Below are 144,179 nucleotides of genomic sequence, written 5' to 3'. Positions count from 1 at the left end.
ATGAACCAAATAGCATTTTGAGAGCATCCTTGTGGTCACCTTGTGACACATAGACCATAAAGACCTTGAGAGGAGGGTATCTATGAGGCTACGGCTGTAGACCAGGTGAATAACATTTACCATGGTCCTGCTGGAGGTGGTGAGCAGGCCCCCACTCTGGAGAGAATTCAAAGGCAGAGCTGATGGACTCAGAGAGGGGCAAATCAAGGAAAACATATCAAGTGTTCAGCCTAAGAAAGAATTATTTACTGAGCAGTGAACACAAGAACATTCCATGTACAGAAACAATGTCATAAAATCATCTAAAAGAAATCACTTTCCACAAATAAGTGTAAGTTCCTCAATGTGGTTCAAACATTTAAAATTTTATTGGTTAGGGACTTTAAGAGCAAAGTGGGAAATAAATACAAAGTATGAGTCTTGGACTATCAATGAACTGGGAAGATTAGTTAGTATTTGAAAGACAAAATTCCTTGTCCAGTGTGGTGGCAACATCTAAGCTGGAGTTGGCAATCTTAAATTGAATTTCAAGTTCTGCCACTTGATAGCAGTTGAACATGAGCAAGTCACTTTGTCACACTGTGGCTCAAATTCTCCTTCTGCAGATGGGTCAGGATTATTCTAGGGCTTTAAGTTACATCATTAGGTTGTTTATTTGAGATCTCTCTGATTTTTTAATGTAAACACATACAGCTATAAACTTTGCTCTTAGGACATCAAAGCTTTGCCCCAGAGGCTGGTGGATTACGCGTTCATTTCCATGTGTTTGTAATTGGTTTTCAATTTCCTTCCTGAATTTTTTCAATGACCTACAGTTCATTCAAAGGTAAATCATTCACTCTCTACTTGTATAATGCCTATAGTCACTCTTCGTATTGATTTCGATTTTTATTTCAGTGTGGTCTATAACAGGATGCAAGCAATTACCTCAATATTCTCAGAGTTGCTGAAGGTTTCTATGGTGTGATTAGTTTTGGAAAATGTTGCCCATATTGCTGAAAAGAATGCATATTCTCCATCTGTGGCATGGAATATTGTGCATCTATATAATCCAGTTTATTTATATCATAGATAATAAATATTTTAGGTGATATTAACTTGGGTATCTGTATAGATATATCTATATCTTTATAGGTATAGCAATTTGGTATTGATGTTGCCCACTATTATTGAGACAAGATTTGTGTGGCCCTTTACATCATTTAGTGTTTGCTTTTACAAAGGGAGAAGCTCTGAAATTAGGAATGCAAATGCTTATAATTATTATATCATATTATGGATGGTTCCCTTCATTGTGATGCAGTAGCACTCTTTGTGTCTTCTGATTAGAATTGGTGTGAAAGCTACTTTACCTGATAAAAGTTTAGCTACTTCTGTTTGCAGCTTCTATTTGCTTGGAAGTTTGATTTCCATTTTTTGATAATCAGCTTTTGGATGTGTGTTCTTTGTAGACAACAAACAGTTCGTTCTTGTTATCACTCAAATGCAGATCCTAACTTTTAAATTTGTTTTGTACAAATAAGATTACTGTGGGATTGCAGGTAGGCTGTGAATAAAATAGACCATGAGAGAGAAACAAGAGGTCTTGGTAAATGACCTGGAAGTGGGAAGGAGACTGAAGCTCATGAGAGAGGTCCAGAGAGAGGTCGTAGGAGGGCACCAGGGAGAGAGAGGTGATGGGGAAGAAGAGAGCAGGGAAGCAAGTTCATTTGGAAAATGAGGTCTTGGTAAATGACCTGGAAGTGGGAAGGAGACTGAAGCTCATGAGAGAGGTCCAGAGAGAGGTCGTAGGAGGGCACCAGGGAGAGAGAGGTGATGGGGAAGAAGAGAGGAGGGAAGCAAGTTCATTTGGAAAATGTCATTACATGAGTTCATTCCTTGTAAGCTATAAAAACAAGAGCCACTTTATAGGTCTCTCCTTGGTGCTCTGATTAAGTAATATTAACTGCATAGAGAAGTTGGAGAGTTTCTAGACTATACTTAGATTCTCTCAGTGTCATATAGATGTGCCTTTATAAAAAAACAAAAAGAAGATCTAGCTGGCTAAATGGAAGAATTAATCCTCAATAGGAAGGCAAGCCTATTGCTGATTTTTAATTTGTATTTACTCTTTGGTAATTTTATAACAAATATAACATTTTAAGATCATATCTCACATCTACTCCTTATTTTCTTCCTTGTGGACCAACCCCCACATCCAGTTCCTAAATTTCTTTCTTGTTTAACTATGTATTGATTCTTCATGAATTTTACATTGTGCACTCCAACCCCACTTATCTCTCTGTCCAACCCCCCCACCCCAAATTCACCTCTGCCCTTGCAACCTCTTCCCAAAAGAAAACAAACAAAAAATAACACTAAAATAAAAACAAAAACAGGAGAAAAACATCTCCATGGAAGCTGCAGTGTGTCCCACAGTGTCCCCTTTTGTCTACACATCTTTACTTGCAAATGCTCACCGCACTGAGTGGCTAGAGGCCTCTGACTGCTGCTATACCATCAATGCCGGGTCCTCACCTGGGCTCCTCCCAGATCCTCAGTTATCCTATGTTTTCTCTGTGTCATGGAGATCCTGCAGCTTTGGTTATAGAGGGCCTGCACCTCCCTGTACTCCTGCAGATAGGGTAGGTGGTACGGGGACAACTGAATCTGAATCTGAATCTGAACCTGGGTGGTGGCTGTGTTGTTCACCCAGCCAGCTCTCCATTGCACGCACCTCCAGTGCCAGCTTGCCTGCTTTACACAGCTGAAAGGTGGAGCCAGCTCTCCTGCTTGTGACAGTCAGCAAGAGGTAGGACTAGCTCTCCCTTCCTCAGGCTGTCAGAGTCAGCTCTCCAGCACCATGACACCATGACACCAGAGCCAGCAGTTCAGCACCCACACCACCAGGGCCAGCTCTGACACACTGCTTAGGCAAGGTGCAGGGCCCAGTCTCCTGAGGGCTATAGTCAGTGAGAGACAAGGCCAGTTCTCTCACACCATCTTCTTGAGGGATGGGGGCAACTTTTCCCACATTGCCCACACAAGCTAAATTTATCAATCCCCCCTCTTTTTTCTTGTCTTTATAACCCACTGCTTCCCCTTGGTGGTGTCCATGTTATGCATGGGGATGAGGTAGCATCATGTAGAGCAAGGATAAAGTACCATAGGACACACTCGTGAAGAAAATGCACCGTCCTTTCTCCAGTGTCTATCTCCCTCCATCAACTGCAATATCTCCTCAGCTAGGAGAGAGGCTATATCAGCTGCTTCCCACTCCATGCTGAAGTGTTGACTGGCTTGGTCCTGTGAAAGCCTTGTGCCAGCACCCACTGCTGCTGTGAATGTATGATTTCAAATTCTGCTTTTACCGTCTTTCTGCCCCTCCTTTCCCCACTGTTAATGGGTATTGGGACTACAGGATAATAGATGTCCCATTTAGGATCAAGCATGTCATAATCGCTTTCTCGACAGTTGTTATCCTTTGTATTAGCTGCCATCTGCTAATGAGCGATAAGAGTTGCATTTGCCTATGGGTGCAAGGATAGGTATTTAGAAGGCAACATGATACCATGTTGCTTTAGCATAGCTGTTCTCAGCCTTCCTAAGGCCGTGTGCCCTTAATATAGTTCCGCATGTTGTGGTGGCCCCCCACCCACCCCGCAGCCATAAAATTCTTTTTGTTGCTACTACATAACTATAATTTTTGATACTACTATGAGTCATAATGTAAATATCTGTGTTTTCTGATGGTATTAGGTGACCCCTGTGAATGGGTCATTTGACTCCAAAGGGGTCCTGACCCACAGGTTGAGAACTGCTGCTTTAGCAAAATTAGAAATAGTAGGGTCCATGACTTCCTTTTTTTTTAAATTCATCTTACATGGCGATCAATACCTCCTTTCTCTGGTTCCCCTCCCAGAGTCTCTCCACTCATCCTCCCCTCCCTTTCTCCTCTGAGAGGGTGGAAGTCCCCCTTGGTATTCCTCTACCCTGGCACACCAGGTCTGTGCAGGACCAGGTGCTTCCTCTCCCACTGGGGTCAAACAAGGCAGTCCAGATAGAACAATGTACTCCACAGACAGGGCAACAGCTTTAGGGACAAGCCCTGCTCTACTTACTTGGGACCAGCATGAAGACCGAGCTACACATCTACTACATATGTGCAGAGTGGCGTAGGCCCAGTTTGTATATGTTCTTAGGTTCAGTCTCTGGGAGCCCCCAAGGGTCCAGGTTAGTTGACTCTATTAGTCTTTCTGTGGAGTTCCTATCCCTTTTGGAGACCTCGACCCTTCCCCTAACTCTTCCATAAGAGTCTCAAAGCTCCATCTACTGTCTGGCTGTGGGTCTCTGCATCTGTCTGAGTCAGCTGTTGGGTGGAACCTATCAGAGGACAGCATGCTTCTGTCTGCAAGCATTACAGTATTATTAACAGTGTCAGGGATTGGTGTGTGTCCATGAGATGAGTCTCAAGTTGGGCCAGTTATTGCTTGGCCATTCCCTCAGTCTCTGCTCCACCTCCTGTCCCTTCATTTCTTATAGACAGCATAAATTTGAAAGTTTTTTGGGGGTGGTTTGATGTCCCTATTGCTCCACTGTGATTCCTGCCTGACTACAGGAGGTGGTCTCTTCAGGTTACATATCCCCAATGCTGTGGGTCTCACTAAGGTCACTGCCACTGATTCCTGGGAGTCTCCCCTATCCCATGTCTCTGACAGGTTCTCAAGATGCCCCCCACATAGGGGCATTCAGATTTTCATTAATTCTTATGGCCATTTGCCATCTCCCTGTCCCTCCCCACACCTGATCCTGAACACCCTCATGCCCTTCTCCATCCCCTCTCCCATTCAGATCTCTCCCTCCATCTGCCTTCTATGATTCTCCCTTCTAAGTGAGATTCAAGCATATTCCCTTGTGCCTTCCTTCTTGTTTAAGTTCTTTGAGTTTGCACAGTGTAGCGTGGATATCTGTATTTTATAGCTAATATCTACTTATAAGTGAGTATATACCATGCATGTCCTTTGGAGACTGGGTTACCCCACTGAGGAAGATATTCTCAAGTTCCATCCATTTACCTGCAAACTTTATGGTGTCTTTGTTTTCAGAAGCTGAAGAGTCTTCCATTGTGTATATGTAACACATTTTCTTTCTCCATTCTTCAGTTGAGGGGCATCTAGGTTGTTTCCAGTCTCTGGTGTTAAGAATAAAGTTCTATGAGCAGAAAGCAAGTGTTCCTATGGTATGGTGGAACATCTTTTGGGTATATGCAGGAGTGGTATAGATGGGTCTTAAGGTAGAGCTATTTCTAAGAAACCTCCAAATTGATTTCCAAAGTGGTTGTCCAAGTTTGCTCTCCCACCAGCAATAGAGGAGTGTTTCCCCTTGCTCCACATCCTCACCAGCTGTCACTTGTGGTTTTGATCTTAGCCATTCTGATGGGTATAATATAGAATCTCAGAGTCCTTTTAATTTAGATTTCCCTGATGATTAAGTGTGCTTCTCAGCCATTCCAGATGCCTCTGTTGAAAATGCCCTGTTTAGTTCTGTGCTTCATTTTTCATTGGGTTATTTGGGTTGTTGGTGTCTAACTTCTTGAGTTCTTTATACAGTGTGGACATGAGCTCTGTCAGATGTAAATTTGCTGAAGGTCTATTCTTCTGTACCAATGAGTTCAAGGCTATTCCCCACTTTCTGCTCTATTAGATTGAGTGTATCTGGTTTTACAATGAGGTCTTACATACATGTGGATTTAGTTTTGTGCAGGGTAATAAATATGAATCTATTTGCACTATTCTACATGCAGACATCCAGTTAGATTATTTGTTGAAGATACTTTTTTCCCATTGTGTGGTTTTTTGCCTTCTCTGTCAAAAACCAAGTGTCCATAAATTGGTGGGTTTATTTCTGGGTCTTCAATTCTATTCCACTGATCAATCTGCTTGTTCCTATACCAATACAGTTTTAATCACTATTGCTCTGTAGTACAGCTTGAGGTCAAGGATGGTGATGCATCCAGAAGTTCTTTTATTGTCCAGAACTGTTTGAGCTGTCCTGCGTTTTTTGGTTTTCCATATGAAGTTGAGAATTCCTAATTAACTGTGTAAATAACTGTGTTGGAATTTTGATGGCAACTGCATTGAATCTGTAAACTGCTTACCAAGTAAGATGGCAGTTTTCACTATTTTAATCCTACTGATCCATGAGATCTTTCCATCTTCTGATATCTTCCTCAATTTCTTTCTTCAGCGATTTGAAGTTCTTGTCATATAGGTCTTTCACTTATTTGGTTAGAGTTATACCAAGATATTTTACATTATTCTGGGCTATTGTAAAGGGTGTTGTTTCCCTAATTACTTTTTTGGCTTGGTTTATCATAGAGGAGGGATACTGATATGTTTTTTAGTTCATGTTGCACACAGCCACTTTGTTGAAAGTGTTTGTCAGCTGTAGGAGTAGACTGGTAGAATGTTGGGGGTCACTTGTGTATACTATCATATCAACCATCAATAGTGCTACTTTGACTTCTTCCTTTCCAATTTGTATCACCTTGATCTGATTTCATTGTCTTATTGTTTAAGCTAGAATTTCAAGCACTATATTAAGTGGGCAGCCTTGTCTGATTTTAGTGGACTTGTTTTAATTTTCTTGCCATTTATTTGATGTTAGTTATTGGCTTGCTCTAAATTGCTTTTATTGTGTTTAGAATGTGCCGTGTATCCATTATCTAAGACTTCTAGCATGAAAGGGTGTTGGATTTTATCAAAGGCTTTTGCAGCATCTAATGAAATGATTGCATGTTGTTGTTGTTGTTGTTTCCTTTCAGTTTGTTTGATGTGGATTACATTGAACCATCCCTGCACCTTGAGATGAAGTCTACTTGATCACTGTGGATGGAGTTTTCCTGTGTGCTTGGATTCAGTTTGCATGTATTGTACTGAGTATTTTTGCATCGAGAATCATAAGAGAAATTAGTCTGAAATCCTCTTTCTGTATTGAGTCTTTGTGTATTTTAGGTATCAGGGTGACTGTAGCTTCATAGCATGAGTTTGGCAGCATTCTTTTTGTTTCTATTTTGTGGAATAGTTTGAGGAGTATTTGGATTAGGTCTTCTTCAGAAGTTTGGTAGAATTCTGCACTAAAACCATCTGGTCCTCGGTTGTTTTGTTGTTGTTGTTGTTGTTGTTGTTGTTGTTGGGAGACTTTTAATGGATGCTTCTATTTCCTTAAGGGTTATAAGGCTGCTTACATAGTTTTCTAGTTTGATTTAACTTTGGTAAGTGAAATCTGTCTAGAAAATCATCCATTTCATTAAGATTTTCTAATTTTGTTGAATACAGGTGTTGAAGTAAGACCTAATGACTTTTTGGATTTCCTCCTTGTCTGTTGCTATGTCTCCTCTTTCTTTGTTTATTTGGACGCTGTCCCTGTCTTTTGGTTAATTTGGCTAAGGGTTTGTCAATCTTGTTGATTTTCTCAAAGAACCCACTCTTGGTTTCCTTGATTAATTTTTTTATTTTCTTTGTTTTTAATTGATTGTTTTCAGCCCTGGTTTTTATTATTTCCTGCCATCTTCTCCTCTTAGGTATGTTTGCTTCTTCTAGAGCTTTCAGGTATGCTTTTAAATTGCTCGTATGAGAACTTTCTAATTTCTTTATGTAGTCACTTAGTGCTATGAACTTAACACTCTTAACACTGCTTTCATCGTGTCACATAAATTTGGGTATGTTGTGCCTTCATTTTCATTTAATTCTAGAAAGTCTTTAGTTTCTTTATTTTTTTTCCTGGACCACAAATTATAGAGTGCAGAGTTGTTCAATTTCCATGAATGTATATACTTTCTGGTGTTCTGCTATTTAACCCATGGTGGTCCAATAAGATAAAGGTGTTATTTCAATCGTCTTGTGTTTATTCAGGCTTGCTTTGTGACAGACTATATGGTAAATTTTGAAGAAGAATCCATGAGGTACTGAGAAGAATATATACATGGAAAAATAGGTACATGCTATTCTCTAGCATTTGGGTGAGATATTCTGTAGATGTCTCTTAGGTCCATTTGATACATAATGCCCATTAGTTTTATTACTTCTCTGTTTAGTTTTTGTCTGGATAACATGTCAGGTGGTGAGAGTAGGGTGTTGAAATCTCCCACAATTAATGTGTGGGGTTCAATATGTGATTTAAGCTTCAGCAATGTTTCTTTGACAAATGTGGTTATATTTGTGTGTGAGGCATAGATGTTCAGAATTAAGATATCATCTTGGTATATTTTTTCTTTCGATGAGTATGAAGTGTCCTTCCCTGCTTTTGGTTGAAAGTCTATTTTGTTAGATATTAGAATATCTACTCCAGCCTGCTTCTCTTGGATCTGTTTGCTTGGAAACGTTTTCTACTCCCTTACTGTGAGATAATGTCGATTTTATTGCTGAGGTGTGTTGCTTGTATGCAGCAAAATGATGGATCCTGGTTTTGCATCCATTCTGCTTAATTTGTGTCTTTTTATTGGGGAATGGGTTTCATTGGTATTGAGAGATATTAATTACCAGTGATTGTTAATTCCTGATATTTTGATGTTGGTAGTATAAGTGGGGGGGGTTCCTTGTTTTTGCTGGTATGAAGGTATAGAATTACTTATTTCCTGTGTTTTCTAGGGTGCAGTTGTCCTCACTGGGATAGAGTTTTCCTTGTACTATTTTCTGTAGGGCTGGATTTGTGGATAGATATTGTTTTAAATTTGGATTTGTCTTGAAATATTTTGTTTTTTCCATCTAAGGTGACTGAGAGTTTTGCTGGCTATACTAGTTTAGGTTGGTATCTGTGGTTTATTAAAGGTTGCAAGATATCTATCTGTGTGACCTTCCTAGTTTTTAGAGTCTCTGTTAAGAAGAAAGGTATAATTCTAATATATCCACCTCTCTATGTTTCCTGGCCTTTCCCCTTGCTGCTCTTGATATTCTTCCTTTAGTATGTATAAAGAGGATTTTCTTTTCTGGTCCAGTCTAATTTGTATTCTATATGTTTCTTGTATGTTTACAGGCATCTCTTTCTTTAGGTTGGCAAAGTGTTCTATGATTTTGTTGAGAGTATTTCCTGGTCCTTGGAGCTGGGACTCTTCACTTTCTTCTATTCCTACTATTCTTAGGTTAGGTTCTTTTATGGTATCCTAGATTTCCTGGGTGTTTTCTGTCCAGAATTTTTTAGATTTAAACTTTTCGTTGGCTGATGTATCAGTTTCTTCTATACATTATATTCTCTTGTATTCTCTTGGTGATGTTTGCATCTGTTGTTCTTTTTTTTCTTCCCTATGTTTTCTATTGCCAGGATCCCCTCAGTTTGTTTTCTTTGTTGCTTCTATTTTTATTTTCAGGTATTGAAAAGTTTTATTCTTTTCCTTCTCCTCTTTAATTTTATTTTCCTGCATTTCTTAAAGGGATTTATTCATTTCCTCTTTAAATGTCCCTATCATTTTTATAAGGTTAGATTTAAGGTCATTTTCTTCTGACTCAGATGTGTTTGTATATTCACCTGCTTACTGTAGTATTTTGGCTGTGCTCTGAAGGTATCATATTACCCTGTTTTTTATTGATTGTGTTCTTTCAGGGGCTTTTAGACATCTGGGTGGCTTTAGTACCTGATGTTCTTGTTGTAGTAGATATTTGGAAGGGCCCTAATCTCAATGATCCTTGTATGTGTCAGGCCTCTGATGGCTATCTTTGGGCTGTATGGTTCCAGATCATCAGGTCTGATGAAGATGGGTAAAGAGCTGGTGGGACAATGGAGTTCTGCTGGGGATAGCAGGCTACTCAGGACATCTGTGGGTACTACAGCAGAAGGGAAGGGAAGATGGGTATAGGAAGGGAATTTAACCTGTATAGTTCCTGTGACTTCTTTTGAATTGGATTTAACTTAAATACATACAAAAATACATACAAAGGCACAGATGTTTAGATTTTTTTCTCATGAATATACTATTTGGGCTGATTAGAAGGCAACAAAAGGCTAACCTGGCTGAAAACTACTCTGTGGCTTTGAAAATTCATGACCATTGCTCTAGCTTCGCCTAATCTTTGCCCTGACACTTTCTTCCTTGTACCACACTATTTTATTTAACCCACATTTGGCTCACCACTTGTACAACATCTGATCCTGAGATTGACTGAAGCCCTGTATAAGAAGCCGTATCTTATACCTTTGCCTGCAACTTATGATGTCAGCACCAAACCTAATGCCAGCTGAATTGAAATGTATGATTTCCGTAAGAGCCTGTGTTGACAGCTGCTTTCCTCATGGTCTCCCTTCTTGGTTCCAAGAATCCATAAAATCTTATAACCACACAAACCAAAATTATACAGGAGACATTCAGTCGGACTTGGCACAAAGATTTTGTGAGTGAAACTGAGCTTCTTTTTTTTTCCCCCAGAACTTTCTAAGTCTACCCCCTGGGCATGGTCTCAGCTATATTCTGGTTGGGCTACTGGGTACCATCTGTCTCCAGTTTCCTCTCACAGACCGTGCTCAGCCAGGTGGGGTGGTTGGTCTACCTCACTTGTTCCAGGGAACAGTGAAGCTCCTGTTTTCACTTAACAACGTGTGTGACATCACTGAAGCAAACTTGATCTCCTCTGGGTTCCAAAGATTTCTAGTATTTCTGTTATTTTCAAGGCTTCTTACGGAGCTTTGCCAAGACAAGGAGGTATCTAACAGACAACCTTCACTTAACATCTGCTGCCTGGACCTCCAGTCCTGGAGACAACTTTGCAGTCTAAGTTGAAACAGCATTTCCTTTTATTTTTGCAGTATAACCAATTCTGACTCTCCTCTGTAGCACTGTCCTTAAATATCATTTAATGCTTGTTAGGTTAGGTTAAAATTGCAAACACTTAATTATAAAAATCATTAACATGACCTCCCAGGACATGAGAAAAGAATATAGGGATTTCTAACAACCAAACTTTCAGAGACATTTTTATTTCCAGACAAAACCAAAGTTCTAGAACATGGGCTACGCGCTCTCTATGCCTGTCCTTTATCTGCTGCTCTAAGCTACATCATCTCTCTCTATCCCAGCTACACATCTGTGTCCTCTGTGTTGGGCCAGGTCTCTACCTATAGGACCCATTCCTTTCTGTGCCTGTGGAACATTGTTTCTGCTTTAGGCTTCCAGGAACGCATTATGCCTTCTGCGCATCCACCTGGGGACTCATGTGCTTTCTCATTCAATGATCCTCTGCATGTTCACTACTGAAATTTTAAGCAGCATGATTCTAAATAGTATCTCATTTTGATGGACTCATCCATGCACAAGATGCACAAGTGAGCACTGCCAATCTAAAAAAAAAAACAAATTATAAGCAAGGCTCTTAATGCCCTCTAAAATGTATTTATATCAACCATTATAAGTGTACATTATTAACATATTTTCTATAAAGTAGTTATAATGGTTACAATGTATTATATATGATATGTGTTATAGTACAAAATATGTTACTTATTACTTGTAGTCATGGACTACACAGTAGCATCCTGAACATCTCTCAAAACACATTCCTGCCATTAAGTGACATATAAATGCATTGTCGTATGTGCACTCTGCTACACACCTATGTTGTAACATTTTTAATATCTTGAAAAAAGCATGCCAAAACTTATTTGATACATTCTTCTTGATTAAAACATGGCTTGATTTTCATGTTACTGTCTTGTAAACCAGAGTATACCCCAGATACTTTTTCCTAATATGAACATGCTTTTTAAATAGGGGCTGCTTTTGGTGAATGACAGCCCCTAAGTCAGTAGTTCCAGGTTTCTGAATCTCTCTTGACAAAGATATAGTCTTTGGAAGCTTGAAGGAAAGAGTGAAGCTTTGCAAAAACGACAAGGGAAGGTTTCAGTGCCTTTGTTTTCTGCTTTATTCACACACAGTTGTTAATTAGACCTTTTGATTTCTGAAGGAGACCAGGTGCTGGTGAGCCCCACCCTTTCCATCAAAACAAGACACTTGATTGCCATGGGGGTACACACCTGGAGTCCAAACACCCAGGATGCCAAAGTGTGAGGACTCAAACAAGTAACAGGTCGGCCAGAGATATAGAAAGTGACCTTGTATGAAAACCAAAAATATTGTTTTGGGGGCCTCTTGTACGTCTCTCACCTACAACTTGAAATGCGGTTTCTAATGCAGGTCACTGGAAAGGGAGTAGTAGATAGTATATGGCTTTGGATGGTAACATTATCATTCCAGGTGACATAATGTATGTATGTATGTATGTATGTATGCATGTATTATATCATAAATATCTCTATGTATATATAGTGCAATTTTAAGCAAGCATAAATATTATATTTTATTCTAAGTAAACATATAATAATATGATTCTCTATGGCTTTTTCCAACCTTTAGAGTGTTACTTATCTTTCTTCCTCCATCCCATAACTTATTATACATAAATAAAACAATGGTCTTGCAAATTAAATGAGAAGCATATCATCTCTTCTATGTCTAGTGGATGTTGCAGGGTATTACTAATTACAAAGGTAATTACGAAAGAGATGGCTGGGGAGATGGCTCAGCAGTTAAAGTGCTTCTCAGGAAAGCGGGAAGACCCACAGAGCCTGTGTAAATGCCGAAGGGCATGGCAGCTTGGCTGTAATTTCAACCTCCAAGGTGAAGATAAAGGAGTCCCTAGTTCAAGGTGGCTTAGCTGGCTAACTAGCTGTATTGATGAGCTATGGATTTGACTGAGAGATCCTGCTTAAAAAACAAGTAAAAAATAGTGCAGGATGATGAAGAAATGATTCCTAACCTCAACATTATGACATATTATAGATAGATAGATAGATAGATAGATAGATAGATAGATAGATAGATAGATATAGATATATATACACGTATACATACATACATATATACACATATATTACATGCATAAACATAAAAAAAGATTTTAAAACAACAACTAAGGATAAAGAACTAAGAACCAGGTACAACTCTAGAATTCACCAAGATACCTAGACCTCCTTGGATTCTGTCTTGAAGAACCCAAAGAACTAAAGGAACAGCCAAGAAGAGATGTTTCCTTAGTAACCACCCAATAAACACATACACCCCAGTTATTCTGCAGCACCATTTAAAGGCTTCTCCCCTGACTGTCTGATCCATGTGATTTTTGTGGGGTTGTCTCTTCAGCCCTCTGACACGTTTGACAGAAGGGACAGCAAGCAGGTACATGCCCGCTCAGAGGCACTCTAGCCCTTCTGCCTCCACCAATAAATCACAGAGCCTTTGAGAAGGCAGCCACCTCTGGGCTGAACACAGCAAGTGTTGAACTGTGAGTAATAATTTATACCACAGAGTAATTTCAGACTGAAAGTGAAAAAGATTTCTCGACCCTCCCGCTGCTGAAAGGGGACGTAAGTCATATAATTTTATGCCAGCAACACATGTATCATATGAAGAGGGAAATATTCTTTCAGTGACCTGAATGTTATGTGTTGTCATTAAAATATGTTTAGCCAAGGCTGTGGCTCAATTTGAAGCCCATTTGAGGGTATGTGTCATACTTGGTCTCAGGCAGGACCTGAAGCCAATTTAGAGAGTGTGTGTTATGGGAAGTCTTCATGTTGGAGGTGTGAAATTTACAGTCAATAGAAAGTAATTTTCTGATTGGAACTTAGCCCAAATATTGCAGTGGACCTAGTGAGAATGCCCTGGGACCTGTAATGTTCATCAGTGATGGATTCTGGGGTTTAAATTCTCTCGCTTGCTCTCGAACTAGAGCAAGGGCAGACAGGCAATAGAGCTAGACAAAAACCATAAAGAAGTTGTGAAAATTAAGGAGCCTCATCCTGGCCTTGTCTAGGACCCCTCCCCAGAGTTACCAATAACCCTTAGCTCATCAGACCATCAACAAGGTTTTCAAAAATGGCTTTCCTCCTTGAACCTGTGTTCTAATTACAGCCCTGCACTTGGAGACCTTCCAATTCCATCCACTCCCGGGTCTGGAGGCATGCTAAACTTTCCTCCGTGGATGCTTGCTGGAGACCCAGACACCAGCGGAGAGTCATAACAATTTCTATAACGTTCAGATTTATGGTTTGGAAAGTTGAGAGATTCTTTTGGAATCTTGGAGTGCTGCCTCACTGTGTCTGCTTGATCCGTTTTACCACTTTGTGACCCCCAGAAGCGTTACATTCCAGAACGATCAAACACATGCCTGTAGCTAAACTACACATTGACTCTTGGATCTTTAGGGCAACTTATGGGAATTCAAGAGAAAGAGAATTTAGACACTAATTTTTTTTTCAAAACGCCTGGCTGCTTATAATATCGAGACCCAGTAAGGACCATCAACCTAACCATGATCCTTCATGTAGACACAATTCACCAGAGGTTTCAACTGCAGATTTCAATCCAGTCATCTTCGTGGGCCCTAAGTGTGTATATTTGTACAGTTTCTAGATGGGACTGAAGGTAATTACAAGCAACTGGGTCATGTTTTATGTATCAAGTCTCTCACCCATTATTTCAAACCCAATAGGGCATCTTCTGTGAACACTTGCCTTATGTTTCCAGGCAGAATCAAGCCCCCTGCTGCTTCTGTGTTCTCACACTCTGGCTATGGTCTTATCCAGTCCTTTAATTATTCATTGGCTTGCCTGCCTTTCTCCACACACAGAAACACATGCCATACATTGCAAGCACTTTAGGGACAGAGGCTACAGAACCTTCATTCATTCAAGAAAAGGAAACAGAGAGGTGATTTAAGAATTTGACTGTTCTTATTCACTTCTGTCTATTCTTCAGCAAGGTATATATTTGGTAACAGCAAAATTCCTTACGGTAGTTCTATGAATTTTACTGATTCTATGTGTTTATCATCTAAATGAGACTGAAAGCATTTTTTAACTAAGAAATTGTTCAGTTACCTACCAATGAACAAATCACAAACTTTCACATATTAAAAATAAATAATTAAGTAAACAAACAGTATTGTTTTGTATAATTAAAGGTCCTGAAGTTGGCATCAGGTCAATAACAATGTTGCTATGGAGTCCTTTCCCTGGTGAGAGCACAGATTTTACTTTAGTGGCAATAATTGTGCTTCCGTATCCTCCCATTACATAGTGACAGTCATAAGACCTTTGCTGTCTCCAGGTTTTCAAAAGTGAATCTATACTGATAAGTGCCTCTTAATGAAGGTTATCATGTTATCTACGTGAATTTTAAAAAGGCAGCCCCTTCACAATAGTGCCAGAATAAAGCCTCTCTCCCTCTCCCTCTCCCTCTCCCTCCCTCTCCCTCTCTCTCTCCCTCCCCCTCTCCCTCTCCCTCTCCCTCTCCCTCCCCTCCCCCTCCCCCTCCCCCTCTCCCTCTCCCTCTCCCTCTCCCTCTCCCTCTCCCTCTCCTTCTCCCTCTCTGTCTCTCTCTGTCTTCCTCCCCCTCTGATAACTCTGTCTTTAAAAAAAAGTCAGATTCAACTGCTATCTACTTTTATTTGTTTATTTTTCTGAAGCAGGGGCTCATTTAGTTCTGGCTGGCTTTGAACTTGCTAAGCAGCAAACCCTGATCTTGAACTCCTGATCCTCCTAATTTTACCTTTCATATGATGGGGCATCAAATCCTGCCATTTATTTTAATAATTTTATAAAGGTCGAGCTTCTGGGAGAAATTTTCCACATTAAAAAAAAAAAAACATTTTTTTTCTCAAATCCTGCCAGAATTCTAAAATTCCAACAGGAGTCTCTAAAATTCCTTTGTGTATTAAAGTATGAATCTTACCCAAGGAGATTAGTGTAGATCTTAATGGATACCTACTTGTGGTTTCATTTGAGTTTGTTAATTTCACATGGGTACATGGAATTTTGAAGGAAGGAAACTACAACATATTCTTTTAGATTCAAATGGAGTGTCCTGCAATTCTACCTATCCCTTGAAAAGAAAAAGAAAGTCAAGAAGAGGAAAAGGCCTTCCAGGAAAAGTATGATTCTCTCTGGAGGAAGCTGGGGGCCACCGGGAGGCTCTCTTAGCCAAGCTGAGCAGCCCTGGAGGAAGCAGTAATTGGACTTGCCCTTTCTTGGACTGAGGTTTTCTTGCTGGAAATCTACTTGTCCCATGATGATCAGAGAGCAAGGCAGCACATTCTGGTATTACGAAGCCATGAGACCCAGAGCTTACACTCATTGTGGAGAGAAGTGACTTAGTGTTTTCCACCTTACTCTGCTGAAGTACCTTTTCTCCTGGCGTTTCACTCATTTTTTTAACTTACTGTGGGTCTCCCCTACTTTACCATCAAGAAAATCTCCATGGGGAAAAAAAAGAAATGTCACCTGAGCTTTACACAGAGAGAAGTGTGTGTGTGTGTGTGTGTGTGTGTGTGTGTGTGTGTGTATTCTTGCTGAATCACCTGTCCTGAAGAGGAACTGGTAGCACACTCTTTCAGAAGCTTTACTTTTAATCCACCATTAATTCCTGTTTGGAACCTGACTTAATCTCACTATGATTCTCCACACACACAACTTAACCAACACTGTGTCTCATTTGGTTTTGCTCCTGTAGTGAGACGCTACCAGGATGAAACAGAAGCAAGATATCTGCAGTGATTTCTGTAGACTTTCCCTCTGCTGACAACTCACAACTCTGATTAGTGATAGAACCCCAAGACCAGAGAGACAGGAGTTCTCCCTCTGCCAGATTAAACGTTCTCTCTCTCTCTCTCTGACTGTGTGTGTGTGTCCGTGTCTGTGTGTCTGTCTCTGTGTGCGTGTCTGTTTGTCTGTGTGTGTGTGTCTGTGTCTCAGGAAGTAGTGGTGGGCACACTAGTACCTTACTTTGGAGTATCAGTAGATTTCTTTCTTTCATCTAGGTTGAGAACAAATGGCAAAAAGAAAGAATGGTATCATGATCCCTCCTCCTGAGTAACAAAGCAGGATTCTTCTTTTCTTAGGAAGTAGAGATAGTCAACTCTGGCCCCAAGCGTCTACAAACGAAAGCACTGGCAAAGGTGGGTTGGGTCCCAACTACAGCCCCTTAGACTTAAATGTGCTGTTTTAACCATGCCACATTTGACTATACTTGTTTCATTTGATGACAAAGACATTTGATTTCGCAAACCCTGATATTCTGTGCCCACCTTTAATCCTGGTACTCAGGAGGTGGAAGCAGGCAGATCTCTGAGTTTGAGACCTACAAAGAGTCTAAAACAAACAAACATACTAAGTTTCTGGGTTAATATCCACTTATCAGTGAGTACATTTCATTTGAGTTCTTTTGTGATTGGATTACTTCACTCAGGATGATGCCCTCCAGGTCCAACCATTTGCCTAGGAATTTCATGAATTCATTCTTTTTAATAGCTGAGTAGTACTCCATTGTGTAAATGTACCACATTTTTTGTATCCATTCCTCTGTTAAAGGACATCTGGGTTCTTTCCAGCTTCTGGCTATTATAAATAAGGCTGCTATGAACATAGTGGAGCATGTGTCCTTCTTACCGGTTGGGACATCTTCTGGATATATGCCCAGGAGAGGTATTGCGGAATCCTCCGGTAGTACTATGTCCAATTCAGAGACAAAGTTTGGAGCTGTGACAAAAGGATGGTCCATCTAGAGACTGCCATATCCAGGGATCCATCCCATAATTAGCCTCCAAGCGATGACACCATTGCATACACTAGAAGCCTTTGTTGCAAGGACGGTGATATAGCTGTCCCTTGTGAGACTAGGCCGGGGCCTAGCAAACACAGAAGTGGATGCTCACAGTCAACTATTGGATGGATCACAGGGCCCCCAATGGAGGAGCTAGAGAAAGTATCCAAGGAGCTAAAGAGATCTGCAACCCTATAGGTGGAACAACATTATGAACTAACCAGTACCCCAGAGCTCTTGACTCTAGCTGCATATGTATCAAAAGATGACCTAGTCGGCCATCACTGGAAAGAGAGGCCCATTGGTCAGGCAAACGTTATATGCCCCAGTACAGGGGAATGCCAGGGCCAAAAAAATGGGAATGGGTGGGTAGGGGAGTGTGTGTAGGGGGGAACTTTTGGGATAGCATTGGAAATGTAATTGAAGAAAATACGTAATAAGAAAAAATAAAGTATACAATATATCATAACAGATTTTTAAAAATAAAACAAACAAACAAACAAACAAACAATAACAACTAAACAATGTAGAGAGGAATGATCCAAGGTAAGTGATGGAGTTCTGCTCCTAGAGACATCCAGGGCTCAGTTTCTTTTTTTCTTATTCTAAATATGTCCTAGATCAGCAACATCAGCATCAGCAGGGACCATGTCAGAAACATAGAACAAAGTCCCCAGCAGAATTCTGACTCAGAACTCATATCCCAAAGCTGCATGGCTATCTGTGTAGTCCTGATTTTAGATAGTTAAGATTTGCATAATTAGCATTGGCCTTTGTTGGGCTAGAGAACTGGCTTGGTGATTAATAGCACTTCTGGCTCTTTGAGAGGATGGGGGGTTCAATTTTCAGCACCAAAGGGCAACTCACAACCATCTGCAACTCCAGTTACAGGGGATCCAATTTCATTTTCTGGCCTTTACAAACACACATGTGAAACACAGACATACATGCAGGAATAATATCCACAGGCATAAAATAAAAAATCAGTAAATCTAAAAAGGAAACAACTAAATTGGCCCTTTGGCGTAACACCTAAGGAAATGGAAAAGGAGAGAGGAAATGAAGAGTAGGTAATTCAATTTTTGCTATTGTATAGTAATTTTTATCAATTTCAAATAAGCATAGAAAATAATGGGCTTCAGACAGGTGCATTATTGTGCTCTGCTCATATCTGCTCCATCTCTGTCCTTGGTCTTTCTAACCATATTCACTAGTCTGGTTCCTACCCTAAAATAGTATACCTTCTGCTTTTAAGCCATTATGTTTAAAAATCTAAGTTCCATCTATAAGTAGGAGCAGGCTCTATGGTCTTTCTGTCTCCTCTCTCCACTATCCTATGTTCCTCATTTCCTACTGCATTCTTTCCTTTTCTTTCTGCTTACACAGAGACAGACAGACACAAATGCACACACACACACACACACACACACACACACACACACACACACACACACACACCGACCCCTGAATATATTATTCTAGAATCCAGGGATGTGAGAATAACTGATTTTTGTCTTTCCGAGTCTGGATCAGCAATTTCCTTTTAAAAATATGTGTGGAGCTGGGCATGTTGGCACACGCCGTTAATCCCAGCACTCGGGAGGCAGAGGCAGGCGGATTTCTGAGTTCAAGGCCAGCCTCATCTACAAAGTGAGTTCCAGGACAGCCAGGGCTACACAGAGAAACCCTGTCTCGAAAAACAAACAAACAAACAAACAAACAAACAAACCAAAAACCAAACAACAGCAAACGTGAGTGGGATGCAGCACACATGACTTCCTGTCACCCCAATCACAGTTAGCTATGAGAGAGCCCAAACTATAGTTTACCCGGTTCCAGAAAGGCCACCCAGTCTGAAGTTTGGATGGGCACATACAAAGCTGCAGTTCTATTAGTGGGAACTGGAGAGGCCAAAAATATAGAGGAAACTCCAGTCTTAGATCACAAGGCAGTACTTGTTTTGGTGCAATTATTATGATGATAAAGGATGGAATAATATTGCCTGCCATAGAGGATTAGGAAACTTCCCTGCACTAGGAAAACTAGCAGAATGTTGGCCTGCATACCGCTGAGACATTTGGGTACAGACTAATGAAAAAATGTGGCCAATTTTCCCTTTTAATAACAGTAAGCAGAGAATAATCACTGTAAAAAGTATTTTCATTGTAATTAAGCTCTTTCTCTTTTGACAAAATATAAAATTCACAACACCTGATGAAATTCAAATTAGTGTGGTTTCCCTTCAGGTAGAAGAAAGGTTTAAAATCTGGAATCACTAGATCACATTCCCGAGTCTCTAACAAAATTCAAAGAATAGAAGGAAAAAGGGCACAGGGAAGTCATCATGATGGTTAAAAAAAATAATAAGTAGCTATCGCAAGCTTCCCTCTTGACAAGTCTGCCCGTCTGAACTTCTGAGTGGTTTAACAGAAAAAAAGATTTCTTCCTGCTTATGTGATACTGTACATGGGTCAAAGAGTCTTTTATCACTTATACCAGGCCCCACTAAGACAGCAGAATCTAACACTGTCCTAGCAAGTAAAGTACAGGACAAAGGAAGCAATGGTGCCTACCTCGGTCTGGAACGTCTATACCAATCTGTACGTATAGATTTGGAACTACACAAAATAAGGGTACTCAAGTAAATCACTGTCTGTCATATTACATGTAACACACGCTACTTCACATCGCTATTTTATTTTAAAGCTCCGTTGCAGAAAGCATAAAGTCCCCATTGCACAGGGGACATCTAGAGGTTAATTCTCAGCAGTAGGCATTCCTCTAACTATTTGCGATTCCACCTACACTTCCAAATCAAACCCCTAGCTTAAAGTCCTGGGAAATATTCAGAAATCTCATCTGAAAAGTACATGGGTGGTTTCTGGAAACTTTCATTTTTTCTGGCATCTCTGCGAGGTCACTTGTCATAAAAGTAGTTCAGCTCAGAGGCAAAGGTCGGGCGGGGAGTGCGGACCCAGGATCTCTTCTCATTAGCTGGGGTGGCTGGCTTCACTTCTGTGAGCCTGCTCCCTGACCTATTAAATGAGGCATGAGGTCAGATGACCCCCTCGCCACACTTAAACTTCAGCAAGTTTTCCTAATAGAAGGCAGATGTGCTCCCCATTCCCAGAGGAATCTCAGATTCAGTTTGTATGTCTACCTTTTAGAATATAGAACGGCGTGATTCAAAAAGACAAACATGTTTTTCCTTGTTTAGTTTGAGAGTTCTAAAGATATTAAGGAAAAGGGAAAAATAGGCCATTTGAGAACCTTCACCCAGACAGATCCATGCACTGTTTGCTTCCTGAACAACTACTATGTACTTTAAAAAAAGATTATGAACAACCCACAAGTTGGAAATGAACAGCCAACGATTACAACTTGAAAAGGCTACTGACGCCATTAAACAGACAGACAGCAGGCACCTTATCACAAACAGCTGTGCCTCGTACCGTAGAGCAGACGTGTTCCTGGGAAGCCAGATTTAAAGAAAAACTTAAAATGCATCCAATTGTCATTTTCTCATTCATTCCCATGTAGGTACTAAGGTCACTTATAAATATATATATATATATATATATATATATATATATATATATATATATATATATATATTTTGGCTTGAGTACTACTGTCCAGAAATAACTTCTTGTTCTGATTTTTGTTCCGATATCTCATTCAGCAGGAGCTCGGCAACTAGATATTGCTAACACTCTGTTAGCCACAAGAGCTTTGTTTCATGAGTCCTTGATGGAAGACAAGGGTAAGCCAGACATCCTAGCCCTGGGCACTGTCTCTTTATTCATTGTCATGGGCTATTTTTTTCTATAACGTTCTTGTTTTTCCTTGACTGTATAGGGTTATTTGGGATGGGTTGAGGAAATTTTTTGTCATTTTCTAATTTTGAAACTTACTTTTATTGCATGTATTTATTAATTTATCAAGTGATTGATTAGCATGCATGTTAACAAACATGAACATGTTAAATCAGGTCCTCACATTTGAGAGCAAGCATAATTATTTACTGAGATATATCTCTGGCCCTTTTTTTTCTAATTATATATTACAGCTTTCTAAGAATTACTCACAGATATATATATGTGTGTATGAACATATGTGTATTGTAATGGACATATGAATATATATATATGTGTGTGTGCACGCATGTATATATATATATATATATATATATATATATATTATATATATACAGGCGCAAACACACAATGTATATAAGTAACTACACACATGCTTTGTGCATTCCTTGCCTAGTAAACTCAATTAGAGACACTTGAAATGTCTTCAGGGTAATGGAATCATTTGCTCAAATGATAGCTATCTTTACTACTTCTGTAGCCAAGACCTGGATCTGTCAGTATAAGCATTTGTATTTTCAACACCAAGTTCCAGGCACGTAACTTTGAGGAGCTAACTGGTTTTGCTGTTGTTGCTTTTTCATAATGAGAATATAACCCAGGGCTTGCAAGCAACTGCTCTGCTGACACTGAACTGCGTCCCCAGCCATCATTTTAGTCTTGATTTTCAGAGAATCTCATCAAATTACCAAACTGACTTTTGACTCACCCTGCAAGCACATCCTGGCCTTGAACTCAAAAGTCCTGTCCTCAACCTCCCAGGTAGCTGGAATTATAGGCCTGTATCATGAAGCAGATCTTGCCTATCCTGAAGAGACATTTTATCCTGTGTTCATACTTGACTATAACTCAGATGAGTTTTTCCCATGCTGCTCCACTGTAAGAATGACTCTGGGGGATTGAGATGGTCTATGTAACTCCATCTGCCCAAGGAAAGAAATTTAGGATAGGGTATGTCTTATTTAGCTCTTCTTTGGCTCTTATAAATACTTCAAGTAAAGAAATGGAAAAGAACCTAGACTTGTTTTGACTATATTTCAGAGGGTTCTGTGTATGGTTGCTTAGCTCTGTTGTTTTGGGCCTGTGGCATACCAAAAAAATATCAGGAAGAACGCAGTGTAAGGAGGTTAGTCAGTTCATTTCATGGTGGCCCAGAAACAATGGAGAAATAAAGTAGACAACTCAATATTATCTCTGAAGGCATACACTCAATGACTTTACTTCTTTCTTCCAAGGTCCATATCCTAAAGGTTTCACTACCCTCCAATAGCCTTAGGACCAAGCCTTTAGCTCATGGGCCTTGTGGAATATTTAAATCTAAACTATAAATGGAGGATACGGACAATGATCTGGTGCCACTGGCTTGGGGGAAAATGACAGTAGCATCCAGTCTAGTCCTGGGTACCAATCAAAGGCCAGCAAGCATCCATTGAGTTTTCAGAGCCTTCTTAGCCTCCTCCTTTACCTCTCTATTCAACCCTTCAATGTCTTTGTTGAGGGGCAGGGAGAAAATATGGGTGTGTTACTTTGGGAGGTGTTTTTGCTTATCAAACCATTTGAAGGATATTTAAGAGTTTACACTTGTCTAGAAATGATACATTTATCTCATTACCAGCCCTAGATCTACAGTAATTCCTTTGATTTTTTTTTCCCATCCTTAATTGCTAAGTGATCCTAGAGTCTTAAAGCTTACAGTGGGATTGGCAGAAAATGCTGAAGTTGTGTTACTGCTCTCCATCCGAGACAAGCCGTACTGCCCGGAGGATACCTCTCATAACGTTATTTTTTTTTTTACTCCATCTCATAAAGCCTGTTCTGTATAAATATATTTTAATTAATTAATAAACAAGATGTAATGAATTCTGGCAGGGTGACATTTGAGCACAAAGCAAAGGGCTTAAACAGATCCTGACATGTGTTTGCCAGGAAAAACATCTGCACAAGTATGCATTAAGCACACTCACACTCACTTTCACACACACACTCACATTTATTCTTTGGAGATATTATATAATTTGGAACTGCAGAATGTTTACTTGAAATCTGAGGGGCACCAGTTGAGAAATGCAGGACACGAGGTATGTGTTTGGAGCAGTTGGCGAGTGATCAACAGGAATGCCTGAGTATTTGAAAACTCAGCAACACTAGAATTCCACTAGCTGAGCATGCGATTCTACTGTTTCTTACCCTAATGCTTGGGCATAGGGACTTCCTTCATGGGTTGGGATACTCAATACCTGTCAGTATTATCTTCTTTGAATCTGCCTTTCCTAAAGGATATTTCCATAGGTTTTGAAAACTTTGGATGTCCCTAGAGTAGTAGCTTTTGTCCTCGGAATTTCTAATTTCTGTCAAATTTCTAATACCTTACATATATTTGAAATCACCCTTACTGTACAAAGCTTATGTATGTATATGTAATTATGATGAAGTCTTAGTCAGGGTTTCTATTCCTGCACAAATATCATGACCAAGAAGCAAGTTGGAGAGGAACGGGTTTATTCAGCTCACACTTCCACACTGCTGTTCATCACCAAGGAAATCAGGACTGGAACTCAAGCTGGTCAGAAAGCAGGAGGCCATGGAGGGATGTTGTTTACTGGCTTACTTCTTCTGGCTTGCTCAGCCTGGTCTCTTATAGAACCCAAGACTACTAGCCAAGAGATGGTCCCACCCACAAGGGGCCTTTCCCCCTTGATCACTAATTGAGAAAATGCCTTACAGTTGGATCTCGTGGAGACATTTCCCCAACTGAAGCTCCTTTCTCTATGATAACTCCAGCCTGTGTCAAGTTGACACCCAAAACCAGTCAGTACAGATGGTATGTATAATTCCAAATACTTATATGGAATATATATTACACACATATATAATATACATGAATATGTATATCTATGTCTGTGCTCTGTATGTATGTGTTAGATTCTAGCCTGCTAACTTTGCCAAAGTCACCACTTTAGAAAGATATGCTAAGGGTGTAAAATATTTTCTTTTTTTTTTGAGATTTTCTATCTTATATTTACATTACATGTTGTTCAAATGCAATGGGCATCCTTCCTTCATGAAGAATACCCTATATTGATGACAATATTTGTGACAATACTACATAGTCATAGCACAAAGTCTTCAAAAACAATGAAAAAGAAAAAGGCCACTTTTCTCCCTACTGATAGTATTTTTTATTAATTATTTTATTTATTTACATTTCAAATGTTGGCCCCCTTCCCAGCCTCCCTCTGTAAATCCACATTCCCTCCCCCTCCATTTTCCTTCTAAGAGGGTGCTCCCCCACCCACCCACCTACCCCTCTAGCATCCCCCTTCACTGAAGCAGCAAGTGTCCACAGGACCAGGCGCCTCCCCTCTTGTTGATGTCCAGATAAGGCAATTCTTTCCTACATAAGTAGCATGAGTCACGGACCCTCTCATGTATATTCTTTGTTGGTGGTTTAGTCTCTGAAGCTCTGAGGGGTCGGGTAATTGTTGCAATCTCTTTCAGCCCCTTCAGTCCTTCCCATAAATCTTCCTTTGGGGTCCCCAGATTCAGTCCAATGGTTGGGTGTGAGTATCTGTACATCTTAGGTGCTAGCAGAGCCTCTCAGAGTACAGCTATACCAGGCTTCTGTCTGCAAGTACTTCTTGGCATCAACAATAGTGTTGGGGTTTGGTGTCTGCAGATGGGATGGATCCCCAGGTGTGGCAGTCTCTAGGTGGCCTTTCCTTCAGTCTTTGCTCAAATTTTTGTCCCTGCATTTCATTTAGACAGGAACAATTCTAGTTTAAAGATTTTGATATGGGTGGATGGCACCTTCCCTCAACTGGGGACCATGTCTATCTACTAGAGGTAGTTTCTTCAGGTTCTATCTCTCCTCTGTTGGGTATTTCAGCTAATGTCATTCCCACTGGGTCCTGGGAGATTCTTGCATCCCTGGCATCAGGTACTTTCTACTGGTTCCCCTGTGTGCTTCCTCCCAACCCCCCAAAACACACACTACATATTCCAAGTCATTCTCCTGGCCTTCTGGAATTCTCTCCTATCTCTTCCCATACCTGATCCTGCCCCTCCTTTTTCCTCCCACTTCTCTCCCCAACCCAGGTTCTGTACTCCCTCTGCCTCCCTTGATTATTTTGTTCCCCCTTTTAAGTAGGATTGAAGCATCTACACTTTGGCCTTCCTTTTTGTTTAGCTTCATATGGTCTGTGAGTTATATCATGGGTATTCTGAGCTTTTGAGTTAATATCCACTTTTCAGTGAGTACATATCATGTATTCCTTTTAGGTCTGAGTTACCTCATTCAGGATGATATTTTCTAGTCCCATCCATTTGCATGCAAAATTTCTAAAGTCATCATTTTAAAAACTGAATAGTATTCCATTGTGTAAATGTACCACATTTGTACCACATTTTCTATATCCATTCTTCCATTGAGGAACAGCTAAGTTGTTTCCAGCCTCTGGCTATTATAAATAAGGCTGCTATAAACATAGTGTCTTTGTTATATGTTAGAGCATATTTTGAGTATATCCCCAATAGTGGTATAGCTGGGTCTTCAGGTAGGACTATTTCCAATTTTCTGCGGAACTGCCAAACTGATTTCCAGAGTGGTTGTACTAACTTGCAATCCCACCAGCAAGGGAAGAGTGTTCCTCTTTCTCCACATCCTCACCCAGCATCTGCTGTCACCTGAGTTTTTGATCTTAGCCATTCTGATTGGTATAAGGTAGAATCCCAGTCATTTTGATTTGCATTTCCCTGATGACTAAGGATGTTAAACTTTTCTTTTGGTGCTTCTCAGCCATTCAAGATTCCTCAGTTGAGAATTCTCTGTTTAGTTCTCAACCCTATTTTTAATTGAGTTGTTTGGTTTTCTGGACTCTAATTTCTTCAATTCTTTGTACATTTTGGATATTAGACCTCTAAGGAATGTAGGGTTGGTAAAAAAAATCTTTTCCCAATCTGTAGGTTGAGGTTTTGTTCCATTGACAGTGTCCTTTGCCTTATAGGAGCTTTTCAGTTTCCTGAGGTCCCATTTGTCAATTATTGATATTAGAGCTTGAGCTACTGGTTTTCTGTTCAGGAAATTTTCATCTCTTTCTTTAGGTTAGCAAAGTTTTTTCTATGATTTTGTTAAAGTTTTTTTTTAATTGTTTTGGGGTTTTTTGTTTTTGTTTTGTTTTGTTTTTTGTTGGTGGTAGTATGTTTTTTGTTTTGTTTTGTTTGTTGGTTTGTTGTTTGTTTCTTTGGTTGGTTGCTTTTTACCCTTGAATTGGGAATGTTCACTCTCTTCTTTTCCTTTTATTGTTAGATTTGTTCTTTCCATTGTGTCCTGTATTTTCTGGATGTTTTGGGTTAGGAGGATTTTGCACTTTGCTTTGCTGATGTGTCAACATCTTCTGTGGTATCTTCTACACCTGAAATTCTCTCTTCCATATCTTGTACTTTGTTGGTAGTGCTTATATCTGGTCTCTTTCCTAGGTTTTCCATCTCCAGGCTTGCCTCCCTTTGTTTCTATTTCATTATTAGATCCTGAATGGTTTTATTCAGTTTTGTTTTTGTTTTTTGTTTGTTTGTTTGTTTGTTTTTTACCTGTTTGATTGTGTTTTCCTGTATTTCTTATAGGGATTTATGTGTTTCCTCTTTAAGGGCTTCTACCTGCTTACCCTTGTTCTCTTGTATTCTTTAAGGGAGTTTTCTAATGTCCTCTTTACTGTCCTCTATCACCTTCATGAAATGGGATTTTAGGGCAGAATCTTGCTTTTCAAGTGTGTTGGGGTATCCAGGGCTTGCTCTGGTGGGAGAACTAGGTTCTGATGACCCCAAGTGGCATTGGTTTCCGATGCTTATGTTCTTGCACTTGCCTCTCTCTATCTGGTTATCTCTGGAGTTAATTGGCCTTGCTGTCTCTTACTGGAGCCTGTCCCTCCTATGAGCCTGGGTATAATGGACTTCCTCAAGTCAGACTGTCTTTGGGTATGGGAGGTGGTCTGGAACACTGAATCTGCAACAGGACAAGTTATGGGACCAAAAGGAAAATATGTCTCCAGCAGGGTGGATGGGTCCCACACTGATAGTATTTTTATATCATTTTCCAATTCTTTCCTTAAATATTGGAGACAGAAATTTATTATCATTACCATCACAGAAATTTTTCAGAGCACACAGTACATGCTTTATAAGATTATCTCGTGTGTCTTCGGAGGCATGTAGATCTTTGTGAGTTTATAGCTAGCTTTGTCTGCATAGAGAATTCCAGCCCCAGCTAGGGCTACATAGTGAGACCCTGCTTCAAAACACTCCAACCAAAAGACCACAGAAGAAAATGTTGCTCTGTTTCTGTTGTATGACATGAAAGATCTCCCACACAACCTCCAACTACCATGATGTCTCCCTAAGAACGTATGTTGAAATAAGCATGAACTGAAGCCTCTGAAAACACGAGCCAAGATAATTATCTTTCTTCCTTAAAACACTAGGTAATTTTAAAGTTATCTTTTGATCCCCCATGGTCTTCATCCAGATGAATCCAGAAGGACTTGATCACTTTGACAGTTGTGGCAGGGCAGATGTAAACAGTTCTTCTTGGAAAAACTTGTGTTCCCATTGGCTAAGACAATGTTAGTGTTGCAAAGCTATGTTGCAGCCAGTAAGGTCATTTTCTCCACTGCACTGTGTGCTTGGACAGGATCAAGCCCTATCCACAAATACCTACTTCTATACAGTTATAAAGGTGCTGTACCCTCTCAAAATAATACAAACAGCTGGGACTACATGTTCAAACACAGGAGCCTGTGAGGAACATTCCACATCTGAACCATAACAATGTCAACAATTGTGGGACCGCAAAAGACAGTCTGTGTTCTTACTCCAGAGACTCAGTAGAAAATCCTACAAAGGGACAGAACAGTGAGCAACACCCCCAGACACAAACACCTGACACCATGAGCCCTCTACTACATAGGCCATCAAGACTCCACCATCACAGGTACCTGGCAATAGCCAGGTATGCTCCCCACAGTTACCCTACAACAGCAAGGTAGCTCACTCCACTATAAAAGGGGCTGCTTGACCCCTCCTCTCTTACTTCTCTTGCTTTCTCTCTAGCCCCCTCTAGCCCTCTTGCTCCCTCTCTCCCTCCCTTCTACCCTCCCTCCCTTCTACCCTCTCTCCACATGGCCATGGATACATCTCTATCTTTTTTGTCTTTCTCTCTGTGTTTTCTACAATAAAGCTCTAAAACCATAGACTGCCTCCTTTCATCTAGACTCATCATGTTGGAGAGATGGTATAGGCCTTCCCCTAAAGAGCCACATCTAACTTCCTGCAGGAAGGCCTCTCAGTGTCTCTAGCTGACAGGCCGGACCAACGACTCACGCCTGATTGGGAACCACCCAGTACCTTCTCCTGCTGCCCCTTTTCCCTTTGGCCAGAGGCAGACCAAGCTGCTCCTGGGGGGGGGGGGCACCTGGTCTCAGAGTTTCCATGGTGTCCAGCAACATCCAGCAATGCCCAAGAGCTAGAATCTGTTGTCCCTGGCTTCCGTGAAGCCCAAGAACCCCAGATTGCTCCCTCTCCACTCCCACAGATTGGGATTCCATGGCTTCCCACAGCCAAATGCCCATTCGACATGGAGAGCTCACAACAGTCCCCTGTGTCCACCCACCCATGGCCCCAGAGCTCTGGCAGAACTCAGGTCATCTCTCCCACCCCCTTTATTTTCCCACACCCAGTGCCCTACAAATAATACCTGCTAAATTCAGTGTTAGCTATTATTTAACCTGATTTATTTGGATAGTGGCAATGGTTTTCCACTTCCCTTGGCTCTATAACACAATCATAGGTATATTGATAAATTGCTAAAGTGGGAATATCATCTAAGAACTTTTATTGGATTCTATATATAACTCAAATTCTCCTGTTAGGAAGTACTATAATTAATGTCCCTTTAAACTAAACTTAGGCCACTAGGTTGACTAGCAGAAAGAGCTAACATCACTCATTTTCCTGATTATAAGTCTTAATTGATTGTTAATTCAAACTGAAGCAATTGCAGTTTTCTAACTTATTTCAAGGGTTGTTAGTGGCCTTTGGTATGTGTCTTAGTTAGGGTTTTACTGCTGTGAACAGACACCATGACCACGGCAAGTCTTATTAAAAAATAACATTTAATTGGGGCTGGCTTACAGGTTCAGAGGTTCAGTCCATTACCATCAAGGTGGGAGCATGGCAGCATCCAGGCAGGCATGGTGCAGGAGGAGCTGAGAGTTCTATGTCTTCATCCAAAGACTGCTAGTGGAAGACTGACTTCCAGGCAACTAGGGTGAGGATCTTATGCCCACACCCACAATGACACACCTACTCCAACCAGGTCACACCTATTCTAACAAGGCTACACCTCCAAATGGTGCCACTTCCTGGTCCAAGAATATACAAACCATCACAGTATGGTCTATGGAAATTGTTCTGTAGACAATCACCTGCATTTACACTTTTCTAACATATTAAAAGTAAACGTTTCAAGAAAGCCAACATGTGTAACTCATAGGATTGTTAAACCAAAGAAGGTCTGATGGATTAGTTTTCACTATAATTATTTAATTAAAGATAGAGCCAGGCATGGTGGTACACACCTTTAATCCCAGCACTCGGGAGGCAGAGGCAGGCAGATATCTGAGTTCGAAGCCAGCCTGGTCTACAAAGTGAGTTTCAGGACAGCCAGGGCTACACAGAGAAACCTTGTCTCAAAAAACCAAAAAAAAAAAAAAAAAAAAAAAAAAGATAGAAAAAGGAGACTAAAATTGGGAGGATATTTGTGTTTGTGTCACTTCATATGATCCAAGAACTTCAGTTCCAACTGAATTACCACAAATATGATGCTTGTCATTTTGAACCATTTGGAAAAGTGAAAAGAAAGTATAGATGCTTTCATTTATAACAGACTTTACATATGACTATAAACAACCAGTTGATGAGTCACTGATCTCCCAGGCTGTTCAAGTTACCTTGCCTTGGTACATTTTAGAGCCTTCTAAATTATTTTTTTAAAATGTTCGTCATGTGTAAGACCCATGATTAGGAGTCCTACTGAATTCCATTTGTGACTTGATCATGCTCCCATCAGTTTAATACCATCAGCTTTGAACTGACCCAGGGGACTTCCAATAACATTTTTATCTAAAAAGAAAAAAATCTAGATCTAAAATAAACTGTACTTTGTATGTTCACTGTTTGTTTCGAATAAGACTGAGTAATGTTATAATGATAAATAAAAATTATGTATAACATAAATGATCATAGAAACATAGCATTAAAATCTTTATTTTAAACAGGCAGGCATGGTGACTCACACCTTTAATTCTGACACTCAGATGACAGAGTCAGAGAGATTTCAGAGTCTGAAGTCAGCTTGATCTACAGAGTTAGTTGCAGGACAACCAGGACTAAATAGAGAAATCCTGTCTCAAAAAAAAACAAAACAAAACAAAACAAAAAACAATCCAATATACATGCACACACACACACACACACACACACACACACACACACACACACACACACAATTCTTTGGAATAACTTCAGTAATTTTCATCATTTATATAAAGAATACTTCTGAATTCCAGTATGTATATACCAGACACAAACATTTTGGAAGCCAGATTATTTCATTGTGGAATAAATCTATGATCATTTTTTACTCTGCTATAGCACAAACCAAGATAATGCCTCTGCTCACTTCTTCATGCTTGTGTAACAGTCCAGAAAGATCATGACCTTGCAAAGTATCATTAGGCCCAGCTTTCAGGTCTGTTAAACTGCAAGCTACAGTTCTCTGCGGCCTCTCCAGGGTCATGCTGCTGTGGGTTTTAAGGGACATTAAGCCAGGACAGTTGGGAATGCCATCTTTGCTAGTCAAGCTGGAAGAAAGGTCAGTTTTTGGCCACCTGTCTATTCCCATATCCCCTTGTCCACATCACAGACTGTGACACCAGCTGCTGAAGCCAGTCTCAACTCACTGCTAAGGAATGCTCCCATGTCTTCTGAGCTGGTATGATTCCCAGTGGATATATATAATCAAGCTCCAGCAGCTACTAGGACCAGCACTGGTATTACAAGGGGACTTTTTGATCTGTGATTACTTCTGTTGACCTTTGGCATGACAACTGGTGATGTAAAGGTTTATACTCTTGAAGGAGGGGGATGAACAAGATGAAAAACCTAGTTAATTCCAGTCTTAGCTTCTTTGAGATTTCTGGTATTTATTGTCTACCTCTTGAGTGATTAATGATACAGAGTCTGGTTCTTCTTTACCCAGAGGGTTTTTGTCAGCGTTGGTAGAGTTTGACATTTTACACTTTAAGTAAGCATACCCCTAGGCAAGGAGACACCAAGAGACAGATCTCCTGATTAAAAGAAGATGTAACCAAAAAGGCAAGTCAACAAAGATGCCACTGCCAAGGAAACACCAATACAATAAAAAGAGGAGAAAAATGAGACAGAATGAAAAAAACGCAGGTGAGAAGGGCAATGACCAAGAAAGATGACCATAGAGAGTTGAATGGCAAAGCACAGGGTCTCTTATAGGACAATGTGAAGAGAGGATGGCAAGGACCCCTGCTCAGCCATAAGCATGCAGTGCAGCTCATCCAACCCATCACTGCTAACTATGGAATCAGATCAGCACCTGCATCCTCTGAAAGTGAGTGTGCGTGGATGTGGAAGGAGGGTGGGTGGAAAGTGTCAATCCTGCTTCTGAAGCTGTGGTTTCAAAAGAAAGATGACCGACATGACAGATTCAGTGTCAGTTTGTCATTTTTAATTTTGAGACAATGAATAAGTAAACAAAGGCAAGTGCTGTGTTCTTTCCATGGCACCAAGAGCAACCCAGTTCATCATCGTGGGGAAGTCGAGGCAGTGGAAACTTGAAGCAGATGCTACAGTTTCATCAAGTCAGGAAGAAGAGAGCAATGGATGCAATGGATGCTTGTGCTAAGCCTTCTTTCTTTTCATGCAGTCCAGAACCTAATCCCAAGGAATGATCCCGCCGGGTATCAGAAAAGTAACTTCGTACATACTGAAATCAAAGAAGTGGTCTTTTAACAGCAATAAGCCAGGAAGAAATAATCTTCATAGAGCATCATTATGTAAGACAAAATACAATGCCAAGCCCAAACTCAGCTTCTTTCTTTGAGAGAAGTTTATTTTCAAACATGGTACTACTGTCCATGGTTCACACTAGAAGATGAACAACATACAGATTTTTGTCTCTGCTTATCTTTGTTTCCATTTAAATACAGTTCGAATCTATCAGTATGTGTAGAGCAGAGATTGTCAGGCTTCTTGATTAGAGGCTCCAGAGGGAGAAGATAACAAGCTTGTACCCAGGACCTCTTACTGCCCAGACCAAAGCAGCAAGTCCTCAGCACAAGCAAAACTAACTGCTTTATTTTACAAATTTTTGCACACTGGTATCCTGGTCACATACTAAACAGACAACTACCACATGATGTTAGTTCTTTCTTTTTCATTTAATAGTGCAGTGTAGATTTCCCTCCTAGTGGCTCCATCTTCTTGGAGGGATTTGAGATGTCACTTGGGTCATGGACATGTGGCAGAGACAAAAGAAAGAAAACACTGAGACCCATATAGAAGTTATGACTCATGCATGGAAGTGGTACTTAACACCTGTATCCAACTGTCCAGTATGGAGTCCTACCATCCAACCTCACTGCACAGGTGTCAGGGAACCAAGGTGCATTGCAGAACAAAAGAAAGCCAGGGTTCATGTCCACTCTTCTATTTACAATATACACATATGCAGATCTCAATATGAAACTGAAGTAAGTCCTTAGTTTATTTTCCCTGGGTCAAAAGGGAAGTGTTAATGTTCCACAAAGATAAAATGTTCCATGTGTGTTCGTGTGGGCTCTTCCTTCTCCCTGTCAAAGTCTTCAGGAGGATAACAATACCAGAGTTCAAGTGCAACAAGTGTGAGCTGGGGAAGCGATTCTTCCTTCATATATTTTGTTTGCTCCTCTATAAAAACAGCAATAACCAAGGAAAACATAGCCCTATGTCTCTAAGAGGTAAACATGGTTCAGCTGATAGCAAAGAAAATCTCCAGAGCTGCCTGCCACTAAACCAAAAACTTCTTGGTTGCAATGACAGTCCATAAGCTAGCTCTCTCATCCTCCTTCAAGGAAATAAATATACAACAAGTACTTCTGAAGTTAAGTTTTCCTTTGTATATTAATCTGGTTCTTTTTAGGTTGTTGAATACTTATTCTTAGTAATAGTTTATATCAAAAGAAATAACAAATTTTTTATTAATGAGTTCTCTTTCTCTCTCTCTCTCTCTCTCTCTCTCTCTCTCTCTCTCTCACACACACACACACACACACACACACACACAAACACAAACACACACACTACATAGTCAAGGTTGGATTCAAATTCATGATGATCTTCCTTCCACTTTCCCCACGTGGGAATCACAGGCATGCACCAACATACCTGGCCCTCACAAGTCTTTACAATTGGAATTCAGTTGGTGTTGAACTGAATGCGAAGGTTCTGATGAGAATTTGCGTTTTAAAGTATATACATTGACTGCTATGTGAAACTATAATATTGTATGTGTGCATACATGTGCATATCTTTGCATACACAAACACACACACTTCATAGTGCTGTCTTTTCAGAATGTGAATGAGCAGTGACAGTCTAATGACAATCACCACATCTGGTACCAATATCTGGGTTTCATAACACCAGAATCAGAAAAAAAAGGAGGAAGAAGAAAGGAAGGAAGAAGGAGAAAGTAAGAAAGACAGAGAGAAACAGTCTGAGATCACTTATACAATAGAACACCAAAAATTAATATCAAATAATGAAGATCAAAATGGAAAACATAGAACACATCTACAGGGACTACAAACTAGTAGGTGTGTGTTTCATGAGGAAAAGAACATTCACATAAAGTCGGAGAATTTTCTCACAATAAACATACCAAATACAAACATACTCACTTTATGGCAGAAAACATGTCATCCTGCTCTGAATGTGGTGAGAACTGCTCCACAGGCTACAGTTCTAGGCTGAATAAAACTGGAAGAAAAGAAAAACAATCTGAGCAACAATATTTATCTTTTTCTCTTTTATGACCATGGGAATAATGTGACCATCTATTTCACCCTCTGACACAAGGCCTTCCTCACCGTTTTGGACTGTATGTCCTAAAACTATAAGGTAAAATGTATCTTTGTTGGCTTTGTTGGGTATTTCATCAATGGTGTAAGTGATGCAGATAATTGGTACCAAAACTGGGGTTGTTGGTGAGCTTGTGGATTTGTAGTACTCTAAAATTGGCTTGTCAGAAGAAAGCATAAGTGTTTGGGCCTGTAGGTTTTCACTAGAACACTGTTCCCAGAATTTTATGAACTATGCTGTTGGGTATTTAGAAGAAAGAAGAAGAAAGGAAGGAAGGAAGGAAGGAAGGAAGAAAGGAAGGAAGGAAGGAAGGAAGGAAGGAAGGAAGGAAGGAAGGAAGGAAGGAAGGAAGGAAGGAAGGAAGGAAGGAAGGAAAAGGGAAAAAAACAGAAAGACACAAAGAATGACAGAAAGAACAAAACAAAAAAGAAACAAACGAGACAAAGAAAGAGACAAAGCAAGCAAGCAGACAGTAGAAGCAGAACCATAATGTTTCACAGAACAACAACTGTCTTTGGAAACTAGGCTACTGACCATTCACGTTGCATTCTGGCAAAGAACCTGCCTACAATTTCCCTGTGTCCTGAAAACTTGACTGAGGCTGACTTCAAAAGTTGTTGACTGACTTATTTGGCAACTAAAATTTTCAAGGCAGCATAGTAGCCAGGCCATGGAACATTTATTGCTCACTTCATTTACTGAGGTTTACAATGAGTATTCAAAGCAGGAATGTATGGAAAATGCATGGTTTGGTCAAGAAAGAGGCAAGGCAAGTTTATAGTTACAGACAAAGAAGATACAACGGAAGTAACTGGAAGAGGTTAGCACAAACCTTGCACTTTGTGCTGAAGAAATAGGAGAGGTACTTTTATAACAAGATGCCATGCATTAAAGGCTCCAGCTTGCAAAATGTAAATATAGTTGAAAAGGGAAATGTTGAACTGAGGGAAAAAAAAATATTTCCTGATTAAAAACAAAATGAAGCAAACAAAACCTTCCTAGCAAAGTATGTCCTCAGGTTCTGCCATCATGCATATGAGGCCACCACAGCTGTGATCACCACATCTTACGCTGGGAGAACTTGGCAGCAGCATCTGTCTGATGCTTATTTGACAAGTGTGCATGGTGCAAGAATTGTGAAGTTCCAGAGGACCGGATCATCATCATAGGAAGCTGCGGAGGCCAGGCAATGGGAGGCAGGACCAGATCCTCTGCATAGAGACTCTGAGGGTATTGCATGGAACTGTGAAGGGTATGCCTATACGAAGACCTCAGGACACAGATAAGTCAGGACGTGGCGTCTGAGTTGGCCATGTGTCTTTGAGTCACAGAAGTGGAAGGTCAAACATGCTATGAACAAGGGATGGGCTTATGATGGTTAATTTTCACTGTTGACTTGATGGGATTGAAAAACCAACCAGAAGACTGGAAATATCTGTGAGGTTGATTCTAGACAATTTTAATTGAGGATGGAAGAACCATCCTGAATGTGAGAACACTACTCCATGCACTAAATTGCTGGCATGAACGGAAAGGAAATAAAAGGAGAAATCAAGCCAAGCGCGCCAGCGATCGTCTCGTCCCGGCTCCCTGATGGCAGACACAGTGTGACCAGCAGCCCCACACTGTTCTGCCTCTTCTGCTATGATGGGCTGCATCCATTCAAACTCTAAACTACAGACAAATCCTTCCTTTAGTTGGTTTTGTAAAATTTTTCTTATAGTGAGAAAAGTATTTAATACATGAACTTTCACACTGTTTTTTTTTTAAATATCTACAGATATATAGAGAGAACAAGTTATTACCAGTCTCTAGTACTTTTCATACTGGAAATGCCCAAGCTCTTAGCTATGAAGCAGAAGGTTCACTGTACAGCGGGCTGGTTTGTTAGGACAAAGAAGCCAATGTCATTAACATTGGCTGTAACTTCAAGTATTGTTTCCAAAATCTCTCTGAAGAAAAATCAGATTTGCTGTAGTACCTCCACTCACCCTGCCTGGATCACTTGTGGACCCCTCAGGGCCCAGATCTAAAACACCCCGCTTGGAATGCTTGTTGCTCTCCCTTTCAGCCTCTATGGACTGTCTACCTGCATGGGCATGCCTTAACAGAGACGGTGTGCATTTCACCAGACTCTCTCGAGGTGACTTGGATACCTCAGGAACAACATGCAATAAATAAAGGCTTGTTAACATTTATGGTATGCTGTTGAGAGTTATTTAATCTCCTGTCTGAATTCTTCCTGGGGGAAATCTCCCTACCCATTGCTCTCTGCTTCAGGACCTCCTTGCTAAAAACAAACCTCCATTCCTTGGTGACATCATAATGCTAATCATTTGGGAATTTAAAATTTGAAGCCATATCCAGAGATACAGATTCAACTGTTTCTGGTTCTTTTGTTTGTCTCCAGTCCTTAATTTTTGGCTTATAATGTACAACCTACTGAAATTACTGCAGACTGGAACACATTTAAGAATATAAACATGAAGTGAGCTTTTTGTTTTGTGCTGAGATTCTCCTCAATGGAGTTGCACAGAGATCAGCCTAGCGGACAGGATCCTGTAAAATGAAGCTCTTCTCCATGGGTTGAATGCCTCTGGCCATGTCTGTTTTTCCCGATGTTGCTGACCAAGGTATTTTTCTCCACTTTATAGAGTCTAAGTATCACACACTTAATAGCAGTTAGTGGTGTCAATGCTCTTTGGTACAGTAAATCTCTAGTGTAAGATAATCTTGTTAATGATCAGCATAAAGTAGGGAGAGGTCATTTTTTTAAAAAACGTTGTCATAAAGCCTGCGTTTACTGTGATAGAGTTGGAAGAAGGAAATCGCATTAACCTTTGTATTGTGTTGATGGAATTATATCCCCTCCTGAGTATAGAGGGTGGCAGTGCTGTGTGCAAGCATGCTGTCAGCCCTAGCAACACAGAAAATGGCCTGACGAGAGCTAAGCTCAATCCCAATCCTGTTATTTATTTAGGACTTCAACCTTGAGCAAGTATTAGCCTCTTGAAGTCCCAGATTTTTCTTCTGTTTGTTCCCTTTTATCTAAAGGTACGTGTGCATTCAGGTGAGTTTTACTCATTTTTTACAATTACCCATTATTACTTTTATACAAAGAAAAACAAGCATTTCTAAGGGCACAGGGGAGATCCTGGGTTTTTGTTGTTTTTACTTTTTCTTTCCTTTTTTTTTTTTTGAAAAGGTGCCTTTACAAAAAAAAGGCAGCATTCCTTTGTGCTCTTTTATATAAAGAAAATGGCACTTTTGTATGGGGGATGCTGGTTCTGACAACATTCTCATTCTATTTTGAGTCACAGAACTGGTAAAGTTAAAGTAAGAAAAAAAAAGATTTGAAATTGTTTCTTAAATCTGAGTCAATGTCGTTATCATGCCACACAGAGCAGAGAGGCTGTCCCTGGAATTATTCAAGTCAGTGTGTGTTGCAAGGATAAGGGAAAGGGAGTGGGCCTGTATATGGCGTGGTGGGGGTGTGGAATGGCTCTTTTGCAACTTGTAGGCTAATTCAAGATGACACTGAATAACGACAAAGAAGCTTTTCCAGGGCATATGAAGAGATGTACAGGAAGTGGCAGCTTATATCCCCTTCAAGGTACACAGCACAACCATCAGGCAATGCCATTTGGCTGTCACCTCGGAAACAAAAGTGGCTGCCCTGGTCACTTTAGCTCATTTTTAGGTCATAAAATATGGGAAAAGTGTGTGTGTGTGTGTGTGTGTGTGTGTGTGTGTGTGTGTGTGTGTGTGTGTGGTGTCTGTGATATATGTGCGGGTGATATGTATGTATACTCATGCATGTGTATGTGCATGCATGTATGTGTATGTGAGTGATATACCTGTAAGGTGTCTGTGATGTGCATGTGATATATATGGTGTGAGTGTATGTGTGTGTGTGTATGTATGATAAAACCACGCATGTGGAAGTGGGAGGAAAATCTTCAGAGTACTCATATGCCACCTTATATGAGAGAGGGTCTCTTCGTTGTTTGCTGCCACGTGCACAAGGCTATCTGGCCCATGAGACGTGGAGATTCTCTTGTCTCTAACTTCTATCTTGCTGTAAATGCATTGGTACTTCTGACCCAGGCCAACACACTGTATTTTACAAGGTATCTGAGGTGTCTATCTCAGGTCCTCATGCATACATGGCAAGCATTTTACCCAGTGAGCTATCTCGGGGCCTAGAAGTTCTTAATTCAAGTCCTCAGGCCAATCTCTAGTCTATAGCCAGAAGACTTTGTTCGTGTTGCAAAACAGATTAATACAAAGTTAGAGTTCAAAAACTTTAAAAGGTTATAATGTCTGCGGGAGGAAAATGTAGAAAGGAGAAACGAGGTCAATTAGCTGAAACCCCACGACTTAAGTGGCAGGCCTATAAATTGTCTCAAAGGTGACCATGTGTTGGAAATGACTCCGTGGTATAGGTTAATTCTTTCTCTTTGTAATTAAGGAGAATGGTGACAGTAGTGCTGGCTCCTAGGTCACATTCCCTATGATCAGAATTAATTAACACTCTGAATTAATTAATGTGGGGGCCATCGTAACCATCTTGAACTCATCTTTCAAGGCTTGTTCCGGGATCTTCTGCTTCTGCTGAGGCAGCTCTGATGATTTCAGACCTCGAATGATAACATTCTCCTTTCTTGAAGTTCTTATCCTCTGAAACATACGATTTAGCATTTATTCTAACCTGCCTCTTATTATTTCTTCTCTCTTCAATTAGAGCATAAATTCTTGGAGGGCATGAATTCTATTTTACACTTCTTTTATTATCCTACCAGAGCCCCAGGCACAATTCTTGAAATAGTGCTAAATAAATACTTGTTGATTAATGAATGCTTCTTGAAGGGCCTTTCAGGCAAGCATTCACACTGGCCTTCCCCTTTGGGTGAGGACATTTCCCACCTCAGGAAAATGTGCCCTGGTCCTCTAGCTCTTCTCCCTTCCTTTTCCATTCTTCTTTGAATCTGTAAGAAGCAAACCTAGCCCAGAAGAAGGGGGAGATCATTCCGAAATGTCGCAACCTTTAAGCGTGGCACTTTCTTTCCCCAAGGGAAATGTTATCTCTGATTGTGTACATAATGTTACACAATCATCTCAACTCTAGAAAACATGTAATTATGTACATAATTGTCACCCAGAAGATCCCTTGGTTATCTACTCAAACCCGGCTTCCTTACCCATGGCAGAGATCCATAACTCTGCTTTAAGACTGAAACTCAGAAGGGCATAAGTGAGTGTGTGCAACAGCAATAATTCCTCAAAGCATGTGTGTGTGTGTGTGTGTGTGTGTGTGTGTGTGTGTGTGTGTGTGTGTCTATCTATGCATGCGCATGTGCACATGGTGGCTGTAGGACATTTTCAATGTTGTTCCTTGAGTAGTATCATACATTTTTCTTCTTTTTCCAGCAGATCTCCTCATTGACCTGGCACTCACCAAGTAGACCAGGCTAGCCAGTCAGTTGCAAGGAGCCTCCTGTTTCTGTTTTCCCAACATCAAGACTATAAGTGCATGCCACGATAGCCAGTGCTTTTCTTATGGAAGTTTAGAGATCAAACTCGGGTCATCTTTCTTGCCTTCCATGCTTTAAGTAGAATCTGAAAAATTCTACCTGTGTGGTAACCTTATGGTTCTATTCATTGATTACTCCACTGATCATGAAATAGGCATTTCACAGTGAATATGAAGATGTAGAGAGCACAAAAGTTGTCCAAATGAGGGATGCAAGAGTTTGTAGATTAAAAGCATGAGCATCGGTCCACATGGCTTCCCATTGTTCTGGCAGGAAGACTCTCCAGCAGTAGAATGATTGTCAAACATGGAGCTGCTACAGTGACAGGGGACCTTCCTTCAGAACATAAGTTGAATTCACTTTATATAGACACTGACAAGCTGAACTTCAAACAGAGACAAGCTCACAAGGCTCACAGGATTAAATAGCTGACGGGAAAGAGACAAATATGATCAGTTCTGCTGTTGCTATGAGAGGTTGCTTTAGGGACAAGGGTAGTTCTCTGGTAATCTTTCTACGAAATGAACTGGGTGGAAATTGATCATTTGGTGGACCTTATGGAAATTGGCCTCAGATCATTCTCTCCATAGAATACTTTGAGATGTATGTTGCCCTTTTAGGAGTTTTAAAATGGAAAAGAAAGTAACAAGCTGGAGGATCAGAAAGATCTCACACACGTTTTCAGAGCTTCCTGTACTGAGATTTCTCACATAGGTAACATCAAATGAATTAGTGTCTGGGGCATCCTTAACTCCATCCGAATAATTAGGCTACCAGTCACCTGGCAGGTGAGAAGACTAGAGTCAGATGTTGGTAGGTACACAAAATCAAAACTGCCCCTTTGTGGTATCTTCCAGACACAGAAACTAGAAGTAAGATAGGGTCTCCATATCGGCAAAGACAAAAGATACCCCCATCCATCTATGCAAAATTTCCCGCTACTTAACACAATAGCCCTTCCAGATGTTTAAGAAGAGACACCAGAGCTTTACAACAATTATCTTTGGTGCTGATTTCCACCATGACATCCATAAGATGGCTACAGATATCGTCCATGCCCAGTGTGATTAATCAAAATAGCCAAGAAATCTCTCAAGCCAGCACAGGAGCATGAGAGTAGTCCACCTAAGTTCTGGCTAGAACATCCAAAACAAGATGGCATCCAGGAGACAGTTATATCACACACAACTAGAGAATGGAGACACAGAGACTCTGGTAACTACAGGGTTATCACCAAGACAGGGGGCGGGGGGGGGACCCTGAAAACCAGTCCTTTCACATGTCCTTGGGGCTCTCTGTCAGCAAGAGGAACACTAGTTCCATTTCAGATGAAGGTAAACACAGTGCTGACGAAGTTGGGTGAATTCAGGGTGGCGTTGATTGATGACATTGCAGTGTATAGCCAGACATGGGAAGACCACGCTGAGCATGTAAAACAAGAATTGGGGTAGCTTTTACAAACAAGCTTGACAGTGTGGCCATGACATGTCAGCCTGGCATGCTGAGGTGACATATTTAGGACACAGACAGGAGAAGCGGGCAGCCAACACTCTGCTATGGTGGCCTTCTCTGTTTCTCAATAGACCATTTCATGAGGAAATGTTAGACAAAGATTACTGAACGTTGCTAACCAATTGCTCCAGATCAGTCATTGTTCTGTTTACAGATCACTTTACTGAGCCATGAAGACCACCCAGGATGGTGACAGGGCAGAAACAATTGGGTAGCTTGCCCCTAATTTTAAATTTTAAAAGGTGTTCCTCTGAAGAGTTACAGAATTGAAACAAAAATAGTTCATAAGTTTGTTATCCTCCATCCAGATGTTCATAATTGCTAATTACTTACGGTCTGTATTTCAGTCTCCAATAAGGAGAGGTAGAGGTTACATTTAAAACAAGTATTTTGGCCACCTTGGAGTACTACGGGGCAGATCTACTTTCTCTTATGTCTTTCTGATCAAAGACTGAGTGGGTTTTTTTTCCTTGAAAAGTCAAACTTAAGAGCCAGAATGGGGTCAGCAAGCCAGCAGCCCAGAAATCATCTCCAGTTCAAATGAAATTAGCCAATTTCATAAAGATTTCTCTGGCATAGTTTGAACTGCAAGTCCCGCTCTCCTGGGGGAAGGAGTAACCTCACATCTTATTATTCTTTCTTACCCTGAAGGTGTCTCTTGTCATCTATTATCATATAAACGCAGCACTGCTACTTACCCTTCATATGGACAGTGCATTGCCCCCACCACACTACTCTGTCTTTGAAGGCAAAGCTAGGCTCATCTCGTTCTAGGGTCCTGTGACAGTTTGCAGCCCAGTGTAAATAAATGAGGGTTTGCTCACTTGCTGAGCCACAGGCAGATGTGTTCAGTTCTTCCATTAAGCATGTATCTTTCTGTGTATTTTGTCTCTGTGGCCCAATTAGAATTACAGGCTGCTGTGACGGCCAGCAACTCTGCCATATGAAAAGCATGATAAGGGGCTGATTAAGCCACTTCCCGGGCTTGAAGGAAAAGTACACATGAGTTTAAATTTAAGTTCTGCTTCTTCCTAGTCACGTGGCCTAAGTGTCTCCGAATTATACTCATCTATAAAACTATATACACTTGTATCGTATATACAAACTGTGATCTTACAGAACAGTGAGGATACTCAATAAATATTGTCAATTGGGGGTGGGGGAGTTGGCTCAGTGGATGGCTCAGTACATTTGCCATACAAATGTGAAGACCAGAATCCAAATACCTAGCTCACGTGACAATGCCAGCTATCAGTGGTGGCCACTTGAATTTCTAACCCAGGACGGAGAGACAAAGAATCCACAGAATAAGCACGCTGGTAAGATAAGACTGGCCATATGAGCTGCCTCTGGGCTCAAGTGAGAAACCTTGTCTTAATATATATTTCCTTAATATAGAAGGAAAGCAAATAAGCATCAACCTCTGGCCTCCATAGACTCAAGTGCAGTTATACCTATGAAGTCTATCTACACATACATACATAGATTCACACAAACTAACATGCACACACACTCCTACTCATACATACACATGGCTGTGCAAAAACTGGTGTATATTTAGTCCACCTAGCAATAAGAGGCTGTTAGTATTGTGTGGGTTTGTGTGATATTTTTAATCTTGTACTCTTTGTTCTACTGTCATTCACGTTAGTGGACACCAGGATATCATTCTCTTGGATCATCATCCATGTGAATATGTGTATAGCTTTGCAAGAGGACTTGGTAGGACTCCATTCTTCCCTTGTGAGAAAGGCAAATGAGATCGGTTACATAAACCAGCAGGAAGCAAAGGTAGTGTAAACAGGATACAAGTGGTGATTTGTGAATGGTTATGACACCTTGCCTCAGGCAAATCCTCCAAGCCGAATTTGCAGGCTTTTTGCTCAATGGGAAAAATATACCACAGGTGACAAGTCAACTGACTAAAAGTCAGCCATCTCAGAAGAGGATCTCATGGCATGTGCCATGTAAAGAAATAAAAACGGAGTCAGAAAACTTAATTTTTACTTTGTTCAATGTGCTTAGATCATAATCTAGAGGTTTACCTTTAATAATTCCAGTTTGTGGGCCATGATACCTCCCTAAAATTATTCTTTATCAAATTCATGAAATATTCATAATTACAAGCACAAGACACATGCATCTGCTAGGAGATAAACCGGTATCTACTCTGAACGCTGGTGGGAATCAATTCCTATGACATGAAAGTTTTAAAGGCTCAAGTCTGGGCAGAATGCATGGTTTGTCACTTGTCGAACATTCTCAATTGTTACTGGGCATCAAAGCCATAAGTGTCTGACCCTTTGATGGATTCCAAGCTGTAGATGAACTGCGTAGTCTAGACAGTGCATCTCCTGGTCTGTTGAAATGCTTGCCTAGCTTCCCTACAGAGATGCTCAGCAATGGAGCTACCATCTATATAAGGCGAGTTCTGGGGGTGGATATAAGAATCTGAGCCTTAATTCCCTACACTGGACCTGCTAATCAATCTTTGGAATATTAACACACCTCCATCCACATCTTAGCTTTTTCTGTGAAACAAGCAGATGTAAAGGATGTTTTCTAAAGTCCCATGGGCTCTGAAACTCTATGGCCTGACATACCTTCATCTCCAGCCCATATTAGTGATATTCTCTCTCTCTCTCTCTCTCTCTCATACATACCTGCATGTAAACACAGAGGTCTGTACTAATACAATCTTTTTAAGTATTTCTTGGATAAATTAACATGTGATCCTACCAAAACAGGTACTATACAGTGGTACTGCTAGAATCTAAAATCTTTACTACTTCTCTTCATTATCTACAAATGAGATTTAGGAGTCCCTGTGGGTTATTTTGAAAGATATGTATCAAAGTATCACAAAGTCCTTTAACAGGTGTCGTTACATATTAGTGCTGTGGTATTTTCTCATTAATACCACAAATAAAAGTTCTTAAAAATATCATATGCCTTTGGAGATGAGGCAAGGTTGAGAAACTGACACCTGCTTTCTGAGAAATGTGGTCTTTTTACACCACACAAGGGTTTTCATAAATCCTCAGCTACAACTCTGTAATTTGTTTTATGCCATCAACTCCCACATCATTCGCGAATTATTATGAAACCCAAGCAGCCACACTGTAAATTTTAAGACACGGACTTTGAGATCCACAGCTTTCCAGTCACTGTGGCATCAAGTATTTTGAGAAAACAGCTTGAACTTGGAAGAAATGGAAGGGGGTGTAAAGTTTCTTTTTTTTTCTCCATAAAAAAAGGGAAAGGGTATAAAAGATATATTCACAGAAACTCTATATAAGAAGACAGATGTAAAGCCGGAAAGAAGTGTTGTGCCTTAATCTTTTAACTCCTCTCCTAAGTGTTAAATTTGAAAATCCATAAAGTTTTATAAGATATTCTCAGATTTTTCACTTACCAAGAATTCAAGAAAGCTTTAAGATCTTTTCTTTCAAAATATTCTGGGTAGTAGCACCTTTCTGAGACACCTGTGCTGGAGCACATTCAGGCTGAAGCATCTTGTCTGGTGCCCACATCACCGAAAGACTGGAGCAGTCTGCAGCAGGCATGACAACAAGCACCTGAGGACAAGCCCATCCTTGGGGAAACTGTCATGAGGACCAGTAATCTAAACATGACAGTCACATCAAGGGTCACCCTGTGTCTTAGGGTTTCCATCACTGTGAAGAGTCATCATGACCAAGCTGAGAGTTCTACATCTTCATCCACAGGAAGCAAGGAGCAGACTGATTCTTCTGCACTGGGAGAAGCCACACTTCCTAATAGTACCACTCCCTGTGGGCCAAGCATATTCAGACCACCACATCCTATTACTGCTGGATTTGATTTTTCTTCCTCCCTTCCTTTCTTTCTTTCTTCCTCCCTTTCTCTCTCTCTCTCTCTCTCTCTCTCTCTCTCTCTCTCTCTCTCTCTCTCTCTTTCTTCCCTCTCTCTCTTCCTTCCTTCCTTCCTTCCTTCCTTCCTTCCTTCCTTCCTTCCTTCCTTCCTTCCTTGTCTTATTTTAACCTGGAGTATTTATAACAAGCTCTAAAAAAAATAAAATGAAATACAAAATATTTTATTATTCTTTTGAGACAGAAAAAATTATGATAATGGCAGTTGTTTTGTCTGTTCAAAATGCTAAAACTCTCATGCAGTGTTTGAAACATCTGCACAATTTTCTCAGTCTACAAACCTACTCAGCTGACAATTGCTGTCTGACTAATTGAAGCTCAGGATTATCTTCCTGAGAAATTTCCCTGTCCTCAGACATCTGAGACAGGTGTAATTATGCTCTCTGTATGCTCCATGTTCAAATAGGAATATCATTTATCTCAAGTTACCTGCTTGAGAATTGCAAGTTCTCAAGAGCTGTAAAGGTCTCCATGTCTGACCAACCAGCTGCCAACAGCAGCTGAGTAAGTACTGGATGACTTAGTGACTTAGTCAGCTTTTCAGTGCTCTCCCTCTCTCTCTCTCTCCCTCCTTCCCTCCCTCCCTCTCTCTCTCTCTCCTCTGTATAAATAACTGAGGACATGAAAATACTTGGACCTACAACAGTCGAATATTGTTCAAAGAAAATAAAGCATAACTGGAAATCCTTTGTGTGTTTAAGAAGGTAGTTTTACTAAGGCAGATATAGTACTCTCAGTGATTTGCAGATTCAACACCATCCATATTAAAATTCTTCTGGCCATGAGACAGTTTATCCCAGATAAGGAAGCATATGAATTTGGAATATCGTGAGTGTAAGGCCACCAGAGACTTATGAGCAAAACTGTCTCAAAACAACTGAACAAACCAGTCAAGGTCAGTGACAGCCCCCACCCAGTAGTAGGGTGCATGCCCAGCATGGATTCGGCTCTCAATTGAATTTTCCAAGTCATGAAGAACGAGTTCTAAATATTGTTCTTGCAGACACGAACAAGCCAACGCTAAAATGTTCATGGAATTAAGGAGTAGTCTGGAGGGACAAAACAATTTTGAAAAAGGAAATTTGAAGTTTGCAAGTTCACATTTTCCATTGCAGAACATACTACAAAGCAGCGGCATATAAGGTAGCCTTGTGTTATCATCAGAATAGATAGTTAGAGAGTTCCACGTAAGATGTAGGCTATCAATCATCCAGACTTTAGACAAAGGCAAAACGCATGTCTAATTAAAGGAGATGACTCCTTTTCAAAAGCCCAACTGGATGGTCACATGTAAAATTTAATTCAAAATTAGTCAGTGACTCACTGGAGAGTTAAAAATCATAACACTGTTAAGCAACAACAATAAAGGAACAGGTAAATTCTGCTTGGTTTGGATTTGTCAGTGAACAGTGAAAGAAGACAACAAAGGAAACAGCACCCACACACACACACACACACACACACACACACACACACACACACACACACACACGGCCATGTGAAGCATCGGAACAAACTGGTGAGCACCAAAGGACACCAGCAATGAAAGTGAGAATACAGCCCACAAAACGGAAAATTATATTGGCAAATAATATATCTGAGATGAGCTCACTATTTAGACTGTGTAAGAAAGAAACTCATACAAGTGAACACAAGCAAAGACAAAAAGAATTTTAAAATAATTGTGAACATGAGTAGGTGTTTTTCCTAAGAAGAAATACAAATTGCCAATAACACACACACACACACACACACACACACACACACAGTGGTTAAGGTCCTTAGACCTCTGAGACAGCTGCAGTCAGATATGTTGTATTCTCCATAGAGAATATTTGCATAATCAACATTCTTGGTCATTAAGGAAATAAACCTCAAAACGTAATGGGACACTACTTCTTGCTCAGATGGCTATTATAATGAATGAGAAGAAGAAATAAAACAAAATAAAAGCAACAACAAAAACAAATGCTGTAAAGCAAGTGGAAAATGAGAACTCTCATACACTGTTTGCAAGAATGTAAATTAGCACGACTGCTGAAGAAAACCATAGAGCTGAACTCCAGAATGTTAGGAAAAATTTCTATATGACTGTGAAACTCTGCTATCACATCAGATTCCCTCCTCCCAACACTGCTCTGAGATTTCCTGCCCATTGAGGTGAAGTCACTTCCTAGGTGAAGTCACTTCCTAGTAGCTTCCATTCAACTGCCAGCTGGCTTTGTTGCCCCATCCCCTTAGCAGAGCTAAATAGTCTAAATAGACATATGTTTACTCTTTTTTATTTCTCTGCTCCTGTCTGAACCATTTTTATAACCTGCAAAACTAGCAGAACAAATGAACTGTGCATGAAAGAAGTGTGTGCCCTTCACTTACTAACAACTCAAGTACATGAATGCTTCCTACATCCATGCACAAAATCCTGTGCTTTTAACTACACCCTAAGTCAAGAAACTTAGTAAACCTGTATAAACTTTGGTCAGTGTCTAACCATAGCATAACACATATACAGTACTTAAATAGAAAACTTAAATTTTCTTATTACGCAATATAATCTTTTGGCTTTTTTTAAAATTTTTTATTAGGTATTTAGCTCATTTACATTTCCAATGCTATACCAAAAGTCCCCCATACCCACCCACCCCCACTCCCCTACCCGCCCACTCCCCATTTTTGGCCCTGGCGTTCCCTTGTTCTGGGGCATATAAAGTTTGCGTGTCCAATGGGCCTCTCTTTCCAGTGATGGCCGACTAGGCCATCTTTTGATACATGTGCAGCTAGAGTCAAGAGCTCCGGGGTACTGGTTAGTTCATAATGTTAATCCACCTATAGGGTTGCAGATCCCTTTAGCTCCTTGGGTACTTTCTCTAGCTCCTCCATTGGGAGCCCTGTGATCCATCCATTAGCTGACTGTGAGCATCCACTTCTGTGTTTTCTAGGCCCCGGCATAGTCTCACAAGAGACAGCTACATCTGGGTCCTTTCCATAAAATCTTGCTAGGGTATGCACTGGTGTCAGCGTTTGGATGCTGATTATGGGGTGGATCCCTGGATATGGCAGTCTCTACATGGTCCATCCTTTCATCTCAGCTCCAAACTTTGTCTCTGTAACTCCTTCCAAGGGTGTTTTGTTCCCAATTCTAAGGAGGGGCATAGTGTCCACACTTCAGTCTTCATTTTTCTTGAGTTTCATGTGTTTAGGAAATTGTATCTTATATCTTGGGTATCCTAGGTTTTGGGCTAATATCCACTTATCAGTGAGTACATATTGTGTGAGTTCCTTTGTGAATGTGTAACCTCACTCAGGATGATGCCCTCCAGGTCCATCCATTTGGCTAGGAATTTCATAAATTCATTCTTTTTAATAGCTGAGTAGTACTCCATTGTGTAGATGTACCACATTTTCTGTATCCATTCCTCTGTTGAGGGGCATCTGGGTTCTTTCCAGCTTCTGGCTATTATAAATAAGGCTGCTATGAACATAGTGGAGCATGTGTCCTTCTTACCGGTTGGGGCATCTTCTGGATATATGCCCAGGGGAGGTATTGCTGGATCCTTCGGTAGTACTATGTCCAATTTTCTGAGGAACCGCCAGACGGATTTCCAGAGTGGTTGTACAAGCCTGCAATCCCACCAACAATGGAGGAGTGTTCCTCTTTCTCCACGTCCTCAGCAGCATCTGCTGTCACCTGAATTTTTGATCTTAGCCATTCTGACTGGTGTGAGGTGGAATCTCAGGGTTGTTTTGATTTGCATTTCCCTGATGATTAAGGATGTTGAACATTTTTTCAGGTGCTTCTCTGCCATTCGGTATTCCTCAGGTGAGAATTCTTTGTTCAGTTCTGAGCCCCATTTTTTAATGGGGTTATTTGATTTTCTGAAGTCCACCTTCTTGAGTTCTTTATATATGTTGGATATTAGTCCCCTATCTGATTTAGGATAGGTAAAGATCCTTTCCCAATATGTTGGTGGTCTTTTTGTCTTATTGACAGTGTCTTTTGCCTTGCAGAAACTTTGGAGTTTCATTAGGTCCCATTTGTCAATTCTCGATCTTACAGCACAAGCCATTGCTGTTCTGTTCAGGAATTTTTCCCCTGTGCCCATATCTTCAAGGCTTTTCCCCACTTTCTCCTCTATAAGTTTGAGTGTCTCTGGTTTTATGTGAAGTTCTTTGATCCATTTAAATTTGACCTTAGTACAAGGAGATAAGTATGGATCGATTCACATTCTTCTACATGATAACAACCAGTTGTGCCAGCACCAATTGTTGAAAATGCTGTCTTTCTTCCACTGGATGGTTTTAGCTCCCTTGTCGAAGATGAAGTGACCATAGGTGTGTGGGTTCATTTCTGGGTCTTCAATTCTATTCCATTGGTCTACTTGTCTGTCTCTATACCAGTACCATGCAGTTTTTACCACAATTGCTCTATAGTAAAGCTTTAGGTCAGGCATGGTGATTCCACCAGAGGTTCTTTTATCCTTGAAAAGAGTTTTTGCTATCCTAGGTTTTTTGTTATTCCAGATGAATTTGCAAATTGCTCCTTCTAATTCGTTGAAGAATTGAGTTGGAATTTTGATGGGGATTGCATTGAATCTGTAGATTGCTTTTGGCAAGATAGCCATTTTTACAATGTTGATCCTGCCAATCCATGAGCATGGGAGATCTTTCCATCTTCTGAGATCTTCTTTAATTTCTTTCTTCAGAGACTTGAAGTTTTTATCATACAGATCTTTCACTTCCTTAGTTAGAGTCACGCCGAGGTATTTTATATTATTTGTGACTATTGAGAAGGGTGTTGTTTCCCTAATTTCTTTCTCAGCCTGTTTATTCTTTGTGTAGAGAAAGGCCATTGACTTGTTTGAGTTAATTTTATATCCAGCTACTTCACAGAAGCTGTTTATCAGGTTTAGGAGTTCTCTGGTGGAATTTTTAGGGTCACTTATATATACTATCATATCATCTGCAAAAAGTGATATTTTGACTTCCTCCTTTCCAATTTGTATCCCCTTGATCTCCTTTTGTTGTCGAATTGCTCTGGCTAATACTTCAAGTACTATGTTGAAAAGGTAGGGAGAAAGTGGGCAGCCTTGTCTAGTCCCTGATTTTAGTGGGATTGCTTCTAGCTTCTCTCCATTTACTTTGATGTTGGCTACTGGTTTGCTGTAGATTGCTTTTATCATGTTTAGGTATGGGCCTTGAATTCCTGATCTTTCCAGAACTTTTATCATGAATGGGTGTTGGATCTTGTCAAATGCTTTTTCTTCATCTAACGAGATGATCATGTAGTTTTTGTCTTTGAGTTTGTTTATATAATGGATTACATTGATGGATTTTTCGTATATTAAACCATCCCTGCATCCCTGGAATAAAACCTACTTGGTCAGGATGGATGATTGCTTTAATGTGTTCTTGGATTCAGTTAGCGAGAATTTTATTGAGGATTTTTGCATCAATATTCATAAGAGAAATTGGTCTGAAGTTCTCTATCTTTGTTGGATCTTTCTGTGGTTTAGGTATCAGAGTAATAGTGGCTTCATAAAATGAGTTGGGTAGAGTACCTTCTACTTCTATCTTGTGAAATAGTTTGTGCAGAACTGGAATTAGATCTTCTTTGAAGGTCTGATAGAACTCTGCACTAAACCCGTCTGGTCCTGGGCTTTTTTTGGCTGGGAGACTATTTATAACTGCTTCTATTTCTTTAGGGGATATGGGACTGTTTAGAAGGTCAACTTGATCCTGATTCAACTTTGGTACCTGGTATCTGTCCAGAAATTTGTCCATTTCGTCCAGGTTTTCCAGTTTTGTTGAGTATAGCCTTTTGTAGAGGGATCTGATGGTGTTTTGGATTTCTTCAGGATCTGTTGTTATGTCTCCCTTTTCAGTTCTGATTTTGTTAATTAGGATTTTGTCCCTGTGCCCTTTAGTGAGTCTAGCTAAGGGTTTATCTATCTTGTTGATTTTCTCAAAGAACCAACTCCTCGTTTGGTTAATTCTTTGAATAGTTCTTCTTGTTTCCAGTTGGTTGATTTCACCCCTGAGTTAGATTATTTCCTGCCGTCTACTCCTCTTGGGTGAATTTGCTTCCTTTTTTTCTAGAGCTTTTAGATGTGTTGTCAAGCTGCTAGTATGTGCTCTCTCCCGTTTCTTCTTGGAGGCACTCAGAGCTATGAGTTTCCCTCTTAGAAATGCTTTCATTGTGTCCCAAAGGTTTGGGTACGTTGTGGCTTCATTTTCATTAAACTCTAAAAAGTCTTTAATTTCTTTCTTTATTCCTTCCTTGACCAAGGTATCATTGAGAAGAGTGTTGTTCAGTTTCCACGTGAGTGTTGGCTTTCTGTTATTTTTTTTGTTATTGAAGATCAGCCTTAGTGCATGGTGATCTGATAGGATACATGGGACAATTTCAATATTTTTGAATCTGTTGAGGCCTGTTTTGTGACCTATTATGTGGTCAATTTTGGAGAAGGTACCATGAGGTGCTGAGAAGAAGGTATATCCTTTTGTTTTAGGATAAAATGTTCTGTAGATATCTGTCAGATCCATTTGTTTCATCACTTCTGTTAGTTTCAGTGTGTCCCTGTTTAGTTTCTGTTTCCATGATCTGTCCATTGGTGAAAGTGGTGTGTTGAAGTCTCCCACTATTATTGTGTGAGGTGCAATGTGTGCTTTGAGCTTTACTAAAGATTCTTTAATGAATGTGGCTGCCCTTGTATTTGGAGCATAGATATTCAGAATTGAGAGTTCCTCTTGGAGGATTTTACCTTTGATGAGAACGAAGTGCCCCTCCTTGTCTTTTTTGATGACTTTGGGTTGGAAGTCAATCTTATCAGATATTAGGATGGCTACTCCAGCTTGTTTCTTCATACCATTTGCTTGGAAAATTGTTTTCCAGCCTTTTATTCTGAGGTAGTGTCTATCTTTTTCTCTGAGATGTGTCTCCTGTAAACAGCAAAATGTTGGGTCTTGTTTGTGTAGCCAGTTTGTTAGTCTATGTCTTTTTATTGGGGAGTTGAGACCATTGATGTTAAGAGATATTAAGGAAAAGTAATTGTTGCTTCCTGTTATTTTTGTTGTTAAAGTTGGCATTCTGTTCTTGTGGCTGTCTTCTTTTAGGTTTGTTGAGGGATTACCTTCTTGTTTTTTCTAGGGCATTGTTCCCGTTCTTGTATTGGTTTTTTTCTGTTATTAACCTTTGAAGGGCTGGATTCGTGGAGAGATAATGTGTGAATTTGGTTTTGTCGTGGAATACTTTGGTTTCTCCATCTATGGTAATTGAGAGTTTGGCTGGGTATAGTAGCCTGGGCTGGAATTTGTGTTCTCTTAGTGTCTGTATAACATCTGTCCAGGCTCTTCTGGCTTTCATAGTCTCTGGTGAAAAATCTGGTGTAATTCTGATAGGCTTGCCTTTGTATGTTACTTGACCTTTTTCCCTTACTGCTTTTAGTATTCTATCTTTATTTAGTGCATTTGTTGTTCTGATTATTATGTGTCAGGAGGAATTTCTTTTCTGGTCCAGTCTATTTGGAGTTCTGTAGGCTTCTTATATGTTCATAGGTATCTCTTTCTTTATATTTGGGAAGTTTTCTTCAATAATTTTGTTGAAGATGTTTGCTGGTCCTTTGAGTTGAAAATCTTCATTCTCATCCACTCCTATTATCCGTAGGTTTGGTCTTCTCATTGTGTCCTGGATTTCCTGGATGTTTTGAGTTAGGATCTTTTTGCATTTTCCATTTTCTTTGATTGTTGTGCCGATGTTCTCTATGGAATCTTCTGCACCTGAGATTCTCTCTTCCATCTCTTGTATTCTGTTGCTGATGCTCAAATCTATGGTTCCAGATTTCTTTCCTAGGGTTTCTATCTCCAGTTTTGCCTCACTTTGAGTTTTCTTTATTGTTTCTACTTCACTTTTTAGGTCTAGTATGGTTTTGTTCATTTCCATCACCTGTTTGTATGCTTTTTCCTCTTTTTCTGTAAGGACTTCTACCTGTTTGATTGTGTTTTCCTGTTTTTCTTCAAGGACTTGTAACTCTTTAGCAGTGTTCTCCTGTATTTCTTTAAGTGATTTATTAAAGTTCTTCTTGATGTCCTCTACCATCATCATGAGATATGCTTTTAAATCTAGGTCTAGGTTTTCGGGTGTGTTGGGGTGCCCTGGACTGGGCGAAGTGGGAGTGCTGGGTTCTGATGATGGTGAGTGGTCTTGGTTCCTGTTAGTAGGATTCCTACGTTTACCTTTCGCCATCTGGTAATCTCTGGAGTTAGTAGTTATAGTTGACTCTGTTTAGAGATTGTTCTTCTGGTGATTCTGTTACCGTCTCTCAGCAGACCTGGGAGACAGATTCTCTCCTCTGAGTTTCAGTGCTCAGAGCACTCTCTGCTGGCAAGCTCTCTTACAGGGAAGGTGCGCAGATATCTTGTTTTTGGACCTCCTCCTGGTCGAAGAAGAAGGCCCAAAACAGGGCCTTTCTCAGAAGCTGTGTTGCTTTGGCAGTTCCCAGAAGCTGTCAGCTTCTGTGGTGCAGACTCTCACCTGTGCAGACTAAATTCCTAAGCTCCAGGGAGTCCTGGAACCAAGATGGCGACCACTGCTCCTGAGGCTGAGGCCGCCTCCCGAGCCAGGCGGACACCTGTCCTCTGGTCTGGACGGTGGCCGGCTGTCTGCAGCCTGCAAAGGGTACTGCCTCAGCGGCTCTGTGCTTGTGCCCGTCCCAGAAGCTGTCCGGTTCTCTGGCACACCCTCTAACCTGTTCAGACTAATTTCCTAAGTTCTGCTGAGTCCCGGTACCAAGATGGCGACCGCTGCTGCTGAGGCTGAGGCCGCCTCCCAAGCCAGGGGGACACCTGTCCTCTGGTCCGGACGGTGGCCAGCTGTCTGCGGCCCGCCAAGGGTGCTGCCTCAGCGGCTCTGTGCTTCAGCCTGTCCCAGAAGCTGTCTGGTTCTCTGGCGCACCCTCTAACCTGATCAGACTAATTTCCTAGGTCCCGCGGAGTCCCGGAACCCAGATGGCGACAGCTGCTGCTGAGGCTGAGCTTGGCTTTTTTTTTAAACATATAATTGTACCACTTATTTTCCCAAACATGATTTTTTAAATTAATTATTTAGGAATTTTGTACCATGCACCCTAATTGCACTTGCTTCTTAATCCTCCCAGGATTATCCTGACTCCCTTACATCCTCCCATTAAAAGAAAACAAACAAATAAACAAAAAACAACAAAACACCAAGTCTAGTTTGTGTTGCCTATATATGCATTAGAGTATGGTCAAACTCCCAGGGACTGGACATCTAAAGAAAACAGAGTCCCAGTCCTCCATAATCCTTGCTAGAAACCATCCACTCTGAGGAGTTAGCTAGCATCTTTATCACAGGTTTTAAGAACACTTTTCTTCTCCTCTCCTTTTTCTTTTCTTTTCTCTTCTCTTCTTTTCTTTTCTTTTTTTCCAATAGCTTCCTCTCTGGACGGTTTCTCTTTTTTGTGGGGCAGAGGGGAGGGTGCAGGGGAGGGAGGGGGAAGCGGCTGTCACAGAAGCCTTCAAGGTCTCTCATTCTCAGCTATGAATCTGCAGTCATCAATTCCACGCAAAAGTAGCTTTTGTGCCCATAGCATCCTGCAGCCACATGGATCCTGTACTTCCACATGGTTTCCAGTAACGACACACATCCTGCTCATCAACCTGGACCTCAATCGCAGCACAGATCCTGGACATTAGCATAGATGTCTGGAGCACACAGACATCCACACAGCCCTCAGCGGCAGCATGGGCCACAGAGATTCACACGGTGTCCTGAGATGGGTACAGATCATGGACCTCAACGTGACCTCCCCCTGAGGAAACCTAAGCACAGGAACCAACGTAGCCTCTGGCAGCAGCATGGATCCCAGATTTCAGCACACCCTGCCACTGCTTCTGCATCTCTAGTTCTAATTCTCTCCTCTTGCCCTTGTTTGTTTCTTTGTTTTTTTAATTTTTATGTAATACTTTTCTTTTTGCTATAATTATTTTCTATTTTCTTTTGTTTTCTTTTGGGAGGAGGTTGCAAGGGTAGAGGGTAGACATGGTGGGGCAAGAACATGAGCGGGATTGGGGCGCGTGATGTGAAATTCACAAAGAATCAATAAAAACAAACAACAACAACAACAAAAAGACGTGACTTTGACAAGGTTGTTGAAGTTGTCCTGGAGATAGTGCGTGATATGCAGTCTTATCCTTCACTGAAATGTCACTCTGCAAACCCTCCTTGGGTCTTGAGAGGCCCCTCAGCCCTGTGGGTGCTGCCAGCCACCACCATCTTGAATAGAGCCTCCCTATAATTTTGCAATATACAAAATAAAAGTTATCAGAAAGTATAAAGCCAAAAGTATGGAAATCCTTAGCACTTATAAAGCATCAGGACTATGTTGATAGATATATGATTGGGACCATGAAGGGTTTTGTCTCCTTATGAAATCATGTATCTGTTTTAGAAAATTTGGAAAATTTAATAAAAATATTTCATCATCATTTAGGGATAATAGTTATTATACTTTTGTGGATGCTTCTGTGTTTTTCAGGCTTTTAATAACTTTCTCTGATTTAAAAGATATAAGCCTCAATTGTTTAAGCATGAAAATGAGAAAGTTGCTTTTCAAAAATATATTGCTAGTATATATCATTCCTGAAACAAAGACATAAAAGATAAAGTTATTGTAAGGAGATTCTACATAGGTCATGAATAGAATGTGACTATTTTACCAAATTTTAAACTTCTGCATAAGCAAGAATTGCAGTGTTGTGTGGAGAGTGGGTATGTCTCCCTTTGTAGTTAAACTGTGCTGTCTTTTATTGTATAACTTCACCTTACTTGAAGCTTAGACTATAAAATTGTCAACTTTTATACTATTGCCAAGAGCAATTATTATATCTTTAAATCTAAACTAATTTTATAATAAAACTGATTTTGCGTTCTAACTTGTAATTTACATTAGTTCTGATTTAAGGAGTTAACCGGTTTCTACATGAATATTGGTTATTTACAGCGTTTCTGTGAGTGGCTGTAGTTTCTCTCCTACCAAATTTTACTTAGTTTCAACTCTTTTTAGAGACTCTATGAAGTTGTGCATGGGCTTGCCTCCATCAAAATTCATGTAAATTATATATGCTGATTGCTTGTCATTTGTAGAGGTTTTAATGTTGAAATTTTTAGTTAAATCTATGTGCAAGTTATAGCATTCAATTAATTATATCACAGCAGTAAATCTCTTTTCCTTAGACAATCTCTCCCAAGATGAAACTTTAAGGTACCTTTATGGATGTAAACAAGAGACAGGGACACAAACGGTGATGAACATTCAGGTGATTTTTTTCTATTTCAGGTCAGAACAGTACAAGGACAGATGTGACGATTGTTTGGTAAGGAGGGTCAGAATCAGCCAGAAAACTCTCTCAGTAGATTACGAGCTTCGTGATGTTGCACACAACAGTGACTCTCCTTACTTTGGCTTCTACCTACAGGTGAGTAAGACTGGATAAATCAGAATGTAGTCAATCTTCTCTTTGAATTACCTCAGCTACAAATTTTAGATTAAGGAGAACAAATCAAATTATAATAATGACATTACTAACAAACTTGCTTATCAAAAGTGTTATAAACAAACACTGGGAACTCATAGAGACAAATAAATTCATTCTGATTAAATGGGCACATTCTTAGAAATACATAAGTTATCAACATTGAGTGAAGAATTAGAAAATCACAACAGACTTTTTGAAATAGAGATATCTAAGGACTGATCAATAATCATCCAGCAGACGTGAGAGGTAACATAGAGAAAAGATGGCAAAATGGATCGTTCGGAGTTGAGAGAAGTCAAACTAGAAACGAGGAGGCAGCAACAGGTATGGAAATGTGGCCACAACAGACTACAGAGTGTATCTTTGCTGAGAAGAGCCAAAGATTTGTCAAGTAGAGCCAGTCCTCCAGTCACCAGGTGGCCACCCACCAGCTACCTCATCCTGTTGCCACCCACTAACCATGCCAACAGCATGAAGCCACCCATGCTGCTTCTGCTTAGACTGCTCTCCCTGCTGTGGGAATGAGAGCAGGGTCCACAATGCTGCCATGATGGTTGCACCCAGGCTACCAGCATTCAGAACAAGGTGGTATCCAGCAGCCTGGAGCTCATACAGTTCCTCCCCAGAGACACATGGCCCAATTACATAATCACTCTGACTCTGAATAACAACAGCAGAATCTCTATGGTGGTTTGAATAGGTTTGGTCTCCATAGATTCAATGTGTGGCCACAGGAAGTGTTACCATTAGGAAGTGTGGCCTTATAGGGGTAGATGTGGCTTTGTTGGAGTGTGTCACTGTGTAGACAGACTTTGAGGACTACTATGCTCAACCTCCTCTCAGTGTGCGATCAGAGCTTCTTGGCTGCCTACAGAAGATAGACTCCTTCTTCTACCTACATAGCAAGATATAGAACTCCAGCTCCTCCAATACCAAGTCTGCCTGCATGCTGCCATGCTTCCAACCATGATGATAGTGAACTGAACCTCTGAAACTGTAAGCCAGGCCCATTAAATGTTTTCCTTCATAAGAGTTACCTTGGAACACAGGGCCCCCAATGGAGGAGCTAGAGAAAGCACCCAAGGAGCTGAAGGGGTCAGCAACCCTATAGTTGGAACAACAATATGAACTAACCAGTACCCCAGAGCTTGTGTCTCTAGCTGCATATGTAGCAGAAGATGGCCTAGTTAGCCATTACTGGGAAGAGAGGCCCCTTGGTCTTGCAAACTTTACTGGGAAGAGAGGCCCCTTGGTCTTGCAAACTTTATATGGGCCAGTACAGGGGAATGCCAGAGCCAAGAAGTGGGAGTGGGTGGGTAGGGGAGCAGGGCGGGGGGGGGGTGTTTAGGGGACTTTTGGGATAGCATTTGAAATGTAAATGAAGAAAGTATCTAATTAAAAAAAAGAGTTACCTTGGTTGGGCTGGAGAGAAGGTTCAGCACTTAAAAGGAATAGCTGCTTTTCCAGAGGTCCTGAGTTCAATTCGCAGCAACCACGTGGTGGCTCACAACCATCTATAAAGGGCTATGATGCCCTTTTCTTGCATGTAGGTGTATATGCAGACAGAGCATACATTAAAAATCAAAACAAAACGAAAAAAATGAATAAAAAATTAAAATATAAAGAATTATTTGGCCATGTTGTTCCTTCAGAGCAATGAAACCCTTCCTAAGACAATATCTAAAATCAAAAATCGTTTATTTTCTGGATTAAGTCTCCTTGAAAGACTTCTGTGATCTGGTTGCCACTGGAAACCACATTGATGTCTATGATCCAAGCTGCCCCCAGAAACTGTGTTGAGGTTCACAATCCATGCTGCCAGCAGCTGAGAGGGGCAAGGAGGCTTCTTTTGCAGTGGTATCAATGACTGCAGATTCATACCTGAAAATGAGAGACACTGAAGGCTTCTGTGGCTACTCTCCCTGCCCTTGAGAAAGAAACAGTCCAGATATGAAGCTTTTGGACACAGTCCTTAAAAACTGTGATAAAGATGCTAAAGTGTAGTTCTTCACTGTAAATGGCTTCTGGTAGGGATGCGGGGAGGAAAGACTTGGTTTTCTTTAAGGGAATGGCCACTGGAAATCTGACCATGCTTCAACAAGTATATGGGCAGCACAAACTGGACAAGAGGTTTCTGTTTGTTTGTTGCATTTTTGGGGGAAGTGTGCAAGGGTGGAAGGGTGGACCTGGGAAGAATGGGAAGCGAGTGTGTTCTGGGTTCGTTGTATGAAATTCCCTAATAGTTAATAATAAAATTATGTTGGGGAAATACAATAATCTTCCACCAAAATGAAATCATTGACTATATGTCTTCACTAGTGAATTCTACCAAAAGTTTAAGATCCAAGGCTTGTTTGCTGATGTCGTCACTGTTCTTGATGTCTAAAGACACCATGGCCAAGGCAACTCTTATGAAAGAAAGCATTTGATTGGGAACTTGGTTACAGTTTCAGAAGTTATCTTCATGGCTAGAAACATGGTGCCATAGATAGGTAGATAGATAGATAGATAGATAGATAGATAGATAGATAGATAGATAGATAGATAGATAGATAGAGATCGGCCATTCTAATCACTGTTATCTTTTCAAACAGTTCCACTCCTTAGAGACCAAGCATTCAAACATATGAGTCTATAGGGGTTGTTCTCATTCAAACTAACCCTGTTGTTTTCTATAATCTGATGGTAAGGCCTTAATTTTGAAGGCATTACTTACTTATGGCATCGATTATGGTGAAGTCAAATTGTTTCCTAAGTATAAGATTTACCCTCTACTGGCTAGTTTTCATTACTGGGAGGTACTCTAGATGTTATTATCATCAAGGAGGGAGCATAGCAGAGTCCAGGCAGGCACGGTGCAGGAGGGGCTGAGAGTTCTACATCTTTATCTGAAGGCTGCTAGCAGAATACTGACTTCCAGGCAGCTAGGATGAGGGTCTTATAGCCCACATCCACAGTGACAGATTTACTCCAACAAAGGCCACACCTTCGAATAGTGCCACTCCCTGGGCCAAACATATTCAAACCATTACACCATAGATCAGAGCCTTGCTCAACTCACATCAGAGAAACTTCTTCATGCAGTAAATAGGAATTAAAACAGAGACCCACAGCTAGACAAGAGGATAATGAGACTTTGGAGTGCTCACTCCTTTCTATCCCGTCCCCCTCAGGGCTCGACAATCTGTGCAGAAGAAGAAGGAAAAAGCTCGTCATAGTCAAGGAAATAGATGACTCTAAAGAAGCAGTACCTTTATGTACAACAGGACAAGTGCACATATGGACTTACAGTAACTGTGGCAGCATGCACAAGACCCTCACAGATGCAAGCTCTATGGGGGATCCCAGCACTGAGAAGGGGAAATAGACACAGGGCCCCACCCCAACAAAGAAGCTATCTGATATTGATAAGTGAAAATCAGCTTTCTCCAGTGGAGTCTCACTATGTATGTCAACGATATTCCAGTGTAGGCTTATGCCCAAGAGTAGTTGGCCAATATAAATCTAACGCCAGTAATTTTGTGGACTTTCGCTTTGTTTTGGCATTCTTTTTCTCATTAGACTTTTGCCTGTTTGTTTTGATTTTGTGTGTGTGTGTGTGTGTGTGTGTGTGTGTGAAGAGTTTTGTTTCTTATCTTTTGCAGGATTTGGTTATGTTTTATATTGTCTTAGGGTTTCTATTCTTGTACAAACATCATGACCAAGAAGCAAGTTGGAGAGGAAATGATTTATTCAGCTTACACATCCACATTGCTGTTCATCACCAAAGGAAGTCAGGACTGGAATTCAGGCAGGCCAGAAAGCAAGAACTGATTCAGAGGTCATGGAGGGATGTTACTTACTGGCTTCCTTCCCCTGGCTTGCTCAGTTTGTTTTCTTATAGTATCCAGGCCTACCAGTCCAGGGGTAGTACCACCCACAATGGGCCCTCCAAGCCCTGTGAACATGCCTTACAGCTGGATCTCATGGAGGCATTTCCTCAAGGGAGGCTCTTTTCTCTGTACTAACTCCAGCTTTTGTCAAGTTAACACACAAAACCAGCAAGTAGATATACTATTGCTGGAGGGGTTTTGAAACATACATAGATAGATAGATAGATAGATAGATAGATAGATAGATAGATAGAGAGAGAGAGAGAGAGAGAGAGAGAGAGAGAGAGATAGATAGATAGATAGATAGATAGATAGATAGATAGATAGATAGATATAGATAGATAGTAGATAGATAGAGGAGGACAGACACAATGTTGGGTAGGAAAGGAGGTGGGGAAGGTCTAGTAGAATTTGAAGAAGGGAAAACATGTGATCAATGTAGATTTCATAAGTCTTTTAATAAAAAATTAAAATAAATTTTAAAACTTACCTAAAGTAATCAAAACAAAAATATTATATGATATGAAATACACAAATCATTGAAATAAGAAAAAACAAAGAGAAATTGGATAGCTATATATTTGCTCCCAGGAGTTGTAGCATAATTCTCTTAGTGGCTGGTTTATAAACAAGACAAAGCATTAGTAGAGAACTGTAGGGTTTGAAAACACTACTAACAAACTTGACTTACTTAACTAACAAACATGACCGACTTGACATTAATAGAGTCACACAGTCTAGTCCTGCACGAGGCACGTCCTTTTCAAGTGCAACCCGAACAGTTACTAGTATTAACAACATGCTGGACCATAAAGCGAGTCTCAAAAAATCCCAAAGATGTAATCACACAAAATGCCTTCGCTGATAGTAGTGTCATCAAAGTAGAAGTACATATTGACATAGGTGTCACTGGAAAGTCCCCAAATTTTTATAAATTAGATAGTACATTTGTCCTTAACCCAGGGGTCAAAACACAAATCCTAAAAGGAAATTGAAGAATTTTTTTAATGCAATGGAAATTAAAATCTAACAAGTCAAGTTTTATGGCCTAAAGTTAGAGCTGTAGTTAAAAGGAAATATAAGCTCTCCAATATGTGTGGATATGAAAAATATCCATCTCCAGACAAAACACAAAAAAAGAGAAAATCTGGAGTGAGAGAGAGAGAGAGAATATAAAATTAAAAAGTAAATGTGTGAAAAACACAAAGATGAAAGTTATTTGTTTAAGAAACTTATTTGTTATGGGCAAAAACTTGGCAATACAAAAACAAGAAGTGGTCTAAATTATGAGCATCAGAATATAAAAGGTCAATGCCAGTACAGGCCTTGCAAGTCTCATAGAAGGTTTAATAGTGAGGAATCATTGTGCAAAATAATGTGCCAATATATTTAAATTTTCAAAGAAAGTGGAAAGAAGTATTTGAGGAATGTGACTTCACACTCATAGAGAGAACTCCAGATTCCTATAACATCATCACTGAAGAAACTTTCTAAGTCCTAAAATCAAAAACCAATATGTTACACATTAAAATTAAATTTCCTAATAAAAGAAGAAAGTTCCTGGGACTGGAAGTCTCCACAGTAAGGTTCACTGTTGCTGTTACAGAAAGCCTGGGTTCCATTGCCAGCATTCACTGGTGTCTTGCTGTTGTACTTGACCCCAGTTCCAAGAGCTCCTATACCATCGTCTGGCCATTGGGAGAACCAGGCATACACACAGTGCATACCTATAAACAGGCTTAATACCTGTCTACACAAAATGAGAATATATAATTTACAAAAGGAAGAAATCGTTTCTAACTTATTTGATTATTTATTGACATCAAAATCTTGCAAGAATCATACTAAACAAAAAATGTGTAGCTATAAAATACGTCAATGCCAACTATAACATAAAATACTTATATGAAATATATAAAATCCAAATAATTTTTTAAAGGCAATGATTCTCTATGGTGCTCTGTTTTATCAGAAGATGTTAAGACTGAATGATAAAATACTTAAAATTGAATTGATATAGAACAGCCAGCCCAACAAAATAGTGGGTAGTATACTTGAATAGATACTTCAACAACAACAACAAAAACAGCAACAATGTTTTCACTGTTGTCAGTAAAATGCAAACCAAAGAGTGATACATGTGTGTGGGTAAACCAACTCAGGCATCCTTCTGCAAGGTCACAAACAAAAAGAATTCAATTTACCAAACTGTAGATAGAGTAACTTTCTAGGGGAGTCAGACCAGACACTTGGTTATAAAATAATTACAAAAATCTCAGCTTTGAAACATTACATGCATTAGTAAGCAATCTTATCACCTTATTGATCTCTTCAGCAGCTAAAAAGTCTTAAACACATGTGTTCCCAGAGTCTACTCTCAATATTGGAAAAAATCTCTGGACTTTGAGACTTGAAGGAGCACCTGGTTATCCACAGGCAGACAGGTACCATTCTGTCCCCACAACAAGACCAGTCTTGTCCTGATAGCAATTCTGCCAGGCCTGGCACACCCAACCATTGCCTAGAGCATGGTGCTTCCTGTTTGTAGGCATTCCTTTTAGAATGGATTTATAGTAATTACTAAAGTTAACTTTTGAATGAGAATATCAAGAAATAAGATATGTTCTTATAGAGATAATAAACAATAAAACTGATCCTAGAAGAACACTCTGAACATTTGAGACGCCATCAAAAATTACGTTTTCAGATGATCTTTTTCTAATGTACACACACACACACACACACACACACACACACACACACACACACACACACACACACATATATATATATATATACATATATATATATATATATATATATATACATATATATGGAGAGAGAGAGAGAGAGAGAGAGAGAGAGAGAGAGAGAGAGAGAGAGAGAGATGGAAATAAGGGTGTTTCCTGGAAATTCTTATTTGATTACTAAGATAACTTGAAGAGATGATATATTGAAAATTCATATATTTTCCTGGTTAATTGTGGTTTTAGATATACACAAAAATAACAGACAAGTATTTTCATATTGTGTTCAATATGTATTTGAGTCCCTATGTGAGAAATACATTTCTCAATGATTCATGCAAAGAACCTTGAATCGTCTACTTTCTATTATACTTTTACTTAAAACTAATCAACTACTTAGATAGTGATTGCTCACCCATCCTTCCTTCTCCTTAACCCTGTGAGATAAGAAGAACAAAGTGCATATTTTGAGAAATAAGCTACAGGAGAAAACCAACGGGGTGCGCATAGATTTTTTTGGGACATTGTGTAATATAAGTCATGTGCATTTGGACTTTTGAGATTCCCAGCTCTACCACAAAACATGGATAGCTCAACTCTTGACAAAATGCTCATGGCAACCCTATATTGACTACCTGTTGATGACTTCAGGGTGAAAGGGCTTGAAGACTTGAAGTTACCAACACCTCAAACATTGACTTATACTCCAAAAGTGTTTATTTAAAATCTTGTTAATTGAAAAACAGATGCTAGCTGGCTGTTGCTAGTGCATGCTTTTAATCACAGCAGTCAGAAGGCAGAGGGAGGTGGATCTCTATGAGTTAAAGGGGAGCTTGGTCTGCTCCCTTGAGTCAGTTCCAGGACAGCCAAGATTACACGGAGAACCTCTACGTCAAGAAAAAGAAAAAGAAAAAGAAAAAGAAAAAGAAAAAGAAAAAGAAAAAGAGAAAAAGAAAAAGAAAAAGAAAAAGAAAAAGAAAAAGAAAAAGAAAAAGAAAAAGAAAAAGAAAAAGAAAAAAGGAAAAAAAGACAGAAAAGAAATGAAAACCATGCTCTGAGTAATTCAACTACTGGTGGGAGTGTCATTTCCTAGGAATGCAGGAATGTGCCAATAGGGGCAATTATTTCTCATGTTCTTCCAAAACCAGCAGTGCTTCCTCAGGCAGGAATACAGGTGCCCACCATCGAATCCTAGCCAGTTTGTTCTCACAGAGAAGTCTCAGAGCTGTTAAGAAAGAGACATATCTTCAAGGTTGTACACTGTCACTCACCTGGCTCTGCCTGAAAACTTCCCGAAAGGTATTGAAACTTATATTTATTTATTTATTTTAACACAAAACCACCTTTAATAGCTCTCATAGCCCTGTAAGTGCTTCCTTAAGGTCAGCGGGACCTTGAGTGTTTGTACTAAGATAACAAAAGGCCTATGAGATGGTTAGTGAAGAATCGAATGAAAGAGAAATTTCCATGGCTGATGTGCAAGGTTCTGGCTCAGCGTTCTGTGCAGAATTAATTCTTTTATCAGGTCCGGTTTTATGAGCCCTTTTCCTTCTATGCATAGTAATTCCAGACATGCGGCTACATCAGAATGAAAGGTATCAGGGCTCAGCCAACTCTGAGCCACTTATTTATTGAAAACTTTATCTCCATATTAAATTCTCACTGAAGAGGCTTTCATTAAGCCCACAAGACCGGCATAACGAGTGAGCCGTGGAGTTTTCTTTGGAAACCGATGCAGGAGCTAACCTCCCTATCTGGGTTTCCTTGCCCTCACTTCTACCCCAAAGCTGCCAACAGAGCCAGAGAGAGAAACGCTTATTCAAACTGGACTCCCCCCTCCCCCGCCGCCGCCGCCCTCCCCCCGCCCCGCCCCTGCATTTGAGCAGGCCACAATTTATATCACTCGAGTCTCCTTAAATTAGTCCAAGAGGATTTCATTTTACAGGCCTGCTTGACTGGGATCCTTTTGGCACGATGGGTTCAGCTTTGTATACAACGGAGATTCATATTTTATGTGCGTGTAAAAACCCCAGCCATGAATCTAGCAGCTCAAAGCTTCACCTTCATTCTTCACAGCTCAGTTCAGAGCCCAGCACATTTCCATAGGCCTGGTCTCAGGATAGCTCTTGGCGGAGCTGAAAGGACAAAAGCTAAAAATAGACGAAGGAACTCGGAGCCTCCGGAGGACAGGACAGGAAAAGAGGACTTTTTCAGGTTTTCACACCGCACCTTCCAAATTAATAGGATGTACACATAATGCCCTCCCCCCCCCCCACTTCACACGTTTAAATTGAAATAGCACTTCGGGCCAGACATTGCTTTCTGCTTTTTAAGTGAGAGGGGCCTTAGAATAATGTTTAAAGCTTCTGAAATAATATACCTCTCGCTGACCTGCTGGCAAGCCTGCAAGGCCTCACCCTGTCACCACTTTTCTCCTTGCAGTTCTCAGCCTCGGCTTGTCTGCCGTCTCTGCCCTCCCCCCAAATCCCTGAGCTACAAACCTAAATAGTTTGCAAGGCAGAGCCAGAAGGACAAGGTGGAAAAAAAAAATGGAGCTAGGAAGTTTGCCTCCTAACAACTCCGCATGATTTCCTAGGCTGCTTTCAAACTCCTCTCGCTGCTGCAGCTCTCCACAGTGGTAACTCCAAGAATATAATATTCTTCCAAGCCCCACCAATGACCCTGTAAAAAATGCACGGAGATTAGAGATCACAGAACACAAAGCGATGCTCCGAGGACTGAACAGATCCCTGTAAAATGAGAGTCCATTTAAAAGTCTACCATCGTCTCTAAGCATTAGCTTATTTGAACTAAAGTTGACCGCCTTCCCTGGCACAGTTAATGTCTAATGAGCTGTAAAGCCCACAGGTCTATAAAGATGTTAATATTTAACAAAATGGGAGTTGCAGCTCCGGTATTACCTCATTCCTAAAATAATAGAAACTGTGCCTTAGAACCATGAGTCATGGGTTTTCTAATGAGTTGTTTCTTTATTATAGAATATTGCTTGCTACTCAGTTTTCAGTGACATGTAAATCATAATAGATTAGAATTCTATAAGGTAATAAGAATTATGGAAACTATTGAGCATGCAGAACCAATATAATGCCAGGAAACCCTATGAATAGATAAAACAACCTCTTGATCCTCAAAACACTTTCATCTGGATGCACAAAATATATACATAGAAAGTAGAATATCATATGTAATAGTAACCCAATGGCATTAATTACTCAAGTTAGAAATTATAGACAAAATATTTTGAGATTATGGAAATATATATGTGTATATATATATATGTGTATGTATATATATATATACATATACATATAGAGAGGGGGGAGAGAGAAAGACAGAGAGAAGAGCTTGCTGATATATATAGATAGATATACATATATGTGTGTGTATGTGTGTGTATAAATATCCTTACAAACATGAACACACACAGTATAATAATGTTTGTTTGAAATGCCAGCCACTGTGACAAATAAATTCTATCTACATAATTTAACACAGTAACTATTTGCTTTTTTTCTGCCATTGCTCTGCAATGCAGACCAAAGGAGGTGGGGGAGCTCACTTAGAGGCCTGCAGTACTCACAGGAACAGGATCAGCCATCCCATGAAGCCTCAAGGCCTTTCTTTAGAAGCTGTACACCTGACAAAGGAAGAGAGAACCTCAAGATGTCACAGGAGACTTTGTGGTCGGGCTAGAGTGACACTCTCACTTCTGTCTTCCTTAGGTTGATTGGAAACCAATTTAACTGATAGGAACCTAACAATGGAGTCCTGTCATGGGCACATAGAAAGTTTGAGGCCTGCTGATACACAAGGAGCTAGTCTTTCTCATACCCTTGAGGAGCTGGGGGATTCACGTGTTAAAAGCAAAATGTGATGCAATTGCTCCCCAGAAAATATCACATGATCTGAGGAGCACAGTTAAATTGTGGAATAGGATACCTGGAAAGAAAATTCAAATGGGTGATTGTGTCCTATGGTCATGTGATGAAACAAAGTGTTTCATCAACTTCATATGTACCATTGACTAGTAGATAGGGACGTAATAATCTACATAGAAATGAATGACTACAAAGAATCTGTGGTACCCTTAAATGGGGATGTAGAGAAGACATTGGCACAGAAAGCCACCCATATAAAGCTAGGTTGTCAAAGTACAATGTCCCTGCTAAAGTCCACTAGCTACTGGCAAATCTTAGGCATACCACTCTATTCCGCTCCCTCAATTCCATGGGCATCATTTCTGCAAACAGTAGGATAACAAATCAGAACGATTTAGTGAATTATATCTGAAGTAAAAAGTTAAGGAGAAGCAGCAGCTACAGCAGGAGCAGAACTGTATTTTAGCATAGAACTTGATAGATAGGTCATAGGAGCTACTGATCTAGTAGAGAGTGTTTATAGACATATTTAACCTAGGCCCAGATGGAGTGGGCAACATAGCCTCAGAGCACCAGTAAACAGGTCGTGAATCTCAGCACACTGTAACCCGAAGAGGAATAGCAAGACCTTAGAGAGGATGGATAGCATTGTACAACTGGCTCACACTCCTTAGCTTCAAACATAGAGGCAGAACCCATCTTCTAAGCAAAACCTCCCACATCCAAGGCTCCAGGACTTGGAAGAAGCAGCTTGATGGGCAAATGGGATGCAATGGTAGTGATGAGTAAGGAGAACCAAGAACTGGCTATTTCAGCAGAGAAACCAAAAAGACATTCGATAACAAGAAAGCATGATATAATGAAAGGTCAGACCAAAGGCGAAATCTAAGGTCTGAGAGATCTTTTCTGGCATTTGTCTCAGAAGGTTACTATGAGGTTTAAATCAGATAAGTCATGAAACAAATTGAACACAGTTCTTGCCACGGAGTAAATGCTCAGTAAATGCCTGTTAATGATATTGGTTGTCATCACAGTGGAAGTCGTAATAGCAGAGTGGTGGCTTGAATAGGTTAGGTTCCCATAGGTTCATGTGTTTGAATGTGCTTGGCCATAAGGAGTGGCACTATTAGGAGGTGTGGCCTTATTGAAGTAGGTGTGGCCTTGTTGGAGGATGTGCAGGATGTGTTATCCCAATGTGTGGATGATAGTCTCTTCCTGGCTTCCTGCAGAAGTCAGTCTCCTCCTGGCTGCCTTTGGATCAAGATGTAGAATTCTTGGCTCCTCCAGCATCTTATCTGCCTGAACACTATCATGCTTCCCACTGGGATGATAATGGACTAAACCTCTGAAACTGTAAACCACCCCAAATTAAATCTTTTTTTTTCTTTTTTTTAATTGGGTATTTATTTTATTTACATTTCCAATGCTATCCCAAAAGTCCCCCACATGCTCCCCCACCCACTTCCCCACCCACCCACTCCCACTTCTTGGCCCTGTCGTTCCCCTGTACTGAGGCATATAAAGTTTGCAAGACTAATGGGCCTCTCTTTCCACTGATGGCCGACTAGGCCATTTTCTGATATATATGCAGCTAGACACACGAGCTCCAGGGGGTACTGATTAGTTCATATTGTTGTTCCACCTATAGGATTGCAGATCCCTTTAACTCCTTGGTTACTTTCTCTAGCTCCTCCATTGGGGGCCCTGTAGTCCATCCAACAGCTGACTGTGAGCATCCACTTCTGTCTTTGCTAGGCCCCAGCATAGTCTAACAAGAGACAGCTCTGTCTGGGTCCTTTCAGCAAAATCTTGCTAGTGTATGCAATGGTGTCCACGTTTGGAAGCTGATTATGGGATGGATACCCGGATATGGCAGTCTCTAGATGGTCCATCCTTTCGTCACAGCTCCAAATTAAATCTTATTTCCATGTCTTTTCACAGCAATGAAACCCTAACTAAGATAGGTGGGGAGGGTAAAATAGTGATAACATGACATGGCAGTAATTATATTAATTTATGGGTTAATATTCTGTAAGAACTATTGAGATGAAAAACACCAAGACCAGTTGAACATTTGCATAAAAACAGACTCTTTTAAGGAAAGTGATCAGCTTACAGCTTTTAAACTGAATTAATAAAAATGTACACGTATAACACAGTTTCAATTTTGGAAGAGTTCTATTTGCGGGTTGGAATCAAACACATATTTTAGAACCTAATTCTTCCTTCTGTATAACAAAAAGCAAGATGCACAATTGGGAATGGTGGGGTGTGGGTTCCCATTTGGAGAATGTATTCAAAATAGTAGACCATACTTGGAAGCAGATAATTAAGACGTTGCTTGGGGGAAAGGAGAGAAGTTGTGTGTTTGATCTCTTCTATGCCTGCACCTCAGTTACACAGATCACTCCTTCATTTAGCTAAGTTCTGCCCAGCTGAGAACAACAGAGTAGGTGCTATTCTTTCAAAGCACCCTAACTCCCAAACTTTCTGGCTTGTTGTTTCAAGAATTTCTTTAGACCAATCTGGAGCCCTAAGACATGGTCTCGTTGCATCAGAGCAAGACACCGTCCTTCTGAAATATTACTACCCCTAACAAGAGCAAAGCAAGTGAAGGGCTCCAACTTTTTATTTCTGTTTATATATACATAAATAAAACAAGCCCTTCCTGGAGATAAGGTAAGCCCTGCTTAACTAGTCTTTTTTTCTTCTGAGTTTGAGGGGCTTTCAAAGCTTCCTTTAATGTCTGACTGTCTTTGAGCCCATCACTCAAAGGCTTCATGGCCGCTCTGCTCCCATCCTCGGCTCCCCCCAGCCTCTCTGCCTTTACCTTTTATCTCTTCCCTCTGAACAGCTGCTCCCTCCTCAGTGTTTTAACTTTTGCTGGGGTTTTCTGCACTTTCCTCTCTTTCATCCTGGGAAGTAGGTGCACTTCTGTTCCCTGAGCATCCATTGAACTGTTTCCACATCCACTCACTTTTCCTTTCTTACTGTAATGTTCTAGGAGGTGAGAAAAAAATTGGAGAAACGCTGTTGCCTTGGGAGTTAATAGAATGTGCAGTGCAAAGACAGCAACTGTTACAACCTCAACAGTTGTTCTGTGTCCACAGGAAAATAGTCACTGAGCAAGGAAGCACTCACTGTTCTGTGCCTTGTCAATTAAGTTCTACATAAATGAAATGGGAAGGCATATTTTTAAATGACAGAAGAAATAATTATTTGGATTTCTGCTATTCTGTCAAACTGAGCATTTCCAAGCTCTTTCAAAACACTATAGTGAAGCAAGGTTATCAGATGACTACTTCAGCATGTAGGCAATAATTTTGACATAGTCATAAACAGTTTAAGAATGCTAAGTTATACTCAAATGAAATGACAAGTATATATGTGTGTATTCACTAAAAGTTGTATCTATAAATATGAAGTCAAAGAAACTGTCTTACCTTTTAGTTGAATAAAAAGTCAAATCAACAATGAACAATTTTATCATGAACTATAGACAGAAGCGTTATTAAAGGCTGCCCATGCTTCTCTGTCTAGGTAGCAGGTAAAATGCCATGGAAAAGAAAGCCTTTTTATTCTGTGATATGTGTGAATTCCTTCCCTTTAGGGTTTAACAGTAAATGAATCTGACCATCAGTGGTACCCTAAAGAAGTGAAGGGAATCATTCATGCTTTGAAAGCACTCACTGTGCTTGGATGCGCAGCATCCCACTCTAGAAAGAAGGAATTTCCTCTTTACACGGGGAATAGGATCACAAGTGAAAGGAAGAAAAGTGGGGATCTAGGCTGCTTCTATCGTGCAGTTGATAGCATCAAACCCTTTCTGACAAACTAAGATGGGTTTGATCAATACATGTCCTAATTAGAGATCACAAGTACTTAAATCCATCAGGAAGAGAGGAACATCCTGCAGGCAATGCAGAAACAATAGTGCAGTGTAGAAGAGGCCATGGATTCAGATACCATGGCCCTTTCCAATCAAGCCCTGACACTGAAGGACTATGCTTCGGGAAATACTCAATGTCATTTAGCCAAGAGGGCCAATTCAGGCCTCCTTCTCTTACAGAAAACATAATGTCTTCAAAAAAAAATGTGAATTCAACAGACACAATGCTGTGGTCTGAGTCTAAAACTATTTCCTGAAGACTTGTGTATTAAAGGTTTGTTTGCAAGTGTGTGTTGTTTTGTTTTGTTTTGTTCTGTTCTGTTCTGTTCTGTTCTGTTCTGTTCTGTTCTGTTCTGTTCTGTTCTGTTCTGTTCTGTTTTGTTTTGTTTTGATGGGTCATGAAGGTCTAGCTCCATTAGAGGATTAACCCATTACAGAGTTCACAGCTAAGCTTATCAGGAGATAGAGCCTAATTGAAAGAAGTAGGACATTAGGACGGGCACTTGGAAAGGTATATCTTGTTCCTGGTTCCTCTTTCGATTTATCTGCTTCCCTAGATGTCATGAGGTGAATAGCTCTATTCTTCCAAAGGTTTGCCACCATGATGTTCTGCCTCACCATGACCCAGGAACAGCAGAGTAAGAGGACTACAAATAAAAACTTCCCAAACACAACTCAACTAAAACTCTTCCCCTTCTGAAGAAAGTAGTCTCTCACAAGTATTGGTCAGTGGTAAAAAGTTAATTAACAGAACGTGGGTACCAGTAGAGGATGAAATCCTGTGACTACCAATGGTAATATGTAAGAGTCATCCAAATGATACTGGTTTCGACAGCATGAAGGGGTCATGAAGAGCAGCTGAGGCTTGGCACTGTGAAAGGCCATGGAAAACCATTGGAGAAGGTAGAGCTTCAGTTGCAGTTGACAGCCCAGGACTGAAGGCATGATGCAAAGGAGGTTAGGCTTGACACCATGAAGATGGACGGTGAGAAGCTATTGGTGAAACCTACTTGCAGTGGAAAACTCATGGGTAGTGTAGATTTCAGTACCATGGGATGATCACCAAGAACAGCAGCAGCAGTGGAGTAGATAAGCCTGAGCTTAGAGTGCTACAGAGGGCAGAGCTGGAGAAGTAATGGCAGCCCTTTGGAGGAGCCCAGAAGGTTTTGTAGAGATCCCAGACATTGAAACAAGAAGCTGTAACATTGAGGTTGCTTTGGAAAGTCTTCAATATGTTTGAGATACCAAAGCTGTGGGCTATCTGCTGAAGAAAGCTCCTAACAGGGACTGGAACCAGCCCAGGAGAAAGAAGTTTGTTACAGTCAACAAAGATGAAAAAGGAGTTGAAGATCTGAAGATTGCTTTGACATCAGAGATGGAGATGTAGAGTTTGGAATTAGTCCAGCTGGTTTCCTGTCTTGCTTTGGGGATTACAAGTCAATTGATTGGATAAATCTTAGAAGAAACCTTGAACTCTGGACTTAAAACATTGTTTAGATGGCTATACACTATGGGGTCTTTGGAAGTTGGACTAAATATATTTTTTATTGTGCTAGGTTTAGTTATGGCCCCTATCAGGGTTGGTATTCCTGCACAAACATCATGACCAAGAAGCAGGTTGGAGAGTAAAGGGTCTGCTTATACTTCCACATTGCTGTTCATCACCAAAGGAAGTCAGGACTTGAATTCAAGCAGGTCAGAAAGCAGGAAATGATGCAGAAGCCATGGAGGGATGTTACTTACTGGCTTGCTCCCTCTGCCTTGCTCAGCTTGATTTCTTATTGAACACAAGACTACCAGCCCAGGAATGGCATCACCCACAATGGGCCCTCCCCACTTACTCACTAATTGAGAAAATGCCTTACAGCTGGATCTCATGGAGGCAGTTCCTCAACTGAAGCTCCTTTCTCTGTGATAACTCCAGCCTGTGTCAAGTTGACACAAAAACAGCCAGTATATTCCGCATAGACTCATAAGTTTGAACAAGCCTATGAGGGAGTGGAATGTAATGGTTTGTATATGCTGGGCCCAGGCAGTGGCACTATTAGAAAGTGTGACCCTGTGGAAGTAGGTGTGGCCTTGTTGGAATAGGTGTGTCACTGTGGGTGTGGGCTTTAAGATCTTCATCCTAGCTCCCTGGAAGTCAGTATTCTGCTAGCAGCCTTCAGATGAAGATGTAGAACTTTCAGCATCTCCTGTGTCATGCCTGCCTGGATGCTGCCATGCTTATGCCTTCATGATAATGGACTGAACCTCCAGCCCTAATTAAATGTTGTCCTTATAAGAGTTGCCTTGTTCATGGCATCTATTCACAGTAGCAAAACCCTATGACAAAGAGCATGGAGTTTTAAGCTAATAGAGTAAAGTGGAAGCTGTAACTGGGACTCTTGTCAGTTATGGACGTCAGTAGCATAGTATCTGTCAAGGAAAGCTACAGGCAGCATGCAGAAGTAGCCCAAGAAAGAGACCTTGAGGGCTACAGTTAACATGAACTCTGTGCTGGCCATGTCTTTTGAAGTGCATGTTACCCTAGTACATTCCCTGGACCCTATCCATGGTGCTAAAGGATTCACTGTTTGCCCTGATGGAATTTGGTCTTGTACCTGCTTCTTAGGCCTGGCTATTTCTTACTTTTACCATTTGGAACAGAAATGTTTACCCTGTACCATCATATGTCAGAAGCACATAATTTTTGTTTTTGTTGTCTTTTGCTTTTGGTTTTGTGTTTAAATTTGCAGCAACTCATAATTAAGAATTTGCTTTGATGGGTGGGTAGGGGAGTGGGGGTGGGTGGGTATGGGGGACTTTTGGTATAGCATTGGAAATGTAAATGAGCTAAATACCTAATAAAAATGGAAAAAAAGATGAAAAAAAAAGAATTTGCTTTGAGTCTCAGAGGAGGCTTTGAACTTAAGCTTTGAGAAATGCTGGAACTATTGCGATGCCATGATTCTTCCACACTCCATTACAAAATAGAACCAAAGATGACAATGCTTGTAATGTACTTTTTATATCAGTCAGTGTGTGCCAGAGACATAGAATTGATATGTATAGACACACACGCGCGCGCGCACACACACATACACACACACACACACAAACTCATTCAGGATAGGGATAAAAAGTTAAATCATAGATCACATCTACGTTGGAGAGCCAGAGATACCAGTAGCATACAAACTGTCAGAAGCCTTACAATGAGAGACATCAATGTTGCTGAACAAGTTAAAGACTAAAAGACAGAGAGATTCCTAGAGGGACAGTGGTCCAGATCCTGCTGTCCAAAGGATGGATGATTCTGAATTCTGATGTCCAAGGAAGGAATGTTAGAGCAGCCTGTTCAATTAGACTAACAGAAAAGTTCTCCTTTCTTCCCTTTTCATCCTATTTTCTATGCTCAAGTAGACTAGGTGGTACCTATTCACTTGGATTTTTGCTTAGATTGCTAGCTCATATGCCAATCTTCTATGGGGAAAACCTCATGGATTCACCCAGAATTAATGCTGAACAGCTATATTATTGCCACTCAACCCAGAAAAGTTGCCACACAGAAATAACTATCAAATATTCCAGTTCTTTCTAGCAACATCCCTTGTCAACAAGGCACTTACTTGTAAGAAAGAGCAGCACTGATAGTCCTCTATGCCTTTGCCGAAAGGTAGCTAAACTGCAAGTTAGACAGCCCGGTATGGGGAAGAAGGATTACATCAGACCTGTCCTTGTCAAAAAGACAAAAGAGAAACGCTGAGTCACTGTTTCTAAGGGAGTATAAATAAGTAAAACCATTATGGGCAAGAACATGAAGGTTCTTCAAGAAACTAAATATGAATCCATCACATGATCTTCTTTTCTGTCTCATTTCTGGATATGTGTGTGTGTGTGTGTGTGTGTGTGTGTGTGTGTGTGTGTGTGTGTGTGTGTGTGTGTATGTGTGAATGGAGTCTCAGTGGATCTAAGAGACACTTGTAAATCTGTGCTTGTTGCTGCACTAGTCACTAGATCTAAAATGGGAATCAATCTAGATGTCTACCCATTTGGTGAGAAAAATCTGGTGTATATGCACAAAGGCATACCATTCAGACATGATGAATAACCATCCCATAGCCTGTGATTTGCAATAGAAAGTGATAAGTCAGAAAAAGAGTAACAACACTATATGGGAATCCTTTAAAAATCAATCTGAATCATAATGATGATTGTTAGAGGCTGAAAAAGGAAAGAAGGTGGGGAAGTGGAAAGTTACACAGTTGCCTCCTAAACACTAAACAAAAGAAATAATTTCATGTCACCTAGAGAACAGTGAACGTGACTTTAGTCCAAAAAATAAACTGATAAATATTTTAGGCATCATTAATAGAAAGGGACTACAAGTTTCCAAACACAAAGTTGTAATGATGAAACACGTGCCTTAATTACTCAGATTTAGTCAGTATACATTGTACATGTACACAGCCAATACACAATGTATTCCTCAAATACAAAATTAGTATTAATTCAATATGTAAGCAGTTACCAACGTTCACTAATTTTTTCTCTTAATTTTTTTATTACGTATTTTCCTCAATTACATTTCCAATGCTATCCCAAAAGCCTCCCACACCCTCCCCCCCCCACTCCCCTACCCACCCATTCCCATTTTTTGGCCCTGGCGTTCCCCTGTACTGGGGCATATAAAGTTTGCCTGTCCAGTGGGCCTCTCTTTCCAGTGATGGCCGATTAGGCCATCTTTTGATACATATGCAGGTAGAGTCAAGAGCTCCGGGGTACTGGTTAGTTCATAATGTTGCACCTACAGGGTTGCAGATCTCTTTAGCTCCTTGTATTCTTTCTCTAGCTCCTCCATTGGGGGTCCTGTGATCCATCCAATAGTTGACTGTGAGCATCCACTTCTGTGTTTGTTAGGCCCCGGCCTAGTCTCACAAGAGACGGCTATATCACGATCCTTGCACCAAACCCTTGCTAGTGTATGCAATGGTGTCATTGTTTGGAGTTCACTAATTTCATTTGATCAGCTCATAACTTAATTGCCCATATGTTAATAAACATATGAAATGACTAAGAGGAGAGATTTGGAAAATCTTCACACCAGCCAGGCACATGTTCACCAGTAATATAGCAGGAACCCCTGCACTAGAAAAGGATTCCAAGCGACACATATCTATTTGCATTTCTTTAGTATTGAAAGCAATGTATGCATGTGCATAAAATGTTGAAGGTGTGGAGGAAAGAGGGCAACCTTCAAAAATCAGTTCTCTCCTTCTGCCATGTAGGTTCCAGTGACTGACTAATGTCCCGAGGCTTGTGGGCAAGTGTCTTTATCCTCTGAGCCATATTGACAGCCCTGTTTAAATACTGATAAACCATAAGTTTATTGCAATACATTGTTCTTTGAGACACTTTTTTCTCTCTAATATCTACAACAGTGTTTCACTGACAAGTCCAATAAACATTGCCCTTCTGTTAAATAATGAGATCTTCCAATTTACTGACACACTGAGGAAGTTGACAAAAGTAATGGGAAAGAACTATAGAAAATAAAAGTGACTACCAATACATTTTTTTTCTCTTTTAAGACAGCCTAAGAATTTATCTTTGAGTAACCTACCCTAGTGCATTGTGACTTTATTTCTTTATTTCTTTATTTATACATTTATTTATTTATACATTTATACATTTATACATTTATTTATTTTGGTACATCATGCAAGCATAGAGATTAAATTTCCAAAGATAGGTTTTGGCTAACCACAGCCCATGAGCCAACCCAACCTGACACATGTCTAGCTGGCATCTGTTCTAAAGATAATATTTTATTGGATTGGTTGGCAAAATGGCTCAGCAGTTAGTGGGGCTTGCTGCCAAATCTGGCAATCCAAGGTCAATTCCCTGGTAGCTCCAGCAAACTGTTCTTTGAACTTCACATGTATAACATTCTAAGACATAAATATGTTTAGGAAATGTAATAAAAATAATTACTAAATAATAATATTTTACTGGAACACAGTCAAGTCTACTCATGTTGAACGTATGATGATACCAATAGTACCATGGTAGCCTTAAGTAGCTATATTAAACTGCTATGATCAGGATCAATAAATTGGTCATCTCACCCTGTTGTAGCAAAATTTTACTGATGAAAACTTGTCAAGGATTAATAATTTTTATAAATTCTAAACAAAATGGCAAGTTTGCCCACAAGGCTCAGAATTAAAACAAAAAACCATTAGTCCATTAACTTTTCCTTTAACAGATGTTGAAATGAACATCCATCCAATTAGTCGATAAAATGATCCCTGTTAGGTCTGATCCTAACATGGTTATATCTATGCATTCTGGAGGTCATGTGTCATACATCTTCTGGAAGCTATTAAACATATTAAAAGGTCAATGTATGTAACAGTTGATTGAATATTTAAATCGTGCTTACAAGTAATCTGCCCACTGTATCTGAGACTTAGCTAAGCCCTTCAGGTAAGTTTCCTCATGGTCCGTGAGGTCACAGATATCAGATCATCAACATATAGAAATTTAAAAAATAAAATGTAGTTAGTATATATGGCAGTGTGTAGAAAATGCCACCTAGACACAGACTTAAACCATTTCCAGACCATCTTTACAATCTAAATGGTAGTGTGAGACTGTAAATATTAAGTCCTTTTTTTGGTTTGAGCATGAAATTTTTATTCTTCCTCTCTGAGGGATTCCAGTCTGGCACTAGTGACTACACTATTTCCTAGGACCAACTTAAGCCTGGAAGGACACAGTACTGAAGGATCATAGATAGCCTGAGTTTTAGGATGATTTCTTGGAATTAAGAGCAAGCAAGAGTCAGGGGTTATAAATCAAGAGTATATTCATTGACACTGTAACAGTCAGTGCCAGTGTAGTTCCAAGAAGGCATTCATATCCAGAAAGTATCCCACTGGGAAAATAGGAGAGTACCGACTCATGGCTGCCCCCTTTAGGTTCACAGCGCTCCCAGGTACTTAGATCACACAGTTATAAAAGGTGGGTCATCTCAGGGTTGTTTGCAACAATCACCCACCCAAGTGTTCACCCATTGAGCAAGCATCCATCAAAGTGCAAGTTCCTGATTATATGTCAACATGGGTCTTGCCTTTGCTCTTTGCACTTAGCATCTATATCTAGCCTTTCTTTTCCATTTCTTTTGTTTTTCCATTTTTTTTAATTAATTTATTTTTTACACTCCATATTCCATTCCCCACCCCAACCCTATCTACCCTCAGACTGTTCCACATCCCACACTTCCTCCCCACCCCCTGTCTCCACATGGATACTTCCACCCCCCCACCCCACCTGACCTCTAAACTCCCTGTGGCCTCCAGTCTCTTGTGGGTTAGGTGCATCATCTCTGAATGAACAAAGACCCGGAAGTCCTCTGCTGTATATGTGTGTTGGGGGCCTCACATCAGCTGATATATGCTGTCTCTTTGGTGGTCCAGTATTTGAGAGATCTCAGGGATCCAGATTAATTGACACTGTGGGTCCTCCTACAGGATCGCCCTTCTTCTCAGTTTCTTTCAGCCTTGGTAACTTACAGAGCCCACCTCCAGCAGGAAGACAGGGCATCAAGTCAGGGATGGGGTTGCCATCCTATAGTCACATCTCTGACCCATAATTGGTCCTGTCTGAAAGAATTACAGGGATGGAAATGGAGAGGAGCCTGAGGAAAAGAAGGTCCAGTGACAGGCCCAAAGTGGGATCCAGCTCAAGGGGCAGTCCCAAGGCCTGACACTATTACTGAGGCTATGGAGCACTCACAAAAAGGGACCTATCATGACTGCCCTCCAAAAGACCAAACAAGCAGCTGAAAGAGTCAGATGCAGATATTTGCAGCTAACCAATGGACAGAAGCAGCTGGCCCCTGTTGTTGAATTAGGGAAGGCTGAAAGAAGCTGTTGTCCATTTCTTTACAAGCCATCATCATATTGGCTGGCTCATGCTTGGTACCTTTCCCTAAAGTTTCCTCCTGCCTTTACAGAGTATGCAACTGTACTTTGCAACTACTTTGACTCACTTTATTTCACCCAACTACAAAGAAGAGAAGCAGGCAAACCAATGTGAGAGCTTAAATCTTAAAGGCACAATGTAGATATTTGGAAGAAATCTGTCTATTATACCTTGGGGACACTATCACTGAGTCCCCAGTGTCCATTTGAGTTTGAGGAAGTGTGTGTCTGCTAGGAATGAGAATTGTAAAGTAGGAAATCTCCTGTCAAGCTAAACCAGAGGTGGGCAGTCAGACGAGAATCCCTAAAGATGAGATCAGGCATGTCTTCTTCAAAACTCATGCTATCAGGCAGAAAAACAAGGTCATTGTCTCACAACACTGCGGGCGATGACATAATTCTCATTCAGAGAGATAGATCAGCAGGTAAAGATGCTTACCCCAAACCTGAAGATCCAGGTCCAATCCCTGGGGATCATGCATTAGAAAGAGAATCATCTTGAAAGTTTTCCTTTGATATCTATACACACAATGTGAATACAGTATACGTGTGCGCACACACACACACACACACACACACACACACACACACACACACCAGCAAATCCGTCCAAAATAAATAAATGCAATAATTATGAAAGTGTTTATGAACACTTACTAGAAGCTGAGAGTTTGTGTTGCCTTTTTAGATACAAAAGCAAAAACGTAAAGGGTTACATTTTGCCTAGAATGTCTCGTGCGACAGAAGGGGTGTCTCTATTAGTAATGATGTAGGCATGCTAGACAACACCTGGAATAGTCCAGAGTGAGCCAAGGGTGTGACTGTGTTATTTATAAAGTCAGTACCGGGCAATTCAGACCAGGAATAATCTGCTCAGTCTCTCTGCTGCAGACCCAGAAGTGATCATCTTCGTTTTAGGTCATCCTAGATCCATGAGTGCTGGAAGAGAGAACCTGGCCCTGCACAGGACTTGGAATGACTCAGATGAGAATTGAAAAGGGAAGAGATTGGCTGCTTGAAAACAGTGAATTGTAACAGATTTTTTAAAGTTGCAGTTCCCTAATAACTATGCTGAGAGGTTTAATGAGAATATATTAATTATAATGATGGGAACAAAAACAAAAAAGACACAGCAGAGCATTAGACAAGTGTAGCAGTTCCATGATTTGAGTAAGTCCACTTACATGGAGACATTGCATGAGTGTCACATCCTGACATCAAAACAGATATCTACACACCTGCCATATTTTTACCTCAAAACAGATAATTAAAATAGATCTAGGTAGCATCTTTATTGTTATACTGTGTTATGACCTAATTAATCCAGCAATGGAAATCATGATAATGCCTTAAATTTATATGACATCTCTTTTTCAAAGCTCACATCGATCACCTGGCAATTATCCTATGTGTGTATATTGTCACAAGACAATCTGTAGAAGAGAGGAGTGGCAGGGAACTTTCCCCAGTTCCTGGATTGTTCCATGTTGTAGGGAAGGGTACTTGAGTACAGCGAACATAAATGGTTCCATTGTGACTCTGGGGGTAAGAGGAATAGATCTTAGTTGCACGTGTTGATGGTACAACCTCAAGCTAATATCTAATAAAGGAGCCATCAGCTTCATAGTGAAACCCAGCGATAGCCAGAGCATGGGCACAGCAGTTTAATGCAAAGAGTTTAAACCGGGAGAAAGGAATCTTTCCTCTCTAATCTAGGTCCACTTTTACTTACACATACGCACAGGTACCATATATACATGCACTCGCATACACACACACCATATTTATATGCACACCTACACATACATGTCCACTCACACATATACACACACATACACATGCATACTCACAGATACACACAACACACACCATGTTTTATGTACACCTACACATATATGTGTACTCACACATACACATATGTACACATGCATATTCACTCACAAGAAACACACAACATAAACACACAATCTTATGCCATGTGTCTTCAGATGGCCCTGGGATTTTTCTTTTTCTTTGGGAAGTCACGGGAGTTGTTGTTTTTAGAGTGTTAAGAACAGCCTGTGCCTCCATTCTGCACAGGGCCGGATGAGTAGAATGGTTACTGATGCTCTTGATCTCAGAGTTTCCAGTTGCCTGAGTGCTCCCCCTGCATTTGTCATTGCTGCCCAAGTGAAGACACATGAAGGGATGGTGGGAAGCCATGCCTGCTTTGCCTCACGTAAGTGGTCCATGTCCTGAATCTAGGCACATTTCTAGACTAAGGAGATACAAAAGTTGTAGTAACGTCTAGAAATCTCCTCTGGCATCTCTTGTGAAAACTTCACCCTTGCCTCACTTCTCAGGCAACCACCATGTAGCCGAAATGACAAGTTGTCTTCACTCCCATCCAATATCCTCATAATTTGAACATGGAACAAAGTGCAATAAATTGTGTCAATGCTTAAGCAACCACCCTGAAAAAGTAAGGGCTTGCAAGTTATTTGCATATGTTAAACATACCTAAAGAGCCACAACTAGTCTGTACATAAGTGTAGAATATTTTGATGGAAATGGAAAAGTACTGTTTGAATACTGACACTGGAAAAAAAATGCCCTCTTGGGTCCAGAGACCATATTACAGTAAAAATGCAAATGTCCCAGAAAAGATGGAAATGTTAACTACATTTTAAAAATAAATTTGTTGACATTGAAATCACTTGAAGGAATGTTGACTGAACATGTACTGTGGATCGGCATGACCATTCTTGCATATTAACATCATATCAGGATAGGGAAGTAGGTGGAAGGCTGGAAATTTTATTGAGCCCCACCCACAGTCCTCCACATGCTTTAACTCATCAAATCATGGAAGGATATATTTAAATCCCTGTGCTTTCTATACAGAGCAACCAAAGCTCTGACTGATTTTGTGTTTTCTTAAGGTTCTTACTGCTTCAAACAAAATGATAGCATGAGGCTACAGACAAAGCTCTCTTCTAGAGTCAGTGCCTCCTGCATTTTCAGAGAAGCTGTCCTTAACCCTATGTATTCTAGGGTAAATTTTCCTATTTAGTTCTGCCGTATTTTGTGCTACACACATATTATATTTTGCTAAAAATGGTCAGTTGTATAGGAACACCTATTAATTTTCTTTAGTAGATGAATTTTTTTTGGACATTTTATTCCAAATGTTATCCCCTTTCCCAATTTCCCTCTGACAGAAACGCCCTATCACATCCCCACTCCTCCTGCTTCTATGAGGATATACCCCACCCACACACCCACTCCCACTTCCCTGCCTTCACACCCCCCTACAATGAAACATCAAGCCTTCACTGGACCAAGGGCCTCTTCTCCCATTGATGTCTCCCCTTGAAGGCCATCCTCTGCTACATATACAGCTGAAGCCATGCGTCTCTCCATGTGTACTCCTTGGTTGGTGGTGAAGACCCTGGCAGCTCTGGTTGGTTGACATTGTTGTTCTTCCTATGGGGTTGCAAATCTCTTCAGCTCCTTCAGTCTTTTCTCTTACTCCTCCATTGTGGACCCCATGAACAGTTCAATGGTTGGCTGCAAGCATCCATCTCTGTATATGTCAGGCTCTGGCAGAGCCTCTCAGGAGACAGCTATATGAGGCTCCTGTCAGCATGCACTTCTTGGCATCCACAATAGTGACTGCATTTGGTGACTGTATATGGGATGGATCCCCAGGTAGGGCAATCTCTAGATGGCCTTTCTTTCAGTCTCTGCTCCACACTTTATCTCCGTATTTGCTCCTGTGAGTATTTTGTTACCCCTTCTAAGAAGGACCAAAGTATCTACACTTTGGTCTTTCTTCTTGAGTTTCATGTGGTCTGTAAATTGTATCTTGGGTATTTCTAGCTTTGGGGTTAATATCCACTTATCATTGAGTGCATACTATATGTTTTCTATTGTGATTGGGTTATCTCACTCAGGATGATATCCTCCAGATCCATCCATTTGCCCAAGAATTTCATGAATTAATTGTTTTTAATAGCTGAGTAGTACTCATTTGTATAAATGTGTCACATTTTCTGTATCCATTCCTCTGTTGAAAGACATCTGGGTTCTTTCCAGCTTCAGACTATTATAAATAAGGCTGCTGTGAACATAGTGGAGCATGTGTCCTTGTTATATGTTGGAGCCATCTTTTGGATTATGCCAGTGAGTGGTATAGCTGGGTCCTCAGATTATTTTAAGTCCAATTTTCTGAGGAACTGCCAAACTGATTTCCAGAGTGGTTGTATCAGCTTGTAATCCTACCAACAATGGAGGAGTGTTCCCCTTTCTCCATATCCTCGCCAGCATCTGCTGTCACCTGAGTTTTGATCTTAGCCATTCTGACTGGTGTGAGGTGGAATCTCAGGGCTGTTTTGATTTGCATTTCTCTGATGACTAAGGATGTTGAACATTTTTTAGGTGATTCTCAACCATTCAGGTTTCCTCAGTTGAGAATTCTTTGTTTAGCTCTGTACCCCATTTTTAATAGGGTTATTTGATTGTCTGGAGTCTAATTTCTTGAGTTCTTTGTATATATTGGATATTTGCTCTCTATCAGATGTAGGACTGGTAAAGATCTTTTCCCAATCTGTTCGTTGCCGTTTTGTCCTATTGACAGTGTTCTTTGCCTTATAGAAGCTTTGCCATTTTATGAGGTCCTATTTGTCAATTCTTGATCTTAGAGCATAAGCCATTTGTGTTTTGTTTACGAACGTTTCCTCTGTGAACATGTATTCAAGGTTCTTCCACACTTTCTTTTCTTTTATTAATATAATAAAAATAAATTTTATATTATTTATAATATAAAATTTCTATTATTTTCAGTGTATCTGATTTTATGTGGAGGTCCTTAATCCACTTGAACTTGAGCTTTGTATAAGCAGATAAGAATGAATAGATTTGCATTCTTCTACATGCTGACCTCCAGTTGAACAAACAGGCTGAGAAAGAAATTAGAGAAAAGGCACCCTTTACAATAGTCTCAAATAATATACAACACCTTGGTGTGACTCTAACCAAGAAAGTGAAAGATCTGTATGACAAGAACTTCAAGTCTCTGAAGAAAGAAATCAAAGAAGTTCTCAGAAGATGAAAAGATCTCCCATGCTCCTAGATTGGCAGGATTAATATAGTAAAAATAGCCATATTTCTGAGAGCAATCTACAGATCAATGCAATCCCCATCAAAATTCTAACTCAATTCTTCATAAAGTTAGAAAGAGCAATTTGCAAATTCATTTGGAATAACAACAAACCCAGGATAAAGAGAACTATTCTTAATAATAAAAGAACTTCTGGGGGAATCACCATCCCTGACCTCAAGCTGTACTACAGAGCAATAGTGATAAAAACTGCATGGTATTGGTACAGAGAAAGACAGGAAGATCATGGAATAGAATCGAAGACTCAGAAATGAACCCACACACCTATGGTCACTTGATCTTTGACAAAGGAGCTAAAACCATCCAGTGGAAAAAAGACAGCATTTTCCACAAATAGTGAGAGTAGATGGAATTTTGTGGCACCATTTGCTTTGATATTTTAGCACAGTGATAGTACACAACGAAGTATAACATATTTCCTCAAAGTAAAATGTATCTGAGCCATAAAAATCCACCTTCAGTTGTTCTTTACAGGTGTTCTATGCTTTAGGAGTGTCTTTTACCCAGCAATTGTTTATTGTCTGTCCGAGTCTTGCCACTTTCTGAATCTCCTAAGCCTTGTAAATTTCAGGTGTTTCTATTGTAAGTTACCTGATATATCTTCATGACCTTTCTAAATTATTTGATTGATCATATGCCTCCTTGCTCACTCCAAAGACAGAAAGTTTTTTCAATAGAGGAAATATCTCTCCAACAAAGGAGAAACCCCTATGGTGTCTTCTAGTTCTGAGTCCAAAACCCTGTTGATGTGAGGTAGACTAGGTCCTCTCTGTCAATGGAATCAATCTAGCCTCTCCCTACTGACTCGGATCTTATCCATCTGGATAGGCTACCACATTTTTGCTACCTTGAATCCTGGATAAGAATTTATTTAATCATCTTGAAGTTGGCAGACAATATGCTGTAAGATTTAGTATGGTATAAAAAGGTACCATGCCCCTCGTGCTTTGGAAGCATTATCTTAGGCTATTCATAGTATTTGTTTGTTTGTCTGTTTTTCAAGACAGGGGTTTCTTCTATGGATAGCTCTGGCTGTCCCAGATCTCACTCTGTAAACCAAGCTGGCTTCAAACTCACAGAGATCAGCCTGCCTCTGCCTCCTGAGTGCTGGAATTAATGGCGTATGCCACCACCACCTGACCAATAAGTTAATACAGGGAGTTAGAAAGACCTTTGTCAAAGAGCTTCTGGGATATAAGATGTCCCATTTAATATAGGAGCATGCAAATTTAGTCTGGTTTTAAGTGGTCCATGCTCAACAGGTTAGAGAAATTAAATGTACAGATAAATATAGAAAAGTCATGAGGCGAGTGTAACTTTTCTAAGTGCAGTCTCCAGGGGCCATCTGTGGAGCTGGATCAGACAATTATTTAATTCCATTATATCAATACTTAGGGCACTGGGTAACTACAAAAGAATAATTCTAGAATCATCAGACAAATGAATACTCGTTTGAAGAATTAAAGCAAAACCTACATAAATGCTTTACTATAAATCAAAGCCCAGATCTCCTATTTCTTGAGGTCAAACTACTTTGCTCCCAACCTATGAAGTGTTTATGACTTAAACGCTGTCATTGCATTCTCTAAATGAATAATCGCTATCCCTAAGCAAAGCAGAATGATCTGGAAAAGCAAAATTAGAATTTTTGGTTGTATACTTGACTGATGCTTCTCTACAGCCAGCATGAAAGAAGATCACAAGAGAATATATTTATACTGAAATGGCACCAGCCATCTGTAAGATATGACCTCAGCTGCAAATTCAAGAGTTTCTTAGGGCTCAACTTCTGTTCCTTCAGGAACCAGGGCTTCTGCTTCAATGAATCAGAAGAGAAAAAGCACCAGCAAATTTAGTAGGTTTTAATGATAGTACCACTAAACAGCTTTTAAATTTAAAAAAAAATGGATTTCGGCTATTTCTAGGAAAAAAACAAAAAAAGGGAACAACCTGAAATATTTACCTAAGAATCATCAGTAAGAAACATGGATTGTCACCTTTCTAGACAGAGAGCAGTCACAAGTGGGTGACTTAAGAGCCCAGTTTATGTGGCTTCAAATATTTAAATCCTTATTACTGAATTAGCTGTATTGCATGAATGATGAGCTCTTTGGTAATATCTTTAAGTCAGGGAATTAGGTTTTGCCCAGACAAAGTCAGATCAATTTTACTACTTATTTGAAGATTTCTTCTTATTTAAGACAATCTAGGTCAAGCAAATGTTCAGGCAACCAGGTTTTCCACGAAGCCGAGTGAGTATCTTAGACATCCTTAGCTTGCGCTCTTCTCCCTGTGATGCTGAGCTCATTGTGTAATGGAAAACCCAGTAGAGGAAAAGAAGTGGTTAGCCTATGAGGCTGACTGGGACAGGAACTCAGACCCAGGACAGACTCAACTCCGCTAATTCCTGGGATCGACACAATGAGAGACCCTGGGATTCTCAACTCTGTGTTGAGTCTCCCCTAGTCTTCACTTTGGGGAGCTTAGCCTTGGGGAAAAAGAAGTTAAAATAAAAGAGAGAGAGAGAGAGAGAAAAAGGAAGGTAAGAAGGAAGGAAGGAAGACAGATAGGAAGGAAGAAAGGAAGAAAGGAAGAAAGAAAGGAAGGAAGGAAGGAAGGAAGGAAAGAAAGAAAGAAAGAAAGAAAGAAAGAAAGAAAGAAAGAAAGAAAGAAAGAAAGAAAGAAAGAAAGAAAGAAAGAAAGAAAGAAAAGAAAGAGGGAATAAAGGGGAAATGAAGGGAAGGAGACTCTGATTTTGAGATCTTGGCTTTGCCTGGGTGACCGTTTAAAAAGGAGAGTGAATGAACTTAAAGATACAGAGTGTGTATAATAGTACCTATGCCTGTGACACAGACAGAAAAACATCCATCCTGCTCATTCGCACTAGGTAATAGTTCTTAGCTGCTTCTTGGATACCAGCTTTATAATGCTTTGAAGTAGAAAGAAATGTAACTTTTATGTCCTGATGAAACTTTATTTTATATCTCTGGTAAAATCTTTGTTATTCAAAACAAAACAAGCAAGCACAAACAAACAAAGTTATCCTAAATTCATTTGAAGAATGAGAAAAGCAAACTACGATTTGTCATTCAAAAAAAATTAATGCTATTTAAGTATATTTTTAGTTTTCTTTTTGTCCGTAGCAGTTAAACATTTTATATTGCAATATAAAGTAAATGGGGAGTGAAAGGAGTCCTGAGAACACGTGGTTCCACAACTTCTAAAAGCAGAGCGAAGAACTTGGGGGGTGCCAAGCTTGGAGCTTTTCCCACAGTGACATTTCCGTGTGGGAAATCTTGTGCACAGACTTGCAGAGTGAAGATTCCGTTGATGCAGTCTGTGGTCCCATGGCGTATTTTAGGAAATAAACCAAACACAGAAGTATTTTAGAAAATCTCATGTATCTTCCCAATTGAAATTTCAAAGCTAAGGTTGATTAAATGACTGACTTGATGTCTTCTAATCTTCTAATACATACACTTCCGTATCTTTTCTTTCTACTTTTGCTTCGCTCACACCCATCTTTTCTATAACAACAGGGACATCCTAGCGCCCTTTCTCTTGAAAAGAAACATTTTACCCTCTTGTCAGCACTTGCCTTCTCTTTCTCTCACCTCAAGCTATTTATATAGTTTTAAAAAAATGTTGGAAGGTCTTGAAGAAACCAATATTTTCTGCAATGTTCAAACCGTCTCCTGTTCTGATGGCCAGGAACTCTGCAGTCAGCCAGCATTCATGTGCAAGTCTACCGCAACAGAAAGCATGGGAGAAAGTGGTCTGTGAGCTAGAGCAAAGGTAGTTTAAACTCCTCTCTGGAAATCGTGGACTTTTAGAGAACAAGAAGAGTGCCTTTGTCACCATGGTAGTAGCTAGTGGTCAGCTGGGTTAATTGTCCAGCAGACAAACATCAATCAACAGCAGTTGGCAATTAGACTGTCACTCTGCCCTACATGGTGGTTGGCCACTTACCCACTGTGTTGGCCACTTCTCTTTGGAAGCCTTCTCTCTCCTAGGGCTTTGTGGAGCAATGAAAGGCTGCCTGCCTCAGAGAGAACTCTGCTCATATTAGGGATCTTGATGGTGGTACTTAGAGTTCACATGCCTTCATTATGCCGCCTCTCATCATAGGTCCTGGAGTTAGAGGCCAGAACCATGATGCTATTGCACAGGCTGTGCAGAAATGACTGCAGTCTTGTCCTTGGCTGCTCAGAAAACATAGACTCCATAAAAAATGGTGCATTTGGAAACAAAGCCATTTAAGTTTTTTAAAACTATAAACAATGGCTTTCACTTACTATGGATTTATCCATAGGTAGCATTGGTTTTCATTTCTCACTATTGACCCCTTGAGGACTTTTGTATATTATTTTTCAGGCATTCCCTAAAAGTAAGAAAATTTCTAAGTAAGAAAACTGTGACCTCCTTGAGTGTCGATGACTCTGCTCCATTCATCCTCAAGCTGTGGAACAAGCTAAGATTCCCAAATAAAAATTACCATTTTTTATTCGTGAATAAAATATTCATATGAATGAATTATGCAATCTATGCATGGTACACTGGGTAGGTGATAGTCCAGAGAGCACAGACAGAGAATTTTGAAAATTAATAATTAGATTTAAGATCTGGACATAGCATCTATAGACTGTTGGTCAAACAATCTGATTTTTTTTTGTCTCTTTAAGATACAAAATTGTTTTTATTGGGTTTTTTCTTAGTGTTATTTCATGGATTTGGTAAAATCATTTAGTAAGTGATAAAATAGTGCAAATATGAATTGTTGGAATTCATTTAAGAATTATATTGTGAAAATTGCTCAACTGTCTTGTTTATAATGCAGTAGAAAGTCAGAGCTACATGATAAACACTCCTGAAAGCCATCCTATAAAAAGAAAGTGGAAAATTATGGGGAGGGGTAGAGATAAACACTTCAGCTGTTCTGACAGGAAATTTCCTACTTAAAAAAGTTGAAAGTCATGCTGGACATGCCAAACACTTCGAAACTTTGTTGTATGGCAAGTCAAACAGATGTCATCAATGGATCTTAGCCAAAAAGCAGCACAACGAATAATGGTTCTTTTAGATGGCACTTCATAGCATCTCCAGGAAGTCCCCAGCTCCCCTGTAAGCAATGGAAGCAATCTCTGGGAAGCCACAGTTTTGAAGTAGGGTCCAGGCTGAGCACATTATCTTTTTCATCTGGACCATCAGTGATTTTGTTCAGTACTTTCACATGAGCTTAATGGTGGGTGTTACTGGGTCACTGCATGCATTTTTCTGATGGTGTCCTTCTCTTCATCAACTGACACTTTTATTGTTGTTGTTTTCTTTTCAGTATGTTGGTTTTTGTATGTAGCATGCATGGTGCATGTGCGTCAGATCATGTGTTTGAGTGAATGTGGAGACAGACGTTGACATTAGATGTTTTTCTGAGGCATTCCCCACCTCATATATTGAGATAGGATCTATAACTTGAGCCCAGGGTTTGCCAATTTGTCAATCAAGTTAGATCATGTTTGAGGGATTTTCATGTTCCTGCTTCCTTGGCTCTGGAATTACCAATCTATTCTCCAGGCCAGACTAGCATCTTCAATCGCTTTCCCTAGATTATAGGTGGGTTTAGAAGAGTTTCTAATTTTCTATTAGTGCCTTTCTTGCTACTTTGTGGAATATAACATATCATAACATAATGGAACAGAACAGAACAGAACAGAACAGAACATATCACGTTGCCAGTGAGCCCTGCGTTTTTCCAATAAATACTTCTTAAATTGTTGATTATTTTCCTATAGCGTTTACCTTTAACATTTTTCTATCAAAAGAGCCACATGTCTACAAATCAAGAGTACACATCTGATCATCCATTTTAAAGATGGAAAGACTCAGTTTGAATTGCTTTTGAAGTCCCATTGGGACTGGATTAAGTTTCTTCTTGTCACATGTAATCCCCTAGTGAGTGGGAGGCTGGGCAGCAAGTTCTTTATGGTCCCTGGCTAGGAAAATGTCTGTGACGGCATAGAAATAAGATGGGCTGAAAGGCACACTCCTAAAAACTATTTACAAAACTTAACTAGAACAAGCGTGTGGCTGACAAATGTGGGGCTCTGTGAAAGTTATTTTAAGCCAACCTTGGGAACTTATGTGGATGTTATCATCTGAGCTGTTGGGTGATATTGAAAAACCTCAAAGCATTTAAATAAATTCAGTTTTCCTTGGCTTGACTTTGAGCATTTTTCTACAGAGAATACTAACTTGCTTCCCCAGTGTCATCTTTATCTTTAACAAGTCACCTTATCAAGAATTCCAGTGCAACCAATGATTTATTCATCAATATTCAAACACATCTCTTGCTGTGTAGCACAGGCTGGTCTCAAACTCCGGATTCTCCTGCCTCAGCCTCCCAAGTGCTGCAGTTATAGGTATGCAACACCATGCCTGGCTTATTTTAAACTTTCTTATTTATATTACTCCACAGAAACCATCCCTCCCTTTCGGCTTTAATATCGCTTCTTGTAGATATATCTAAAAGTTTATTTTCCTTTAGAGACATTCATTTGGTAATTAATAAGGCATTCATAGTTTAGTGTAGACTTCATTGGCTTACCTATCTTTGGCATTATTACTGGTTACCCTTTTATGGCATTTAACACTTCTGTGGATTTTCCTTTATACAGGAAAAGCATTGTATCTTTCTATGCATCCCAATGAAGAATTAATTTTGCTCTATAGTCTTCAATGGGACATTTAAAGGACAGGAAGGAGTGATACAGGGGTAAGGTAGTCTGAACTACTGGCTTCCATTCCTAATGTAAATGTATGAACATTAATATCACCATATGTGTGTGGGGGAGTCACTCTATGAATTTCCTGATTCTCATTTTATTTTCCCTTTGCCATAGAGGACCTAGTGCCTTCTGAGCACAGGGCAGATAGTGTGGCAGTGCTATATACAGACTGGAAATGAGCTGTGAGCAATATGTCTGGAGTGAAGCAATATTTGTTTTAGCTTGACGTTCAGATATTCGCACCCGCCACCACTAGATCTGATGATCTTTGAGCCCACAATGAGGCAGTGGGCACATGTACCAGAGGCTGCTCATCCCATAAAGCAGCAGAGAGAAGGGACTAAGTACCAGAATTAGCCTTAAGGACATGTCTTCAGTGGCTTATTTCTCCCAGGTAGGCACTAATCCTAATGTCTCCATCTCCTCAAAACACTGTGCTAGCAGCTGGGATCCAAGCATTCAACACATGTGCCTACAAGGGTATTCACGTTTAAATCTCAGCATGGATCTAGTAAGACCTACATTCTGACACACACTGTATCATTGAAAATTCAGGACATGTATAAATGTGTGTGTATGTGTGTGTGTGTGTGTGTGTGTGTGTGTGTGTGTGTGTGTGTGTGTGTTACATGTGGGTGTATGTGTGTGTATTACATATGTGTGTTACATGTGTTTTACATCTGTGTGTGTGTGTGTATTTTAGTCTCTCAAAACCTCGAATTTCTTACTTGGGAAGTTGAACATTTTGGAATAGATTATTTTCCCTCTTCCTTTACCATACTCACTTTACAAAATTTTGGATTATTTTTTCTGTTCTTTTACCACACTCACTTTTAAAACCACTCCAAATCTAAGATATGTGAAATATAAAATGCCACCAAATGATGGGAGAATTAATCATTCATATGTTTGTTTAATATCTCTCTCTCTCTCTATATATATATATATATATATATATATATAAAACATATATATATGATTTTTCTGCTCTGCCTTGGTACTGTATTGTAGCATAATGGTTAAAGTCACCTGCTTTAATAATTGAAGATGCACCAGTTAGATCAGGAAATAGAGGGCAGGAAAACAAAGCACCCAAAGTACTCATCTCCAATTTCTCATAAATAATAGCTAGTTATCCAGGGAAGGTGCAGTGGCACCTGCTAAGTCTCTTCCTGTCTGAGTTCAGCCAGGAGGAATGCCAAACAGATCAGTAATAACAGCCTCCTGAGTGGGGAGAAATGAAGGCTGTTCAATTTTGTATTCTGCTCATTTCTATTTCAGAAGAAAACAGTTGACACTGTCTCATTGAAAAGAAAATGCACTCCGATTTCATCATCAAATAGTATTTATTATTAATCCCCAGAGGGAGCACGGGGCTGTGCTAAGCATGCCAATTTGCCTGCCACCTGCGAGTGGCATTTCTGTGTGTCAGAACCTGGTCTCCTTGATGTTGATGCCAGAGGTTAGAGGGGCAGTGACAAAAAGATTAAAGGGATGAAAAATAGACTTTGGAGGAAAGGTCACAAGAATTGCAAAAGGTTAGTGAGAGAAGCAAAGGCAAAGGGTTGCCTGGTTACTGCATGCCAGCCCAGGGAAGGCTTTCACAGGCTGCATTATCTATGAGCAGGTAGTCTCACGCTACAGAATAGCAAGCAAAGGAGCATGCATTTAGATTAAGGAGAGGAAATGTTGAGCTGGGCTACTTCAACTGTAGAGATTCCATCCCTGGAGAGGTTTAAGGAGGACCGGAAGTTCATATCGTCAGAGGGAGGGGCATCAGGTGCATCAGGTCTGTTTGGAAGAGAGGAGTACTGGCTCTTGGGTCGTGATGAAACACTCATCCTAAAATGATCACCTTATTTTCCAAGTCAAAGATGTGAGTGATGCAGACAGCATTACATAAGCATCAGAGAATCAGGAACGACATCACTGGGAATGGGCATGCGCACTATCTCTGGGTGAGATTTCAACAAGATTGACAGGAAAGGTAAACGCAAGGAAGGCAGGAAGACACAATATCAACAAGGTTAGTGGCAGGGATACCTCGTCGTTAATGGAGACTTCTGAGTTGATGAGCCCACTGTTTGAATCTCCCCTCTATTAATTAATCATATGATTGGCAAGTTGCTTAGCTTCTAAACTTTAACTTCCTCATTTATAATATGGAAAAGGGACCTAATTCTACAAAAAAAAATTGCAAGAGTTAAATACCAAACATATTGTAAGTGACACATATTGAATGTGTGACACACAGTAGGTATTTAGAATAATAAGGTGATATTGCCCGTGGCAATAATCATTACTGCCATAGAAAATCAATTCTGCTATGCTCAGCATATAATTGAGTAAATAAAGATTTATTAGGATATTCTTATAAATGTGTATATTCGACTTAGGTCATCATTAGACACTGCTACCCACTCTTATAATTACCTTTCTATATCTCTCATTGCCCTCCTTCTAAAATGGATTTCAATTCAAGTAGAAAATTCAATGTATATAAATGAGTAATGGAAATACATGACTGAATACATGCCTTGAAACCCCTTCCATGTGCAATATGTCCCTTACAGTGAACTCATCCCACTGTTCTACATTAAGCAACATAGCAAACACTGAAGAACCTCCTACACAACTGTGTGACCCTTGGCCGTACCCCATGTAATGATCTTAGCACAGACAATCCTGAGTCTTGCTGTTGACCACATGCAAACAGGCATACGTTTTTCTGAGTTTTGAAGCCTCATTCTTGGGACAATGCACATGAAATGTGAAGTTAACTGACTTAGCTCTTTGCTTTCCAGTGCTATTGATCTCTCCTCGTGTCATGGGGCTTTATATAACATCACTCGGGAGACAAGGCAGGGGAAATACCATGCTCTGGGCTGGGATAGCTTCTGTTGGCCATGGATCCCAAAGTTTCCACTCTCCTGCGTTCTCTAGTGGCCTTGGGACCACATTATTAGAACTGGATAGCAAGCTTGCAAATGCGCCTGTTTACTAAGCCAGAATTGCATTTATTGAATTCTAAGAGGTAGAGAAATATGGTCTTCTTGATGTTGATGGACCCATGAAATGAAGTGGCCTATTCTATCTTTTCAATACCTGCCCATCAGCTGGCATGGGTTAGTGCCAAATGATTTAATGCCATGTCTAGTAAGCCACACAAATTGTCCATTCTAGTAACACAAGAGAGCCAATCACAAGGTGAAAGGTTTTCTAGCTTTTCAGAATGGGACTCTAAGGGTGCCTGTGGTTTAGTAGGAAAAAAAAACTACAGACTTAAACAACCTGGGTTTGAATGTGGTTCTACCTCATATTCTAAGCACTTCAACTCTGTCTTTCCATTTATCAGCTAAGTGGAGTAACCATGCTTATTTTGCTACACTGTGAAAATAAGGAAATGTATCCACTTATACATTTATGCTTTCCTTCATCCACAACTATCTGATCCATGTAGGAAAAGCCATGATGTCTTGTGATAGTTTGAATTTATTAAGGCGTAAATGTAAGATATTATATTATCCTCAAGTGTCTTCAAAGTGCTCCTATAAAAATAAGTATTATCCATTTTTATTAATACAGCTCTAGGAAATGTGATTGTCCAAAAATTCAATATTCGATAACTAACTAGCTCACCGAGCCATGATGATAAAGCAGAATTCCCAATCTTCACATAATTTCAAGTGAACTACATCTTAAAAATAATACAGAAATCATTTTATCCTTTATGATCTTCATATCATTTTACTGTGAAGAGCTCAAATTCTGTAGGTTTTCCCATTAGTAATCATTATCACCATTTGCCTAAGGCAGTAATAGTCTTGACACAACTCTTTCCTAATCACTGAATAGTACCCAAAACTTTTTAAAGAGAGATGGGATGTGAAAATAAAAAGATTTTGAGAGGCAGCTATAAATTATACTGTACGCTGGAAGTGAGGCAAGAGCAATAATTCCCAGCCATTGGAGAATTAATAATAGTCCTCTCTGTTCCTGCCTTAAGACTTCTCTACACATGAGACCAGGGGGACATCAATTAGTGAAAATGTAATGCTAAGTAAAGTAAGGAAAATTTCATGTCCCCTTTTCTATTTGAGAGCCAAATAATTATATCTAAGTCACTTAATCTTAACAGTTTCCTATAAACTCTTTACATGAATGCTATAATATTCATCTGGCCTCCCAAACCTGTTGTAAAACTCAAAATAATCAATGTGTGAAAAATAAAATCTTAGAATAGACTGTGCATGTGGCCACGGTTAAACCCAATGACTCATGAAGCTAAAAATAGAATAAAATAAAACCCGAAGCTAAAAATATAAAATAGAAAGATAGAGACTTGCAGGTAGAAGGAAGTGGGTGGGGAGATAAGGTACTCAGAATGTATTGCTTACATTTGTGAATTTATCAGAAATAATAAATTAATTTCATTTTTATATGTTCACAATAACCACTTAAACATTATAATCAAGCTCATATGAAACTGAGTTTGGGGCCTATCAGTAACAATATTAGCGGAATGGTATTTCTGATTAATATGGGAAACTGAAAATACAGAGATGTATGCTAAAGAACTATAATAACCCAGGTAAGAATTTCGAGAGTCTTAACACTCATGGTGCAGCTTGGTCCAATCTTACCAATGAAGTCTTCCTTTGGTATGTTAGTAGCTGGATATTCTATCAGAGTAATTACCTCCAGAATTCATCAAAATGTAATGTGGGCTTTGCCTATCCAAGAAATGTGAGCATTACATCTACTGGCTAGAGCAAAATTTCACACCTAAAATGGCTAAAAAGCATCCCCTCCAAAACACAAAGTAGATAGATGGACTTCTCAGGACTGCACAGTCTCCTAACTGCTTCTTTAAGACTTTACATCCATGCACCCAAACACAAATGCCTGGTATCTTTGTGGCTGTATTGTCAGACTAGTGAGGGCATGGGTAGTACACAAAGCTCATTGTATGTAAAATGATGGGAATTAAGTTGACCTAGAAAATTGTAATGCACATGTTTCAGAGTCAGAACATTGAGGTGGGGATAGGAAACAAGAGCTACAAAGGATGGGTAGAGTACAACAAATAGGAAACATAGACCAGACCCTTGGATTATGGATCTTGTAATGCCCACACCATTTTATTCTAGGGTTTCTTGCAGAATTCCTTCATTCCTTCCTCCCTATCTTCCTTCCTTCCTCCCTATCTTCCTTCTTTCCTTCCTTCTTTCCTTCCTTCCTTCCTTCCTTCCTTCCTTCCTTCCTTCCTTCCTTCCTGCCTGCCTGCCTGCCTGCCTGCCTGCTTTCCTTCTTTTCTTCCCTCCATTTCTCCTTTCTTCTTTTCCTCCTTTCCCCCTTCCTTCTTCCTTCCTTCCTTATTCTTCCTTCCTTCCTTTTTTCCTCCCTCCCTTTTCTCCTTGTTCAAAGGGTAAGAGAGACTTCTGTATTTAATGTGGGGAATACAGGAGTCACTTAAGTACTGTAGTCAGATTGATTTTTGTCTAGCTCTGTGGATCTTCCACTGCAAAGTGGGTTGTTGCAAGTTACTTGCTGTGATTAGATTCTCTACCAAATGCAAAACCAAAGCCTCCTCTATTATCAAGAAGTCGCTTCTCTCAATGGTATTTCTCTAATGATCACATATTGTTTCCCAGGAAGTGCTCCTCAATTATTTAGGAGGAACAGCCTGTCACCCCGCGCACTAAGACGTGACTATGCACATCCAATCCCTAAGACGCACTTGATCTCATTCTTTCAGCATTGGTAAGGAAATCAACGGCAAAGGTTTTCTTTATGTTTTTATGTTAATTTGGAAGGTTTGCTTGCTTGCTTATTCATTCATTCATCCATTCATTCATTCATTCATTTATTTTTGTAAAGAGAAAATAATGAAGAGTATATCCTAAGGAGAAAATACAAATTACAGATATTTCACTGTGTCCCCTGTCCTGGGCTTGGATTGTAACCATGGTCCATACAGACACAGAGATAAATTATACATTTCAAAATAATTAGTTGTAGGCATTTTTTAAAGAAAAATAATGATCTAACCTCTCTAGTCAGGATGGTAGCTTTGAGAGAGAGAGAGAGAGAGAGAGAGAGAGAGAGAGAGAGAGAGAGAGAGAGAGAGAGAGAGAGAAGAAATTTCCCGAGTGGAAATAGTAACAGGAGAATGAAAAGCAAGGAGGGGGAGGCAGGAACATGCATGAGGAGTGAAGATGGAAGGAATGGAAGGGAGGGGAAAGGAAGACACTGGGAGGTGAGGGAGGGGTAAGCAGAGAGGCAAACAGGGAAGAGATTGCAGGTAAAAATAAAACAGAAAAGGCCCAGGTGGGATTCATGCAAACTGTTCTCATCAACACTGCTACTCCTCCTGTCACGGCAACTGTCAAACAGGCTCCGCTCGTAATGAAAGGAAAAATATTTTATTCAGATTTATTAATTTGAAAATGAAGCCCGCCTGTCGAGAGGGGGACAGTTCTTCTCAATCTGTCATCGTTGAACCACACGCTCCTGACACCGGGATTCATTTGTCTTGTCGGCTCTGACAGTTGGATTCTCCCAGAGCTCTTCCTAGCGGATCGCCCTGGGATTTTAAACCGGATGAAACACATTCCGACAAGGAACAGCCTCTTTATTAATGCAAATTACATGAGGAGGAGAGAAAAAAAAGAGAGAAAGAGAGAGACGCCGGCAGCCGCTGTGGCGTTCTTATCCCTGTATCAGTCATCCGTTATTTACATTTATACACATTTTTCAGTTTTAATAAAAGGAGACCCGGATTTTCAGTGACATTTATGGACAGTTTGTTTCAAAAAAAATGATGCCATCACTGTAATTGTATGCAAAAGAAAGCTGCGCCGCGCTCCTCTCTGTTTGTGCGGTGTCCAGGGAGCCTGGCCGCGCCTCCTTGATGCACACAGGGTACAGCTTGGGGACCACCTGACCGCTGGCATCCCAGCACCCTGGGGACTGTCAGAGCCTTACCACCGCCCTACTTCCAGCATCCACCTGCACCAGGGACCACCTGGGCTGCCTGGAGAAACTCGGTAGTCTCAACTTGGGACCATGCAGGTCTTTATTTTTCTTTTTAATGCCAAGTCAGGAGCGACATTACCAGCTACTTCTCAGGGCACAATTAACCCTCAGACCCAAGCATCACAGATTCCCACCAAAAGTGGATCGGACCAGAAAAATGCTTGCATTTAATTTTTTTAATTAGAAGAAATAATGATGATGTATATTTAATTATCAAGCAAGACTGAATTCCGTTTGTCTTTTTTGTCAATGCTGTAACTAAAACAAAATGTTTATTAATTTTCAGTGGAGAAAGGGTCCATTGACATCAAAGGGAGTACCCACAAAGGTGATAAGGCGGGATGTACAGGTGGGAGGTTTAGGAGTGGATGCCCTGTCCGTGTTCCTGCATGGATGGAATCTTAAAAGTAGTCAAGCTGTGGGTATCACTTTTCTAATTGGTTCCAACATCGTGCAGAAATGAGGAAAAATGAGCTGCTCCGAGGAGCCTACAGGAAAAGCTCTAGCCAGCCCTGGGGCTCTGAGAAGGGAGATTCGGATTCCATCTGTTGCTGTTGCTGTTGATGACGCAGCTACGGCCATGTTAGATTGGGAGCTCAGTGACTCCCTCCCCAGACATCAGTAGGCCTGGTAGATTCCTTTTATCCCAGCTCACTCGCTCTTGCACCATAATCTCACAGATTTCTGGAGGGAATGACAAACGAATGTGACTTCCTGAGACCCGCTTGCAATCTTCTCGCAGTACCTGTGCACCAGTCTCACCCTGCCGCAGGAAAAGCAGCATCTACCCTCGTCTCTGTTCAGAACAGCTTTGGGGCAGAGATGGGGCCTGAAGTACCGCTCATCTCTCCATCTCTATTTCCTACCCTGGAAAATGTAATCATTAGACCTGACCAGCGATGCTGAGAGTGTAGCCAACAGATCAGCTGACTGAATTCTTGGGCCTCAATTCTGCCCTGGGACTCAGAAACTCGGGGAAAAGAAACTGACAGTCTCCACTTTGGAAAGGCTCTTCGGATGCTACTGACATTTCAGAACATCTAGACAAGCCCTGCACTCCTCCATAGCTCCATCCATGATTGTGTTTTCCTCTCTGCCACAATTTAAAGGCTTGTCCGGTACCTCATCTGCAGGTTCAATCAACTGCAGAGGAGAAAAAAAAAAATCTTTGAAAGATAATTACATCTGTACTGAGCAAATACTGACTTTTTTTTCTCATTATTATTCTCTCAACAATACAGTCTAACAACTATTTACATAGCATTTACATTGTATTAGGTATTATAAGGAATCTAGAGATGATTTATACTCTATGGGAGAATTGGGTACGTTATATGCAAATACTGAGCCATTTTATATAGATACCAGAGCACCTGAGCTTGTGTGTATCTGGGGTAAGAGGTCATTCTGGTATCAGTCCACTGCTGATTCAAAGAGCATGTTTTAGAAGTAAAAATCATAGATGCATTTTATTAGTTTCTATGAGCTAAGACTTTATCACACACACACACACACACACACACACACACACACACACACACACACACACACACACACACACATTCTTTATTCTAAACACAGTAAACTAGAAAACAAGATTCACCTGGCAAGGGTCACCCAGGGCTATCACTTTTCAATGCCCTGTGGGTAGGTAGTGCAGATTTTTTTTTAAGTCTAATTGCCTATCTAAACATGATAGGCTTATATTCCTAAAGGAGAGCCTTAAAACGGGCAACTTCTTTCATTCTCCCTAAAAATTGTCTTCCCAATTAAATGAAAGGCAAAGAGAAGACAAATAGCCAGAAACGCAAGGAGAATCCCAGTGATGGGGAAAGATACAATTAATGGAAGCTGAGAGGGGGAGGTTTTCTTCTGCCTATAAAACACAAAAGACTACACCCAGCCAACATCCATGTGTAAAACAAATGCCGGGACCAGAGCGCATTCAGCATCAGGGTATATATGTTTGTTTAATGATGTCTCCACGGTCTATAGAATTAATATTTAATAGTACTTGTCAGCAAGATTCTATACAAGGGTTTGTTCTGCCTCTTCTTAATGCTTGTTAGTGGTTGTGTCTTCCTAGTTGGCTTTAATATTAGAATTATGTTTTTGCATTTGCAGTGATGTCTGTCTACTCTCTACTTTCAATTTTGCATTATTTGGCAGGGTGAAGGATGTAGAGAGAAATATAGCAGAATCTAAAAAGACTTTAATTAGTGCCTTTTCTCCCCCTCAGGGTCCTAAGACACTAAGAGAATTGAGTTTTTGTTTCTTTTTGTTTATTTTTGTTTCTGCTACTGCTGCAAGATATCTCACCTAGTAGGTACCAAATGTGATTCTTGTTTTATGTTTATTCTAGTATTATGTTATCAGTTTTAACCAAAGGAATGGGCTTGTGGTCACTGACAGATGGGTGGCTTATTTATTAATATGCTTGACTATGCTCCCCAACTTACATATTGACAACTAAATCCACTAAGGAACAGTGGAGAAAAAGCTCTTCAAGAAGCAATTAGGTCAGAAGAGCTCTGGGGTCTCCAGTGGTTTAATGCCATCAACACAGAACTGAGTGTCTGATAAAGGGAAGTTTGCTGCTCTCCCAGCACACAGCTATTCCCATTCACGTCTCTCCCACCATGAGAGGAGGTAGCAAAATGGGGCTCCTCAAGTACTAGAGCCAAGCTACTGGATTTTGCTGCCCTTAGAACTATGATAATTAATAGTGTCTACAAAGGATCTAATTTCAGGTGTTGTATTACAGCAGCAGAACCAAGGAGATTAAGAAACACAAAGCACAGTGATATAATAGTGCTTTCACCTTCTAATTCAAAGTTATTGGTCTTGGTCTCAAAGTGGAATATTATACAGTGGTGGAAGAGGGGGCACAGTTGATTAATTATGAATTTAAATCCATCCTGAGAGCTTAATATTATTGAAGCTTGTCCTTTGTATAACATCACAAACTGGAAAGTTTCCTGGACTGGAAGTCAATATCCTTGCATCTATAATAGGAAAAATGGGACAGATGACTTCTTTCTTCTAATTCAGCTTTAGTTTCTTCATTGCTGTGTTCACACAGATTATAGACAGACTGGATATCCCTAATCCAAAAACGAATAATGCAGAACCCCCCCCCAATCAGAAACTTGTTAATTTCCATACCTAAGCTCAAATAATGGGTCATAATCAAAATAAAGGTAAAATGAAAATATTATATGAAAATTATACTCAGGAGGCAGGAAGTTGTCTTAATGGGTAAAAGTACATGATGTGCAAGCCTGAGAATCTGAGATCAATCCCATAAAGCCTCATAAAAAGCCAGATGTGTTGCCACACATCTGTAATTTCAGTGCTCCTACAAGCAAGAAAGGAAACAGAGAAGAGCTGCCTCAAAGATTCCAAGTCGGCTACCCTGAAGCAAACAGTGAAGAGACAATGCACAACAGAGACCCTGCCTTAAAAATCAAAAGAAAAAGAGTGAATTGACTCTGGAAAGTTGCCCTCTGACCTCCACTTACGCACTGTGGCATACATGCACTTGTGCTCACATGCACACCAAGCACACACACCCATTTATAAAGCATTGAATGAAACTTTTTCCATCAAGATCCTTTGCATTTTGTCATTACGTCTGACACGTAGTAGGACTTCACTAAATAATAACTATGATCTTCAGTATGGTCTTGATTACATTATATAAAGGTCAGTTATAGCTATAGTTAATTATAATTATAGTTATAATTAGCTATGTTATAATGTCAGAGTTTTAGGCACACTTAAAAACTATTTAAAGACCAGGAGCTTAATAGATGCTTGACTGGCTGAGCAATCGATAAATTCAAGCTTTGAGCACAACAGAATAAACCTGTTATATTAACAACAGAAACTTGGAAATATTTGTCTTATATTTGGAAATATAAGAACCATGCTGAAGGGGTCTTGGTTGCATTAGCTCAGCAGATATTGGTAAAGAATTAAAAGCCAAGAGCAAACCCTTAGAAATGAAAACACTGCTTCTGGGCCCCACCATTACTAAAAGTGGGCTTCTAAGTTAATCGTTTTGATAACTCAAGTGCCAGCTGATGCTCAGGAATTTGCCAAAACAGTGGTAGTCTCAGCAACTTTCTCTTCTCCTCCTATTCTAGGCATAATTTGCACATTCTGATTTCTGACCTGAACAAGACGGCTCAAGTTGTCTCTCCACCAGTCTAACACCGTGCTGCCTTCCACCCTACTCTAGGCAGTTTCTATCTTCCACAGACTTGACTCTACCACTTTAATGAAAGAACATAAATTCATTTCCCAAGAAGTCTATGTGAGCCTTTACTCCAGAGTAGGTGCCCCTGTGAAATCCTTAGCCATTATTTTGTTAGATAGTGATAATAACTTAAAGTGTGATGACAACCAATTTCTGGCTGCAGGGTAATGTCTATCCTTGTCATTGTTGCTTGGCAATGTATGGGTGCCATCTTGAAGAAAGCAAAGGGATCCAGTGCATCTAGTGATACTATCCCACCAGAATCAAGGGACCCACAGGAGCACGAAGGGTTTGAAAAGGTCTCTACAGAGTTCATTTCGATTGTATTGGATGGATCTTGGTTGTCATCTGTGAGATGAATTTGAAGAACTTGTATATGCAAACATTTATAAAAGTTTTCTTGAACTACTTTTAGGGTGTTTGTTTACTTGTTTGTTTAGTGTATTTTAGGGGCAACAAGAGAGCTCAGTGGGTAAAAATATTTGTTACCAAACCTAACAACCTGAGCTCAATTCCTAGACTCTCCAGAAGAGAAGGAGATAACATACTCCTGCATGCTTCCCTCTGACCCCCACAATCACAGTGAGGAAAAGACAAATAAATTTAATAAAAAATTAAATATGGGTAAAGAATATTCAATTTAAAGACCACAATTTTTAAGAAAGTCCAACCCCAAAGATCTTAAATTACAAAGCCAAAGAGTAAAATAGAAAAAAATAAGAATCACCCAGATACATGAATTGACTTAACTACCATGGCTCAAACTCTCAAAACAACACTTTTTTGTTCTCGGGAGATAGCTCAGTGGGTACAGGCACTTGCTGTACAAGTTTGAGGATCTGAATAAAATCCTGGTCCTAGCTATGTTCTGTAACTAGATTGGGCTAAGGGAGCAGAGACAGAAAGACTGCTTGTGGTGGGATTTCCCCTGTGTAATTACATTAAAATATTAGTGCAGCAGGAGGCCTGTGATTGGACAGGGAAAAGGGAGGCAGTGCAAGAGTTGCAGGGACAGAGAGCGACACAGAGGAGGGTGAAGGAAGCCAAGATGGAGGCAGATGGACAGGAAGAAGATCCTGATGCCCCATGGTTTTAATAGCCACAGGTAGTTATGACTATCATGTAGGGATAGAATTGGGATAACTTGTCTGTTGTAGGTGGGCAGCTTGTATCATCAGTTGGCTCTGAAATTATTGTGTGGGTATCTTGGAATTGAGAGTTTATTGATACATATATCTGCCTTGTTAATTATAAGCTTCTAGAGTTTTGTTTCTACCGGGTTGCCGGGTGTTGTGGCGGCTGACTGCAGAGTGGATGGTCTTTGCATGGGACTGGTGTAGCAGTGAAGGGAATTTGGGAGCTCTGGCCCCACCAGATTGGTGGGCAGAAAATAGCTGGATGGAGCAGGGGAACTTAGTGGTTTGTTTTTTAATATTTCCCGCAACAAGGTCTAAGACCTTAGACCCTCTAGCCTAGTTCTTTAAGGACCCTTCAGCCAAGTTTATTGAGGGAGCCTGTCTCAAAGGAACATGCCTGAGAGTGACAAAGCAGGATACCACATAACATTATCTTCTGGCCACTGTGAGCACACACATAGGCACACTTACTTATATGCATGAGCATACCCTACACTTACACACACACACTCATAAGTATAGGCACATATAAAAATGAAAGTTTTCTGGTTAAAATTTAAAATGGCATAGCCTTGAAAAGCCATGTGTACAATTTGAATAAAGACTAAATGTTTTCAATTTTCTGAAAGTTGCATTAGGCAATTCAATTTTTATACACATTACCTGGTAAAACCGAAGGATACAGGGGCCTGTCTCTGCTCTAAAAGAGTCTTCGTGGTTCTAGAAGTAGTAGAAGATACATATGTATCCATATGCCTTTGCTTTTCCTGCCCCAAATGGAAATTTATCACATACAACATCATTGTGAATGAGCAGCTCAACCCATTGTTTGACTTGAAGCTTGTAAAGAGTGCTTGGCCTTTCTCTGTCGCTCAACATTACAGGGTCTATCACATCACAGCCTTGCTGGCCTTTGCCCATCACCTCTCTACTTCATAGACTATGACACATACTTTCTTGCTTATATGTTTAAAAGGTCCCAACTGGTACATTTCTCTTACTGTATCTTCAATGCAATTAAGAATACACCATGTATGAACTTAAATCCAATATCTGACTTTACCAATTGGGTAACATTCGGCAGTTAGCAGCTCTCTACTTTCCTCTTAACTTCAATAAAATAAGAATAATAACAACATCTATTAGTGTGTTTTTTAAGATTGTAGTAGCCTTAAAATAATACCTAGTAATGAAGCATGACTTCAAAATTATCTTTCTTTATTTCTTTGTTTTGGTCCTAGGGATGGTTGGAACCCAGGGTCTTGTACATGCCAGGCAGCTTCTCTACCCCTGAGCCACACCTTATCTGTCTGTCTGTCTGTCTATCTGTCTGCCTACTTGTTCCTGAGCCAGAGTCTAGCCACTAAGTTCATTGTGGCCTTGAACTCAGGGTCTAGGTCAAGATGGAGTCAAATTAGGATCCTCCTGCCTTAGCCTAAATCTTCAATTAACTTTTACTCTTAAAATTATTTATTTTCATCAACAAGGTCTTAATAAAAGAGTGGCTTTGTACTTAGAAATGAACCTCCTTGTGTAAATGAAAGGCCCTGCAGATGCATCCTGTGCCTGCCTGAGTCCTCATGCTCATCACCTTACATCTGCCCATCCAATGCACTGGCTTTACTTTTTACAGAATCTCAACAAACTGAACTTCCCATTGAGGTGCTGTATCGTGCTACCCTGCACACCTTGAAGGTCACTGCCATCTTTCATCCCTTAGGTTCTGTCTATAGCCATAACTTTGGAGGATCTTCATATCAAAGCAGATCCCCCATCCCTTATACTACTCAGCCTTATGTTTGACTATGCAAATTTACTCTTCTACTGGAACAGAGATCATACAACGTTTTCACTAAAGGGCCAGGTGGTAGATATTATGACACCCTGTGTTCCATCTCATCTGTGTCACCATTATTCCACTCTGACATTGAAGCAAGCAACAACTCCTCAAATGAAAAAAAAAATATATATATATATATGGATATATATCCTTAGCTCACAGGTCAAAGAAAGCAGGTAAATTTTGGTTCTGTGGCAGAATACAAGCTTCATAGGGCAAAATGCTTGTTCTATGCAAATATTCAGTCCAAGACTTGATATGTAATATATTTGTTAAGTTTACTTTAATGAAAGAATGACCTGTCTGCAAGATGTTACAATTATAAGGAGATCTAAAAGCATAAAGCCAAATAAAAATTAATAAAAGCACATTTTTATGCTTTGTTTTATAGTTTAAAAAAAGTATTTCAATGTGCACTGTCTCTGTTGTCCCCTAAATATTGTTTGAAATAAGGCATGTAATACACTGGGGTGGAGGAGGGGAGAACAAAGTAGAGAAGTTAATATGGGGAGGGATAAATGACACTTAAGAATTTATTTACATACCTACATAAAAAGAGTTAAAATGAAGTTACCCTATAAAGAGGCAGCAGTGCCCCTACAAGACACCAGAAACTAATTAAACAAAAACAAAAACACATATTACGAGGAATGTTACTTCTCTTGGAATTTGTTGGCCAGTGAAGTCTCACAGACCCCAAACATGCTGTTGTCAAGTATCCTCCATAACTTGACAATAAAACCATCTTGTTGAAGATGTAGAAAAATTAAGCTGGTATTGACCTAGACTTTCCATCCCTACTGTTTAGCATTTATAGTGTTGGAAGATGATATGCATGCTAGCAGAGGAAAAAAATAATCACCATTTTTCCCACCTATGAACCCTGAGAGCTAAAGTAGTGACTGGCCTGGTAAGACATGCTCCTAGGAGCAGTAGTGGTAGGGATGTCACAGAAATAAACAACTACTTTCTGGTAATGCCTGTTCCACAAGATGAAACCTGTACTTGGTACCATTATTAAGCCAATAGTGTATGCATAAAGAAATCGGAGGCCCTAATGGAAATTTACTGACTGCTATGATTTCCAATAAATAGATAGAGTATTAAACTGACTCCTAATGACTTCTCATTATACTCCTAGATTAATGGATCTTTCAACCCTCATCAGAAAAGCTTCTATTTGTAGTAGTTGGTGATCAACATAGAGACCCATATCTGGTCAAGACACAGAAAATAAGATACTGCAGAATGTTCAACCTTAAATGGAACATATATATATATATACTGTACTCTCTTTTTCAGACTCAGTGATTACTGCAGTTGAGGGGGTGGAAACAATATAAGAAATATAAGAGCCAGAGGCAGTGGTTGACTACAAACAAACAGTGTCTTCTGGATGTAGCAGGGAAGTTTCTCACATGAACCCTAAAGCAGTTGGGACAGCATGCCCAAGATCAATGCAAACTCAAGCCAGACCAAATCTGAGTGTGGAAAGGTAGTAAGTCACATAATCCCAGCAGAGGGAGAGGAACGTGGAGGAGTTTTCTCTAAGCATATATCTCCTGGTATGTAAAATATGCATCAGTGGAAGGACATATAGCCAAGAATATTTGGATAATGCCAAATATTATTGATGTGGGGGAAAGATACAAAGTTGGATGGGTATGGAAACAGGATGGATCTCTAAGAAGTTGGGATATGGGTTGAATCTGACTAAATATACTATATGACATTATCAAAGTACTAATAAAACTCTTGTGGTTTGAAATATCTGTACAATGTACAAAATTATTACAGTCAACAAATGACAGGGTGAAAACAAGAATTTAGTGCTATTTCCTTAAGCCAGGCTTTCTTAAGGGATATCTTAGGAATACCTAAGCATTCCAGAGTTGCTAAGTGGAAACTCCTGGTCTTGGGAGTAAGCCATCCAGCTTTGCTAGACTGCTAAAGGTGAGTCTGAAGAATGTGAATATTTGAGAACAGCCACTGCAAGCTCATTGGTTTTAGAACTAACTTCATCCTAGGTTCAGTCTAAAGCTATTGCAAAAATGTCTGGAACTCACACACAATTTGATTTTTTTCTCCTAAGCTTTCAGTTTGGAATTTGTAGTGTGTGTGTGTGTGTGTGTGAAACATATTTATATACATGTAGAGGAGAGGCTAGAGATCAACATCAAGTGTCCTCCTTGTTGCTTTTCCATGTTATTTTTTGAGACAGACTCTCACATTGGACCTGGAGTTCATCAATTATGCTAGGGCAGCTACCCAGCAAGCTCCAAGAATCTGCCTGTCTCCACCATCCCTATAGCTAGCTTGATGGGCACACACTGTCATCTGTGGGTAGCAATTTTCTCTGAGCTGACACCTCCCATCCTGGAGGAGGCTCCTGAGACTCAAGGAAGAACAGACTGAAGCTTAAGATTCACAGGCCCCTCCCCAAGGCTGGAGAAGCAGAAACAAAGCTGGAGGGATGGACACTTAGCAGCTAGGGTATCTAGAAGAAGCTTTCAGACCTGGGGCGCTACCTATAAATTATAGACAACTCCACAACTACAGCTGCCCCAAGTCATCACCTATGCTGCGGTGGGCTTCTTTCATGCTCTGTAACTACATCATGCTTCTATAAGTCACCAAGGTGGACTTTAGTGTAATATTTACTTGGGTCTATCATTGAAAAACAACTGTGTTGCTCCCTCCCCATGAAAAATGTCATCCAAAGCGTAACCAGCTTTTTCATTGGGTGCTGAGGACTTGAACACCCATCCTCATGTTTGCACAGCAAGCACCTCACCACTGAACCATCCCTTCAGCTTAAGTATCTGTAGTTTTTTAAAGCTCTCCAGGTGATGTCACAGCACGCCGAGAGTCAAGAACCAAATCAGGAAAGGTCATGACGCTCCTTGTAACAGGGAAGAAATGTTGCCCAAACCAGTTAGGATCTCTGGGCCATAGATCCAAGCCAATATGAGGCCCTGAACTTATTCCCTTCATAGGATACCATGATGATGGATTTCCGACAGCCTCGGAGAAGTTAATAGAGTTTCACAGGCACCACAGGCCTACAGACTCAGATCTACCTCAATAACTGCTCGCGTTCCAATTTCTCTTCGGGCTTTTATTTCCATTGCCACCATATGCCCCCGCCCCCTCTCCGCTTCTCTGCTCCCCGTCGTCAGCTGACTGCTCCGACTCCATTAGAACGAAGGGCAGGTGCAGCTTGGAATGAAGCAAGAACTCATCTGTTCCCTCCTGTTCTCACTCCTGATGTTTGCTAGTTTATATGATTAATTTTATCAATTTTCCTGACCTGCTTTGCCACTGGAATAAATATGACAGCTGCTGTGTTGCCTCAATCCTTCCTCTTGCCAAGTGAGATGCGAGGTGTGTTTTCTTGTTGATCGCAGACTTGGGTAAATAGCAAGTAAACAGACCAAACAGGAGTCAGCCTGGTCACACTGACAAAGCAGGTGTGGAACCAAAGCGCGTCTGAAAACTAGAAAGCCAGTTTCCACCTTCCAGTTTTCCCAGGGACTCATTCAACATAAGCAAGCACCAACTCCTGCACTTCCCTGTTGGCTGTGTTCCTTCTTTCTTAGTCCTCATTTCTCAGCCAACTGCTTACTAGGTGACAATACAAAAATACTTAATCTCCGACTACACCTTATATTCACTGCCTAGAAAGGTCTGGGTAGCAAAGGGAAGATCGCATAAAAGTATTTTATACTTTAAAATCGGTCTCCAAAATTTGGTGTGCGTGATCACATGTGCGCACAGGTAGGGTGTGCACGCACTTGCTGGAGTAGAGGCTAGAGGTGTATGTCAGATGTCTTTCTATGTCGCTGTCTTATTTCTAGAAATATGGTCTCTTTCAGAACCCAAAGCTCAGGAATTTGGTAGAGGGCTGGCTACCAAACCCCATTCCCACCTCTCAAAGTGCTGGGAATTACAGGCCTACACTGCCACTGTGCCTGGTTCTTACACAGGTTCTTGGGATCCAAATTCAAGTCTTCATGCTTGTAATTTTACTGAGTGATGATCCATCTCTCCTCCTGCCCCAGACATTCCATTATGAAAGCTACATTAACTTACATTAGCCCAGTGGTTCTCAACCTTCTTAATGCTTCAACCCTTGAATACAGTTCCTCATGTTGTGCTGACACCCCCACCCCCACCCCCTACCAGAAAATTGTTTTTGTTATTACTTCATAACTACAATTTTGCTACTGTTCTGGATCCTATTATAAATATCTGTACTTTTGCAGTAGTCTTAGGCAACCCTATGAAAGGGACATTTGACTTCCAAAGGGGTCAGGGATGGCAATGTGCATGTTGAGAACCGCTGTTGCTCTAGCCCTAATGAAGGGAGCAACTTGCAGTAACTGCCTATCTGCTTGCACCTTTGCCTCTTGTCATTAATTCTAACAGGTATACCTTTCCATTTTTACAGAGGAATTTCATGGCTCAGATGGCGCTGCTTCTGTCCTCAGCTGTACTGTCTGTGGTTTGAAGACCCAACTGCTTCCCCCTCGGAATCCAGTGTCTAATGACCAGATGCACAGAGCACTGGAAGTTCAGGTTCAGCATCAGGTAACACCAAGGTGGAGGGCAGCTCAGCTTAAGTAGGAAAAAAAAAAAAAGGACAAGAAGGACAAGAACAGAAACAGCCCACTTTTAGTGCATTGAACTTGAAGAAAATCAAAGCACTTGGCTGTGTCTTTTGGCAAGCTATGGCCTAAGTGTCAGCTTCCTAACATAAAAATACATAGTGACAGCCCCAGGTACTGACTTTGGGGTTTAAATTACCCTAAAAATATGACAGATACGCATGAAAATGCCTATACACATTCCTGACACATGCTAAATGGTTTGCTTTGATATAAATTCTGTTCTCTTCATAAGAGCTAAGCTGAAAAACTACAATTAATTATTATTCTTTTGACTTAAACATTGTCAGAGTACTACTGGATCTCAATTACAGTGTGTGTGTGTGTGTGTGTGTGTGTGTGTGTGTGTGTGTGTGTGTGTGTGTTAGAGAGAGACCTATACACCACTAACACCTGCTTACTTCTCAGCCTTGGTAGCTAGATGAGTAACAAACAGGAAAATGAGTAAGAGGCAGTCCAAGTCTGCAAAGAAATGGAAGTAAAGCTAATTTTATTTTTAAAAGAAGGAAAGAAAAAAAAGACAAACACTAAAGAGAAAGTGTCAGAGCTTAGGTTCCGATATCCTTCAACTAGAAGGAACCTTAAGAGGCCACACGGCCTCCAGCTGCAGATGATTAATATTGTTAGGACTTCTATAGGACAGAAATAAGGAGCAAAGCCACCCAAGCAACCTTGCACGCCTGCTGCTCTGAGGAGCAGAGAACCCAGTTATCTGGTCTTAGCAGAGTTATGCCAGTCATAAGTGGCTTCTCTCACCTTCTTCTGTCCTCAGAGCTTTGCCCCAGATCTGGTTCTGGCAGAAGAATTTCATTATGGATGCAAGACCTAAGAAGGATTTAGGGTTCGTGATGGCAATGTGCTTGTTCTACAGGGGTCTAGGACAACCACACCTACCTCTATACCTCTTCATACCTCTGCCCCATTCCCTGTTATCTGCCTCACTGGCTCAGTCTCTCAAAATAAATTCACAAAGTTACACAGAGACAAGGCCCTAAGAAATCAGGGGCAGGTTCCCTTAAGCATCAGCTGATTACAGAGCTATACTTGTTTAAAGCAGGCCATCAAAGCCACTCTGCACAATTGTGTGCCTGTAACACTCTCCCTCTGCATCTGAATGCCTAACCCTTTCCTTAGTTTCTCTGGAGGTCCTGTTTATCTCAGCAATAACAACAGCAATAAAGAACAATTAATAGTAATAATAACTGTAGTCAGTATTAGCTTACATCTGACTTGATGTTCTCGGAGGGCATCCGTCAGACCACTCCTTTAGGCCAGGGACCACTCCCTCTCTACTCACAGGAGCATCCACTATGGTGCTCTCCAGTACCTCTCATCACTTGGCCCCCTGCTCAGAGCAGGATGGAAGTGAATGAGATGGAGACATTGTCTGTCTTGGTGGTCTCCTGGGCCTGCTGAGTACAGAGGTATGAGCAAGCGCTGGGCTCTTCCTCCCCCATCTCATTTGTAAAAGGAAAATGAGATCAAAGGGGAGGGAGCGCCCCTGTTACTCTCCCTTGCATTGATCACTGCACACACATCATCACCTCAGTCTCTGCAGTGGAGAGCTAGAGGAGGCCGCGCATCAGACACCCGCTTTCATGAGAAGAATCCAGCGTGTGACATGATGTCTAATTTCCAGCCTCCCAATTGCCCAGGCGGACCTCATCCTCTGAATTCAGCTCTTCCTAAATGAAGGGAGCAGGGAGGGGGTCCTCCTGCTGGCAGAACGTTGAAAGCAAGATCCATGACATAGGCCTGCGAGGAAGATTTTGCTCGGGAAATGCATGGGTTTCCGTATTCTGCACACCAAGCCTGTCTTCTAATGACAGCCTTGGGAGTCAGACATTTCTAAGTGCTAATTAGAGGTGTTGATTATCGTGGTAACCCTGTGGGGGCTCAACCCAAGCCTGAGAGCAAAAGCCACAGATAAAATAAAGATTGTTACAGTGGCTCCCGGTGTCACATGAACATCAATACTGGATTGTCAATGCTCAGGCGCAATCCAATCTGGGACTCCAGCTATTGCAATGACGGAGTCCCAGGGTGATACACGGGGCTGTCACACCTTTCACAATATGCAGTTCTGATGGAGGTACGGATACTTCATCCTAATCAATCAGGAGAAGAAGAAGAAAAAAAAACAAAAAAACAACTCACCAGAACTCAGATATACAGAGATTGACTTATGAGAGGATTTCACTAACACATGAGCAAAGGCTGTGGCGATGGGACACACAAAACCAACTTACGGCCAGAAATAAATGAGCTGCTTAGACGCTCGCAGTCTGCAGCGTCTCCATTTATGTCCTGACTCACTTATGTTTTGCCATGCGCACATGTGACTTCTCTCGTGGATGAGAAATTTGGGCTATTGATTTCTTCTCACTTTACATCCATATCCATTGACAGTTCATGACTACATTGAAAAAAAAGAGTGGGAATGAGAGACAGAAGTCTTGAGAAGGAGTCTTAATTTGAGGGGTCGGTAGTAACATAAGAGCAGGGGTTCTAGGGTCAGAAGAGGGTAAGGACCAGCCCTCTTTAGCTAAGGTCTGTAAACTTTATCATCGTCCTCCACCAGTTAGTATAATATATAGCCTCTAACTGCATCAGGGACTAAATGAAATAAAGGCTATCCAACTGTGAGATTGTATCTATGTTGACACTGATAAATCACTAAGCCACATTTGGCCTTACATTCCTCCTTTGGAGTAAATAGAAAATAATAAAAATTAAAATCCTGCTTCTAGAATTTAAAAACTAACTGTGGGAATGTGTTACTTACCAGTTACTTTGAATCCATAAATAATTCTGAATTTATGATAATGATTATCATAAAAATAACCTCAGAGATCTCTGCTTTGAGGCTGGATCATCAGGGCCAAAACACAGGTCGCTTCCCTTGAACCTTTGACTTATTGTGACTCTTGGGACAAAATGGTCACATTTTCTTCTTTTCTTTCTTTTTAATCTAAAATCACCTTTCCAAAATTCCGGTGAGATAATCCGTGTGGGTTTCTTTTCCTGCCTGTGCATTTGCCAAATGTCCCAATGAGCTTTGAAGTCAGGGAGACACAGATTTGAGTTCACATCTATCATTTACTACTTCTGTTTCCTGAAAATTATTCCTGAAAGTTATATACATTAACCTTGATTCTGTGACGAAGGAAATAATTCCAACCCCTGAGGTCAATATATAGGATGCCTCGTGCTGGAAACACCAACTCTAATAAAAGTCCACTCTCTCCCACGTTTGTTTCCCGAGTAATACTGATTTAGCCAATGCAGACAGCTCTTTCCTCTGCAAAGGGAAAACGGGCCAGTTAAGGAAGCATTAACATGACTCCTGGAGTGGGTGTGGATTTGTGCGGTGAGTGGCATATGGAGGTGGAAAGGTGGGAGAGAAAATGCTCTGCATTGCACAGAGACAGCCAATCTTGGGTACAATGCTCCACACCCAAGCTAAGCAGATGCTGGAAAAAAGCACAGCCACCAGCGATGGAAGAGGGCAGAGCCCTGTGCTCATCTGTTTCTTCTGAGCTATTCCCCGGCTGCAGATCCCCTCCCCTTATCCCCAGAGCTTACATTTCTCAACACCGGCAATCTGTACATTGAAGTCACTTTACTCTGTTGGGAAGCATAAATCTGGCCTCCTCCGAGTCCACTGTAGCAAATTGCTCGCACCTTCTCAGACACAAAGGAGAAAATCAAGGTTGACTGCAAAATTCTTCTAGTTGCTTTGTGGAGGCATCCCACTTGAACGCAGAGGAGAGCATTCTTCAAGGTACGCCCTGGAGAATGCTTCCAAGGTATGTACATTTGCAAAGGGAATAAAGGACGTTTTATGGTCAAAGGCTGGCAACATATTACCTGTTATGAACCACTGCTTGTCAGTTACCATGAGATTATTACAGAGAGTCCAGGAAAATAACTTTGTACTTTGACAACTGCTTCCCAAAAGAATTTAACAATAGAAACAATTTTCAAAATAACACTTGTAAATTACTCTGAAACTAGTTTTTAAGAAGCCATTTTGTCGATGATGAAAAGAGTCTCAAGTCTCCCAAATACTCAAAATTCTGTACAATTTGTTGTGGATCTTTGATTGGCAGACAGTGCTTATTAAATATTTGCTACATGTGTGAATCGCACAACCGATTAACAATTTCACAAATAATAGGCAATTATACTGTTTTTATTGGTTAGTGCTAGATCGTATGTAACCAACTAATCTATCAACTCACAAGCGTTCATCTACCACGTACTCTCAGAAGTGAATGGTCTCATGTAAAAGAACTTGTAATGCAAGACAGCCTGAGCACTGAGCTTCAGTTCTGACCTGGTCCAACTCTGTGGAAGTGACTGTTTGCTTGTTCCTGGGCCATGTTTCTCTCAGTTCCAGATGAAAATACTGTGCATCACACATTTTTTGGGATTGTCCTGAGTTTTAATTTTCTCTCCCATGTGATCACAATAAACTACTACACTATGTGCAAACTCTAATTGATGTCTTAACCCAAGGCACCTATCTTAGGCATATCCTTTTTACCAGCAATTAAAACAGTTACCATATAATCAGATTATATATTGGTTAAAAGTATTTTATTTCAGAGAGCAGGCCCTACACCTGGGCAGCAGAGTAGAGGTGGCCCTGGTTGCGAGGACATGGATGAGCCAGCCTTGAGAGCATGAAAGCTGGAGTGCTGGCCCCGCCCCTCACCTGCTGCAGCACTCAGAAGAGCAGACCTTGTACTCTGCTGGGTAGCACAATAGAGCTGGCCTTTACCCCTTGCCAGCTGCATCATAGAGTGAGCTAGCCGGGGCAGTGTTGGAGAGCTCGCCCTGGTGGTGTGGATGAGGGAGAGCTGGCTGACTGACCAGCTCAGCTACCACCCAGGTCCAGATCCAGGGCTTTGAGTTAGCTCACCCCAAATCTACCCTGTCTATGAACTACTGGAGCGTGTGAATGGGCTGGTCCTGCATATCCAAAGCTGAAGGATCTCCATGGCAAAGGGCAACAACAGGATATCTGAGAGGAGTCCCAGTAGAGACCCAGTATTGACAGGGTAGCAGAAGCCAGAAACCTTGAGCCAGACCAATAACTCACTGCAATGAACATTTGCAAGTAGAGTATTGTGGACAGAAGGTATACTGTGGGACTCACTGTGACATACTATAGCTTCCACAATGAGATTTTATTTTCTTTTGGGAGGAAGTTGCCAGGGAGGAAGGCGGGTACAAAGGGACTAAGAGATGAGTGGAATTGGGGTGCATGAAGAATCAATAAAAGTTAAAATTAAAAAACAAAATAGAAGAACTTTATGAGGCCAGATGTTTAGAAAATGGGCTATTTTAAATGCGTAGTTTAATATTTTGAAATAAAGGCAAACAAATAAATAAACAAAAAAATCTGTTAAATTTTATTCATTGTATGTATGTGTATGTACACACACATACACACGCCGGTGCATGCCACAAATCTAGGTGGAGAGGTCCGAGGATAACTTGCAAGATGCAGTTCTCTTCTTTCACTAGGTGAATTCCAGGCACCAAACTCAAGTCTTCAGATTTAGTGGCAAGTGCCTCTATTTGATGAACCATATCAATGGCTTCAGATTACACACCTTGATGAGAAATTCATATAGTTAGAATATTCCTGTAAAATAGATGCTAAATAAGGTGATAAGCAATGAAAGAAATCTAATCTATACACCCACTTATGACCACAGAAAATACGTTGTTTCTGTCAGTGTTTTGTTTTTTAACTTATGTTTTATGGTAATATTTTGATCTCTGTGTATGAGCTTACTGTTTCGAAAAAAGAAAAAAAAATAGAGGCCTTTGTGTGGAGAGAAGTGCATAGTGTAGAGCCTCTCATATCAATGCAAATGTCTTTCTTTTCCAAGGTCTTTGGGAGTCAGCACTAGTGGTACCCACAATGATTTACATCCCATAGTAAGGGTTAACCTCATCTCATGGTCACTGTTGTCTCAGGACAACTTGTCAGCTCACAGGAACATCCCATAATGGATTTGAAGTGGATTGTGCACCCCTTGCAAGGTGCATGCTGTATTTATTGAATAGACATTAAAAAGAACATTTCTCAATTTCTCAGCACTGAACTCAGGTCAATGGATCTTCTTGGCACTGACACGCTGAGTCAACTCCTAGCTTGAAGCTTTAAAGGGAGTGGGTTAGATTAAAGGGTTAGAATCTGTCTTCAGTGTTTCCCTGGAAAAATCGTTGAGTCTTAAATCATTTATGTTGCCAGCTTAGAGCTTTACTTGGTCATTCTCTGTTAGCTTTGAAATACACACACACACACACACACACACACACACACACACACACACACACACGCACCACATACATACATACATAAACACACCACACACCATGTACACACTCTACATACACAGACCACACATATCATACATATACACATCAAATACACTCACACACCCACACCACATACTCGCACACTAAACACATACACTCATACCACACACACACACACACACACACACACAAACACACACGCACACATATCACTTCATTTCACATCACATACATATACTGATAGATAGATAGATAGATAGATATCACATGCACACCCATACATACATACATACACATACATATACCACATATACTCATATATACATCACACAAACTAACATATACATAAAGTATACACACACAGTACAATTTAACACATACACACACTCCCACACAGCACACATTCATATATAAACACATAACACATGAAGAGAATAACAGCTTATCTTTTGCAGATTTGACGAGGTAGTTAGACTGTTCCATATCCCATATAGATCAACTGTTTCATCATCAACAATATAATCTGAAGATCACAGGACCTGCCTATGTCCTCTGACTTTCTCACTCCCAGAGCACTAACCTAGTTGGAATAGTTGTGCCCACATATTATAACACAGGATTATCTTTAAAGTAGACCCATTGACTGACTGACTTTAAGGACAATTGCGTTCCCTCTCACATGCCTGCAGCATACATCATCCCCACTCAGCATGCACCAGAATCCTTACCCAGGTAATCAGTCAATCACTGTCACCTGTCACCTTGGTAGGAGTTTGTGTACACATAATGGCATTCACTCATTGATGGCTTCTTACAAAAGAAAACAAGGCTTGATACTCTTATACAATTAAACACAGGTCAAACAGAAACAACATTAACAAACTTTTTATTAATTAAATTTGTTGTGTGACAATTTCACACATGTACACAATAGTTATTGACCCCCAAACGCCACCCTCTGGTTACTCCTGCTATATATATCTCATTGACTGGAGTTCTCTCCTTCACTTCCATGTCTACTGTTTTATTTTGTGACACACTAGGGCTTTGTATGTAACCATGAGTTGAGAACTCTCAACTGGATCCTGGTAGCACACCATTGATACAAAAGTAAAGATAATGACACACCCTCTTCTGGTCCATCACTAGCAAGTAGTTTAGCAATAAGGCCCTTTGAGCCTCTTCTCCTTGAATGACTGTTAACAGGGTAAGTCTTGTGTGGGCTGAATGCAGATAAAAGCAGCTGTCATATGTTCATCATAGCAATAGAACCCCAAAATGGAATATTGCAGCTCTTCACCCCATCTTCTAGATCTTACATACTGCTTGCCCTCTCTTTCCCAGTGTTCCTTGTACCTTAAATGGGATGTCATAAATGACACATTTATGTCTGAACCCTCAGCCATCACTTAGTCTCAGCACCATGGGCAGCCTTGTATCTCTGATTCAGTCTTTCACTGCAGAAAAGCTTCTCTGAGACTAGGAGTTAGTAGCTTTTGTCTATGGGTATAAACAGAAATCCTCAGAAGGCAGTTTGTTGTTATGTCAACTTAGTTAAACAACAGTAGCTGTCTCCTACTTGGGCTATGATCTTCCTAGGCATGGGCTTTTAACTGGTCTTCCAGTACTGAGTGAGTTTCCTCTCATAGAACAGATCTCAAATCTAATCAGAGGGCAGAATCACCCCCACAACAGTAGAACTTCTACCTCAGATTGGAGTGTAGGTTTTAGAGTTCATAGCTAATGCTTTCTCTCTTTCCATCTTACACAGCACCTTCCAATGGATGAAAGCTAGTCATCAGCAGGGAAGTTTCCAACTCAGTTTCAGAATGCTTTCTTTATAGCTTGCAACAGAGGTGTACTGTGTCTTCTTCAGTAGGGTCTTACCCTCTGTGTCTTCTGAACAATCCAGAAGACTGGCAAGAGTTTCTATTATTTTAGGGTCCCCCATAGCCTCTCTGACAAATCGGACTGAAAATTGGTTTTGGTAAACCAATGCCTCTGAGATCAGCATCATTTTAGCCATCTGGTGGAACATCCTTCAGTTGCCCTTTTGTATTTACTATTTGATGTTTAAGACACTACCTTACCATATTATGTTTTTTACACACCCTTTATTTTGGTTAATGCCACACCTTGTGCACTACTGTCCCCAATGTCCCCACCCACTCTGAAGTGGAATCTTAAGAGTTCTTTGGAAAGTCAGTTGGATGGAGTTTTGCTGAGGCAAACACCTGAAGGAATGTTTCATTAAAGTGGATCCAAGTGTGGAAGGCTAAGGCAAACTCGTGAAGGAATGGTTTGCTGAAGCAGACACAGGGGAGAGGATGTTCTGCTAAAGCAAGCATGTGGAAGGACATGTGATGAAGGATTCTATGCTAACAACATGCATGCATTGGTCTGCCTTACATTGCATAGTTGAGCTGCATTTTTCAGGACTCTGTGGACCAGGGCTGATTGGATGCACAGACTAATCAAGATCCATGCAAAGACAAGGCCCGTGCAGGACACATGATGTTTGGAGGGTATAAATAGGACTCAAGGGGTTCATAGAGACAGAGCTGGCTTGCTGGTACACCTACCTGTGCAACACTTGTGGGTCTCACATCCTCCCTGAGAGGCACAGCCATTAAATGTTCCTCTTGGCTCCTCCTGCTGAGGCTGAGGGCTGGCTGTCTCTGTTATGTCCTGTCATCACGGTTGCTAACCCAACTCTACTGAACTGGGCTGCTATTGTAGCCATGAAGTGTTCACAAGTGGATTGACCTGCTGCTGCTGACCTGTGAAACAAACTGCCAATTTCCAAAAAACACAGTTGTGCCAAAGAACCTTTCTAAACAGGTCCACTTCCCCTGTATCCTTCTTTTCCACTACCTCTGGTGGGTGGTAGGCTAACAGGGAGGGTAAAACATTTACGAACTACCATTAAAAATGAGATTTTAAAAAATTAAAGCTACACCCCTCCTTGTTTAAACATTTCTAATACCAATATTTCACCTTCTGCTTTCCTTTTACCTATTCTCTACTATGCCCTCTCCCTTAAGGCAGCCTCACATGTCTAGTTTTGTGGCTTCACAAATACCTCAAGTTAAAGAAACTCAACTGAAAGGTGGAATCAGGATTTACATTTGAGTGAGAGCATAAAGTGTTTTTCATTCTGGCTCTTGGTTAGGTTATGTTGCTCAGTATATTTTTTCCCAATTTCATTCATTACCTCCACATTTCATAATTTCTTTCACAGCTAAATAAAATTTCATTGTGTATATCCACTTCTGGGCATCTATCCATTCCCTATGGTATATGGAGATGCCTATGTACCCATATTCGTTTATGTTCTAGTTACAATAGGCAGAAAGTGGAAGCAGTCTAGATGTCTATCAACTGATGAATATGGTGGAAACATGACACATAAACATAGTGGAATACATTTCTCAGCCTCCACTTCATTTTCCAGAGCTTTCTCTCCTTGCACAATTTCTCACGGACTTTAACTCAGAGATTTCCCCGTGCTCTTCAAGTTCTGATGATCTTTCTAACACTTATTTTAGTATTCATGCTTTTTTTCTGAATCTAAAAGACTCAATGACACATTTCATGAAGATGGTACTAGCGAGCAGGGGAAAAGGCTCCATGGGATACAGGCCATGCAAACATAAACACCTCAGCATCCACACAAAGAGTTTGGAATGATCATGCAAACCTGTAACCACAGAATTGGAGGCTAAATACAGGGGGCTCATTGGAGTCTGTGAGTTGGTCAGCCTAACCAGACATACCTAGCTCCAAAGTAAGTGGCAGACCCTGTCTCAAGGCATTAAAGTGATAAAAAAAAAATCAAAGATGATACCTGATATCCTCCTCAGGCCACCACAAGTGCACACTGGCATATACACACCCACATGTATGTAGACATACACATCACACATCACACTTTTTAAAGTATAGCACTATTTGTCCCTGCATTCTAAATAAGAGGGAGATAATTTTGAAATAGTCCACCACCATATTTGGAAGTACTGTGATTTATCTACTAAGCTCCATTTATTCTACAATCATCACATGAGTACAGTTTCAAGCACCTGCACCAAGTGTCCAATTTCATATCTGAATTCTGTCTATGCAGCAGACAATATAAGCTCTGGGATGGGGATAGGTCTACAGTATCAGATATATAACTTTATATCAATGTACTGATTGGACAACAGAACAGTCTGTAGGTATGGATTAGTACTGTCATATTTGTGGCTTGAGACATTTTTAGAAGACTTATAGATAAAAATAATGAGTTGTTAAACATCTGAGCATTTGAGGAAGACATGGTCCTGCATGAATGTAATCCCAGCACTTCTGAGATGGAGGCAAAAGGACCTGGACTTCGACAACATGGTTAGCTACATGGAGAATTGGAGTCGAATATAGGCTACATGAGACCTTCTCTCATGAATGATGAAATACAAACAGCAGCACCAGAAAGGATAAACACAAGACTCTTCATAGTAGGCTACAGCTAATTTGCACTTCCCTATACCCTTGAGCCAGAAAAAAATTTGTACTCACAGTCCTAGATACCCAGAAAACAATGATGTTAATTCTTTATGCATCATGTCATTGTGATAGGTTAGACAGAAAATAACTAGTCATTACTGGAAACAAAGCACAAGTATGTCTCTAAAAGGAGTGTTTTGCTAAGGAAAAATATGGAGGAGATTTCTTTAATTTTTTATTTATTTATTATTTTTAGCAAAGTGATCATAAAGTTATTTAGAAAAGGAGAGAGACCTCTAAGACTAGCAGGTGCTCCAAGAGAGGAATTAGGAAGATCTAAGAATTTCCTACCTAGAACTTCTTACACAACTCAAGCAACAGTAGGCTGTCATGTTGCACTCAATTCTGAGTCCCCCATACTTATCCAGGATATTAAAGTATACCCTGCTCAAAATCAGTAGTAGTGATAATAATAATAAATAAAAACTAAAAAATCAGTAGTAGCAGAGAAATCTGAAGAAAAACAGATAGTAAAATCAATTCATTTACATAGAAGAGAATATCCAAAATGCTATCAGTGGATTTAACCATCAAAACTTGAAGGCAACAAGGGACTAGAAGAATGTATTCAAATTGCCTGGGACAGGTAGAAACCCTGCCAACCAAGAATGCTGCTCTGTCCTTCATACGAAAAGATAAATCTTTCACTAGGCAAACAAAGCTATGGCAGTTCATCACCATTAGTCTTGTCTTAAAATAAATGTTGAAGTGGGTTCTACAACTTGAAACAAAGTAACAGGAAATACCAAGATAAGAACAAGTAAATAAAATAAATCATAAAGATAAAAATACAAGCAAAGTCAGAATATCTTATTATTGTAAAGGTCATATGAAAACAACATTAACTCTAGTATAAATGTTTTAAAATGTATTAAAACGTTTATCAATACAGAAATTTATGAATGAACACACAGTATAAAAAGATATAAATTGTGGCATTAGTAATAAGAAATAGGAAGGGATAAAAGCTCTAACCACATTAGCACTCATCCGTTTATTGTTCTACATCTGCAAGACCCAGATGTGATACCCATCTCTCCTGGAATATGGAGCCAAGTTTTCTGCCCATCTGAAAAACAGACAGGTTCTAAACATAACCCATCATTATATTTTTTAGGTACGAAGAATTTCCTGCTCATCTCTGTTTCCTTTTATAGATTTCAGTTAAAGATATTTGTTATCAACCTAATATAAGTCATCACAAGTATAATATAAAGAAAATCTCACACTAACCACAGAAAAGTTGTGTGGTACACACACACATACACATGGCATTTTGTTTCAAGAAAGGAATTGAGACACACTATTTTTTTAAATCCATCAAATTACAGAGAAACAGTAAATGACTAAGAAGGGAATAAAGGAAGAGAAAAATAGAAAAGAAGATGATCAAATGACAATAGGAAATCCTTGTCACTGATCACTTTAAACATAAATAGATTCTTTTTTTAATCAAAAGGCATGGGACAGAAGTTAGAACAAGAATTAACAACATGGACTGAGAAATTTATCACTGAATCAAGAAGACATAGTAATTGCTAATATTTATCTACCCAACATAGAGAATTTAAATATATAAAACAAATGCTAACATAACTGAAGAGAGGAATAGACACCAATGTAATAATTGTAAGGAACACAGGTATTCAAGGTCAGCACTAGATATATCATTGTTACCAAGAGTTAATAAGTAGCAATGGGCCAGAACTACATTTTTTTTAAATCCTTTAATGGTAATAGGATTCACATTCCTTTACAGTACACATGGAATGCTTTTTAAGTTAGACAAAATAGTAGGCCATGAAAGAGACTCAAACACGTTTTTAAATTATTTGGGTTTTGTCAAATGATTTTCCTACAACAGAATAAACTAAATATCAATGATAGAAGAAAAGCTAGGACATTAACAAGCACATAGAAATTAAACAATACCTTCATAAGCAATCAATGGCTCAAAAAATGAAAGATAAGAAAATCAAAAGTAAACATTCAAAGATATCCTAAGACAGGCTAGAGAAATGATCCAAATGTTAGGAACAAAGACTGATATTGTTGAGGAGCCAAGGTCGGTTCAGAGCACCCACATCAAGCAGTTCACAACTACCTGTAACTCGAGAACAGGGAGAGCAAAACCCTTCTCTGCCCTAGGCACTTGTACTTATATGTATATACATAATTTAAAACCTTAAAAATAATTCTTTAAAAAATATCTCAAGACTACTGAAAATAGACCCAAAAAAAAGTCTACTAGAACTTATGAGAGACAGCAGAAACATTTAAAGAGAAAATTTTATGCTGGTACAGGTTTACATAAAGAAAAATAAAACAGCCCTTATAAATAACCTAAAGTTAAATCTCAAAGAAAAAACCCAACAACAAATTAGACTCAAAGATATCAAAAATGAGGAAACAAACAAGCAAACAAAAATGAGACAAATGGAATAGAAACTCGAAAATCTACATAAAAAAATATTGAAACAGCTAAAAAAATCTGATAAACGCTCAATACTGTAAAGGAAAAAAAATGTCAGATTCAAATAAATGAAATAGTAAGTACAAAATGGTTATTAGATTGATACAATAAAAATGGACTGAGCCCTTCCAGTCGGCGCCAGCACATGGGCACCTTGGGCGCAGAGTCTACGGACAGCCTCAAGGTCCCCAGAGGACTCTCCACGGAATCTTAGGACCTCTGCTGAGTGGAACACTACTTCTGCCAGGAGAAAGGTTCGAACGCCAGATATCTGGGCACCTTTGCTGCAAGAGGAAAGCTTGCCTGCAGAGAGTACTCTGACCACAGAAACTCAGGAGAGAGCTAGTCTCCCAGATCTGCTGATAGAGGCTAACATAATCACCAGAGGAACAAGCTCTAACCAGAGACAACTATAACAACTAACTCCAGAAATTACCAGATGGCAAAAGGCAAACGTAAGAATCTTACTAACAGAAACCAAAACCACTCACCATCATCAGAACCCAGCACTCCCACCACACCCAGTCCTGGGCACCCCAACACACCCGAAAAATTAGACCCATATTTAAAAGCATATCTCATGATGATAGTAGAGGACATCAAGAAGGACTTTAATAACTCACTTAAACAAATACAAGAGAACACCACTAAAGAGTTACAAGTCCTTAAAGAAAAATAGGAAAGCACATCCAAACAGGTGATGAAATTGAACAAAACCATACTAGGCCTAAAAATGGAAGTAGACACAATAAAGAAAACCCAAAGTGAGGCAACGCTGGAGATAGAAACCCTAGGAAAGAAATCTGGAACCATAGATTTGAGCATCAGAAACAGAATACAAGAGATGGAAGAGAGAATCTCAGGTGCAGAAGATTCCATAGAGAACATCAGCATAACAATCAAAAAAAATACAAAATGCAAAATGATCCTAACTCAAAACATGCAGGAAATCCAGGAAACAATGAGAAGACAAAACCTACAGATAATAGGAGTTGATGAGAATGAAGATTTTCAACTTAAAGGGCCAGCAAATATCTTCAACAAAATAATAGAAGAAAACTTCCCAAACCTAAAGAAAGAGATGCCTGGCTGCACGGGTGACCGTGTGGAATACAGAGTGCCAGCTGTTTCTGGGACGGGCGAGAGAGTCGCAGAGCTTCTGGGCGGCGCCATCTTCAGCTCCAGACAGCCGGCCACCTTCCTGGTGAGAGCACGGGGGTCTGCCTGGCCTGAGAGGTTTGTGGCACAGGCGCCGGCGGGAGCCTTCTTGGCTCCGGGACTCCGCGGAGGGCAGGCTGCACGGGTGACCGTGTGGAATACAGAGTGCCAGCTGTTTCTGGGACGGGCGAGAGAGTCGCAGAGCTTCTGGGCGGCGCCATCTTCAGCTCCAGACAGCCGGCCACCTTCCTGGTGAGAGCACGGGGGTCTGCCTGGCCTGAGAGGTTTGTGGCACAGGCGCCGGCGGGAGCCTTCTTGGCTCCGGGACTCCGCGGAGGGCAGGCTGCACGGGTGACCATGTGGAATGCAGAGTGCCAGCCGTTTCTGGGACGGGCGAGAGAGTCACAGAGATTCTGGGGCGGCACCATCCTCAGCTCCAGACAACCAGCCACCTTCCCGGCAAGAGCCACAGAGCTTCTGAGGCTGCGACATCTTCGACTCCAGACAACTGGCCACCTTCCTGGCCAAAGCAACACAGCTTCTGGGAAAGATCCTGTTTTGGGCCTTCACCTTCAGCCAGGAGGAGGTCCAAACACCAGATAACTGTACACCTTCCCTGAGAGAGGAGAGCTTGCCTACAGAGACTGCTCTGACCACTGAAACTCAGAGAAGAGAGCTTGTCTCCCACGCCTGCTGATAGAGGGTAACAAAATCAACAGAGGAACAATCTTTTAACAAAGACAACTATAACAACTAACTCCAGAGATTGCCAGATGGCGAAAGGTAAACGTAAGAATCCTACTAACAGAAGCCAGGACCACTCACCATCATCAGAACCCAGAACGCCCACTTCGCCCAATCCAGGACACCCTAACACACCTGAAAAGGTAGACCTGGATTTAAAAGCATATCTCATGATGATGGTAGAGGACATAAAGAAGGAATTCAACAACTCACTTAAAGAAATACAGGAGAACACTGCTAAAGAGTTACAAGTCCTTAAAGAAAAACAGGAAAACACTGCTAAAGAGTTACAAGTCCTTAAAGAAAAACAGGAAAACACAACCAAACAGGTAGAAGTCCTTATAGAAAAACAGGAAAACACATCCAAACAGGTGATGGAAATGAACAAAACCATACTAGACCTAAAAAGGGAAGTAGACACAATAAAGAAAACCCAAAGTGAGGCGACGCTGGAGATAGAAACCCTAGGAAAGAAATCTGGAACCATAGATGCCAGCATCAGCAACAGAATACAAGAGATGGAAGAGAGAATCTCAGGTGCAGAAGACTCCATAGAGAACATCCGCACAACAATCAAAGAAAATGGAAAATGCAAAAAGATCCTAACTCAAAACATCCAGGAAATCCAGGACACAATGAGAAGACCAAACCTACGGATAATAGGAGTGGATGAGAATGAAGATTTTCAACTCAAAGGACCAGCAAACATCTTCAACAAAATTATTGAAGAAAACTTCCCAAATCTAAAGAAAGAGATGCCCATGAACATACAAGAAGCCTACAGAACTCCAAATAGACTGGACCAGAAAAGAAATTCCTCCCGACACATAATAATCAGAACACCAAATGCACTAAATAAAGATAGAATACTAAAAGCAGTAAGGGAAAAAGGTCAAGTAACATATAAAGGCAAGCCTATCAGAATTACACCAGATTTTTCACCAGAGACTATGAAAGCCAGAAGAGCCTGGTCAGATGTTATACAGACACTAAGAGAACATAAATGCCAGCCCAGGCTACTATACCCAGCCAAACTCTCAATTACCATAGATGGAGAAACCAAAGTATTCCACGACAAAACTAAATTCACCCATTATCTCTCCACGAATCCAGCCCTTCAAAGGATAATAACAGAAAAAAAACAATACAAGGACGGGAACCACGCCCTAGAAAAAACAAGAAGATAATCCATCAACAAACCTAAAAGAAGACAACCACAAGAACAGAATGCCAACTTTAACAACAAAAATAACAGGAAGCAACAATTACCTTTCCTTAATATCTCTTAATATCAATGGACTCAATTCCCCAATAAAAAGACATAGACTAACAGACTGGCTACACAAACAGGACCCAACATTCTGCTGCTTACAGGAAACCCATCTCAGGGAAAAAGACAGACACTACCTCAGAGTGAAAGGCTGGAAAACAATTTTCCAAGCAAATGGTCTGAAGAAACAGGCTGGAGTAGCCATTCTAATATCGGATAAAACAGACTTCAAACCCAAAGTTATCAAAAAAGACAAGGAGGGACACTTCATACTCATCAAAGGTAAAATCCTCCAAGAGGAACTCTCAATTCTGAATATCTACGCTCCAAATGCAAGGGCAGCCACATTCATTAAAGACACTTTAGTAAAGCTCAAAGCACACATTGCACCTCACACAATAATAGTGGGAGACCTCAACACACCACTTTCATCAATGGACAGATCGTGGAAACAGAAACTAAACAGGGACACAGTGAAACTAACAGAAGTTATGAAACAAATGGACCTGACAGATATCTACAGAATATTTAATCCTAAAACAAAAGGATATACCTTCTTCTCAGCACCTCACGGGACCTGCTCCAAAATTGACCATATAATTGGTCACAAAATAAGCCTCAACAGATACAAAAATATTGAAATTGTCCCATGTATCCTATCAGACCACCATGGCCTAAGACTGATCTTCAATAACAACATTAAGAATGGAAAGCCAACATTCACGTGGAAACTGAACAACACTCTTCTCAATGATACCTTGGTCAAGGAAGGAATAAAGAAAGAAATTAAAGACTTTTTAGAGTTTAATGAAAATGAAGCCACAACGTACCCAAACCTTTGGGACACAATGAAAGCATTTCTAAGAGGGAAACTCATAGCTCTGAGTACCTCCAAGAAGAAACGGGAGAGAGCACATACTAGCAGCTTGACAACACATCTAAAAGCTCTAGAAAAAAAGGAAGCAAATTCACCCAAGAGGAGTAGACGGCAGGAAATAATCAAACTCAGGGGTGAAATTAACCAAGTGGAAACAAGAAGAACTATTCAAAGAATTAACCAAACGAGGAGTTGGTTCTTTGAGAAAATCAACAAGATAGATAAACCCTTAGCTAGACTCACGAGAGGGCAAAGGGACAAAATCCTAATCAACAAAATCAGAAATGAAAAGGGAGACATAACAACAGATCCTGAAGAAATCCAAAACACCATCAGATCCTTCTACAAAAGCTTATACTCAACAAAACTGGAAAACCTGGACGAAATGGACAAATTTCTGGACAGATACCAGGTACCAAAGTTGAATCAGGATCAAGTTGACCTTCTAAACAGTCCCATATCCCCTAAAGAAATAGAAGCAGTTATAAATAGTCTCCCAGCCAAAAAAAGCCCAGGACCAGATGGGTTTAGTGCAGAGTTCTATCAGACCTTCAAAGAAGATCTAATTCCAGTTCTGCACAAACTATTTCACAAGATAGAAGTAGAAGGTACTCTACCCAACTCATTTTATGAAGCCACTATTACTCTGATACCTAAACCACAGAAAGATCCAACAAAGATAGAGAACTTCAGACCAATTTCTCTTATGAATATCGATGCAAAAATCCTTAATAAAATTCTCGCTAACCGAATCCAAGAACACATTAAAGAAATCATCCATCCTGACCAAGTAGGTTTTATTCCAGGGATGCAGGGATGGTTTAATATACGAAAATCCATCAATGTAATCCATTATATAAACAAACTCAAAGACAAAAACCACATGATCATCTCGTTAGATGCAGAAAAAGCATTTGACAAGATCCAACACCCATTCATGATAAAAGTTTTGGAAAGATCAGGAATTCAAGGCCCATACCTAAACATAATAAAAGCAATCTACAGCAAACCAGTAGCCAACATCAAAGTAAATGGAGAGAAGCTGGAAGCAATCCCACTAAAATCAGGGACTAGACAAGGCTGCCCACTTTCTCCCTACCTTTTCAACATAGTACTTGAAGTATTAGCCAGAGCAATTCGACAACAAAAGGAGATCAAGGGGATACAAATTGGAAAAGAGGAAGTCAAAATATCACTTTTTGCAGATGATATGATAGTATATATAAGTGACCCTAAAAATTCCACCAGAGAACTCCTAAACCTGATAAACAGCTTTGGTGAAGTAGCTGGATATAAAATTAACTCAAACAAGTCAATGGCCTTTCTCTACACAAAGAATAAACAGGCTGAGAAAGAAATTAGGGAAACAACACCGTTCTCAATAGTCACAAATAATATAAAATATCTCGGCGTGACTCTAACTAAGGAAGTAAAAGATCTGTATGATAAAAACTTCAAGTCTCTGAAGAAAGAAATTAAAGAAGATCTCAGAAGATGGAAAGATCTCCCATGCTCATGGATTGGCAGGATCAACATTGTAAAAATGGCTATCTTGCCAAAAGCAATCTACAGATTCAATGCAATCCCCATCAAAATTCCAACTCAATTCTTCAACGAATTAGAAGGAGCAATTTGCAAATTCATCTGGAATAACAAAAAACCTAGGATAGCAAAAACTCTTCTCAAGGATAAAAGAACCTCTGGTGGAATCACCATGCCTGACCTAAAGCTTTACTACAGGGCAATTGTGATAAAAACTGCATGGTACTGGTATAGAGACAGACAAGTAGACCAATGGAATAGAATTGAAGACCCAGAAATGAACCCACACACCTATGGTCACTTGATCTTCGACAAGGGAGCTAAAACCATCCAGTGGAAGAAAGACAGCATTTTCAACAATTGGTGCTGGCACAACTGGTTGTTATCATGTAGAAGAATGCGAATCGATCCATACTTATCTCCTTGTACTAAGGTCAAATCTAAGTGGATCAAGGAACTTCACATAAAACCAGAGACACTGAAACTTATAGAGGAGAAAGTGGGGAAAAGCCTTGAAGATATGGGTACAGGGGAAAGATTCCTGAACAGAACAGCAATGGCTTGCTCTGTAAGATCGAGAATTGACAAATGGGACCTAATGAAACTCCAAAGTTTCTGCAAGGCAAAAGACACCGTCAATAGGACAAAAAGACCACCAACAGATTGGGAAAGGATCTTTACCTATCCTAAATCAGATAGGGGACTAATATCCAACATATATAAAGAACTCAAGAAGGTGGACTTCAGAAAATCAAATAACCCCATTAAAAAATGGGGCTCAGAACTGAACAAAGAATTCTCACCTGAGGAATACCGAATGGCAGAGAAGCACCTGAAAAAATGCTCAACTTCCTTAATCATCAGGGAAATGCAAATCAAAACAACCCTGAGATTCCACCTCACACCAGTCAGAATGGCTAAGATCAAAAATTCAGGTGACAGCAGATGCTGGCGTGGATGTGGAGAAAGAGGAACACTCCTCCATTGTTGGTGGGATTGCAGGCTTGTACAACCACTCTGGAGATCAGTCTGGCGGTTCCTCAGAAAACTGGATATAGTACTACCGGAGGATCCAGCAATACCTCTCCTGGGCATATATCCAGAAGATGCCCCAACTGGTAAGAAGGACACATGCTCCACTATGTTCATAGCAGCCTTATTTATAATAGCCAGAAGCTGGAAGGAACCCAGATGCCCCTCAACAGAGGAATGGATACAGAAGATGTGGTACATCTACACAATGGAGTACTACTCAGCTATTAAAAAGAATGAATTTATGAAATTCCTGGCCAAATGGATGGACCTGGAGGGCATCATCCTGAGTGAGGTAACACATTCACAAAGGAACTCACACAATATGTACTCACTGATAAGTGGATATTAGCCCAAAACCTAAGATACCCAAGATATAAGATACAATTTCCTAAACACATGAAACTCAAGAAAAATGAAGACTGAAGTGTGAACACTATGCCCCTCCTTAGAAGTGGGAGCAAAACACCCTTGGAAGGAGTTACAGAGACAAAGTTTGGAGTTGAGATAAAAGGATGGACCATGTAGACACTACCATATCCGGGGATCCATCCCATAATCAGCTTCCAAATGCTGACACCATTGCATACACTAGCAAGATTATGCTGAAAGGACCCTGATATAGCTGTCTCTTGTCAGAGTATGCCTGGGCCTAGCAAACATAGAAGTGGATGCTCACAGTCGGCTATTGGATGGATCACATGGCCCCCAATGAAGGAGCTAGAGAAAGTACCAAAGAAGCTAAAGGGATCGGCAACCCTATAGGTGGAACAACATTATGAACTAACCAGTACCCCGGAGCTCTTGACTCTAGCTGCATATGCATCAAAAGATGGCCTAGTCGGCCATCACTGGAAAGAGAGGCCCATTGGACACGCAAACTTTATATGCCCCAGTACAGGGGAACGCCAGGGCCATAAAAGGGGAGTGGGTGGGTAGGGGAGATGGGGTGGGTGGCTATGGGGGACTTTTGGTATAGCATTGCAAATGTAAATGAGCGAAATACCTAATAAAAAATGGAAAAAAAAAAAGAAAGAGATGCCCATGAACATGCAAAAAGCCTACAGAACTTCAAATAGACTGGACCAGAAAAGAAATTCCTCCCGACACATAATAATCAGAACAACAAATGCACTAAATAAAGATAGAATATTAAAAGCAGTAAGGGATAAAGGTCAAGTAACATATAAAGGCAGGCTTATAAGAATTACACCAGACTTTTCACCAGAGACTATAAAGCCAGAAGATCCTGGACAGATGTTATACAGACACTAAGAGAACACAAATGCCAGCCCAGGCTACTATACCCAGCCAAACTTTCAACTACCATAGATGGAGAAACCAAAATATTCCACGACAAAACAAAATTCACACATTATCTTTCCATGAATCCAGCCCTTCAAAAGATAATAACAGAAAAAAACCAATACAAGGAGGGAAACCATGCCCTAAAAAAGGCAAGAAAGTAATCCTTCAACAAACGAAAAGAAGACAGCCACAAAAACAGAATGCCAACTCTAACAACAAAAATAATAGGAAGCAACAATTACTTTTCCTTAATATCTCTTAATATCAATAGACTCAATTCCCCAATAAAAAGACATAGGCTAACATACTGACTACACAAACAGGACCCACATTCTGCTGCTTACAGGAAACCCATCTCAGGGAAAAAGACAGACACTACCTCAGAGTGAAAGGTTAGAAAACAATTTTACAAGCAAATGGTCTGAAGAAACAAGCTGGAGAAGCCATTCTAATATCGAATAAAACAGACTTCAAACCCAAATTTATCAAAAAAGACAAGGAGGGACACTTCATACTCATCAAAGGTAAAATCCTCCAAGAGGAACTCTCAATTCTGAATATGCTCCAAATGCAAGGGCAGCCACATTCATTAAAGACACTTTAGTAAAGCTCAAAGCACACATTGCACCTCACACAATAATAGTGGGAGACTTCAACACGCCACTTTCATCAATGGACAGATAGTGGAAACAGAAACTAAGCAGGGACACAGTGAAACTAACAGAAGATATGAAACAAATTGACTTAACAGATATCTACAGAACATTTTATCTTAAAACAAAAGGATATACATTCTTCTCAGCACCTCATGGATCACAGGGCCCCCAATGGAGGAGACAGAGAAAGTACCCAAGGAGTTAAAGGGATGCGCAACCCTATAGGTGCAACAACAATATTAACTAACCAGTACACCCCGGAGCTCATGTCTCTAGCTGCATATGAATCAGACAATGGCCTAGTCGGCGGCCATTAGTGGAAAGAGATGTCCATTGGTCATGCAAACTTTATATGCCTCAGTACAGGGGATAGCCATGGCCAAGAAGTGGCAGTGGGTGGGTAGGGGAGAAGGGGGAGGAGGTTATAGGTGCCTTTTGGGATAGCATTGGAAATGTAAATGAGGAATATACCTAATAAAAAATTTTTAAAATGGACTGAATAACTAATCACTGTGGAAATATGATTATATGCCAATCATCAAAGAAACTCCTTTTTGTGTCAGAAACCAATACAAAAATTCACAACTGGCCAAATTATAAAGAACAACTGACTGACCATGAGGTACCCAGCCCCAGTTGATACATTGATAACAGACACCCTACAATTAAGATCAGGATGTACTGTGGGAAAAGTGGTAAGAAGATTCTAAGAGACAGAAAACCAGGATGCCAGGTGTGAGCTACTCTCTTCTATATATGACAGAGAAGCTGTGCCCATGACATCTCAACAGTATTACACCCTAAACGAAGTCATTGCATTACCAACACCAGTTAACGTAGATAGGGAAAATTCCCAATTCTCATTCTTAGATGGAATGCTATAGTAATCGCTGATCACTGAGAAAGGAAGGATCAGCTTGCACCAGAGGCAAGCCCCCTAGTTAGTATCCTAGTACTAAGTGGGAGAAAAATGAATTTAAGAGGAAATGGCTATACATGAAAGCTGCCGGAAGGGAAGAGATGAGGATGGTGATGATGTAAATCCACCACTCATATAAAATTATCAAAAATATTTTAATTATATGCCAAAAATAACTATTACAAATGATTTTTTTAAAAAATCACCACAAATAAAGACTACATCATAAATAAGTTTTTAAAAAAATAGAGTAATGAGTAAAATGGTTAAGTTAGTCCTCAAAACCCTTCTACTAGTAGCTTTAAAACATAATGACTTTATGGAGGATTCTATGAAATACTTAAATGGTTAATTATTCAAAACTTTGAGGCAATGCTGCTCCATACCTCATGTTATAAGTCTACTATACCCTTGTGCTGTAGATGGAGAATTGACAAATGGGATCTCATGAAACTCCAAAGCTTCTACAAGGCAAAAGACACCATCAATAAGACAAAAAGACCACCAACAGATTGATAAAAAATCTTTACCAATCATAAATCAGATAGGGGACTAATATCCAACATATATAAAGAACTCAAGAAGGTGAACTCCAGAAAATCAAATAACCCCATTAAAAAATGGGGCTCAGAACTGAACAAATCATTCTCACCTGAGGAATACCGAATGGCTGAGAAGCACCTGAAAAAATGTTCAACATCCTTAATCATCAGGGAAATGCAAATCAAAACAACCCTGAGATTCCACCTCACACCAGTCAGAATGGCTAAGATCAAAAATTCAGCTGACAGCAGATGCTGGCGAGGATGTGGAGAAAGAGGAACACTCCTCCATTGTTGGTGGGATTGCAGGCTTGTACAACCACTCTGGAAATCAGTCTGGTGGTTCCTCAGAAAATTGGACATAGTACTACCGGAGGATCCAGCAATACCTCTCCTGGGCATATATCCAGAAGATGTCCCAACCAGTAAGAAGGACACATGCTCCACTATGTTCATAGCAGCCTTATTTATAATAGCCAGAAGCTGGAAAGAACCCAGATGCCCCTCAACAGAGGAATGGATACAGAAAATGTGGTACATCTACACAATGGAGTACTACTCAGCTATTAAAAAGAATGAATTTATGAAATTCCTAGCCAAATGGATGGACCTGGAGGGCATCATCCTGAGTGAGGTAACATATTCACAAAGAAACTCAAACAATATGTACTCACTGATAAGTGGATATTAACCCAAAACCTAGGATACCCAAGATATAAGATACAATTTCCTAAACACATGAAACTCAAAAAGAATGAAGACTGAAGTGTGGACACTATGCCCCTCCTTAGAATTGGGAACAAAACACCCATGGAAGGAGTTACAGAGACAAAGTTTGGAGCTGAGACAAAAGGATGGACCATGTAGAGACTGCCATATCCAGGGATCCACCCCAGAATCAGCTTCCAAACGCAGACACCATTGCATACACTAGTAAGATTTTATCCAAAGGACCCAGATGTAGCTGTCTCTTGTGAGACTATGGCGGGGCCTAGCAAACACAGAAGTGGATGCTCATAGTCAGCTATTGGATGGATCACAGGGCTCCCAATGGAGGAGCTAGAAAAAGTACCCAAGGAGCTAAAGGGATCTGCAACCCTATAGGTGGAACAACATTATGAACTAACCAGTACCCCAGAGCTCTTGACTCTAGCTGCATGTGTATCAAAAGATGGCCTAGAGAGGCCCATTGGACACGCAAACTGTATATGCCCCAATACAGGGGAACGCCAGGGCCAAAAAAATGGGAATGGGTGGGTAGGGAAGTGGGGGGGGAGGGTATGGGGGACTTTTGGGATAGCATTGGAAATGTAATTGAGGAAAATATGTAATAAAAAATATTTTTAAAAAAAGATTACTATAGCAAAACCAGGCATGAATTCTGTAAGACGTAAAAATAGTAGGTTAATATCCCTGAGGATCAGAGATAGAAAAATACTCAAGGAATGCTAACAAAGCAAAGCCAACAACAGGATTAACGAATTACACACTATGATGTAGTGAGCCTCATCTCTAAGCTTCAAGGACAGCTTAACACACACAAGTTGAAAACATGACATACCACATTAACAAACACAGGGTATGAAGCCACAACATCATCTACGGACACTCAGGGGAAAAAAGAAAGCATCCCAACAGATAATTCAACATCTTTTGACACTTAAAATTCTCAGTGAATTTAGTACAGAAGTCCTTCAACACAGAAAAGTTCATATGTGATTTTATATAATATCAAGAGCAAGGGTTTCCTATCTCTCCATTTCTATACTTTATAATACTGCAAGTGCCAGTAAGAGCAGTTAGTAAAGAAAAAGAAATAAAAGGCATCCAACTGGGAAAGGAAGAAGTCAATTTAACTCTGTTCTCAAATGACACGAACATACATGGAGAAAACACTAAAAGTCTCGCCAGTAAAAAAAGAAACAAATCTTTAGAGCTAATGGAACAAGTTTACTAAATTTTCATGACACAAAATCAACATATGAAGCTAGTGCTGGTTCTGTAAACTCACAATGAACTTTCTGGAAAAGAAAACAGTCCATGTGTAATATCATCAAAGATTAAAATATTTAGGAATAGATTTCATCAATGCAGTAAACAACAACAACAACCAAAAGTCCCTGCCCATTGAAAACAAATGGAAATGAAAAAAGAAATCACACCAAGAAAAGGACTGTGTCCGAAGACGTGGATATTCACATGTAGGAGAGTAGAATTAGACACATCTCATACCACATACGAAAATAAAGTCAGGTTATATTTAAGACTGCCACATAAGACCTCAAATGTATGGCAATATATGGCTAAATCTTATTGGTGTTGATCTGAAAATGATTTTAAATAGATACACAGACAAAAACAAAAGGAGAATGAGGCAGTGTCAAACTAAATAGTTTCTGTACAGCTGAATACACAAGAGCAGGCTGAAGAAAGTATAGTAAGCAAGACATAGATTCAACTTAAGCATCTATTAGCAAGTGAATGGATAAAGATGGGATAAATAGATACAAACATCAATATTCAACCGACCAAGTATGGATGAACATGGAGGATATAATAAGATGGTTATTATTTTTTATTAGCTCGGCACAAAATAAAAAATATGAACTCAATTCTAGGTGGGAACTGGAACAAGGTCCAGCTTCAAGATGCAAAGACTGGAATTATAGTTGTTAGAGTAGGGAATGCACACCATGGAGAAATGAGAAGACTTGGGTCAAAGCATACAAACATTCAGTTAGATGAGATGTGCCACAGAGTTAATAGAGAGCATGGTGACTATAATTAATAACACTGAATTATATGCTTGAAATTTGCCAAGAGAGTGCCTCTGAAACTCTTACCACAAAACACAAGTAGCTATGTGTGCTTATAAATGTGCAAATTAGTTTTATAATGGCAATCATTTCATAGTGTGTAAGTAGTTGAAAACACCATTCTGTACATCTTAACTATTTATAGTATTACATTAACTTTACCTCAGAGGGGCTGCAAGAATGAAGAAAAAATGCAGTGTTTAGCTATAGCTCCCTCTCCACACTCTTGAGTTTAAGAAGATACAGCCATCTATTCCCTTGCTCCTCTCTACACACAATGACATTCTCTTAGCATGGCTAGCACTGTTTTCCAACCTAACTACACACTTGACTGCAGCAGTAGAAAGTGACAGCTTAAACAATTAGCCATTCCATGACATACAATACCATGATTTACTTGCACTGCCAGTAGAGATTGGGCCCCTAATGCCAGACAGATCCAGAACTAACCTGTGGTGCCCTCAATTTAATTGTTCTTTTTCTTAGAAACACTTTTGGTCCAGATATCTGTTAGATCCAACTTTCTTCAAAGAAAAGAGAAATCATTCAATGTATTTGGAGAATAGAAAGTTAATATGGTGATTGAGGGTTGAGAGAGCTTTTGAACGGCTAGAAGTGTACAGGAGAAATCAAGGAAGCCCACACTGATGGTATCAGTACCATGTCATTCAAGAGTATTGCTAAGAACCCTGCCAGAGAACTGACAAGAAGTTTGTCCCAAGTGTCAGCCCGAGTACAGTGAAAATGGTTCTGAATATTCCCTGGGAAGGCACAAGACATCTCATCTGTGCCTGTCAACAGTCCGTACAGACATCTCCTCTTTGTCCTCTGAATATGCATTCTTATTTGAAAATTTAAGAACCACCCTAGAACTCTAGCAGGAGAGATTCTACAACCTGTAGCTTCTGGCTTCTGTGTAATTCCTAGCTTCCGCAATGCATGTAGAGTTGAACAGGGGTGTTGACTGTATCATGGTGACAAGGGACCACACAGGACAATTACTGAACGGAGTGAGTCGTTGATGACAGAGCTCTGAGAGTATAATCACAAGAACTGTATTTGGGGATAGGAATTCTGTGGGAATGTATAGTTCTTAGTGAGAACACCAAAGATGATCCTGTTAAGCCCAAAGTTTATTTCTTTTTTTTCCCTTTGTTTGTTTCCCAACATTTATTCGTCATCTGCTTTATAAGAGAAAAAAAGTAAAAAAAAAATTAAATTAAAAAAAATATGTTCAAATTTCTGCAACATCTTCAAGCTATGTCTCCATCTCTACTGCCACCAATGTATTGCAGGCTACTGTTGCCTCTCCCCTAGAGAATTGTATGTTGCTGTTGTTGTTGCTGCTGCTGCTGCTGCTGTTCATTTGTTTTGTTTTGTTTTGGGTTTTTTGTTTGTTTTGTTTTGCTTTGTTTTTGTTTGTTTGTCAGTTCTCTGTATACATACTGACCTTTTTAGAGTAAAATAAGGTGACAATTCCTTCCTTAAAATTCTTCCACCTGAGCCTGGATACCATCTTGAGTTTCACCCATAACAAATTCACTGGTTATTTAACCGTTTTTATTTTCTCTACACAAACTTTTTTCACTCTACCTGTTTCATCCTCCCTTTCCCACTGAGTACCAACTTCCCATTGTCCTTAATCTGAAAAAACAAGTCAAGAATTTAACCAAGTTGGAAGGTAAATAGCACTTCATTGGGCAGTTTTTCTTGATCTTAATCTGCATCTCTCTCTCTCTCTCTCTCTCTCTCTCTCTCTCTCTCTCTCTCTCTCTCTCTCTCTCTCTCTCTCTCTCTCTCTCTCTCCCCTTTTGGTTACAGTACTAAGAGCCACTCTAATTCCCAACATTTGCTTTCCTTATCACACACAGCCATGAGAGCAGAAAATGAGCTAGAACAGGATATGGGAGTTCTCCCTGAGGGTGGAGCTCTGGCTGATAATGGTGACTGAGGATACACATCACCATCAGGCTAGGACCAGGGGCACTGCCACCACATCCCAGTGAATAACTTCATGGGAGGCAAACAGCCATTTAGAATGATTAAAACCAGAAAGCTTGGGGACAAAAAGGAACTTAAAAGTTATCCTCTTCCAGCTAATTCTGTGCCTAGTGGCATGCTCATCGTTCAGTTCAGGGGACAGAATCTAGGATCTCACAGGCTGAAAGCTCTCAAAACAACTTGTTGGATAAATAAATGGCTAGGTGATGAAACAAGCAAAGTATCTGAAAACTAACAGGAGCTTTCAAAGATCATGAGTATCTGCTGGTGTCTTAGGAGAGGCATGCTTTACTTGTGTGTCTCTGTCATATTTGGGATTTCTAGTAACATTCAACCATACCTCTTTATATGTAGTTCTTTTTAAATAACCAAATGGACATATATTTCTACTAAAAAAACAATAGAATTATTGGCTACTTAAGTTTGGATTTATCTATTCAAAAATGATATTGTACATCCTTATAATTCTCCTTTATTAATTCAATATAATGGGAGATTTTATACCAAATCACTGCTTTGAAAGTCAGGCATTAGTGATATTCATGTATAACCCTAGTGCCTAGAAGATAGAGGTTAGTGGATCCCCAAGGCTTGCTGGCCAGAAATCCTAGCCTGCACAGTGACTTGCAAGCCAGTTGCAGACCCTGTCTTGAAACACAAGGTAGAAGACTCCTGAAGGATGACCTGCAAAGTTGTCCACAGGACTACACACACACACACACACACGCACACACACACACACACACACACACACACACACACACACACACACACACACAACTACCTGCATCCATAAAAAATCAGTAAATACAAAAATCCACTAAAAATTGTTTTAATGTGCAAAGATTATGTACCTATAGTTCCTTTTTTTCATCAAGAGAGATGTCAAAGTCTAGAGCTTCCCATCTGCCTGACAAGTCATTCTTATGGTGTATGAGAAAACACTCACAGTGAGGAAGAAACTGGTATATCCCATGGTGTGGTTTCTTCCTTGACCAAAGTCAGAGTCAACAACGCTGGGTTTTATTCTTCAGGATTCTGTGTTTTTATGTCTCAAGTACAAATGATTCTTGATCATTTTTTTGAGTGCAATAAAACGGACCAGGCACTTCCTCAGTTAAATTGACTCTCTCTGCATTCCCTAGACGAGGCCCAGATATCTTGATTATCCAGTCTTGATTGGATTGAGCATCCCAAGTGCCATCCATGCTTTATGATAATTTTTTGGTTTATTATCACAAATGGCCAATCTCTTCCTTTGTGTATAGTTCAGGTATCATGTAGTATGTATATAAACAGCCTAAACCCAAGTACCTCGTTGCCCGAGTTTGGGTAGGAGGGATGCTCAGAGGGTTCCAAAAAGAGTGGCAACAGCCTTCAAGAAAATCATAGGCCAAACTAACATGTAGGTTGGTCTTGCTCCAGCAAAGGATTCCACAAAGGAATTCCTCTTAGAGTTAGAGCTGCCTGATGAAGACAGAGCATCTGTGGCTATCTGGAATCAGAACTTACAAAATCAATGAGGTGGTACTAAGTTAGCAAAGGGATTTCCATTTTTGTTCTCTCTTAGATTGGCAGTATGTCACGCACAGAAACAAAGCAGAAGAGTCTCTCTAGGACATTAGGCATTTATGTCACCCAAGATAAAATAGCCACAACAGATGCAGCCTGTTTTGGCCATCTAGTGGAAATGACTATAAGCAGGGTGTTTATCAGGGCTCTCTATTTCTCTTTACACCTTCCTTGAAACACTTGGTGTGTATGAGTGAATCAACTGGGCACAGTCTATGGTTCCTCAAACAGTTTACAAATTTGTTGGAGCACACCACACTAAAATGAAACTGTACAAAACTTATTCTAGGTCTAAAAGCAAGATTCACAAGTGTTTGAATGTGTTCGCCACATTCTGACCTTCAATAAGCTTATAACTCATCACACCATCTTGGCATGTGGGCCTGAGCATTGTTCAGCAACATAAGATATAGGCACCACCCCCAGGAAATATCCAAAACCAGAAGTAGTTAAAAATTATAGCTTTGCATTTTGTGGCAATATTGTCTCTTTTATGGTAAATGGAGAAATAAGCTTTGTAATTGGGAAATTGAACTCCAAAGTGATTCTTCTATTAATTATTTTCCCAGCCTAAATGAGTATAAGTTTTTAAGTAATCAATGAGCACTTAACAAGCACAGAGTCATTATTTTTAATAGGATCATTAGTGTATTTTTTTCACAAAATGGTAGTGGTTATTGAATCTATACTGCCTGTGAATAAAAATGTCAGATTTCATTATTACCATTCTCTAGTAAAGTTTAATGGGTACATTGTATTCGGTTGTATATGTAACACTACTGTTTTGTAAATTGGGTTCCTCTGTCTCTCCCTCTCTCTGCCTGTCCCCTATCTTACTATTTTCCCCTTACTCTCCAGCCTCCTTTCTTTGATTTTCCTCATACACATACAAAATACACACACACACACACACACACACACACACACACACACACACACACGTATGAATATATGCTTAATGGAGTCTTCAAAAAGTTCTGGTGCTATGGCATTTAGCTTTCTCAATTTATTTTTGCTATCTGGCCTTAGAAATCATGTTACATCTTTGCATTCAATGTGGAAAATGTTGGGCTCATAATATGTCACCTCTGATTTTATTCTTTTCATCTACATTCCATTCATCGTAATTGATTTTCTTGAAGATGTATTAAAAAATAAAAAGGCATCTTTTTTTCTTCTAGAAGCAACTCATTACCAGGTTCTGAAAGTGTGATCTGCTTCCAAAACAGCACAAATAAAGGGGGGCTTCAGAATGTCCATATTGATGCTGATGACTCCGGACACAAACAGTTCACTCTGTGAACTCTAACCTGGTAATAAGTGCCATCATTGAAAGACTCCTATATAGCAATCTGGTGGCATAAAAAGACCACAGATAAGACTCCACTGTTCTGTTTCACAGATTCTGACACTTCTTCCATTAAGAGAATATTTTGTTCTCTTTATTCTGTAAAATAAAAGTCAGATCTTGGGAACAAGGGGCTTAATTAATAGGCAACCAACTGAAAGAGTAAGGTAGGAGGTGGGCAGGGCCTTCGATTTGTGGCTAACCTGTATTCACTCTAGAAGTCAGGCAAGTTTCTGAGACTTGTAGTCTGTTTGTTTCACTATCAAAAATAACATCTTGGAAAGATCTCCCACAACTGAGGGAGTAGGGCACACAAGCATGCCACAGTTATGGTCTCCAGCTGATTCAAGGACCAACACCAGAGTTAGAGGGGAGGAGCACTGAGAGCACTTCCTTCCTGAGTCTCTTGGCAGATTGTGTAACATCATATGCTGCTGCTGTTTTGTTCTTTTTGTGTAATGATCTTTTTGGAAACATAAAAACAAGGAGTATTATCTCCTATTTCAATACAAATGAAATGGTGTCTTCCAGGCCTGGTGGAACACCTCTGTAATGCAAGCTACTCAGTAGGATCGAGAATACAATTCCTGATTTGTCTACATAGTGAGTTTAAGCTCATTCTAGGCAAATTAGTTAGACCCTTTCTCAAAATAAAATCTGCAAAGGGTCTGGGAGTATAGCTCAGTGATAGAGTACTTGGCTCACATGTGTAAAGGCACATTTGCAGTCCCAAGACAAAAAACAATAGGGGCAAGGGATGGATATCATGCTATCATTATGTCAGAAGATACAGGCTGAAACATGAGAATCTGAGCACCCTGGAATTCGTCATGTCATGGACAGACAGGAGCAGGAGAGTCTGCAGCTGTGAGAATTCCTCACTGAGCATCACGGGTGTTAAAGGAGGCAGAAGACAACAAAAAGTCACAGTAACAAAGAGGAGCAAAGAGAGACATTAATGACACAGAACTGAAATGTCTCACTCCTTGCACACATGAAAGCACACCACCATACCTTTTCTCTTTGTATTAAAGCTTCCCCCACCCCATTAACAAAAGAAAGTAGTCTCCAGAAGTATTCGTTGCTGTTACTATGGTCTTACTGCTCCCAACCTGTAATGGTAGGAGATGTATATTGCAGAAAGCATTACACAAATGGGAGACCAGGGCCATATGTACACATCATGTGTAATGAGGTTGGCACGACCTCTGGAACACAGCTAGGCAAACTTCCATGAAGTCAGAACCCATGCCAAGTTTTCCAGAGTGAACCATATACCCCAAAATAAGGCTGATTAGAGCCAAGTAGCTCCACAAGGACAGCATAGCCACTGAGTCAGAAACAAAGAATGAAAGGGCACTTAGTGCTTTGCTTCCAAGATCACACTCAATCACCTCCTAGAAAGAGAGGGTGGGATCTGGGTGTGGCTGAACCAAAATCAAGAGTGAACAATAGTCAAGTTGAAAAAATGTGCCCCAAGTATTAAAAAAAACTTAAGGGCATAATCAACTTTAAAAAGAAAAAGAAAAAATTGTAGGAGAGAGAAAGTACTGAAATGGAAATAACTGAAGAGCCAGAGATACAAAACCTTAGTTCTTTAACCTCTACTGAGCTCTTTGGTACAAAGCCTTGGATTAGGTGCTCCTGGTATGTAATCGATCTGAGAAATTAAGAGACTGCAATCAGTGAGCTTCTTAACTTACCATCATGATTTGTATACTATTCAACTCTGTTTTTGCACATACCTGTTACAAAAGCATCAATACAAATCTCCTAGTGAACATCCTAGACCACAGCCACAGGTGAATATATCTCCCCTTTAAAAGCCAGTTCACAAAGCTGGTAGAAATCACCACTTTGCCACATGCACAGACAACAGTGTAAAAGCACACAAAAATCATGATTTAACAAGGCAATACGATTCTTCCCAAAAATGCAATAACTCCAGAAGTTGTTCTTTTGAACTAAATCAAAACATAAATATGTGTTGCCTGAAAAAAGAATTTGAAATACTTATCCTAAGGAAAGAGAGATATAAGAAAAGATAGATAGGTAATTAAAAAAAAAGTCGGAGACACAACTTATAATATGAATGGGAAATCCAATAGAAGATCAATTTGTGTGGGTGTGTATATACATGTATGTGTATATGTGTGTTGTATGTGTGTGCATGAATGTGTGTGTGTGTGTGTGTGTGTGTATACATATATATATATATATGTATGTATATATGAATCTTGAAGATGACAACATCAGTAAATGACATAAAAGAGCACTAACAACAGAGTAATCAAACAGAAGGCAGATGTTCTAAACTGGAAAGCAAGTCTGCTGAAATAGTCTAGTCCTAGGGAAAAAGAAAAAAACAGATGAAAAGGAGCAAAGGCTCTCTATATGAACAATGAGGAATGCTTTCATTATGGGAGCTCAAGAAAAAAGACATGGAAAATGCGCAGAATTTTTACCTAGTAGAAAAATAAATCTGTAAGTCCCAGGAGACAGCTAAAGATCCAGACCCACAACCCCAAAGAGATCATCTCTGAAGTATATGCAATCAGAAAAATAAC

The 144,179-nt window shown here is 40.2% G+C and overlaps 1 long non-coding RNA gene across 3 annotated transcripts; it reads left to right on the top strand.

The window, feature by feature from the left end:
• Positions 1-43,487: 43,487 nt before the first annotated feature.
• Positions 43,488-113,539, top strand: Gm34320. Of its 3 annotated transcripts, XR_373691.2 has the most exons (5): positions 43,488-43,535; positions 57,010-57,148; positions 97,183-97,291; positions 110,254-110,393; positions 111,243-113,539. It is a non-coding gene; the product is annotated as a predicted gene, 34320 (long non-coding RNA). The 3 variants fall into 3 exon arrangements; XR_373692.3 differs by lacking the exons at positions 43,488-43,535; positions 57,010-57,148 and adding an exon at positions 64,984-65,126; XR_373693.3 differs by lacking the exons at positions 43,488-43,535; positions 57,010-57,148; positions 97,183-97,291 and adding an exon at positions 64,984-65,126.
• The last annotated feature ends 30,640 nt before the right edge of the window (positions 113,540-144,179 follow it).

This window comes from Mus musculus, chromosome 1 (assembly GCF_000001635.26).
Source record: "Mus musculus strain C57BL/6J chromosome 1, GRCm38.p6 C57BL/6J".
In the NCBI taxonomy this organism is placed as follows: Eukaryota; Metazoa; Chordata; class Mammalia; order Rodentia; family Muridae; genus Mus; species Mus musculus.
Note: the sequence above shows the minus strand (reverse complement) of the source record. Positions and strands in the feature narration are given on the sequence as shown.